Below are 143,006 nucleotides of genomic sequence, written 5' to 3'. Positions count from 1 at the left end.
GCCGAGTCTTCACCTCTTGGAAAAGTACACTTAGACTGCCTTAAATTATATATCACTTAAACTTGAAGTTAGAACAACCTTACCATAGAAAAAAAGGAAAAATACGAAACGTTTGGACTGTACTTGCGTGTACAACAGGACGTTGACGTAACTTTTTTTTATTATTTGACGCGGCCACTTTCTGGTCATTGTTGCTCAGTTGTCTTCTCTGAAGTTTAGAAAGAAAAGAAAAATGTACGTTACTTACAGCTCCATCAGGTTTGTATTTTTACTGAATGTATCGTTATACAATTTCTCCAACTTGTTGTTCTGCAAATACCTTCAGAGACATAATTAACACCATTGGTTATTGCATGAGAGAAATAGAAAAAATTAATTAATTAATCAATTAATTGAATTAAATCAATTTAAGGATGGATATCAGTCATTGTGCAGCTTGGTCGCTTGTTGCTATTTCTATCCCTAAAACGCAAGAGTCGAATACTGAATAGGAAATGTTTGGAGTTTTTAGGGAGTGGAAGTTTGGAAGGAATGTAAAGAAATTTAGGGCGGATTTATTTGCACCATACACGTATAGCCATCACATTGGCCTATTGGTATTCTTTATTGTTTATTGGCTCGAAGACAATAAAAAATTCAACAGGCAAATGCGATGGCTAAAAGTATATGTTGCAAATAAATACGCTCTAAATAAATGCAAACGGCCCCTTGATAACCTGTGAATCGAACCCACGAAAAACCAAAAAGTCAAATGACGAAATGACACAAAGGAAAGTTTGAAGCGCAAGACCTCTTAAGCCGAACTCTGAATAGGAAATGTTTGGAGTTTTTAGCGAATGGAAGTTTAGAAAGAATGTAAATATATTTAATTAACGCAATCGGTCCCTTGATAGCATGGAAATCTAACCCACAAATAACCATAAGGTTAACTTAGCGAAAGTAGTGGGCAGACCAAGTGTTTAGACAGCAAGTGTTTTGTTGCATTTTAGAATGCCAATTGCTGTCGAGTACAGCTTTCGAATGATTGCAGAGAGTCATCGAAATGAAATTTGGCGCAAGTTTTTATTCTCAAAGTACGTAACTTATATGCCTTAACTACCACCCCTCTCTTCCACATCCCTCAAGAGCCTTAGCCTAAAAAGCCTCAAAAGTCCCTCCCCCGATACCCGGTCTTAAAAGAGCTAAATATTATGGAATAAAAACCAAATTAATAGAGCAAATGTTACATTTCTTGTTATCGTTTTTTATTTGTTATCACTTTTGTTTCTTCATAAGATAATTAATCGTGAAATAAAAACAACTTTTAGTCCACCGGCTGCGTCGTTGGTTTTGTACCGAATAATGGCGGTTTACTGTTGTAACGTTATTTTAACGAATAGATTTCTTTCTTTAATAATGTATCTTTATATATCTTTGCTAAATTAAGTATTAAAATAAAAAAGCAAGCAAAAAACTTAAAATTTATTTCGATTAAGGGAAACATTGTGAATTTTGTAAAATATAATTATCAAAAACAGTTCAACAGTCGCTTAAACATTAAACCAACGTGAAATTGCTCCAATTTACATTTTGGGAAAACCTACTAACATGGGCGAACTTGTATGAATTTAAAATTTTACACCTTTAAACTTAAGGAGGGAATCAAAGCTCCAACAGCGTTTCATCCTCCGACTGAACAGAGTTGAGAACGATAGTTCTACTTACAGAGTACGCAGCTCGGTATTTTTATAGAAACTTCTCTCAGGTATGGCTTTTAGTAAATTGTCATTCAGGAACCTAAAAACAAAAAAACGCACCTAGCGTTAATTAAATTTAATTATTTTTATGCCTACAGCTCTCAGACAACCACGACTGAAAACAACCAATTAGAATGTTTTATTGCCAGTGTAGTATATTCTTAATATTGAATAGGAATTGTCCTGAATGGTCACACCTCCAGATAGAAAACGGTGGATGACGGAAGAGGAAAAATATTTTCTGAATAACTTGAGGTAAATATTGGACGACTTTAAACAGCTAAAAATATATTTAGCAGTCGTGGCATGCTCCCCCTAGATAAGATGTTAGTCCATCGCAGCATGAGTGGCTTTTTATTGAAAACAAATTAAGGTGGCTCTGAAACTGTTTCTGTGAAGTTTTTTTTTACTTGCAAAAAAGTTGGATATTAATATGTTGATCATATACTGATAAAAAATTGGGTAACCGAAGTAAATGTCTGACTATACAGTTGTCTTAAATGTCCATAACTTCCACAGGCATATACTATTCAAATTTACTTTGAATTGGTAACGAATGCCCTGCGGATGAATTAATGATATAAAAACAGTTGTATAAAAGAGGAACATGTGTGATTTTTGTGCACTCCACTCTAGCCCAGGAAATCGAGATGTTGGCTTCCACCCAAACGCCCTGCGAGGAAGCCGGTTTGAAGTCTCCGCCTTTATCTGGTATCTACTGAGCCTGGTTTGGGCTTGTCCCAGGCCAGAGCGATCCCCACACCTCATCTACATGTCATGAATAACAATACCCATGGCAGAATATTACACTAATTCAAACCAAACTTGGTTTGTTCTACAAGGTACTCAATGGCGATCTTTTGAACGGTTTGCAATGGTCTACTTATGGTTTACCGAATGTTGCAACGTTACTATGACGATAAAACTAGGTTTTTTTGAATAATTTTGTCTGACGCAATCTGTTTAGCATACATTTTTGGCAAGACCTAGTTGTATTTATTACGTTGCCATGGCAACGTCAAATATAACGGACACATGATTGACGAATCAAAATTTACGCAAGGGATGAATGAACAGCTACTGAAAGTCTCAGCGTTGTAGAGTAAATCCTCTTTTCAAAATTTGGAAAACAACCTTACGGGGGTGGCATCCCCCCCTCCCCCCCCCCCCTTGTACGTCCGAGGGATTAGAACAATCTTACTTTAGAAAGAAAGTTTAAAAAAAAAGGTTGGGATTGTAGTTGCGTATACAATTGTTTGACGCGGACACTTTCTGGTTATTGCTGCTCGGTTGTCTTCTCTGAACTTTAGGAAGAGAATGGCATGTTACTTACAGATGCGTCAGTTTGGTATTGTTACTGAAGGTATCGTTATATAATTTACCCAACTTGTTGCTGTTCAAATACCTTCAGAGACATAATTAATACCATTGGTTATTGCTTGAGAAAAACAGAAAGTATAAATCTATATATGAACACTATGCAATCCTCCGTAAGAAAAAAGATGGCGCCACGCGCGGAACTCTGGGTAAATCGACCAAATCAGGTTATGTCAACAAACATGGCCGCGAGTCAAGAAGGTCGGCGCTTAGCGCTTGATGAAAACGAAATTTACGGGGCCAAATCAGCGAAAGACATCAACCTTTTAACTAAGACTGAAACAATAAGGTCGTTGAAGTGTAGGCCTTGTCGAAATTTGAGCGGCCTGACCTTAAAAGAGCTAAAAAGCAAGTAAGTTTTCAAATCGCTTTGCGACTTTGGTTCACTGTTGTAAATTCGATCAGGAAGTAGGCATTAGGTACACTTGAATTTAACAAGGTTTCACTTATTTGTGACCATAAAAAATTCAGGTATACATCAAATATGGCTGGGGCAAGAGGTTGCTGGTGGGTTCAGACGGGAGAGTTCCAAAGAGAGAAGAAAACAGGTCCAAAGCGAGCTCGATAAGGTTACGCAAAATTTACTAGCTCGATGGTGAGGGAATCCCGACCTGGACGACCTCATTACAAGACATTCCTGTCTTAACGTATGCAGTTGTTGAAGATTTCTTCAGGCAGACCAACAACAAAAGGCATGTCGACGTCACCGGAAGAGTATGAATTGTCAAAGACCAAAAAGTTTGAACTTAGCTTCGAACGCTCCACCCCATGTGCTAAGCTGTAGAAGACTGGTTGTGGCTATTAAACTAGGCTAATGTCACATACATCCTAAATACTGTTAGGATTTGAATGTCGATTTGATGCTTCAAACTTTGATGTTAGCTTTAGATCGCTTTGAAAAATTGCTAGCCCTGCACAATTTGCCTGTAAGCAAGGTAATAAATTTATTAACCCTTTGACCCCCAAATTTTCCTCAAAAAACGCGTTTTTTTAGCCGCTAAACTGAAATTTTGGTGCTATGGTCTGGAATTTACCTCAACTTTGCTAAAGAAGCACTTTTTTACACTTCAGCAACATTTTCATAAAGATTCTGTGTAAAAATGTACAATATTTTACTTTGGTGCATGCGCATAAGCCGTTCCAATTTTTTTTTTTTTGCCTCTTTGCTTCCTTTTTTTTTTTTCGCTTTCTTATTCTCGTTACTTTCTACTCTTCATATCCTATCTTTCGGCCAAAAAAGTTTTGACATTATTATTGGAAAACCCTGAAAAGGGGACCTTGACCAATTACAGGTGTACTGGCCTGTTTAGCAACGATTTTGCACCAAAAAGGGAATTTGGTTTTTCTTTGATTAGCTCTGTCAGAATGCAACTGATATTCAAAATGAACAGTCCTGTAGAAAGGTCGATTCAAGCTCTATCAGATTCTTCTCACGAAATTCCACTGACGTGCTAATTAATGACGTCACAAGTGAATCAATGACTGCACCTCCAAATAGCGCCTGAATGCGCGTTTAGGAGTGAAAGGGTTAAATATGTATACAAAATATTTTGATAAACAATGTCACCCTCCTCACAATATTGGATGTCAATATTTCAGTCAGTATCTTCTCGAATAAATTTTACAAGGCAAAACGTTGTGTGGATATCAGGGTGAATAATCTAAATCTGAATGATATTAAGCCCCAACTGTTACAGGTCAAGACCTAACAGAGAGCCAGCACAAAGAGAATGTGACTGTTATTGTCAAAAAGAGTTATGTTTCCGTTTTTGATTCAATGTCAGTGTGTCAAAATAATGAAAATGTAACTGAATTTTGCCTACCTGTTGCTCAAAGAAGTTCTGAATGGTTCCGGTAAGAGATATGGAAAGATAAGATCATCAAATACACCTGCTGTAATTACTGGTAGGCTACAAGGGAAGAAGGAGTTACAAGAATTTGGCATGGGTCTTCATCAGAAATAAAAAAAGCAGAACCTTAACAAAAATTCAAGAACTATGACAGGTACATTATTTTTGAAGCTGACAAGTGCCTTGCAAGTAAGAAAGCTGCTGTTGTGAAACAATGTGGACTTGACCTTCTGGAAAGTGAACAAACTTATGGAGCTTCTACAGATAGAACATTTCAGGGAGAAACAAGCAAGAAGCTTGTAAGGCAAGTTCCCCTTTCTGGACTGTGTCTGCTACCTTCAGTAACAAGGTAAAGGTTGCCCAAGTACTCGTGTTACCTAAATACAGTTCGAGATAAATGTGCACAAGCCAGTGTTTGTATTCTCAATTCCTATGTTTGACATGTTACTGAGAGTAAGAAGTCAAAATGATATGATGTTTTAATCAGAAAGAACAGTAGTTCGGCATTTATTTGTTTAAGCTATGCTGCAATGCAGAAAAATAGACAATATCCCTGTATATTAAATATCAGATTTAAATACATTTCCTTAAAGTAAATTGTTTAAAATAAAGTCTGATAAAGATTCATAAAAATTAATTCCAATGCTTCACCTCTTAAATATGGTTCAAGTAAACTAGTACATGTAAATATATTTGCAGTGCTTTAAAACTCTGGATATAATGTTGTTAATTAAATTAATCATTTCAACTGTGTTAATTAATTTTGTTATTTTAATTATGAACAGTTTCACTGAACTGAACTGCTTTGCAAAATCCTTTATTCTAAAATTTCCAGCATAACTTAGTCTGAAACATATCACCATTGTATGTTCATGTACACCACCAAAAGAAAATAAATTTACTTATTGCTAAGGTAGACTGAAGAAAGAATGCTTAATGTGTGGTTGATGTGTGCCAGCTAGCTGTAAAAATATTATTCAGATTGTTATCACTTTATCATTACATTTATGTTCCCTTAAACACCCTGATATCCACACTGAGAATGTGTTGTTTTTCAAAATTTATTCGAGAAGATACTGACTGAAATATTGACATCCGATGTGGGGAGGGTGACATTGTTTATCAAAATATTTTGCATGCATATTTAATAAATATCAGTTCTTATATCTAAAGCTTTATTTGTGCTAGAAAAGTGATAGAGTCACCAAAGCTCAAAACATTTTTAATTTTTGTGCTGATATTTACGATAAATTGTTGCGTGAAAGGATCGACTTAAACTTATAACCTTTCGTACAAGCAAATTGTGCAGGGCTAGCAATTTTTCAGAGCGATCTAAAGCTAAAATCAAAGTTTGAAGCATCAAATCGACATTCAAAGCCTAACATTATGAAGGATATATGTTACATGAGCCTTGATTAAAAGCCACAGCCACTCTTCTATAGCTTAGCACATGGGGTGGAACGTTCGAAGCTAAGTACTAATCGGAAAGTTCAGTTTAATCGGTTTTCCCGACATCTCAAACTTTTTGGTCTTTAACAATGCATACTCTTCTGTGACATGCCTTGTGACGTTGGTCTGCCTGAAGAAATCTTCAACAACTGCATACGTTAAGACAGGAATGTCTTGTAATGAGGTCGTCCAGATGGGGATTCCCTCACCATCGAGCTAGTAAAATTTTGCGTAACCTTATCGAGCTCTCTTTGGACCTGTTTTCTTCTCTCTTCGGCGATTCTCCCGTCTGATTCCACCAGCAACTTCTTGTCCCAGCCATATGTGATGTATACCTGAATTTTTTTGCTCACAAATAAGTATAACCTTGTTAAATTCAAGTGTACCTAATCTCTAATTAGTGATCGAATTTACAACAGTGAACTAAAGCCGCAAAACGATCTGAAAACTTACTTGCTTTTTCAATCTTTTAAGGTCAGGCCGCTCAAATTTCGACAAGTCCTACACTTCAACGACCTTATTGCTTCAGTCTTAGTTAAAAGGTTGATGTCTTTCGCTGATTTAGCCCCGTGAATTTCGTTTTCATCAAGCGCTACGCGCCGACCTTTTTGACCAGCGGCCATGTGTGTTGACATAACCTTGACCTGATTTGGTCGATTTACCCAGAGTTCCGCGCGTGGCGCCATCTTTTTTCTTACGGAGGATTGTGCACACATGCAATTTTAGAATCGATATCAGTCTGTGTGCAGCTTGGTCGTTTGTTGATATTTCTATTCCGGGAACGCGAGACCCCTTAAAGTTGAATAAAGTTGAAGTGTTTGGCGTTTTTAGCGAGTGGAAGTTTGGAAAGAATGTAGAGAAATTTTATTGACGCGAACGGTCCCTTGATAGCCTGGGAGTCGAGCCCACAAATAATCCAAAAGTCAAATCACGAAAAGGCATGACAGAAAAGGAAGTTTGAAAACGAGACCTCTTAAGTAGTATCCTGAATAAGAAATGTTTGGGCAGACCAAGTGTATAGACAGCGAGGGTTTTGTTACATTTTAGAATCGCTGTCGAGTACAGTTTTCGAATGCTACACACACCTTTGAAAAGCCAAATGCTTTCAGTGCTTTCAAAAGATATCAATATGATGGTAGCCCTTGCGAAGATTAAATGTCAAAGAAAACCATTATAATCTTATGTTTGGAGAATATCCGCTGCAGAACAAATGTCTTCGAACTTGTACCCATACTTCGCCAGATGCATAATAAAAAAAATTAAATTAAGGTCAAGAAACGTCTTAGCTTGCATTTCTTCTATGAAATTTCATCGAACGGGGCTGCAAACATAAGCTGTGTCACACTTGACTTGGAATCATGTATGCTTCTGAAGTGCCAGTTCTGCCCCGTTGCATCTTTTTACAAGTATTTGCAGTTTCCAGATGCATGAATTATTATTATAAGGGGATGAGAGACTTGCACTTGCCTTCTCACTCAGAAGTTTCAAAGTAGTACACTTTTCACAACTGTTACCTAATCTTTAACTCGACTTTTTCTGATTGATAATTAGGGTGTTGCATATTTCTATTCACAGTGAAACTGTGTGGCGTGCGACAGTGCGACTTTGATTAATCCGGATATCTCAAAAACATCATCCAATAATTGTTTTTAATCCTAATCGTTATCCTTATCATAATGATGTTAAGGTTTGCGGCCATATTCAATAGTTGCTTAAATTAATTTTGATATAAAATTTCTACTTACAGAAATTCCAATTTGGTATTATTGCTGAAAATTTCTTGCGGCAAGAGCTCTAACTGGTTGTTGTCCAAGGACCTCAAATTTACCATTTGAGAAGCGTTAATTAAATTAACATTTACACATTAGTCTGAGATCTTTTCTTCATGACTGAGTACAATAACATAAACAAAGGTGCATTTATCTTCTAATCGACCCACGTCTAACTTTGTGTAAAAAAATACGAAAATCGCCACATGTATATTAGGAATATATGGTATTTTGTGAAAACCGAATAAAGGTTGCCAGGATTCGAGCAATTGAAGGTGCAAAGTCAGATAATGGTTGAGGTCACACTAGTGCTTTTTTTACTATAGTAAAGTCAAGTTTACTATAGTTAAGCCAATTTGTAGTGTGACCGGCTTTTTTCAGTTTACTATGGTAAATGTAATCGTAGTCTGTCGCGATAGCAACGGCGGCAGGATGAAAGCGAAGTTTACTATGGTAAAACGACCTGAAAAGGCATGGTTTATCGCGCGTTTATCTAAACTTTGTTTATTTAAGTAATGGATTGTCTAAGTTTTGACATGAAAGGTCTCAAATTTTGCAAAGCTCTGGAACCATGAAATGGTTGCGCCATTTTCATTCACATGCTCTATTCTTGTGTTCGGATCAACACAGAAGATGAGAAGAAACGCTAGAACTTTCATTTCAGTTGTCCTAGAAAAGTCGCTGAAAATATGTCTGACAAATGTCCGCTCTTCTTCGCCGCGCAGAAGCTTGTCTTCTCAGCATTCGCCTTGTGAGGAGAGCAGTGGGTAAGTCGTGCCGTCGTCTGTTCGGAAGAAAATACATGTTCAGGACAATAAATCTGAATCTCTGAGCTTTCCGGATAGCAGCAATTAATAGAAGATGAGCAATAATTGTATGGACCACGCGTTCTGAATCCATGGCTCACTGCAGGCGACATGCAAGCGAGTGAAAGTGGAATGTCTGAGCATATTTGTTTTAGTCATCAAATTGCAGTTTGATTGACAACATTTAAACAAGAAGCCATCTGGGAAATGTAAAAGTCAACAACACAGTTTACCATAGTTAACTTTTGTTTACTTTTTTTTACTATAGTAAAAGCCCTTAACCACAGGAAAAGTCTAAGTGTGACCTCAACCAATGACGTACTCAGGGGTGGAGATGCAAAATTATAGACTGCTATAAGCCAATAACTGGGTTCAGGTCAGCAAAGCAATCACCCATACACGACTTTCATAATGGCCGACGGCGCGGGGGACTGGTAATGACTTTTACATGAAAACGAGGTCAATAGGGCCACGCTTGCTCGCGCTGCTTGAGTTGTTGTAAACAAAACAAAAGGTCAAGAGGTTTCGCTCGCTTTATTTCGGCACGCAGCGCACAATATCAGTCCAATTTGGATCAATTACTGCTAAGAATAGAATATTTTAAAATGCCAATGAACTGCTGTGTTCCAGAATGCCCAAAGAAAGTTTACCGCGATGAGAATGGTGAGGAAATCTCGTTCTTTAAATTTCCGACGGGAAACCCTGAGAAGAAAAGGTGGCTACACGCGATAAGAAGAGAAGAAGGAAGTAACTTTTGAGTAACCGAGTACACAAAGGTATGCTACAGACATTTCAGGACGGGTGACCTCAGGAAAACTCTCGGTGGAAAATATAAAATTAAAGGTGGAGTTGTGCCTTCGGTGTTTCCGTGGATTCGAACATCGCCTCGCAAGAGAAAGGAGCCGACAGCGAGAAACTTCGATGTTTTAGCAGCTTCAAGCAGTGCGGCTCGTAACTTAAATACTTCAGCTGTGCATGCAGAAGAATTGGCAAATGAATAACCAGCAAGTGTTTCAGATTTTGAATCGAACAGTGGCTCAACAAATCAAGACGGCGAAACGCAAACAGAATTCACTGACCACGAGGTTTACTTGACAGAAATTATTAACAACAATGAGAAAAGGATTCAAGAAATGGAACAGGAAATTAAGGAACTTAAGCGTCAATTGCAAGATATGCAGCGGCAAAATGACGACCTTAATAAGAGATTATTTACCCTTGAAAACTTGAAATCGAAGGATTCGTCTGCTGCTTTATATTCTGGTTTTTCCAACTGGGAAACGTTTATGGCTGTTTACACATATCTTGACCCTGGGGAGAGGGGAGAGAATATCTCTTATTGGCGTTCCACAAATCCTGGCATCTTTTCTGATTACACTGACGAGGATAAAGCGGATAAGTCTCTAACAAAGAAAGGAAGAGCTAGATCTTTAAGTCCAGAGGATGAATTTTTAATGGTCATGTGCAGACTTAGACAAGGATTTCATGAAGATCACCTAGCTCACTTGTTCAATGTCTCAACCCCTACAGTGAGTAGAATATTTATCACTTGGGTTAACTTTATGTACTTTAAATTTGGACACATAAACATTTGGCCCAGTAGAGAAGTAGTTGATAGAACAATGCCAGAAGCATTCAAAAGCAAATACAAATCTAAAAGAGTTATTATTGATGATACTGAAGTGAAATGTCAGATGCCAAGCAGCTTACAATTAAATGGAGAACTCTTCAGTAGTTACAAAAATCACACAACATTAAAGGGTCTGGTTGGCATTTCTCCAGGGGGTGCAATAACATTTATCAGCCAGCTTTACACTGGATCCGTGTTTGATAGAGAAGTGGGTTTTTAGATCTGCCTTTTGATGACAAGGACTCTGTTATGGCAGATAAAGGATTTACAATTCAAGATTTGCTGCCATTGGGCATCTCATTAAATTTGCCGTCCTTCTTAGGAGGATCAAGTCAAATGCCTGCAGAAGATGTGGTAAAAACTCAAGAAATCGCCCGCTTAAGGATTCACATTGAGCGTGCTATAAACAAGATAAAAAATTTCCATATCTGGGACAAAGTGATACCCCTTCATCAAATTCCACTGGCTAACCAGATTTGGGCAGTATGTGCATTCTGTTGTAATGCACAACCAAACATAATATCTGCATAATAACTGTTGCTGAGTAGTAATCTGTTGTATTCTTGGTTTTTACATGATATCATGTATGATACCAGTGTTATAATATTTCACAAAACGTTTCAGGTTTTAACAAGGTTTTAAATGTGTCTTGCAATTCGACACGCTATTTCAGATAACCCGTAACAAATAAACAGAATTGAATTAGCTAAAAGTTATTGTTCGGAATCAAAATCTATTGTTTAATGCTTCTGATTTTTGTTATGACGTAAGTGAAAACAAAGAATATGGCATTACTGTGTACTTGAAGTGATTCCATAAAATATTCATACCCCAAGGTAACTCAAATGTTTTAGGGAGGCAAGAGTCTCCAAAGCCAAAGATTTTGAAGGAAAATATCATCTAAACTGGAAATTCTGGAGGGAGGGATGAGGGGGTTCAATGGCCCTACCCCCCTAAAATATCTCCCTGTGGGAGAAGGCAGCATGGATAATTTCTGGAACATCACATAGGATGTCAAATGTTTTTCTGGACCACTGGTCAAATACTACAATATTTGATCATGTTGTTATTAGTCTTGGAGTTCTGTGACTGAAATTATACAGTTGTACTACTTGTACAAATTACCTGGCAATCATTGCTGTTATTTACTTGACAGTTCACTTGACAAAGTTTCGCAGGTGCATACTTTATGAAATGATCAAAGTAATAAGAAACCAGTTTCTGGTTAAGTTAAGCCCAAAAAACAGGGTCAAATGTGATTCTTTGTACATAAAGGCCTCTACTGGTGTATACGATAAGGTCACACCACCTGGCTCGTGTCACAGCCATTTGTCCTTGTACTTGGGCATAGTAGGGGTGGTCTACTTTTAATTTGCATTCATTGTCACTTGTTTTTTCCATAAAAACTTTGCATTTGAGCAGGCATCCAGAGGTGTAACATGATGTTTAGTGTACTGGCATTTCACCTCGCAATTCTGAAGGGGTCAGTGCAGCTAAAGTCGACAACTCTTGCGTCAGGGGTGGCTCCAATAACTGGACTGCCCTTTGAAACAATAAATCCACTTGGTAGGACCTTCACTGGTGTCCTTCTGTTGCGCATTTACTTTTTATATTCCCTTAGAGCAACTGGTTCAAATTTTTTCCATGTTCTAAATATTTTGAAGTAACTGCTGTTGGATTAATTAGAGTTTCTGCAAAATTTTTATGATTTCTTTGGCGTTTGGAAATCAAATGAAACTTTGATGCAGTGAATCTAAATTTACGTTCCTCTCTCCATTTATCAGACTCAGCTTGATCCCTAGTCTCTGCTTTTATTTGACTTATTTCGTCTTCTTCTATTTGGAGAGTATTTAGCAGCCGTTTTTCGTCTTCAGATAAATTGCCAGGAACTACCATTTCTTCAATATTTCTTAATGGAAACCGTGGATACATAAGGGTCCGGTTACTTGTTAATGGAACCCTTGGAATGCAGTCGACAGATGCAGTGGCCTCAAAGTTTGATTCAGAAAGTGCAACTTGGTATGATAAAAAAGAACCAACTTGACATTTTCCAAATCTTGTTTCCTTGTATCCATTATGATCGGTTGCGATAGCCTGTTCACTAGCCATTTGGGACAGACCCATATTAGGATTGATTATTTTCAGTTCCCTCTTAAATTTTTCTTCCTTTGCCTCGTTATGGGTGGTCTTCATCCTGGCATCATAAAGGAGGGATTTAAGACCAGATCGTGATCTGGATTCGTCGACCTTGGTTTTATTGACTTCAACTTCCATAACTGGCTATGGTGCAATTTTCTTTCCCCCACCTTTCTTGTGCCATTGCTGTAATTGTGATGTACAAGCCAAGGAAGATTTTTGGTACTGTTCTTCAGAAAGTTCTTTGACTGAAGTACAGTTATACAAGGTAAACTTGCACATCTTAAACATGAACGCTAACACATGGTTACAAAACCCGACTTTTCCGGCTACACAAGAACAACAGGCACTCTTAACCTCTCCAGTCACAATACATAGGCAAATTTTCAGATTATGTGGGGGTTCACTCTTTCTGAAACTATGACAACACTTGCCTTTAAAAAAAAAGTGCTTCGAATCACTAGCACATCCAATCTCTTCAAGATATTCGTCATCTAGAAAACGTCTGGCCTTTATTAAACCCGTTGGAACAGTGTGGTTGTCTTTGTTGGCGATAGCTTTTCCAGACTGCATCACAAAACTATTCATTTCCACCCTCGTGAACATTGGCATTTTCTCTAGCGAAGAGTTCCAACCAGTGCTAGGAAACTCTACCGATTCTTCACCGTCGTTGCTACGATCAGTACTTGTGTTCTGCTTTTCTTTCCTGCGGCTGTATATTTTGTGTGGGTCGGGATCCACGATCTCCTTATCTTTGCCCGTTTTGATGTAGTCATTAACCCTGTTGGCTAGCTCTGCTTTGGTTTTCAATCCTTTGCCCTTGTCGCCGCGGCACTTCAGCCAAAATTTGAGTTCCGAGTTTGACAGCTCTTCAGGCTTTCGCCCAAGGAGGGAAGCACCGGGAATATCATTCTCAGTAAGAATAATCTCATTTGAAGAAGAACTCGTAGCCATAGAGGACGCCATATTTTATCGAAGCGACGCTTTGGACCTACTGACCTCGTTTCCATGCAGCTCGCCCAGCCCTTGCGCATGATCCGCCATTATGAAAGTCGTGTATAGGAAGTTTCGTATTTACACAGTAAAGGGATGCACTTTTTTATGGAGCAAAAAAATCGTTTTCAAATTAAATAGCAATGCCGAGGAAAGAAAAAATTAGGAAAGCCATTGGTAATACAGCGAAAAGAAAAAAACAAGAAACGTTTGGGATAGCATCTAACAGGTTCATAAAAGCCATAGCTAACAGCTTTTTTAGCTCAGCCATGGTACTGTATCGTCCCTTCGCTTGGACCTCGCTTTGGTGAATAAAACAAAGCTGTGCTCTGAAAATAAGAAAAGACGATTTCTACTTACAATTTTAATAGCTTGGTATTGGTGCCGAAAATTCCTTTGGGTAAGTGTTTAAACTTATTAAAGTACAAACGTCTATGAACAAAATATTAACAACAAGCATTAACTACACGTGAAACTAAAAAATAAGCTAAAGAAATGTCTGAGCTTGTGGATTCTCTTAGAATTACGAGGCTTGACTCCCGGTCAAGTGTTCCTTTTTAAAGTTTGCCAGTCCGATTTTGTTGATATGCCCCTTACTTGCTGTTTGGAGAAAGGAACGAGCATAAAAGATTGATTCGTAGAAACAATTAGAGAAAATTGACATTGTGGAATATTAGTCAGTCATATAACCAATGCATCACATGACCTGCTGCCTAAAGTGAAGGTATTTGTATAAAAATATGTTATAACTATATTTTGGAAAAAAAATAAAACCAAACTTTTTAACTAGAGAATATAGAATTTGAAACTCTCTCTTTGTCACACAACGCTACGATCTAACTCGTTAACTAAAAATTCAATACGTAAACCCCTTTCAAATATTTCAACATTACTTTTTACAGCTATTTCAATTAACGTTGTCCGACCAAAGCGTAAAGACAAGGCCGAAAGGTAGAAGAGAGTGACTGCACGCGCTGCACGCACAGGCAGTCATGGAGACTTCGCTCGGCGCTAACATAGCTAAGCCGTTAGCTTTTATTCCCAAAGAAACCCCTTACCTCTCTAAAATGCCTCCCTCCTAAAAGACTTGAAAGCCCTCTCCTCCGCTACCTCCCCCTTGCCACCCCTGCCCCAAAGTCTTACTAGAGCCAAAGATAATGGAATTTAAAAAACGAATATAAGACGTTACTTTTTTTGTTGACGTTATCATTTTGCTTCTTTATAGGAAACTTTATCGTAATATAAAAACAACATTTAGTTCACCGGATGCGCCGTTGTTTTAATAGTGAATGATGGTGGTTGAACGGTTTGGGGTATAACATAAATAGATTGCATCTTTTTTTATGTTATATACTTTGTGAAAACATCTCCTCCATCCTCCAGCTGAAAAAGATCGATTATGACGATTATAACGAAGAATCCTACTCACATCTGCTGCAGTTCAGTATTCTTGCTAAATACTCCTTTAGGTAAGGTCTTCAATTGGTTAAAGCTCAAATGACTACAGACAAATAGTAAGCAGTAAAATAACATGTGAAAAATTCTTTCAGGCACAAATAAAGAAGCCTAAGCCATGTTTTATACTGTCATAAAATACGACGGGCATTTAAGAACACGAGGGAAATGTAGAGATGTAGACATTTCTCGAGTGTTCTCAAATGCTCGGAGTGTTTTATGACAGCATAAAACATGGCTTAGGCTTCTTTCTTTGCTTTATGATATAGATTTTATACGCCGCGAGTGAAAAGTTGAATAAAAAATACTTGTAAATATACAACAAGGGAGACTGAACGAAGATGAAAAGCAGCAAATAGTTACGGGAAAACCAGAAAAACTAAAACAATTTCAATCAGTGTTCGACGTCAAATGTGGCTCAGCATTTTTAGGTAAGTTTGTTACCTTTCATTCTTGATCTTATCTTTTTGAACTTTAATAAGCTTCACGGACTCTGAGTGCAATTTCTTCTCAGCATAATATAGTAGTCTCGATGACAGCCGTCCCCTTGCTTCGTTCGACTTGCACAAGGCGTAAAATTTCCAGAAAAGCTATTGCTTCGGATCTTCCCGTAAACCTTAATTGTTGTCGAAATTTTCCAGCATAAATAGACGATTTAAAGGGGAAATTGTCCAGGAAAAAGAAAACTCTCTCTCGCTCGCTTTCCTTGCGTGTTTCATTCAACTCAAGAAGTGAACACCATGCCACAATTTTTCCCGCCTCCTCATACTATCACTTCTTTTACATCAAAATAAAGTGGATTTATACTTAAAAAGCAATTTAAAACAATTATTCCATTCGCCCTTGTTGGATAAGACTGGTTTTATACCATAACCGAGAGAATTCTCGCGCGCTGATTGGTCCAAAGTAAAGCTCGATGAGAGTATAGACCATAAAAGTGACGTCAGATCACGCCACGCACACGCGCGGGCTAAAAGATGTGCAGCCGGCAGCGGACTGTCGATGTTTAGTGAAAACGAGCTCTAACAAGATCTTCAGAAAGAAAAAGAATCTTGCTCCCTTCAAGCGATAGGCACACACTCAACGAGAGAGGAAAAGGTAATTAAGATTGTTATTTTTTGAATTCTTGTTCATCTTCTTTTGTATCATTGTCGTTTTTACGTGTAGGATCGGAATCTTTACGTCCCACCGGCAAAGTTTCTTCACTTTGATAAATACTGTCTTGTTATGAGTTTGTTATGGTATAAAACAAATCGACCACATTTTCCATGGTCTACACTCTTATAGACCATAGAAATTACGCCATAAAATGTCCAAAACTTTGCAGTGAAACCACTCGCCTAACGGCTTGTGGTTCCACTTGAGTTTTGAACATTTTCTGACGTCATTTCTATGGTCTATAAGAGTTTATATAATAAACTGAATTCTACGCACATTTTGATTGGTTCTTACTTATGATCTATTAGAGTACAGACGCATAGATGACGTCACGCGGTGGTGTGACTCGCACGCGTTATCAGAGTTCATAGTCCAAATCAGAGTTTTATTATATAAAACAAATAGATTCAATTTTGCCGTGGGTCTGTTCAGTTATAGATCACAGAAGACGCCTAGCGGCTCGTGGGCTACTTTTTTGCTCTTACCACATTTTGACGTCATCTGTGATCTATAACTGAACAGACGCACGGCAAAATGGAATCTATTTGTTAAGTAGACCATGCAAAAATGTGGTCGATTTGTTAAATAGCCAACGAGGCGAGCACTCAAGGAAAGCTGACAAGAAAGAATAAAATATGATTGTTCTTTGTTTTATACCATGATAAAACATAGGTTTCTAGCCAATCAAAAACAGTCCAAGAGACGCTGAAAACAAGACAATAACCTCAAAATGTTCCATTTTTATTTAAGGAACAGTCACTAACGTGGTCTACCTCGTATGGATTTAAAATGTTACACCTTTTAACTTGGAGAGGGGCTCAAAAACCAAACATCTCCTCCACCCTCCAACTTAAAAGAGTCGATTATAACGATTATAACGAAGAATCCTACTCACATATACTGCAGTTTAGTATTCTTACTAAATACTCCTTTAGGTAAGGTCTCCAATTGGTTGTAGCTCAATTCCCTACCGACAAATAGCAGTCACTATAATTTCTTATGAAAAATTCCTTCAGGCAAAGTTTTCAGTGGATTGTCGTTCAGGTTCCTATAGGCAAATGATCGCACCCAGCGCTAATGAAATTTATTTTAAACAGATTGTTCGACTGCCAGTGTGAAATTTTTCGTAATATTGAACAGGCATTTTAATGAATTGTCCCTCCTCACGACGAAAACGTTGGATGACGAAAAAGAAAAACCACCAGCAGCAGCTGTGCCTTACTCCCCGCTAGATGGGATGTTAGTCCATCGCAGGGTTGCCTCAAGCACTAGTTTGCTGGTGGTCATTTTTACAACATTTTACAACTGGTGACTTGAGCAGTGATAAACCGAAAAAACTTAAAACCCGAGCTACCGGATTTCTTTAAAGAAAATAAACCTTTATAACTGATCCTATTGGAATAACCAATAAATTTAATGAATACTTTATTAATGTTGGACCAAACTTGGCCGCTAAAATACGTGACAGTGACATTAACTCTTTAACTTATTTACAGTTACAGAAAATGAAATAGAATTTGAAATACGTAAGCTAAATGGAAATAGGTCTTGTGGTCATGATGAAATACCACCTAAATAATTAAGAATATTTCAAAGTATGTAATTAAACCATAAACACACACACACACACATATATAACCAGTCATTTCTAACTGGTTCTATTCCTGATGATTTTAAAGTCGCACTTGTTACACCAGTATTCAAAGCAAACGATAAGGAAGAATTTTTATAATTATAGACCTTTCTCCTTCTCCTATGTTTCAGTAAAATAAAAGAGAAACTTATGTGCAAAAGATTGCTTAAATATCTTGATCAGAACATATATTATATACATATTGTTCCCAAGTCAGTATGGTTTTCGAAAGCAACACTCTTCAAACTTAGCAACTATCTAACTGATGATTTTTATAATTATAGACCTTTCTCCCTCTCCTATGTTTCAGTAAAATAAAAGAGAAACTTATGTGCAAAAGATTGCTTAAATATCTTGATCAGAACATATATTATATACATATTGTTCCCAAGTCAGTATGGTTTTCGAAAGCAACACTCTTCAAACTTAGCAACTATCTAACTGATAACAAAAATACTACAAGCAATTGATAACAATGAACAACTACTAAGGAAACTCGATCATTATGGAATAAGGGGTATTGTTAATGAATGGTTAAAAAAATATTTGACAAAAAGAAAGCAGATAGTAAAATACAGGTCGCAAAAATCAGAAAGCTTAACATGTGGAGTGCCTCAGGGGTCAGTCCTTGGACCACACTTGTTTCTTATTTACATAAATGATGTTTCAAGAGGCTCAAAGAAGTTATCATTTATTCTCTTTGCTGATGACATAAACTTGTTCTATAGTCAGAAAAATTCCGATATTTTACATAACACCATGAATCAAAAACTAAAAAAATCAAATTAAATATTAAGAAAACACACTTTATGGTATTTAAAATTAAAGAAAGAAACTAAACCGAGCTTTTGAAATAAAAAATTATGATCAAAAGATTGATAAGGTTAGTTATACAAAATTTCTTGGTCTATGTATAGATGATCAGCTCTCTTGGAAATATCATATTGACCAAATTACAAGGAAAATATCGAAAATTAAAGGAATTTGGGCAAAGGCTAGACATATTTTATCTATCCAAACACAAAAGACAATATAATGTATATGAGTTAAACATGTATCTTATAGTACTCTTTATGTACTCATACTTTAGCAATAGTCTAAAATATTTCATTAACTATTTTACTTTAAGTAATAGCAGGCATAGTCATAATACTTGTTCAGCATCAAATACATTTATTGATTACAAAAGAACAAATTTGGAAAATTTCCACTACAATAAATTGGGGCGCAAATCTGGAACAATTTACCAAAAGACTTGAAAACATTGCAAACATATGATTTTTTTTTCAAGAGAAGCACAAAGGTTTATGTGCAAAATCAAAGTATCCTAGGGAATCGCACGTGCGTACTGTAGAATTTTTTTAGTACAGTCAACTCTCGTTATTGCGGATACGCTCGGGGCGTCGTTTAATGTCCGTTATAGCGAAAGTCCGTAATAGTGGGAGTCCTCTTTCACCGGGGATCTGGATTTTGTCCGTAATAGCGAGTGTCCGCATAGCGGGGTGTCCGCAAAGCGAGAGTTGACTGTATTTGAGTTTTTTGCTGTTAATGGACAAACAGTTTTTTTTAAAACGTGCCTTTGCACGTTTTGTGTACCTTTTCTTGGACTTTGACATTATAATAGGATCAGCTTATATATGGAAGCATAGTTAGTAGAGGAGACAGGTCTCCTCTACTAACTATGACGGAAGCTACAATTAGATTTGATTGTGATAATAGGTTATGTATTAGGGAAACACGTGTATTACAATTAAGCGTCCATCTAGAATTAAATCAAATTTCATCTGCTCGGTAACTATTGCTCAGATATCCTGCAATTATATTTAACTTAGCAAATAAAAGATCAGTTTAGATCTACATTTGATATAATGGACTGATAAAAAGATTATTAATAAAGTTAAGGTTAGCAGCCGTATTCCACAGTTCCTTAATTTGGTATGGATACTTACCGTACCCAAATTCGCAAGTAGCCAATCAGAAGCGCGATCTACTGTCCTGATATCCTACGATATCAAGTCACTGACCTGATATGCCCCCATATCACGGTCACTTTGAAGTAAAATAGTGTTACTGTGTGATGAATTGAAAAGACGTTTTACCAATAGAACAGAACTTCGTAATTTAAATTTAGCGGTGTTAAGCGGTCGTAAAAAGAGAAAAACTTTCCCGCCAAAACTAAACTTAAGCGCGCTCGCCAATTGCGCGATGTTTGCCGACGAGTACTGAGACATTCAGAGTGAAAAAATTGGAGTCGGAATTTCCAAGTTTTTCCCTAAATTTTAATTTTGAAAATGTAGAGAATGAAACTCTAAACAAACGAGTGGAAAAAGGCAGAAGAAGAACTTGGTAAAAGTGTTGAAGACCAAAAAAGTATCAATACAAGCAGGTCAACACAATTTACAGTACGTACCTTGCAAGCATGGCTTCAACACAGCGATAAATATAACCGGATTTTTGGCTGAATTTGGGTACGGTAAATACCTAATCGTACCTTTTTGGTACGCTTCGGCTGCATATCAGGCTCGTTTGGTCTCGCCATAGGTATTTTGGCGAGACGCAGTCGAGCCAAAATACGAACCGTGGCTCGACCAAACTCACCTGATATGCCGCCAATTACGATTAGGTATAATAATGGTCCCTACTGTTAGGTCCTTTCCTGTAGATAAAACATCCTACTTACAGTAATTCCAATTTGATATTAGCGCTGAAAACTCCTTTCGGCAAATTCTCTAACTGGTTGCGGTGCAAGTACCTCAAATCAATTTATATGAAAAGCGTTAATTAAATTAATATTTACACATAAGTCTGAGATCTTTGTATCATGGCTGTGAACAATAGCATAAAACAAGAGAGCATTTGTCTTCCAGTCTACCCACGTCTAGCTTTGTGTAAAAACTACGGAAGTCACCATACCCTATTTACTCAAATAAGCGCCGCCCCCGAATAAGCGCCGCCCTCGAATAAGCGCCCCATTTGGGACAAAAAAGATAATAAGCGCCGCCCCCGAATAAGCGCCGCAGTCCCGATGCGACGCTTATTTAATGAATTCCGTTTAACTGATAACAGCACTACAAAGCAACTCTAAAACAAACTTGGACATTTCTTTTTCATCAAAAGTGATGTTTTGCAAATCAAAGTTATCGTTTTACAGCTCGCCCATAAGTTCTTCTATCCAAAATTCTTGTAACACACAGCTCTGTAAATGTTGTGAAGGCCGTGAACTTTGCCAAGACAGCTAGCGCTAATTCTTTCTTCAGCAAGAGACGAATACTGACAATTAAAAGACGCTATTTTCAATTATTGTAAAATATTAGATTCTTCGTGGCGTCTAAATTTTAAATAAGTGCCGCCCTCGAATAAGCGCCGCACTTGAGACGCGAAAAATTTTATAAGCGCCGCGGCGCTTATTCGAGTCAATACGATATATATATATTTGGAATATATGGTAATTAGGGAAAAACCGAAAAAAAGTTGCCAGGACTCGGGCGATTGAAGGCGCAATATGAAACCATAGTATTCTCAGATAATGATGTACTCAGGAGTGGAGATGCAAAATTATAGACGGCTTCAAGCCATCAAACGACCCCATGGTAACAGAACATAGTAGGTTCTATCAGTCGTTCTATCAGTCGTTCATGAGCTTTCAGACTTAGAGAAACGCGGAACACTTTTCAGTAGACCAAATGATTGTTAGTTAAAGATGAAAATCGTCCCGCTAACCGGGCCGGCCCGGTTACGGAGCTCATATGAAGAGGCCTTTAGTTTCATGTATAGAATTGAAGAGCTAAGCAGAAGAAACGGGTGACATAGCTAGGTTCAGATCAGCAACGTCATCGGCCACAGGCATTTTCGTATTAATACAGTAAATCGCTTACATCAGAGTCGCGATCGGCAAAAATTTCAGCAATAGCTTCATCTGGGTCGATTTTGCCTTCACGCACACGAGCCGCCATTTTGTAAATTGTCCGAGCAAAAAGCAATTTTATTCGGTCAGCGGTGTTTCAAAAGTAGTGCCAGACCTTTCTCAACAACCAGGGATGATTTCTTCAAGGCATCGCGAACAACCAGGCCTTTCAGTGGTGTCCTTTGGTTGAGGACGTATATATACGTCCTCGGTCGTTGCGTGACAACAGAGGGGACGTATATATACGTCCTTGGTAGGCAAGGGGTTAAAACGACCTAATACTAATCTAAGTGAAAACATGCTCAAAGATTGGAAAAAAAAACATACAAGATCTATGAAATCACAAGAGCTCCATAAAAAGGACTAAAACATGGAGAAATTTCGTTTTTAACTGAAATAGCAATGCCAAGGGAAAAAAACAAATACAAAAGCCATTGGTAATACATTGAAAAAAAGAAGAAACGTTTGGGATAATATCTAACTGTTCATAAAAGCCCTTCGCTCGGACCTCACTTGGTGAGTAAAACAAAGTGTGCACTGCAATCTAGAAAAGACGATTTCACTTACAATCTAGATAGTTTGGTATTGGTGCCGAAAATTCCTTTGGGTAAGTACATCAACTCATTTTCGCGCAAACTTCTATGAAAAAAAGTATTAACAACAAGCATTTAGGGACGGACCATTATTTTTTTGGAGGGGGGGGATGACAAAAAATAGAAAGAATTTCGAAAAAAATGTTTGCAGACGTGCATAAACTAAAAAAAAGTTTGCAGAGGAAATTTTTTCATGCCCCCCACTTCCAAGAAAATAATGGTCCGTCCCTTACTAGACGTGAAACTAAAAGATAAGTTAAAAAATGTCTGAGCTTGTGGATTCTCAGAATCAGGAGGCTTATCTCCCGATCAAGTGTTCCCTTTCTTTACGTTTGCCAGTCTGATTTTGTTCATATGCTCCTTGCTTTCTCTCTGGAGAAGCGGATGGGCATAAAAGGTTGATTCGGAGAAACAATTAAAGAATTTTGACCTTGTGGAATATTAGTCAGTCATATAACCTGTGTATCACATGACCTGCTGCAAAACTTGAAGGTATTTACAAAAATAAATATCGATGTCGAGAACTATATTTTGAAAAAAAAAATAATATCACAATTTTTAACTGGAGATTATTAGTTATGGAATTCTCTCTTTGTCACACGAGGCTACGATCTGTTAAACAACAATCCAATACGTAAACCCCTCCCAAATATTGCAACATTACTTTTACAGCTACCGGTATTTCAATTAACGTTGTCAAACCAAAGCATAAAGACAAGGCCGAAAAGTTGTATGGACAGAAGAAGAAAAGAGCAACTGCACATGCTGAATACTAATGAGATATAATGACATGAAAAGCGCGAGTTTGTACGTTTTCTTTTTCTCTAGCCATGTGGTAACAAGGTACTTTTAGCCGCACTGAATTTTGGAAAGACACTCGACTGTGAAAGTAAAACTACAGAAAAAGGCCTCCAGAGAAAAAAAACAAATTCATGAATTCCTCACGTGCAAAAATACAAACTTGTGCATTTCCTATAGGCCAAGATGCAAAATTCCAGTGAATACCCAAACCGCCATTCGTTCTTGTCTATAAGCTTTAACCTTTGATATGACAACGTTAATTGAAATAGCTGTACAATTATATATATTTAATTAATTCTGACATGTACATCGGACTTGAAAATAATGGCAGGCAACGATTGAAACGTCGCTCGGCGCTAACATTGCTAGGCCGCTAGCTATTATTCCCAAAGAAAGTTACCCCCACCCCACCTCCCTCAAGAGCCTCCCCCTTAAAAGACTCAAAAGCACCCCTCCCGCGCCATCCCCCTACCCCCAAGTCTCAATAGAGGCAAAGATAATGTAGTTTTAATAAATGAATGTAAGACGTTTCATTTTTTTTCTGGCGTTGTCATTTTGTTTCTTTATAGGAAACATTACCGTGAAATAAAAACAACTTTAAGTTCACAGGCTGCAGTGTTGCTTTAAAAACGAATGATGGTGGTTTGCCAGTACGGGGTATAACATTTATAGATTGCATCTTTTTATGTTATATACTTTGCTAAATAAAGTGTACAAATAGCAACGCAATCAGAGAACTCAAAGAATGTGAATTTCGTAAAATATAATTATCAGTAATAGTCCAAAAGACGCTGGAAACAAGACATCAACATAAAAATGTTCCCATTTTTATTTTAGGAAAACTCACTAACATGGTCTAGCTTGTATGGATTTAAACTGTTATACCTTTTAACGTGGGGAGTGGCTCAAAGTCCCAACATCTCCTCCACCCTCCAACTTGAAAGGGTCGATTATAACGATTATAACGAAGAATCCTACTCACATATACTGCAGTTTAGTATTCTTACTAAATACTCCTTTAGGTAAGGTCTTCAATTGGTTGTAGCTCAATTCCCTACAGACAAATAACAACCAGTATAATAATATGTGAAAAATTCTTCCAGGTAAGGTTTTCAGTGGGTTGTTGTTCAGGTTTCTATAATCAAATAGTCGCACCAAGCACTAATGAAATTTATTTCATTTTAAAACATAGCGCGCGTACTGGCCCTATAGAATTCCTATTGACTGGTCATGGTATATTTCTCTATCTACGCACCGCCGTGCGTATATAGATGACGTGTGCAGTTGCATTACAGCTGCGAGTTCCTGTCACTTACTCTGAGTTGGCTATAACCACTCTTATCCAATAAAAGCGAATGAAAAAAAATCTTTTTTAAGTATAAATCGACTGGACATTTTATTTTGATGTAAACGAAGTGATAGTGCGAATAGGCGGGAAAATTTGTTGCGCGGCGTTCATTTCTTGAGTTGAATGAACCCGCAAGAAAAGCGTACAAGAGAGTTTTCTTTCGAAGATTTCCTCGAACAATACCCTCCAAAGTCGTCTATACATCCTGGAAAATTTTGACAACAGTTCATATTTACGGGAGGATCCGAAGCCATAGCTTTTCTGGAAATTATTTGTGCAAGTTCGAACGAACAAGGGTTTATGTCATACACTTAATATGTCTGAATGAATTTCAGTTGTCAGTTTTCCGGTCTTCCCGTAAGCTTAAATTATTTGCTGTTTTTCTTTATTTAGTCGCTCTTGTTGCACTTTTCCAAGTATCTTCAATTAAACTTTTCGCATCAATCCTTTTGTTTTGCGCAGTTGGGTTAACTATGGAATTTTTGTGGTTTAACCCTATTCAGACCGGGCTTTTTTAGACCTTCTCTGACCGGGGAAGAAAATGACCCCCCCCCCCCCCCCCCCATGTAACTTCCAGAATATTTAAGCAATCACAATTAAACTTATAGGATGTATAGTATGTCCAAACATCTTTCTTTTGGCATACGTCACGTGGGATGATGACGTCACATCACGTGACAGTTACACCATGATGTCAAAACAGCCGCCATCTTGGATCCGCCATCTTGGATTTCAAATTTTTTCCAAAATGCAAGAAAACCACCCACAATTACTGCAAAGTACACAAAATTAATAAAACTGTGCTTAAAAACCGTAAAAAAGTAAAAATTAATTGCATTTAAGTTAAAATGCCGTCAAAATGCCGTTGCCATGGTAATGTCAAGTTACTGACACAACATCCTATCCTACCAAATTATTCCCAGATAAATTTTAGATAAACTCACAAAGTTTGGCATGGTTTGGTTAAATCTTGAAAAAGTTAAAAGCGTTCAAAGTCAGCGCGGGCACTTTCCGCCTCCCCCACCGGTCTGAATAGGGTTAAGAAGGCCGATTATTGGATTTCTTGTAATTTAAAGCTCGCCAAATTTCATGTTTTAGCCAAATTTGTAGTTTTTATGTTATAAAATAATTGGTTCATGCTTTTAGCTCTGCGTATATCGAGTTATGGATGCACGTCGGAAGTTTGGAGAGCACTCAATCAGCTAGAGTATAGCAGACAACTTACTAACCACTGAAAACAACAAATCAGATTGTTCGATTTCCAGTGTAAAATCTTCTTACAGAGGGTTTCACAAAACTTTTGACGAACGAGTTCCGAAGTTTGTTCGGAACTTCCGAAGTTGGCGACGAACTTGGCAATTTGATCACGTAGTTACCAATCTTGTTACGAACTTCGCCACGAAGTTGGGAACTACCGGTACGTTGCGAACTTTGCTACGATTTTCCAAAGTTATGGCCGATTTAGAAAATTGGATGTCGCTGTTTAGGGACAAACTACACCACAAAACCTACGATTTCATTTTTTTAACTCCAGCAGCCAACCAGTTCACCTCAAGGCTTCAACTAATGTCGCTGACATCAAAACAAATCGACTACATGTTTTCGAAAGATCTCGCGCTGGGAGCAAAAGTTCTTCTTATATACCGTTATCATGTTGATTTATTTAAGGATAAATCGCCGTTACCGACGAGAACCAAAGAACGAAGGAAGGAAGTACAGGGAAACGAAACTTTGTCGGCTACAGAAACACGCAGAGTAAGTTTGACATGTACAAGTTTGCACGTGGTCACTAATTGCTGAACGTGACGGAACGAACATTTTGCGGTAAACAGACGTTATTTTCCACCAATTTCCTTTGGATCTTGCTGCCATAAATACTGGGTTGTATTTGCTTGTAGTACTCTACGTAGTAGTTAACATCATCAGTTCGAGCGGAGTGTATTTTGTTCCCTGCCTTCCTCGGCTCGACATGTCCTTTGCGAACGAAGTTGTCAACAATACTAGAAATGGTCTGTTTGTCGAGTTTCAGCTCTTTTCCGATTTCCGTTGGCTCTTTACCTTGTAACCAGTCATCTACAATTTTTTCCCTCTCATTGTTTGGTAAAGCTTTACCTTGCTGGGTGAAAGGATTCATAATTATACCTTCACTTCAGCAAACTTAAGTTTCCGAACTACGTTGCGAAGTTCGCGTTGGAATTTCGAACTTCCCGTTCGTCAAAAGTTATGTGAAACCCTCTGTAATATTGAACAGGCATTTTCATGAATTGTCCCTCCTCACGACAGAAAACGTTGGATGACGGAAGAGAGAAACTGCCAGCAACAGCTGTGGCAGCAGCTGTGGCATACTCCCTCTAAATGGAATGTTTGTCCTTCGCAGGATTGCCTCCATCACCAGTTTGCTGGTGCTCGTATTTACAACATTTTTGTCGTCTTTGAAAACCCTTCGAACTACCCATTATTAACCGCTTTGTTCGGGTGGAAAAGAATGCACACCTTTCACAGGAAGAGCAGTATTCAAATGAAGGCCTCTCACGGAAACAGAATGACTCTCTTCCATGGAACAACAGCAAAAGTCCTAGAAAAGACGAGCTACCAGCAAAGTTCTAAAAAATGTTTTCCTGTGCCATTGCTAGCTAACCATTCTGCGCATACGAAAATAACTAATTAACCATCACTCCGAGACCAGGAATAACAAAACTCATTCTTAAAGAAGAAGCAGGTCTCAAAACTTTGAAAACTGGCGATCGATCCCTTTGTTAAATTGTGACAATAAACTAGGTTGCGAAAATAATCACAAACAGAATCGAGTCTACCCTTTCAAAATTGAAGACCGTCGAATAAAGGTTGCAGAGGATGAAACACTTTGGTATCCTATGTTATTTTATGTACTGAGTACAAAATCTAGTCATCCACAAGGGAAAACCGTTGGTACACCGTCACACATTCCTAATAATCATTTATTTCAATTACAGACAATGTCTTAAAGCCTAAAAACTTACTACATCACTTTAAACAATCGTCACTACTAGCATTTAGCACCTATGAGGAAAAGGGTAAGCTCTTATAACGAACGTTAACTGATTTTATTTTTAAGTTTTATTTTTGAATTTTATTTTGTTAATAAAGTCAGGAAGCAATAGAGGTGGCAAGTCATTCTGGAGTTTCTTTTTTAGATATATCGCAAGAAGAGAAGGGTATAATTCAATTTTATTTGTTAGAGTACTTGGAATAGCAGGTAGCTGACAGGGCCTGTTCACATGCATCCTTCGTAGGTAGTCCCACATTTCATGTTTAAACAAACAGACTTGTCAAGGAAAACTTTACAAAAACCTGGAAACAACTTGAAGATTTAGACATCCCCCTGTGTCATCTGATCAGATAGGCCAACTTATTGGAATGCAAGTTACAAAGGCAATGATCAAACATGAATACAGATGCGGACCAAAGAGCCAACCATATGCTGTGCGAACTGACTTTGAATGGGCGATTGCTGGTTAAGCGGGAGGAGGTCATTCCCCTAGAACAGGTTTGGGTTAATTGGACACTGTGTTACCCTGGACACCACTTTGAAAGAAGAAGTTGAAAACTAGTGAAAGACATAGTCCTTTAGCATCAAGTTCAGTCGTAACATATAAACTCTTCGATTTAGGCCATCGTAACTTGATTAAAAATATGAAACAAACAGCGGTGATAAACATTATGAAGAATCGCATTTTACTAACTTGACGTTTCTTATGCTAAGCATCATACATTTTTTAAAAGTGTGACTGTTACAAAATTTTTGACAACTATTTATTTGTTGTTATGAAAGGGGTCTAGAACCTAGACTGAGACACTTGATTTTCAACAGTAACTTAATATTAACGTTTCAGTTAAGAGAGCAACAACCTCTCACTGCCGACGTTGGCATTTGCTGAAGCTTGCAGTTCTTGAATGAATAAAGTCTCCTTAATTTTGCAATGGAGGTCAGTTTTGCCAGACGCTAAAATTTCAAAATGATCCCATTTGATGTTATGACCCGTGGCTTTGATATGACCAGCAATAGCTAATGGATAATCGCATTTAGTGAGGGTCGAAGATTGCTGGCCGAGCCAGACCATGCATTTGCCAACCACCAACTGAAAATGATCCTGAACTTAAAACTGAAGCCTGGCTGGGTTCCAGTTCTGAAATCAACCACAAGTTTATGGACAAAATGAAGACCTCTTTAGTCCGCGTTACTGCCTGGGTGTCACGGTTTGTGTCGAGCTATCGTCACAAACATGATCATGTACAAGGGTCTAAAGGTCCCTCATGATCAACTTTGGAAGTGCTCACGAGTGCAGAAGAATTTTGGATTAAAAAGGCCCAAGCTCAATCTTATCCCGATGACTTGCCCTGGATAGCCGCGGGAAATGAGGTCCTTTGCAGCAGTGAACTTATATCCCTATACCCCTACACAGACGAGAAGGGCATCCTGCGAGGTCGAAGGTCGACTCAAGCGTTACGGTTGTCTGTTCACCTGTCTTGTGGCATAAGCAGGGCACCTACAAATCGCGCCCTCACTCGAAACAGACAGCTTTATCATGCCACTGGGAAGAATGATGGCTAGACGAAGAAAGCCATCAACAGCGACAACGGAAAAAATTTTGTTGGAGCTGACCAGGCCAAGATCTCAGACACTTTAGGCCAAGATCTCAGACACTCTGCCTAAAGAATTACCAGCTGGTGAATAATGAAACATTGCACATGTCTATGGTAGAAACTGAGTGTTTGCTCAACAGCTGACCGCTAACTCGCGTGAGTGTTAATCCTTGGGACCATGCATTTGAACCAATTTCCTCATCGAAAAGGATAGCCCGAAAAGTGCCACCCGATTTTTTTGATGAGAGGGATTTGAGTTCCGAAAGGCGGTGGAAACAAATCCTGACGCTAACCGACCATTCCTGAGCGGAAGAAGTGGAGAACCAGACGATCTTCAAATGATGCTTAAATTGTCCTCAACCACCAGGTGGTTGAGGACAATCTACCACGTGGCAATTGAAATTTTGGCCAACTCGTCAAGGCATCCCCAGGAGATGATGGCCTTATTTGCACCGTTGATGCCAGACGAAACAAGGGACAGTCAAGCGGCCAGTTTCCAAGCTTTGCCTCCTCGAGGAGGCCGTACGCTATGTATAGACTGAAGTGGTATACAGGTGTAGTTATGTTGCCGACTGCCCTTAATTACACGAGCGGACTTTGCCAAAATAGGACCAATTCCCTTGCGGGCTAGAAACTCGAGCATGTGCTTGCGACATTCGCCATCTTGTTGTGTTGTTGTCGAATCAATTGTTGAAAACTTGTAGTTCTCGCTCGTTGCTTATTTTTATTTTCTTTGGATAACCTCCGCCACAACCTTACCTTTGTAAGAAAGTAAAATTAAACGTTATTGGAAAGAAAAACAAAACGTTTGGAATCGTACTTGCTTATACAACAGAAATTTGAAGTAACATTGTTATTTCATTTGACGCCGACACTTAAGTTTCATTGTTGCTCGGTTGTATTCATAAACTGAATAAAAGTTAGGGCGGTCTGAAGTTTAGGGAGCAAAGAAGATTTTTACTTACAGATGCGTCAGTTTGGTATTGTTACTGAAGATGTCATTGTATAATTCCTTTAACGTGATATTCTGTAAATACCTACAGAGACATAATTAACACCACTGTTTATCGCATGAGACCACAGGATAAATGGCTTTTGCAGTAACATGGGGCCGGGCGGGGGTGGGGGAAGGGGGTGGGGGGGGGGGGTTGAAGCCACCTCCCCCGCCCCAGAAGGTCCAGAAAAGCCAGGCCGGAATTGGGTTAAGGGTTTGTACATTGCGAAACCCCTTAGACAAGCGAGCCTTTACTGCTTGGACAAATGCACTGAGGCTGCTTTAAATTATACATTATTTTAAACGCGAAGTTCAAACAACGTTCCCTCTGTAAGAAAGTACAATCAAACCGTTATAGCAAAAATACGAAACGTTTGAGATTGCACTTGCCTTTAAAACATGAGCTCGACGCTGACACTTTCTGGCCATTGTTGCTCGGTTGTATTCTCCGGATGAATATAAATTAAGGCACTCTGAACTTTAGGAAGCGGAAAAATAATTTCACTTACAGATTCGTCAGTTTGGTATTGTTACTGAAGATATCGTTATGTAATTTTTCCAACTTGTTGTTCTGTAAATATCTGCAGAGACATAATTAACATTGTTTATAACATAAGAAAAAATTATCAAATATATATGTGTTCACTTTGCAATTGTGCACACATGCAATTTAAGGATTGATATCAAACAGTGTGCAGTAGTGCAGTCGTTTCTCCATGTTTCTATTCGGGGAAGGTAACACCTCTTTAAGTAGAATGCTGAATAGGAAATTGTTGGCGGTTGTAACGAGGGAATGTTTAATTCACCCAAACGGTTTCATGATAGCCTTGGAATTGAACGCACAAACAAACAACAAGACATAGCCAAATTAAAAGTTTATAATTGCGCCACTCAGTTACTGGTCCCTGCTGTTCGATTCTCTCGATTGTCTGATTTAGATTAAGGGCTCAGTATTCTTACTAAATACTCCTTTTGGGAAGGTCTTTAATTGATTGTCGTTCAATTCCATTCAGACAAATAGCAACCAGCATAATTACATGTGAAATGTAAGATAACCTTTTTTTCGGTCCAAAATGTTCTTTTTTAATATCCAATAGGAAAATTAATACATACTTTGAGCTTTTTATTTTTTGTAAGGTACAGCATTTACTCTGGCCCTTTTGCATATTTTTGGTAGCTTTCTTTTCTAAATCTGGACAATCTTGAGGGTGGGAACTCTGAGGAGGCCCTGTTCATTGTAAATCTCTTGCTAAACCAACAGCCCAAGCAGAAGTCTTTGGGAAGGTTGGAGATGAACGCTTTGATTTCAACAACTTCTAAATATATCTGATCTATAGGTACGTGCACAACGTGTATGGGCCCCCCCTCTCCCCCATATCAATGTTGAAGTATTACTGAACATTATGATAGACAATATGCTGTGGTTTAAGTCTCTAGGTATACTTCAACATTGAATGAGGGGGGGGGGGGGGGAGCGCAAACTAGGTGACCTTCCCAACAGTTTTGTCTGGGGTTGTAGTTATTTATAATGTGTATTTTATTTTCAATTGCAATTCCTCTGTGAGCCGTTCAATGGATGTCTTTGTTTTCTCCTGCTCTTGCTTACCATGGACTGACAGAATACACGCTGCCAAATGTTATTGCTGCTCCAAATCTGGGGCCACAGGTGACAAACCGAAATGTTAGAAACACAGTTCAGATCGTATTCTATTTTTTTTTTGTCAGACAGAACCATAGAACAAAGTTTCTTTCTCTGTAAAAAAAATTGCTCCAAAACCTCTCAAACTTGCTGGTGGTGTAGCATTCCCCTTACGACGAGGAAGCAAGTTTCGGCGCGCATTTTCTAATACCCGCTGCGTGCAAGCTCGGTCCTAGTTCTCTTCCTCTCCTGCGTTTTGAATTTAGACGATGAGTCCTTTTACAGTAATTCAGGTCCTTTACGATTCTTTACTGTTACTGAAAATACTGTGAGGTTCAGTCTTTAACTGGTTTCTGGACAATTATATGTCGTGAGTTAAACGACGTAAAAAAGATGTCATAAACTTTCCATAACTTTGTAGTAAAACTACATGCCTAAAGGCTCAGGGTTCAACTTGAGTTTGAATAAATATCTTATAACATCTTTTCTTTGGTCTATAATAGTGTAGGCCATGAATGTGACCGTTTAGTTCAGTAACCCACACCGCAATTAAAGGCCACTTCTGCGGCTTCTGCTTGTTTGAAAGTTAAATAATTAAAATGGAATCCGCCAGGACTTCGAGTAGTACACTAGTTATTGGACAAAGTTATGTACCAAAATTATTTACACCTTTCAGTCAGGGGGGCTTTACGATTTACAGGAAATGTTCTACTCACAGCAACCGCAGCTTGGTGTTGTTATTGAAAATCCCATGTGGCAAGCTCTTCAATCGGTCCATGTACAACGTTCTACAAACAAATGTTAACAAAAAAGTTTTACAACATATTATAGAAAACGTTTGTGAAGTTACTTATCTAAAACGAGGGAGTGTTTCATCACATTTCCAAAACACCGAGAAGGATTTAAAACAGGACGTGTAGCGGAGTATTTCTAACAAACTGCAAGGCGTTTAGAAATGTGATGAAACACTCTCTCGAGTGTTTAAGAAAGCATTTAAATTAAAACTTTAACTACGGGGTAAAATAGAAATAAGATCATAAAAATATTCGCTAATTAAGATCGCATATCCAAACCTCCGTCATGGTTATCATTTCATTTGTGTTAACTTTATGAATTATTTACGAGTTTGACAATTTAGTGAGCAAGATGTTGCTTTCCTTTTAGGTAAAGCTGATCGGAATAAAAACGAAAAAGTGGATAAATAAACATCGGAAAGACATCTTTCTTATTATTCAAGGACTGTTATTTAGTTAATGCTTTACACTTTTCTGGATCTACATTGTTCTTTTTCCTTGTAATTTTCTATCTATCTATCTATCTATCTATCTATCTATCTATCTATCTATCCTTCCGTTTTTTCTTCATTCTGTTTGACTCGCTGTAGGTTTTTCGACAAAAGTTTGTTGGCTTTAAATTCTGCTTTATTGTTGTTGTTTGGTTTGTTTGTTTTTATTTATTTAGAGGCATGTCAATCAAGTTTTATTCTGGTGAAAAGGTCGGAAAATCTTTTTTTCCCTGACAAAAGAGTTACATACATAACAGGAGGAATTTGGAAGAAAGATTATGTGAACATAAGGTCTCTATTCCATTCTTCGGTACAGTAATGTGGTTAGAGATCGACAACGGAAGTTTACTAAAAACCACCGGACTCCTTCTCCACTTCCAAAGCCACCTTGACAACAGATACAAAAAATGCGTTCTTGACAAAATGATTGATCGAGCGTCATGTCTCTCCTCCACCGAGGAAGCCTTTATGGTGGAATTCCGACAGGTTAAGCACCATGCTTTTAAAACTGCGCTCTGCGAAAACGTCTGCTCGACTCTTCAATACATAGGCCCAGGCGGGAAACTAATAGAGAGAGGCACAGACCGTGACTTTAGAGCCATCTGTGTATAAGATTGCCTTTAAAAGATCAGCGAGCCGCCAAACGCGTTCATAAAGAATTCCAATTTCTGGGATCCATGGATGATGTTAACGTAAAACCCGTCTTCACAAGCAGAGAAAATATTGCAAACTCTTAGTGTAAATGAAAACAAGCCCCCGATTGTCAAAAAGCAATGCATTGTATATTTATTTCAATGTAATTTTTGCAATGCAAAATGAGTCGAGTTTACTGCCCCATACTCACATCAACACATTGCGAACAGCATTATTCTGCTATTGGGACACGCATTGAAACACAACATGACAACAAAGATAGAAAGATAGACCACCTATTTAAAGTTCTGTAGAAATGTGCACGGGCAATTTTGATTGCGTGTTATACGAGATGCTGTTCATAGAGGGCATCTGGTCGTAATTCTCTCGACACCCAAACTGACTCGATTCGCGCCAAACTGTTTACTTGGCACTTTCGTACCTTTTATTAGAACTTCTTATTTATTCTATTGTTTGTTTATCTTGAAAATCATGGCCATAGGACCCACAAATATTTTTTCATTGTATATTTTTGTCATAACTTAACTTAAAGTAGCGCTAAAACGTCTTCGTTCTCTTTTTAGAGTTTTTTAACTTTATCCAGACCGGGCTTTTTTGGATCTTTTCAGACCGGGGGGAGGGGATTCCGCCTCCTCCGTAACTTCCAGAATATTTAAGCAATTACAAATTGCACTTAGAGGTTATATAGTATGTCGAAGAATCTATCTTTTGGTATACGTCACGTGGGATGATGACGTCACATCACGTGACAATTACATCATAATGTCAAAACAGCCGCCATATTGGATTTCGATATTTTTCCAAAACGTCAGAAAACCGCCCAAAATTACTCCAAAGTACTCAAAATCAATAAAACTGTGTTTTAAAACCGTAAAATGTGAAAATAATTGCATTTAAGTTATTTTTCATTAAAAGAAACATGAAAATTACAAATTTGGAAAACATACCTTTCAAAATGTCGTTGCCATGGTGACGTCAAATTTCTGACACAACAACCTATCCTGCCAAATTATTTCAAGATAAAGTTTAGATAAACTCGCAAAGATTGGCAGCGTTTGGTTGAATCTTGAAAACGTTATAAGCGTTCAAAGTCAGCGCGGGCACTCCCCCCCCCCCCCCCATGCGGTCTGGATAGGGTTAATCCGCTTGAAGTTTAATTTTTTTGATTTATGGTCCTCGTAAAAACTGCGATGAAACTATCGTTGCTAACATTACGCGTCCTACTTACAACTCTTTTAGTTCAGTAAAACGACCGAAAACTCCTGCTGGTAAGTTCTGTAATTGGTTTTGTTCTACTTTCCTGCAAAAAAATGGGGCTTTCATTAACGAATATTTGTAATGCAAAATCAGTAGCTATGTAGAAAGGAAAGTATTTTTGTTATAGAGTCTCTGCCATTGAAACTTACAACTTAACTTATTTTGGTTTCCAGATCTCTGGTAGATGCCCATGGCTTACTTTGGGACATTTAGTGGCCGTAACTTTGGGCAACAGTTGTAAAGCTGGTTACGTCTACGGTGCACTTAATATTTAAGATGGCGCCCGATACCGTCTGAACAAAACAAAGCGCACTTAATATTCACGATGTCGGCTTTGTCACGTCATAGTCAAGAGGGAGCATGAAAAAAATCCCTTAGCAGGCGCATGTGAGAATGCATGGTAGGAATGCTAAACGGAACGTCTAACTTTCAGAATATTTAACCGATCACAATGAAACTTACAGGATGTATAGTATGTCTGAATATCTATCTATTGGTATACGTCACGTGAGATAATGGCGTCACATCACGTGACAACTCCATCATGATGTCAAAACAGCCGCCATCGTGGATCCGCCATCTTGAATATCAAAATTTTTCCAGAACGCCAGAAAACCACCCAAGTGTACAACAAAGTACACGAAATCAATGTTAAATAGGTTCGAGTCACCTTAATAACCCAGTCATTACTAAATCGCGTCATTTGTTTCAGTCCTTCTCAGACGAAAGAGAGAGAAACTGGTGCTCGGTTTTGGGTGCTGGAATCTTTGCGTTCAGACAGGCAATGATAAATAAGAATCCGTTAATTCAAGCACATCCAGGGACCTATCAAAGCATTGATGATACGTCACAAGCATGTACTTTTATTATAGTTCGTATAGTGTGATCGTCCGGGTGAGAGTAGTTCTTTAGCGACTATACCCTACATCAAGGGCACTTCTGAGAGTATTGCGCGGATCCTACAATATCCGTGTAGCTCACAAACCTATAACTACGCTACGACATTTACTGACCAACGTTAAAGACAGAGACCAACCTAACGGCAGAAAGGGAGCGATTTATAAGATCAGATGCTCCGACTGCCAGGCCTCCTATATCGGGGAGACCGGTAGAAACCTCAACACGAGACTGACTGAACACAAACGAGCGACAAGAAATGGTGATGTCAACAATCACATTTCTGAACACCATCGACTTACTTACCACAAAATCGACTGGGACGCTGCTGAATGCCTAACCTACAGTACTAACTATTTTCAACGACTGACTCTGGAAAGCTGGTACACAACCTTTGAACAGACGCCTATTAACAGATGTCAACAACTACCGGCACCTTACAAACGACTTATTCACAACGTAAACAAGACCGACAAACGAAACATCGAGGTACTTACAGTAAGCTAATATTCGCCGGTATTGCATGTAAAATTAATGTCAGCGATTTCCCACTGCACGCAATCTGATCTGGTTTTGTATAATAAATTTTGCAGTGACATTGATCTGGGCATGCTGGTAAAAAGGAAAAAAGCAAACAATGTGAACGATTGACCCTTAAAATATATAGAACTATAAAGATTGGCTTAAAATTTGAGAAAAAGTAAAAGACCAGGAGCTTTGAAAACCGTTGCGTAGTGAATTACGCTGTGAAGAACTCTGATATTATCTGCCGTTTGACCGTTATCAATGAGGTTTGTAGCAACCGTTTCATCCTTATAACTTTAGGCTTAATTTTTTCTCTCTGTTTGAAGTGCCTTTTGCCATGCTAAGAAAGTATTTTGTACTTCTTTCTCCTTCATTATACAATCCGCATTTTACTTTCTCGAGATTGCTTTTTTGTTGCGCTACTCAATTAGTTCCTCAAATTTTGCTTTTTTTGCGTTCTACTTCTTTAGAAACCTATTGTTTTGCATTTTTATCGTTTCTCTAGTTTGCATGTATATTTTCAAGCTGTTGATTTCCTTTTCCTAACTCTTAGTCCCATTTTTAGATTTTTTAACTTTTTTGGCTGCGGCGTATTTTGAATGATTGTTGTCAAATTTCCCTATATATATTATTTCCCACATTTTCATCACTTCGTTATTTTTGTTTAAGGTGGCCCGCCCGCGCGTAAAATATTAAGCAAGTTTTAAAAACTACTGGCACGTGGGAGGCGCGGTGGTCTAGTGGTTAGCGCGCTCGACTCCGAGTCCAGCTGCCCGGGTTCGAGGCCTGCTGGCCGGGGTCGCTGTGTTGTGTTCTTGGGCAATACACTTTACCCTCATAGTGCCTCCCTCCACCCACTCGCGTATAAATGGGTACCGGCGTATTACTACTTAGGGGGGGGGGGGGGGTAATCCTGCGATGGGCTAGCATCCCATCCAGGGGAATTAGCAATACTCCTAGTCGCTTAATGCTTCAGAAACCGGGATAAGCTCCGGCTGTACGAGCTACTTGGCTCAGACACAGACTTTACCTTACCTATATGGCAAACAAATGAAAGCGTAAAGAAAAATGATGTGTATTTTATTTATGAAACTCACGGATATATCGCGTCAGATATGTAGGTACACTTATCGTTGTCCCTTTAACCATTGCACCTGTAAAATAAACCAAAAAATGTCAAGTTAACGCCAGTGGAAACTCAACCAATATACCAAGTAAAAGTACGTACCTAGCAATAGGAACGCAATGAAGTGAACTGTCCAGGATATCATTGTTATATCCGAAGTAACTCTGAAAATGTTGAAAGATGTAACTTTGTTAATAAAATAAGATAAACAGGTTATCCTTCACTTCTTTATGCAAGTGCATCCCATTTCTTTGTACGTTATTAAAATTAGATTTCTAATAAATAGAAAAAATAGGGTTTAAATCTATAATTTGGGTAAAAAATATGTTAAAAAATATGTTTACTGTAGAAACAGTATTGGCCTCTTCCAACGATACTGGTTATGAGGAAGTTACCTCGACTCCCTTTTTACGACTTTTTGCTTGTTTACAAGCAAAAAAGTAGGAGAATAGCGTTTAGTGGACTCAAATCTGAACCGGAAGGGATCGCATTCTTGTTAACCCTCAAGGGAATACTTTCCGCTGTGGGTGATCAAAGCGCGTGACTTGTAAGTGTCACTCTATAGTTGTGCTTCAGCACTTTCGTTCTTGTAGAAAAAACGTGACTTGTCAAATTTACAAACATTATATAAGAATCAAAAACGTGAGTAGCCCAAATCTTACGTCACATAACCAATTAAGAATGTAAGCGGTTCAGCGCTCGAAGGCAGTGAAGTTTAAAACGATTAAGAACGCAATTTTTACTAGTACAAGTCTTTAGGCGCTAATATTAATTTAACCTGAAACGATTAACAACGCAAATTTGTACTCGTACAAGTCTTTCACACACTAAAACGTTGCTAATAGTTAACCAAAGGGATCTCATTTCGTGACAATTGATTATTTCTGCTGAGTTGTACAATTTAGAATTGCAGCATCATCTAGCGAAGCGCACTATTACTAAAAATAGATTTCGCCACATGATACCCCCCCCCCCGCGTGAGTCGGACAACAATTTTAGTTTGGGCAAAGGCTTTGTATGGAGGGGACGCATTCTTGACAAGAAAAAAGGGGCGAGAAAGGCACAATGTGAGGCCGAGATTCTCGAAAGGCTCGAAAAATGATATATTCCAAACATTTTTGCTTTAGTAAGTGAAAACAGATTGAAGGTATCCAAAAAATGGCCCAAAATTGAATTTATTAGTCGAAGATCCGGCAATAACACCTTGATTCCCACTGCAAAATTATTCAGGCTGCCGAGAAATTTAAGCGGCGGATAGCGAATTACTATCGAATTATATAATTGCGAAGGATTGCTTCATTTAGGCACCGGAAAGATCGTCGGTTGCAAGAAATTCAGAATTCTTCCCGAATTTGACGGCACTGATCGCCGGTCATCCGATCTGTTTCGACACATGATAGATAGAGGGCGAAAATATTATGCTATTCAAATGCCTTTCTAATGGAATTGACGGCGGGTTTGATTTTTATAAAGCTGTTATTTATCCCCATTACTATTACAGACTGCAGCTACAGCTGCCGAGCTCGATCAGTGTATATTAAAAAGTATTTGCCGCGACAATTGTGTAACGAAATTGACCTCTTAAAATATTCGGGTCAGGCAAGGGGACCGATCGGACGAGCGTTTCTTTGTGCAATTTTGTGGTGGCATAAATCTGAGGTCAGCTCTGTTGTGTTGGAAAATGTGCCACTAAGAACAGTGTAAACGTTTTGCATTTCTCATAAAAATAAATGTTTTCTTTCAGCAAATCCCGGCAGCAAATCGGGCCTTTATAATCCATTCAATAACTGAGAGTAAAACATTTTACACATTTATTGAATAATCGCTCTGTTTGACAAACCTTTTGTTTCAATTGAGCTTTCTACGTTGCACAGGTAACGCTTTCTCTCGAAATCCGAGCCAATCTGGCCATGGTTTTGTGAAACAATCGCTAAATATGCCTCCAAAGTGCCCGCCAACCATACATTGCTCTTACAGAGAGCGGTTTGTTTGTTTGAATTTTGACTCACACCGGGGGTCAAATTCTGTGACGTCATTAGTGCGCTTCGCTAATTGCAACATCATTAAATGTGTTAAGTGATATTTATAAGTGTTTTTGTAGCCTGTTGTGAAATTACTTCCGGTGTAAGCAGTAAACGTTAAACGTTTCTTCTGTTCAGAAGTAAATGCATCGATCGCCATTAGAAAAATAACAGCAACTGTTTTGCTGGAAATGTAGTCGTTAGAAATGGCATGTGTAGCTGTAAGGTAAAGAATAACGCGAGGAGAAGCGGCTTTTGGTAATATCCAAACGAAAATTTACTTCTCAATTTGGGGTTAAGATTGCGTGACGAGACAAAAGGTAACTCTGTCGTGCGTAACCTAACCTGCGATCAGGCGTTATTTTTCTGCATTAGGCCGAGTAGAAATCTTTCTAACTCGAAAGGAAACAACTATTTCGATTAAACATGTTAAAGGCAAACGTCAAAGTTTACCTTTTTTAACCAAACAAAGTATATGAGTCGCAAAGCACCCAGTCGTCGCGACTGACAAATACAGCATTTACTCCGCGAAAATAAAAAATGCTTGATCTGAAAGACGTTTGAATTCTTCCATGATATGTTCGAACAACAATGCCCAGGATAAACCTTCTACTCATACTAACCTCATGCAAAAAAAGTCGATATCTCGAAGAGACCTTTGATTTACCATTATTATGTGTCGTAATACTTCCGAGGTGTGACACATACTCCCGGAATTATGGCCGGAATTTCAATCTGTTCAATTTGCTATAACCAGACTGTTCGTCCACAGACCAAGGTCAACAAGTTAACCAAAGAACGATAAATATAACCGATAAATCGATTCAAATTTATCCAAATTGCTGTCGAGTGTAGATAGGTGACGTTTTGTTCTCAAAGAGCGAAGGTTTTTCCCTTGGAATTTCTTCAAGGCTTCATAATGAAGGAAGATAAACTAGAAAAGTTTCAGCCTCGATCGCCATCTTTCTTTCTCCCTTTCTTTTGACGCTGCTCTTTGCGTTGCTATCAAAATTAAATTTTCAAAAGGAACAGCTTCTTCCCGTTCCGTTTACGTGAATTTTGAAGTTTTTACGTAAGAATTAAAGAACTTAAGATTTAATATTAATAAATAAATAAATATTTATATAGCGCCTATCCAGGCCTGCTCTAGGCGCTTTACAATAATGCTAAAATTATGATTACTAAAATTACAATATAATAAAAGCGATAAAAAATCGCTAAAATGAACTGTATAAATCTTAAATATTAAAAATGTGCATTAAAAGTGATAAAAAGTAGAATCGCTAAGAATAATAAGTTTTTTAAAAAGATGAGCTTTGACCTTTTCAAGGACAGAGACCGAGAACATAGTTTCCTAAATTCAGAGAATATAGTAAAGGTGGGAGGTTTGTCAAAATCGCTGAATTAATAAAATATTAAAATTTGAACTAGCAATAAGCTTTCCTTTTCGTAACTGGCAGGCCTTTATTGTTTTAGATATGTTTCTTGTAGTGTCGACTATCTAAAGATATACACCTTTAATTTCCTTTCAAATTTTTTTCGTTTTCCAGAAGTACCATTTTCTTATTGGTATCCCAACCGCATACATTACACTTCGTAAAAAAATAAATTATACTATCATGTTTCTGCGTTACTACATCTACAATAGAAAATTCCAGAATGATTCATTATTACTTCCTAACTTTATTACTAAAAATGTTTATAAATACAAAATGGAGTAATTAATTTAATGAATAAGTTCAACTATTACTCTGTTCTCTTTACCTTCCCTGCCCACATCGTTTTAATTTCAGAGCTCTTTTTGATTGTAACATTTCTTTATTTTGGCTTAATTTTTGATAGTAAAGTAAATTCAGTACGCACGAAGGAGTTCAAGGCGAGGTATTGTGTCTCCGTCCGGTTGGGTAAGTCGGCATTTCGAAGCTACAAGATTCACTTTAACGTCCCCCCTTTAAATCTGCCACACGAAGGTAGGATGCTGAGCATAGGCTCTAGACGAGGCGTCATGGAAAACGTGAAGCGACATGCCATGCCATGCGAGATTTTTAAGAAAACCCTTACAAAGTTCTTACTGGATAAACATTTTAGACTATGAACAAATATTTTTAGTTGCACAATGTTATATAATGTCAATAGATAACTATTTGTAATTAGTTTTTTTAGGACAGTAGGTAGTTATTTTATATTTTAGATCTGTGACATTTGTTCTTCCTTTTAGATTTTAATACTTTTTTATTTCCCATTTTTAACCTTAGTTAGTAGTATTTTAATTCTTGTCCTAGTTTTTAATCTTAGTTAGCATACAACATGGGTTTTGTCTTTTTATTGTATTTTAGATTTTAATGTATTTTAATGTTTAACATTTAATTTCTCAGAGGACCCTCCTGAAAACCACCCCCTAGGTGATTGGAGGCCTCCTCTTAAAATATTATTTATTATTATTATATTATTATTATTGTGTCCTTGCATTGAGACGGTGTTATTCCCAACCATCGGTCCACTCTCAGATGGTTTTCCTTCGGAGAACCCTTTCAATACTTCTTCAACACGCCTTCAGAAATTCAGATCGACCTCCCTGTCCCATCCCAGCTTCTCTTTCTAACAGTCCTGTACAATAATCTTCAGTGGAGTGACAGCCGGGCTCACTGGCAAACACGGGTCGTAAATCTTAGACAGACAGGACAATACTTCTCTCTTCGTACGTTTCTTGGGTGGGCCCGAGAAAAAGCTGGCTTAACAACGGATGATGTAACATTCTCGAAGCTTTGAAATGTTTGGAACGGGAATTGGACATTCGAGAGAGTGCCGACCAGAACTCCCTTGTTTGCGAAGAAGCTGGGAAGCTATTTCTAATTTAAGGGAACTGGAACAATGGGCGCTGCGATCTCCAGCATTGATCGCATAAAAACCATCTTTTATGTATTTATCTTTAACCCTATATAAGAAAAAACTTAAACAATTGTCTTTCCACTGTAAAACTTTCTGTCGTCTTAAATATTTTGCTGATACTCTAAATATCGCAAAAAGGAAATTGTTTTAGATCTGTTTCTTGTACTCTTGTACTCCTTTCCGCGTCGGCTTCCTCATTTCGCTAACCGACAGAAATCCTTAACTTCTTCATATTTGCTTTTCTGTATTAACAATTACAAAAAAAAAGCTTGTGAATCTGAAAAAAAAAACTAAAGTATACATGCGTAAGACGATGGTTTGAATTTGTAGTTCAAATAATACATAAAATGTATTAAAGGTGGCATATTTTGACCAAATAATTCAGTCATGAATATTCAAATTGTTAAAATTCTTACTGCTATGAGCTAAACTATTAAACAACTTGTATCTGCTGCCGTAATCGATGAGCTATTAATGTTCAAACTATTTAACTATAATGTCTAACGTTGAGTTATGGCTGAGATAAAGCTTGTTTGTGTCACATTTAGAAATAGTTTTTAGTTATGTTGGGTTTTTTTCGGCTTACCCTTTTTACTTACCGACAGATAGCTACGAATTAAAAATTGGTCGTTATGTTTTTATATTTGGTTTGCATTATGTACATTTAAAAAAGTACTTGTGATCTGAAAAAAAAGATATTATATTTTAAAACATAGATTATCACCGAAACCACGGGCTTTCAATGTTTAGTCGTGTCTAGGCTTTGGTAGATTGTGCTAGCATAATTCTAAGCATAATTTAGCAAAACGAGCATCATTTTAAGCTTTAATTTCAGTTTAGCACTGCTAGCATAATCCGAGCTTTTATGCGTTGAAAACAAAACAAAAACCATCATAGTTCTAGAATAATTCAGATTGTATTTTATTTCTGTATTGTTTTTGGAAAATATCAAGGTATGTGCTAAGGCTCAAGGTCAAATATGGCCCAGCAGACTCCAGGTCACCCTGTGCATATCTGACAGTTTTTTCTTTTTGAATTTTTAATTTTTTTTTAATTTTTAGCTTTAATTTTTTTTATTTTTTTTAAGTTTTTATTTTTTTTTTTATTTTTTATTTTTTTAGTACATAGTTGTATTTATACTGAACTGAGGGCTTTGCCTGGAAGGCGTCTAAAACAAGTATTTACAAGTCACTTTCTGATCCGGATTCAGAACCCAGAAACGGTTGATTTGGATATCATTTGTTAATCATTTGGCATTTCGAGGTGGTCACATGCGTATTTGCGATGCTAAAGACTGTAAGACTGGAAGGTGGACTATATGAATGTTCATTACAGTTAAAATTGATAAAGTTAAGCTACTGGTGATCTTTATTTTCCTTAAAATATAAGTAGCATAATTTCGTTGACAGAGAGCATAATTTTCAGAAAGTAGCATAATTTTGGCATAAGTTCTAAAAAAAATATGAGCCCTGCTTTTTTTCGGGCACAATCTACCAAAGCCTAGTCGTGTCAAACTCTGTAAAAACGGTCTAAGCCCGAGCAAACAATCCACCTCGATACAAAAACCATTATATACAAATGGAAGCCACAGCAGCTCTAACCTTCCTGGATAACACCTTGTGAAATTTACCGAGGAAATTGATTGGGGCGGTAGCATCGTCGAGCTTGGCTCGGCCGTATCGCAAAGAATTGTGGTAAAACAAAAACAACAGAAAGAGCGGAAAAGAGAAATGAAAACACGCAGTTTCACTCTCAGTCCAAGTAGAAAAAAACAATTGATACCTTAAAAAAAAAAACATCCTCGACAGATTGACGAACACATTCGAGAAAATACGTAACATTTCCGTTTGGAATCTGCATAAGGACATTGCGGGAGCTATCCGAAAAATGAATACAATTGCAAGTTTTCGTAAGTAAAAAAAAATAATTTAGAATAAATAAATAAATAAAAATGACAAAAAATAAATAAACACAAGTTTTTGCAAGAAAGAAAAGAGAACGCTGGACTGGTCGGGTTTTACTCACTCGCTCTCGCTTGCAAAAATTGAATTTCTCTGCCTTCCGTGGCTGGCTCCAGAGTATAAATAAGTGTTATTTTTGTTGTTTTTTTACAAGATAACAAAAATCCTGTTGTTGTGCGATTCTAGATCGTGAGACCATTTTTCACAGTGACATCATCCCCACCGAGCAAAGTAAAACAAAAGCGAGACGACGTTTGAAAAGCGTTATTCCACCTTAAGTTACAATTGACTGTCTCGTTCTGTTATAAAAGAGCTACTTAAATTTAGTTACCTTCTCCGAGCTCGTCTTGTGATGTCGAGTCGTATCTGCCAGCCAAAACACACAATGTTTTACAAACAACGGTAAACACCTCGCAGCGAGCTGCCAAAGTTAATTGCACTGGCCTTTTGTTTATGTCCTTCTTAGAATATGAATGCAATGTTTTCCATGTTTATGTGTTGTTAATGAAGTAACAACACGTGATGTCGAGATATCGCATAAACCAAAAAGAGATTCAAAATTAACAATAATAAAGCAATCTTTTTTTCCCTTTTTTTGCCTAAAACGTTAACCAGTGTCTGGTGCAACTTTTGAATATATTTTGTTAAGGTTTTGTTCTACTGCTAGAAATTTTGGGTATATTCGCTCAGCATACAGCTTGCAGCAGCCGCCGTTTGACGCTTCCGTGGTTTAATAGAAAAACTGAACTACCTGATGTGCTGTATGAATAATAGGCAGAGTTAAATGTATCTACGTCCTCGTATCTATTAATCTTTCACGTTGATCTTTTTGCTGAGTTAACGTTTGTTTGTGTTGATTGCGAGGCAATTTAAGGAAACTGGAACAATGGACGCACAGTAAATGTTAAGAAAAGTTTTAAAATTACTTTGTAAGGAGGCGACAAACTGTGGCATGTATTTATTATAGTGTGATCGCCAGCAGTGACCACATGAAAACATTCTTTCTATCTTATACCCTTTGTAAGAAAAAAAAAATAAACAATTTTCGACTAAATAGAAGTAGCCAAGCCTAAAAGCGGAAGCCCTCAATTATATCTTAAAAATTGTCTTACCATAGACAGAAAAAAGTAGGACTTGAGGCAACATCATTACCTGGTCAACATTCAACTTAAAAATAAATGGCATGCAATACATGCAGAAGCGATGACGTTTCACAAGGTGTCTTCCATAATTTTCTGTGGAAATTTGTCAAAAACTTAACGTAAATAAAAGTAGCTGACGCCTTGTGCGTGATTAAGACTGTTATCCAACTGCAGCTTACATTTTTTAAACCTAAAAAGCAATGTTAGTGATTGTATAAATAGCATAGTTAAGATCTGATGGAATTAAAAAAAATACAGTAGTTATGAATTCACAGCTCAAGGATGCAAAGTTAAAAATACATTTTCTTCGTAGATTTGCTCAATTGTACAACAGTAATATTTTATTTTATATTTTATTTTTTTTTAGATTTCCCTTTGTTGTCTCAACCAAAATTACGTCATATTATAGCGTGTCTTGCGATAAACGACATACGATACGCGGGAGCTAGCTTTTAAGCTGCTAGAAAGGTCAAACGGTCTCTTGCTCACAGCGGCCCTGTATCTTCTAAGAATTAGAAATTTTTGTCTACTAAATCTAATAGATCCCATCATATAAAATTTAGTCTCTTTCGTTTATACATTGTAGTGTTCCATTCTAACTGCACGGGAGTATTTTGCTTTTGTGTTCTGTTCGATTGCGCTAAACAGATCCTGTCGATCGGGTGCCTGCATTAAAGCGATGACGTCATCAGTTACACGTCATCGCTTAAAAAAGAAACTCTGTACCTGATCCCGCGAAATGTTTGTGTGATAGTGGTCAGCGAATACCATGTTTTGACAGCTGTCAGTTGATCATAATATGGATGTCCAGTATCAGATGTAAGCTGACGTTAACCTATTCCTGGAGTATGTCCGCCATGTTTGTGCGACGGGTCCGCACCAGGAGGGAGCGGTAAACTTGGGCCTGGGCACCAGTGGGCGAATAGGGGCAAAAAAATCCGAGGTGTCTGGCAATCGTGACGTCACGAGTCGGCTGGCCCGGGAAGTTTAAACTCAGGCAAACAAATGGCTTCCCCGTGAGTGTTTTATGCGGTTGTAATCAAACAGTTCATAACAAAAATCATGAAAGGATCGTTGATATGCTGAATCTTATATACGAGTAAGCCTTTTAGGTTCAAATTTGGCTAAAACACATAGCCATGAAGTAATTAAAACAAAAAATTTCGTGATCGATCGATAGGGATCGTGATCAAAATGTTACGATGTTGCGCTATTTCAAGGCCGATATCTTTCAAACGCAAAGATGTACACCACGGAGAGAACGATATGAGGTTGAAAAAATATAAAACTTTGAATGACCGAAAACATTAAATCGTTAAAAAGCTTTCTCAAAATGATCAGTGACTTTAACCACACCTCACTGGGGGTACCGGCTGCGTAGTTTGCGTGATTGCCGCGAAAAAGCAAATGAAGAAATAGGCACAAAAATGATAAAAGTGCTTCTTAATGCAAACCCATAAGCCAAAACACGGCTTGTTAAGTCTACGTTTGCTGTTGTGATTTGCTTAGTATTTCTAAAAAATCCCTACAATAATCTAAAAAGAGTAATTCCACCGTACTCGGCGAGGAAATTATTGCGGAGGCTGACGCGAGCTTCCCTCGAAAACAAATATAAATGATTTACAAAAAGACATCGATCGACTTTATAAAGAGGCGTAGGATGTTTTCACAAGATCAGGAAGAACCTAAAAGTTCCAATATGTTGACCTGGTACGTGATTTAACCAATAAAACTTTTTTAATAAATTATCCATACCATGCATGTAGGAGATTGATAAGCCACTGTACTCGTTTAAGCTGGTGCAGCCGTATAGTTAACGACAAAATTGCTTCCAGAGCCAATTTTTGAGAAAGTAGCTTCAGAAATAGAAGCACCATTTGCAATTCTTAAAGGCTATTAACACATGGACATGGTTTTTGACCAAAATTCGTCCTGTTTATTAAAAATTGTTCTCAAGCTGTTTCCTCGGGCGTCCGCATCGTTCAGTTCATCTCGGCTACAAACTTCAAATACATTTTTGACTGAAATGACAAGTCTAATACGGAAATATTGAAGGCCGGCCCTAAATAATTTAACAAGATTTAGGCAAACCTTGGTTTAACTTGAACATTTTAAAGGTGCATAACTAAACAGCAGAGGTAGAAGACAGAATTAGCTGCTTGTCAGTATACTTGGATGTAAACAGATCTGTTTTGGTCACTCCACTTCTTGGGCAAGGGCCTTTCCAACTACATACTACAATAAAAATGTGCATGTTTTCATCATTTTTATGCACATTTGTTTATACCCATGGATATGTTATTCCCCAGGCATTATTGTAATGCAAACTAATTCAAAGAAGGATGGCCATTAACAAAAAGAAAGGCAAACTAGTCAACCAACTGAAAAAAAAACTACAGCATCTACATAACAATGATGCTAAGGTTAGTGGGGTACAATTAAATTTGTATCATTATCATTGCTGTTAATATAATTTTATACTCAAACAAACTCACAAATCCCTGGGGTGTCCCGGGTTGTGGAGGTAAGGTGCTCATTCTACCATGCCTCCCCCCCCCTCTGCCCCCCAAAAAATAAAATGATGATAATTGATGCGCGAATGCCATAGGTGTCCAATTATATTACTGGTATCCAATTTGAAGTTGTTCAAATTGGATACCTGTAATTGGACACCCAAGTGATCATTTTTAATAAATATACAGTTTTCACAATTACATTTCAGCCCCGACCTTGACCGTGCAACTGGCCCACATAGTGGGGAATTTGATCAGACATTTTGAAAAAAGTCAAATGCCCGGGGGTTTGCCGGGGGGGGGGGGGGGGGGGGCATGATCTCACTTGGAATTGACTGATACATAAATGCAAAAAAATGCCTTTTTGTGACAACGTACCACGCAGGGGTTAAACATTTTACACAAAAACTGATGCAACATTGGGGTCTCATCCAAAGTCAGCCACTGCTGAAATCAATTTACAAAACGCCTCTGATTATATCATACAAAAGAGGTAAATCACTCAAAGACATTACTTGTTAGAGCAAAACTTTAAAGGCTTGTGCATCGCTAACCTAAAACCACAATAGGGGAGTCTGTGTAAGCCTGTCAATGCCTTTTTCAAACTATTTACAAGCGAGAGCCACTTTTGTACAGAAGAAAGGCAAAGGTAACAAATGTTGCAAACTCTGTTACATATTTTTAATTAGAAAAATGCTCTAATCCATGAATGTCATAGAAAGTGATATTTAAATGTTTAACAATAGATCTTGGAAGGGGGTGATCCCCTGGAGCAACAGAACCAGAGGAAGAACGTATCTTGCTCAGGTGGTAAAACCTGTGATCTAGCTTTGAATATATTTGTAAAACCAGAAACTTAACTCCAAAATTATTTTCATATTTACTTTCAAGACATAATTGACAAGCATTTTAATACATAATATCAAATTATCTCAACTATTCCAGCAAGCATTGTTGATGTACCGGATGAAGATGTTGAGGTTGACAGGGCTTGACACTTAAACGTTTAAACTCACTGGTTTACTGGCTAGTGACATGTCAGATTTTACCAGCCAAAAGTAATTTTTCACTAGTCAGGTATATTAATTTCTATCAAGAACAGTTGACTTTTCCGAGTTTTTCGCTAGCCAAATGGCAGTAGTACGAATGCTAAACCAGGTAGCCAAAACCTAAATTTTAGTAGCCTTTGGCTAGTTGGCTACCGTTAGTCTCAAGCCCTGGGTTGATAAGAAACATATCAGGGAAATGTGGTTGCCAGTTGATTTTCCCTTGCTTTTTATCTGTGGTCAATGAGAATGGGGAACTGGGAACGTCCTCCAAGAATGTCTTGTCCTGTAAGAGGAGCAGAAGATGGTTAGCATTATTGCAAAAAATAGTAGAAGGTCTCATGATGTAAATTAATGCAATGTAAATTTGTCCAAAGATTTGTGAAAAACATTAATTTAAAAATTTGGGTGAAAACATTAATTTTTGGTCTATTATCATACATTGAAGGAAGTGCACAATATGCAATAGAAGGATGCACAAACATTTGTGGGACTTATTCAATGAAGTCGATCACCAGATCAGTACCTGGCCAAATAAAACTTCAGACAAAATATTTAACTTATATTTTCCACACTTAGCACCAATACAATTCAAGAAAATCATATTAATGCATCAGTCAATTGAAACCCCGGCCCCCCGACCCCCGGGACTTACCGGGGAATTTAACATTTACCACGTGTTAAAGCCCGGCTTCTTTCCCCGACCTAGGGGCCTAGACATCTGTTAAAAGCCCCGCATAGCGGGGGCATCCGAATCGACTTTCAGGAAAAAACGGACAAAAAGCTTTATTTCGTTACAGAAGTTGAAAAGTCTATTTTTTTGTTTCCGTCAAAAACCTATAGAAAAATTGTTTTTCGTGGTCAGAGACACAAATTTGTCAAATTTAAAACCCGAAATTAGCCATTATGAACACGTCTGCCGAAAGACCCATAATATCGGGGTGTGATTGCCCTACAGAACGTATTTAAGCTTTTGTTGACCATCTACGTCAGCCGATAGCACAGCGACAAGCCTCGTGCGACAGACTTTAATAACTTCATTGAGAAGTCAAGATTAACACTGCCGATGCCTAAACAGCCTAAAAAAGCTTTCCTTGTCTCATTAACACTGTATGCGAAGCATACGAAGAATTTCATCAAGGAAACCCTCCCGTACCTAACAGGTTTTTAAGAGAGATGCTCAGTGTGATCTTTCAAGAAAGCTCGTTCCAATTCAATGGAAAAGATTATCTTTAAGCACATCAAACAGCCATGGGCACGACAATCGCCGCAGTTTCTGCTGTCATCTTCACGGCCAAAATAGAAAACGACTGAAATATTCAGACAAGTAGCAATAAGCCTATCCTTTGGAAACGATTTATTGACGACGTCTTTTAAACTGATGTGGGACACAAGAAGAGACAAAATAGAAGAATTTCTCCTTAAGGTAAACAGCTTTCACCCTACGATTTAATTCATGGCTGAAATCTCAGAAACAGAAACTACTTTCTTGGAGACGAAGGTGGCAGAATTCAAGTACAATGAGTCTATTTTTATCGTGCAAACACATTAAATGCAAACCCAGGCGTCGCGAAAGGCGTTATCAATCAATTATCAAGGAAGAAGCGTGGAGACTTTTTAGAACGGTTTCCTCAGAACGAAAATTTTGAGAAAAGCATTTAGTCCTTTATGTTAAATCCCGGCTGTCGTCCGCGCTTCAGGTGATCGCGTGCTGTTAAATCACCGCTCCACGGCCCCGGTCTACTGACATTTTGTTAAAACCACCGCCCACCGGGGCAAACGTGCCGTTAAAAGTGCGTTAAATCCCGGCTTTGGATGCGTTAAATCCCCGCCAAGTCCCGGGGGTCGGGATTTCAATTGACTGATGCATAACTCAAGCAGTTACTAGGAATTTGCAAGCTTCACCGCACAACAGTCAAAATAAGTAATTCAGAAGCTTATTAAAATCATTAAATAGTTCCAAGTAAAAATAAGTAGCCTGTGACCCCCTTATTTAATCATATTTGTGATAATTTTTTTGTTTTCTGTAAGTTTTTACAGAACAGTTTGAGCAGAAGTTCATCAAGACGATCAAAGATCGACCTCCAAATGGACTGATCATTTTTACTGTTGATTATACGGAGCTATCTTTAAGTACAATGTTTTCTTGTGTGTATAATCTTTTCTGAGACCAAGTTTTACATCCCTTCACGTTACCGATCACAGAAAAAAAGGAATTTTACCGTGCGAATAACTACAATCTACCCCCATAATTTTCACTCACAAGGCTAGGCCCGAAATGCTTTGAAATGCAGTTTTTGTATCATTTAATGGTAAAAATTAAATTCCACCTACCTCTAAAGAAAGAACGAAAACAGCTACATGTGTTGACCGAAACACGACACCATTTGAAGCTGGAATGAGTAGAAAAACAGCTTGAACCAGTGTTATCTTACATTGGCTACGCCGCCATTTTCGACAATTTTTTAGCGTTTCCACGCTTCGATGGCCGTGACGTCACGATTGCCCAAGACCTCGGGACAACCGAGCTGACGAGTTTACCGCTCCTGGTCCGCATATCGTCCGCACGTGTGTCATTGAACGCACGCGCCCGCGATCCTTGCCGCTAGCCTTGATGACCATGCCTACCAAATGGCAAGGTAATTTTCCGGAAATTCCGTTTGGAAATTGTGGACTACTTTCATTCGGACTGTCGGTTGGCACGGCCCGAGGCCATAGGACGAGGGCCGTAATCAAGACCTCGGGCACGGTTTTTCCCTATACGGACCTCCCGGCCGGGAAATAACATAGATTTAATATCATAGCTCATAAGAACATGACATCTTTTGTCTTAACACTGCAGCTATATCTGAATATTCAAATTCAAAAAAGCGACTCGTAATGCGTGCAAGAGTTATTTGTTTGATTGGTGGCAAAGAGAAACGCAAATAGAACGTTGACTATTGGATTTTAAGTACTGCTGCGTACTGGGCGAGACTAAGTGCATGTTTAACACGCTTTTCGTGGTCTATAATCTCATCGTCTTTAGCTATCAACCAATGAGCGCGCGACATTTCTCTCAATAACTGTAAAATATCACGAGTATTGATAAGGAGAGCGCAGTGCAAGTGCCATTGTCTTGATATCCCGGACTTGGAGGGATTTCATTCCAATAAACAAAAAATGCTGCCATGTTTACTTTCCTGGATGACAATAGGGGCTTGGAAATGCAATATTTAACGCCTAGCGCGGTGAATATAACGTCATTAACCGAGCTTCTCGACCAATCAGAATGTCCCATTTTTGAATTACCTCTGGAAATTGTACTTATCACAAATTGTGGCCTCTTGAAAGAGGTACTTTTAATTTTCAACATTTAATGGATACCAGATTACAGAGCTTCTCTCTACAGGCTTATGGGGGAAGGGGAGGCAAAAAGGTGACCTTCCCCTCTCCAATCCCCATTTTCCCCCTATAATTCTACTCTTGATCGATTTTCTCCCAGCCTCCCACCAGTTCATCTAACGTAATCTAACGTACATGCAATTTGGAAAATTATTAGAGCGGTTTTCAATTGAGTGTCGTAAAACCAAAACCAAAGTAATTATTCTGGCCAATCAAAAAAGACACAGACAATCCAGTAAACCAATCAAAACTCGAAGTAAATACTTGAAGCCGACGCGAAGCGCGGGAAAACGTGTGTGAGCAAGTCACAATTGGTTTTGGTTTCACTTCTGATTGGTCAAGAAAGTGGCGCGAGATTTTTAAACCAATCACTAAGCGTAGTGATGCAAAACCAAAGCAAATGCGATTTACTTTCGACACTCAAGTAAAAAATGCTCTATGCAACAATCAATTACAAATTTAAGCTTTTCAGGAGTTGGCAACTGTTTACTTTATTGACATTTTAATGTATACAGTCGTGTAAAGTGCAAGTTAGAAATTACTGTCAACTAAACACAGCTTTATTCGAACTTTACAATAAAAACCGTATCTACAACAAAACAACTAACTGAAGGTTTGGTTATTTTACAAGAACCCAAGAAATGTTCGCAAGTTAATAACATGTAGGTCTCATTTTCGTGTAATTACATTTCGTAAAGTTGTCATGTACAAGAATGAATTAATGCTTCTTTGTTTTGTAAATAAAAACAACAAACTATTTGATGTTTACAAAAAATACACTGTCAAGATCATACAATCAAATTAAAAAGGATGTTACTTCTTAGTAGGAGCAATGATACCCTCGAGCTGGGTCTGAAAAAGCAATTAAATTAAAGGTTATTAGCAAAAAAACTATTTACATCCAAAAGAGAGAAAGACATCTTAGCTGCTATGAAGGAACTTATGGGCGAGCGTTGGATAATTTTGTTCGCGTATTTGACCTTGGAGTCGCAAAGAGGAAGGTTTGATACTCGAGCTAAGAGGGTAGAGCCGAGAGAACAAAGCCCCCTCCCCCTCCCCCGACACTCTTCATTCAGCCTCACTCCTACTCCCAAGAAGTGAGGCTCCCCAAGCCTTTTCCGAGCTTGAATCCAAGATGGCGCTCGCACGATCAAAATGCGCACGCGGCGCTAAATTGCGCCTGCATTGCAGGCTATGCAGTTGTAATCTTGGTTAACTGCGCAATATCAAAAGATACAAGTGTATCTAAGACTGCACAATTACGCCGTACCTCCACAGAGCTAGAAATTCTTGAAGTATCACAGTAGGTTGTCGAATTGTTTTTAACATTTCCACACAAATAAGGCACCAGTTTGAAACGTTTGCGAGAGGAAAAGAAAAAGAAAAAGCCAACCAACTTGAACGAGTAATACGCAACAACTGTACAGGTCCACAAATACCGTTAATTCCGGTTATAAGCCCTGGGCTTATACAACGTCGTAAGGGGTTTTGGATGGGCTTATAAACGGGTGGGCTTATATCCGGTGGAGGAGGGGTCTGATAAGCAGGACGAAAATAACGTTTCGAGATGAGTTACAGCAGCGCTAATCGGAATACTTTGTTCATAAATGGGTTTTGAATTAAGCTTTAAAAACACATCATAAATCAAATTCATATCAATAATTAGAATATTGGGAAATGGGGGCTTATATCTAAGGGGCAGGAGGGGGGCTTATAATCGGATGTACTTTTTTGGTCTACAGGTAGATGGACCTATAACCAGAGGGGAGGGCTTATAAGCGGGAGGGGGACCTTATTACCGGAATTTTAAAGTATTCACGTAGCGCGGGAGAAAGAGAACATGACGTGAATTTAACAATTAGACTACGATCCGAGTTTTCTATGAGGGAATAGTCAACGAGGCGCAGCCAAGTTGACTATCAGTCATAGAAGGCGAGGGCGAGTACCTTATTACATGAAATTTTCGCGACACGTTAATTTCGCGATGTTCAGGTGCGTAAATTTCGCGACACTTAAATTTCGCGATTTTGCGAAAATTTTGTATTTTGAATCACTTTAATTTCGCGTTTTAAGGAAGACACGATTTACATGCACATTATATTATTTAACATGTCCTTGAATTAAATAAAACGACTTTATCAAAGGAAAAAATAACTTCAAAATTAACAAAAACGCAACGGCAGGACTAAATGTCATCAGTAATAACAGAGCAGTTATCACAATGGCTACAAGCAGTTCACGCTTGTACGTGAATTATTGTTCTTGAGTCAATTGACCACAACATACATTTACATTGAAAATTCCTTCCTTCAGTGGTACTTAACTCATTCTTTCTTGACTATTGGCATAATTTGAGTCACTTAATTTTCGCGCCATGTTATGTTCGCGACACTTATTGTTCGCGTCACTTTAATTTCGCGACTTTTTTGGATTCGCGAAATTCGCGAAAGTAACGTGTCGTGAAAATTTCATATAATAAGGTAGTCTAATTGTTGTAGTAGAAACTCTTTAGGATTGCAGTCCAAAAGTTATAATTTTATGCACTTTTAAGCCAAAAATCACGCGACGATTGTGTTCTATTAGTGATTAGTAGAAACTCAACCGTGTTCTATTGAAAATCCGCGAATCTGATTGGTTCTTCCACTGTTTTCTATTCGCTGATAAAAAACGATCGCGCGCTCGTTGCTTAATTAATTTTTCTTCATCTTTGGCTTATAAGAACGTAAAATTGTAAGTTTTTGGACTGCAGTCCTTTAAGAGTTTCTGCTAAAACAATTAGATTACTCGCCCTCGTTTTCTATGAGCGATAGTCAACTCGGCTGCGCCTCGTTGACCATTCCCTCATATTAAACTCGGATCATAGTCAAATTGTTAATTAGACGGCTCTTGGTGCGCGCGCTCATTTTTTTTGCGGAATTTTATCAACAAAACATTCAAAAAATCAACTGTAGCTATATTTCGTGTTTAATATAGACCGGCAGCTGGGTTATGCTAAAACAATTAGTTACTATCAGCCATTAGCATAACCACACTGACCTACTATTTGGTAATCGCGCAATCTGATTAGCTACACAGGTGCCTACTATTGATCCGTAGAAGGCTCTCGAAGCGCGCGCTTAGTCTTCGCTGAATTTTATCAATCAAAACATTCATAAATCAACTCTAGCTATATTTTGTGTTTAATAGATCGGTCAGTGGGTTATGCTAACACAATTAGACGGCTCGCTCTCGGTTTCTACCGGCTTTTGATAGTTGGCTCGGGGCTTCGCCCCTCGCCAGTAGAAACCTCGAGCTTGCCGTCTAATTGTTAAGTAGAAACCACGAGCTTGCCGTCTAATTTTTAAGTAGAAACCACGAGCTTGCCGTCTAATTGTTAAGTAGAAACCTCGAGCTTGCCGTCTAATTGTTAAGTAGAAACCACGAGCTTGCCGTCTAATTGTTAAGTAGAAGCCACGAGCTTGCCGTCTAATTGTTAAGTAGAAACCACGAGCTTGCCGTCTAATTGTTAAGTAGAAACCACGAGCTTGCCGTCTAATTGTTAAGTAGAAACCTCGAGCTTGCCGTCTAATTGTTAAGTAGAAACCACGAGCTTGCCGTCTAATTGTTAAGTAGAAACCACGAGCTTGCCGTCTAATTGTTAAGTAGAAACCACGAGCTTGCCGTCTAATTGTTAAGTAGAAACCACGAGCTTGCCGTCTAATTGTTACATAGAAAACAATGTGAGAACCAATCAGATTCGCGGATTTCCAACAGAACACAGATGACTTTTTACTAAAGGCGTGTTTTTAAGACAAATGCACGATTTCACAAGTACAAAGTGAGTTAGGGCCGAATCGCACTAGCGGACAAGTTTTAAATGTCATGACATTTTTGACAAAAACAAAATTGTCGCGACAAGTCAGAGACATCTTGAAGAGAACAAAAGGTGAAATTATTAGTACAATAGCTTTGCACGTGCTTCTGGCATCCCTGTATATTTCTCAGCACGGCCGTCTTGGGCAAACATTTAATATGCAGTACCACGCGGTAAAAAAATTCTAAAAGAATTTGCATTTAGAGCACGCGTGTTCTCATGCAGTGGAATAATGAGTCGTCTCAAGATAACTTTTTCTTTTCTCATTCTTACATTGGGCAAATACTTCGCTTATAAACATGCCTTGCCTATCGCGGAAAGATTTTGCGGCTAAATTATGATAGTGAGAGCCACATCACGGTGCATACTATCGCAAACATTTTGGTGTGCGTGTTGTTATTAGGTCCAGTTTGGGCCAAACACAATAGCCAATCAACAACGTATTGTTATCTGGCATTACGAGGGCATGGGAATGCGACTTGTCATGAAATGTCCTGCCTCGAGGCAGGACTTCGGCCCCTTTGATGATTTGTCCGTTTTGACAAAATTTGCCCTTGTCCAACAAGTCGTACGCACTTGTTTTTGCAATTGTTTGACAAAATGTATCGCGCGTGCAACGCGGACCAATCATAAGACAGCTGCTTCTTTGTTTTCCTAAAATGTTGGACAAGTTGTAGGTCTCGAAAAACGTAATCGCACTTGTGTTCTGCAACAAGTGACTCATTAATGATGAAATCTACCATTTGTTACAAAATTTGTCCGCTAGTGCGATTCGGCCCTTAGATAGGAAACGACATGAACATTTCTTGTTTATACCTTGAGTTGTTGGTTGGTTCTTTTTAGAAACTGAATCTCCTCAGCATGTTTCTTCTCTTCTACAGCCCTCCTCTCTGCTTCTCGTTTTTCGATGGCGTCGCACTTGGCTTTCAGTTCATTAACTTGTCTTTCAAGGTCCCGTTTGTCTCCTTCAAGCTCTTGAATCTAAATGTGAACATCAAGAAAAGGTCCGTTGAAACGCATACAGTCACGCATTACCGTGTCTAAAATAGTAATAATCATGGATTAGCGGAATGCGTTCGAGACAATTTTGTGTGCCTTTTATTTGCCCGCTTTCACGACTGACCTCCAACATGGACAACTACGTTGTTTATGCGCATCCTTACTGCGCACGTAATTCATGTCGCAATATTAATTTAGCGCGCGCTGATGGTCGCCGTTGCGTTCACTTCGCTTGCAGCTTTTAAATGGCCGGTAACCCCCAATTTTATTACATTTCTGACATGGGTAACTCATAATCTCATAGCGGCGAAAGTTTTACAAAAAAGTCAATGTGGGAAGATTTTCGAGCGGACGCACTAAACTTCAAAGCGCCACACGAAATGACTCACTCGATTTCCACTTTTTTCTAGTTCGATGGCTGACTTAAACTCTACTTCCCAGGATGATATGTTTCCCATCACATTTTCGGTATTATTTTAACTTCGGGTACACGTTCCACGCATTAATTTTGTTTACACAAAAAATGCAAATTCGATGCCATTTTGATATGCATTAGATTGAGGCCCTCTGCATGAGGTCGAGGTCACTTGTCACTCCAAAAAGTCTCAAACGGTCATGGCATCAGGCGATCGATACCCGCGGGTCTGAACCATAGAACCCGCGGGACTGAAGTCGGGCAAACGACGCGATTAGTATGCGTTCTCCTTCGTCGAACTCAATAAATTGAGATTACTTCATGGTTAGTGAGTTTGTTATTCTTCACAACAAGTGAATAAAAATTGTACAAGCAAACTACCATGAAGTAATTTTTTTATATGAGTACTGAGATTATATGAACTTGAGTGAAAAAAAAATAACTTTGCACTCGCAAGGTCGAAAAGAAAAACAAAATGTCCACAATAACATTCTTAACTCAGCTTGACTGCAAAAAAAATTCTGTAAGTTTAATTTTCATTATTAGTAATCTGTGGAACAAATAGAAATGTGATTGAACTATAAGCTAAGTGTAGATGAGGAATGAAAAAAAAAATTCACATCCACGGCACGTCAATCACTTTCCGACCATGTTTTACGCAGCCAACTGCAGGCAGCAGCCCGTAGCGAAATGAACCGAAATAATCAGAGTTGAAGTTCTTCCTTTTTTTTTTCGACTTCCGTAAACAAAATCGATACTACAGCTGTAAGTAAGGTCATCTACATTTGCGAAAAAGCCGAAAAAACTTACTTAAGTGAAGTTAGTTGATCTCAATCCGCCACGAAAGTTTTGAGACGACACTCGGCTTACGTTCATCGAGGAAGGTTGTGTTTGTTTTTCAAAGTTGATGCGGCCGCTTCGGTTCTTGATATTTAGTTCATTATCTACAGTTGTACATTCCTTGTTGGGAGTTTTTCTCTGTACCATTAATTCTTCTCTCGACAATAAAAAAAAGTCTCCAAAATCTGACGGTAAAGCCATGTTAGAATTTACAGCGCCAAGTCACAGCCAACTGAAGTGGCGGAAAAATCCGATACGATATTTTACACTAATCGTATCAGGCTTGTGATTGGTCATACGATATTTCTCACTAGTGAGGAAAAGTCGTATGACCAATTAAGGCCAGGATTGCTTCTTATCAAAGAAAGACGTTTTTTAATTCGAGGCGTATGCGTTGAGTAAACCTCAGTTCTTATACAACACAATAAGGTACTGAGATTTACTGAGTACGATTTAACTTGCAGCTTAATATGAAGTAATGTTTCAAGGTGAAGCACTGTTCATTTGCAGTGTAATGTACAACAGTGAACACTCTGCCCTTGCATAGTTTTTAAAAAATGCTACCGATAAACATGGAATTGTGACAAACTACTGGTAAGTGGGCTGGAGAGAAGCATTTCATTTCACCAACCTTCCTCTCCATGTCAGCTTTTCCTTGTTCAGCCTGTAATGCTTTCCTCATTCCAAATGCAACACTGCGCCGAAACACATTCATTTGATTAGACAATGATATTCAGTATTTTAAGCCTGATAGCCTTTCCAAGTGCCATGAAACTCAAATTTCTGTACTTTTTTTACCTTCTGTAAGGGCCCGATTGTATGACGAATTTCAGCCCAGTTTGCCGGGCTGAAATTTTGTTGCCATTACATGGAGAACTTCAGCCTGGGCTGAATACTTTTAAAATTGAATAATTATCCTGGCCGCCATTTTCTTTCGTTGAAAACCACCACTCAGCGCATCCGCAAGCTCACTTTCAGCCCGGGCTGAAATTGAAAATGGGATTACATGAGGTTTTTCAGCCCGTTTGCCCGGGCTGAGATTTCAAGCCCGGTTTCAGGATGAAACTTTCTTCATGTAATCGCAGACGTGTTTTTAAGAAAATTTGTTTTGGAAGCCGGGCTGAAATTCGCCATAAAATCGGCCCTAAGTAAGTGTTTATCCATCTGGATGGAAGGTAAATGTATCATTTTATACATGTAGCAGTTTTTATTTAGAACAAGGTTCTAATAATATTTCACAACACTTTCCATTTTGGTTTAGCTCAGGTAAAGGATATTAATTTTCCAGAACAAGAGGAAGACCTGTAGATGTATTTAAATATTGTATAATTTAGTAGTTCTGAAGACCCCACAAGCATTGTGCTTAAACATTTTATCATGTATAAATAAAGCACATGATGATGATGATTTACATGTGCAGTCTGTAATATAAGGTCACTGAATACATCACAAATCAAAATTTGGCACCTTAAATGTAAAATTATTTGTGCCTGTCCCTGAGTAAAAAAAAAGTAACAAAGCAGTCAGACTATATTTCACACAAGCCTGAGTGCTGGCAATTCTGAAAAAAAAACTTAATGATAACAAATAGACACTTACCTGCTTTCGTACAGTGTTTGATATGCAGCAATTGTCATTCTGATCTCATCACGCACCCTACAGTAACAAAGATTAGTGATAATTAATACCAAAATTAATAATTATAATTACCGGTACTGTATGTTAAATGCAGATTCAAAGTTACTGGCACTGCCCTAAAGTCCTTAAGTTACTAGTATTTTCTTGGTTATTATATACACACTTGCCCTAAAGGCTAGCTCCTGTGTATACCGAGGAAATACAAGGGACTCGTGGGATATTCCATATTATTAAAAACTGGCAATGGTATATTGCAATTCTTGTGTTTTGATTGGTTAAAACGCAATGGTAAATGAGCTCATATACCATTGACCACAAATATAGTAGCCGATGCGCGTCAATAAAAACAGCTGGGGAGCTCAAATATTGCAATTCTTTTGGGCGTTTTTAATAAAACAATTACACCACAAAAAGCCGACGAGGCACATCGTCAGCTATCTACATGTACAAGTACCATCTAATATCCAACGCGCGCTCGTAGAATAATTTATAGTTATTAAAAACTAGCAATGGTATATTGCAATTTCTGAGATTTGATTGGTTAAAAGGCAATGATATACCGGGTATGAGCTCATACATGTATACCATTGACCACAAATATGGTAGCGGATACGCGTCAACGAAAACAGCTTGGGAGCTCAAATATTGCAATTCTTTGGGCGTTTTTAATAAAACAATTATTCCAATCCCGCATGTTGGATATGAGATCATTATAACCAACTCGACTCGGTACTATGCGCCTTGTTGGCTATCTACCATCTCATATCCAACGGGCACTCGTGGAATAATAAATAATTATTATTGCTAAGTATACCACTCGAAAGTGTTGCATGAGTATACCGGTAACTAGTATATCAACACAACAGCACACCATACCTCAGCAGCAGAAGACCACGTTCAGCACAGTTAATTGTCACTTGGCGAATCAGCTCATCTGGAAAACCATTTATTCGTTACTTTTATGAATAAGATGACCTGGTTGGGGGGGGGGCCCGGGGGGGGGGGGGGGGGAGCCTGAAGCCTGGGAGAAAAAGAAGGAGGAGAAGCAGGATTCCTACAGGTGGCTGGAATGGGAGAAAACGAGTAAAATTTCGCAACATTTTGATACTTTTCACAAATAGATATCTGATTTATTTTCCAAGAACCTGGCGCCCACCGCCCAAAACAACCCAGGTCACTACAAGTCCCTTGCCCTCCCCCAGGCTAGAAGGTTGTCACATCAGGAGCCCAGCTGACAGCTGCCAGACCAGCAGGGTGCCTTCTATACAGGGAACCCTCGACCGGTGTCATTCAAAATATTCACAGACTACACAGGGCATTCAAAATTCACACAAACTTGCTCAAAGTGCCAGAACCTAGTTAGTGACACCCTCCCCTCCCCCCAGCTTTTGGCAGCTACTCGCCAGCTAGACACAAGCGGAAAGCCCAGAGCCTGGGCATAAGGTCCCCAAACCATCATTGACGTCAAGCCCCCTCAAGTTAAGCGAAAACCTCGCGGTGAGGTTTCTGTGAATTCGCTGAGATATACAATGCACATTCTAGGAAAAAAAGGAGGAAACCACTATGGAAAGGGGCAAGAAGCGGGAGTGAAAAGTACGGCAAGTGGGTGAGAAAGGTATGGGAGGTGGAAGGTTTAGACCCCCCTATCCTCCCCACCCCACCCCCTTCTAACCTGATTGCATGCCCTAAAATTGTTCTTTTTAATGATTTCCATTACCGATTACACCTATTGTAACATGTTTCACACTATTTTAATTTACTAATTAAAAGAAGTCAAGTGCTGTTATACATGTATGTAGATTATTCCAGCAGTCAGACAACTTACCAAAACACTGTGAGTAAAGTTCTCTCCTCACAGGGCAAATGCCTGTTTCCCTTGCTTGTCGTTGTTGAAGACGCATGTCAAGTTGCTCCTGAACAAAAGACAACAAGAAGGTTAATTCAGGTCATGGGACGATGAAAACGACAATTTGGACCGATTAAAAGATGATGGATAACTTATGAATTTCATCACATGTCAGTACTCCCTTGCTGATTCTTCAATTTAAAGAACTTTTTACTAAGCGAAGGTGATTTCAACTTCCCCTGCATTTGAGGTACCGTATTTACCCGAATTAGCACTGCCCCCGAATAAGCGCCACCCTTGAATAAGCGCCGCATTCAGAACAAAAAAGTTAATAAGCGGCGCCCCCGAATAAGCGCCGCAGTCCCGATGTGGCGCTTACTTGAGGAATCCCGTATAATCAAAAATACATGTAGCACTACAAAGAAACTCTGAAAAAGCCTTGGAAATTCCTTTTCATCATAAGCGATGTTTCGCAGTTCAAAGTTATTATGTTTTACCGCTTGCCTATTTTTTTTCTATCCAAAATTCTAACAATACCCAGTTCTGTTAACGGCGTGAAGGCCGTCAGCTTTGTCGGGACAGCAAGCGCAACTCCTCTCTTCCGTAAAAGACGAATCCTGACAATCAAAAGCCCTTATTTTAGTTACTGTAGAAGTTTCGTTTAGATTAGATTCTTTGCGACGTCCAAATTTTAAATAAGCGCCGCCCTCAAATAAGTGCCGCCCTCGAATAAACATCGCACTTGTGGCGCGAAAAATTAAATAAGCGCCGCGGCGCTTATTTGAGTAAATATAGTATTTATTCTGACTGGCATCAAAGAGGGGTCTGAAGGGGTAAAAGGGGAACTGGGATTCGGGCAAATTTTCATCACTGGGACTGGGAATCACAAAAAAATAAACAATGTAACTGGTACTGGGATTTGGAAAATCAGGAAACAAATAATAATAATAATAATAATTTATTTTTAGTGCATTACAATAAAAATTTCAATGCCCTTAGGCTGGGAAATAGGCTGGGAAATAGGATTTGGTCAAAATTTGCACTGCGAAATGAGATTTATATTCCCCCGCCCGTCCCCCTTTCAGGTCACTCCCTTACATACCTGCAGATTGACGACATCTAATCTTGTGGCAGGAGTACTAGACACTTGCTGAACCCACAGCTGACCATTTTCTGTCCATTCTCTGTAATGTAACATTTATGAAGGTTGAACATTACTAAATAAATTGTGTGATTACCGGTACTCAATGAATTGTACCTTGCAAAACACTCATTCCAAACTACATTGTACATGTACATACAGCTTGGAAAACAACAAAGTGCAATGATTGCAACAGGGTTCCCTATACCTCTTTGCAAAATGTAATCATGTAAAAATATTTGCCTTTCCACGTGCCACGAATAATTCTAAAAATGCTTTCAAGTTCGTGCAAAAATCATGGCGATCCCTGTTTAGTCTGTTACGCTCTGAAGGTGTAAGACCGGATATTGTGTCTGTCAAGATCACGCATGTGGCAAAATAGCTGACAAAATTTTCACCTGTTTAAAACCCAACCACTGAGCTAAAACAAAGACGTACATTAACCAGATGATTCACGATTCACGTCTAATTCAACCCTTCATTCATACGCACGTGAAAAAATCTTAAAATTGACAATCTTGAATTAGTTAATAACAGTAAAAGTGAGTCCGCTATGCGAACATGTGTGGACTTTCATTTGAATAAAAGTTGACATTATGAATTAATCAATGAGTTACTGTAGCAGTCAACAACTTCAAGTTTCGAATCGAGTAATTCGAGATACAAGGCGAAAAAACAAAGAACTTATCAATCAATTTATTTTTTACAAGACTGTTGAAAGAACAAAGTGTTCTATTACTTGTCTTATGTACTACGCTTCAAGAAACCCACGTTACCATTGCCGCTTGGGATGTCACGCAATTTCAATGAGTGTGGTGAGACCCTTTGTCACGTCGTTCACGACAAGTGCCTTTTTTTTCATGCAAATAAAAACCTAGAATCCTACAAGAACAGCAGTTATTAGACCAAAAGCCTTTTCTTACCGCTAGCAAGATAGGATACTATTTTCATCAAAAAAAAAAAAGAAATGTTGCGTGGAGCACGTGAACTGTCTCGCATCGCTTGTTTACACAACCCTTACTTTTTGTGTAAAGCTTGTGTAAACAGCTCATCGAAAAACTTGTTTTCTTTCAATGAGTTCTTTTTTAACCTTTTTGGAATAACAACGCTTCAATAAGCTTTCACAAATAATTTCTTAGTAGCTTGCGTAGAAAGGCGGAGAAATATATTTTTCTGTTCACGAAATATTCACTTGGAGTCCACCTGTTTTGAGAGCGGCGAAGGACGTTATTTAAACCGACAATTAAATTATTTTGTCGCACGGTTTGGATATATGCATATTCTACGGTTCGATGTTATTTTTATTCTATTCATGACAATGTTTTAGTTCAGTTCTAAATTCGACATCGGTCTTTTGCTAAATATACTACTTGAGAGAAATAGAGCTGGTGAATTATATCCCGGAGTCCAATGCAAGACAAGTAAAACAACATGATCAGCGAACTTGTTTTGATACAACTCGTTGTGCATTCATTGTGTGTGGCAAAGCTGAAAGAAATAAATAACCAGACATTTGATTCGTTTTAATATGCGAATCAAAAGTGCTCAAGCCGCACAGAAAAACAAACAATACGGAAAGTGAGTCAAAAGTGTGAAAAAAAAGAAACGTGACCTGCGACCGCAGTTGTTCAGCTCATTAGATATGCAGATTTCAGCCGTCGCGTTATTTCACTTTTCATCTACGCCACCGCTGCCTTTGAAGTTCTTCCTTGATGTATATTTTCCAGCCACCACACGCTCTTCGAAAGATGTGTCAAAAAAGACTTCTAGATTCAAGAATAAAGTGCAACATACCCGATACTGATCGAATTTCTGGGTTTACTGCCTTGGCTGCCCATCTCACCGAAACTTCGGATTCTCCGATCACTGTCGAAAACTTCCGAAAGCACTAACCCGAGTTATCACGGAAAGTGACCCCCCAATCGGAAAAAACTGCATGACAACAATGTGTAGACTTTAAAGTCCACACAAAAATCAAATCCTAAATCACGTTTCACGTTTCACGGAAAACAAATAGCCTCAATCCCGCTTCACATGCAAATTTAGTATAGGGAACCCTGTTGCAATGCATGCTGCAATTATTTTGCAGCATGCATTGCAATTGATCCCTTACAACATCCCAAGTTATGTACACATACCTTGGTGGCAGAATGGCATTGAGAATCTCATCAGTCTGCTGACTTTTCTGTGCATCCATTGGGGGCAGTTTGTTAGTTCGCGGTGGTTGAGGGACGGGTCCTGCCGCTGCAGTCCCACCTGCACCTTGCTGCTGGCTGACTTTGAGGGACCGAGCCTATCGTCAAACAAATTGAACCCGTTACTATAATTAATCCTTTTGCTTTTAAAAACAGTTTACGTACTCTCTTAGCTCCATTTTAGTTTTTAAAAAAAAGTTTATCAGTGCAAATTTTAATCAATCTTAAACTACCAACGCCTTATTTCACTTTTATGGACGAAGATCGAGCTACATAGTCAACCCTCTCATAGGCTTGCATATATGAGGCAGTTAACTGATATAAACGAAATATAAAAGCCAAAACTTGTACGAGCAAAGACGACGAAGCGGCAAGATACAACACACAGAGCAAAACCAAGGTTTTTCAACTTACCCTAGGCGATTTCTTGTCTGTGTTCCTGCTTACAAGAACTGGGTTGTCATATTTTACTAGCGAAGCGTTCGGTGGAATCATCCTGCCGTTTTAAACACTGGGATTTTGCGCCAAATATCTACAACAAACGAGTATTATGTCCTCTTGCTTGACGATGGAGACGAAACTCTTGTTGCCTTGGAAATAAACCGCGTCCACAAAAAAAAAACCTGGGATCCAGTCAACGGCGAGGACCTGGACCTTTTGAAAATTAAAAACCTGGACTGGACTCATGCAAGGGAGGAAGGGGACGTGTAAAAACATAATGAGTTGAATTTGTTTGGATTATTAATAATAAGAAGAGTAATTTAAAGAGACTGCTAGAAACCCTGATGGTAACAAAAACTCGAAATTTCCTGCGTCGATGCCCTTTTCTTGGATAGAACTATAGGCTTTCTGGCGGGACGAAGGAACGACTGACCACGTAGCCCAGACTGGCTCTCGCGCAAATAAGCCGGCGGTTTAAAGCAGTTGTCCACACAACACATTTTGGAGAACCAAATCTTCTGACCTCTTCGAAAACCTGTAAGTATTCGCAAAGCTTAAAATTTTTGTGGACAAAAGCTACAGACAGGAAGTTTATTGTAACACAACACCGCTCAATGATAGCTAATGCCGAATGGGACAGCTAGTTGCTTGTACCGCATCCGACGGATGTCAAATGATTTACGAGAAGTTGATTTCTGAAAAATCAAGTATCTATAAGAGTAAGATAATCAGTGAATGATTTTACTGTGCTAGAATTAGAAGCGGGCATTCTGTAAATTTCTGTTCTTGTATGTATGTAAACTTTTCCGCGAACGTCAACAAATAAAGACATTGAAATATGTATGTTGAATGTCTGTCGGCAAGATTTTCATTGCTACATGGCATTTAACATAATCCGGAAGTCTGGCCGACCAACTGGCATCAAAATAGTACAAGGAAGTCTTAATGATTTTTTTCTGGCAGCTTATACCAGTTTTCAGGGGCAAAATAACAACCACACATTGAGGTACCTGTCATACATTTATTTATACAAATCTTGAAATAAAATACACCATCCTGCGAATCACGCACATAAAAAAATAAATCTTGAAAGTTAAGGTAAACTTTAAGGCTTTCGCATTTAATATTTGACTCTGTCATGACTTACAAAAGGTTCCTTTACAAATAAATTTACCCCTAGCGCCCTTTTTTCTTAACAGATAAACAACAACGCTGACAACAATCAAAGTCACACAAACATTATCGTAATCAATGCGGTTTCTATTGTTCGGTTATCAAAGAGGTAGCTGATAAACTGACAAATCGAGAGTTCAAGATAGATTGAGTTGAGAAACTTCATCAATCAAGCTAACCATAGGTCTAGATCAAACCGAAAGAACTTCCATGGAAAACCGGTTGAAGTGAAGATCAATATTTAAAAGAGTCTAGAAAGAATCTAAAAGCTTAGTAAAAGTTGGAGCTCATTAGTTCTCGTTTACTAATTTGAAATTGTTGATTACGCCTCTTGTAATTTTCCAACGCATCTTCCATGACCTGCATTTTTCTTTCCAGACCAGATCTCTTCCTTTCTGCTTCCCTTTTGCGTAAAATAGCTCCTTTGATTTTCTCTCTGAGGGCTAGTACCTTAGCTTCTTGATCTGAGTGAGGGACGAAATCTTCTTCGGGTGCTGGCAATCCTTCGGGCCTTTTCGCTGCTAGGTAACGGTGAACTGTTAGCTTCTGGCTGATCAAAAATGCTCGATCAACGGCTTTCTGTTCGCGTTTCTCGGCTTTTTCTATTTTAGGCTCTAGGATTTCCGCTACTTGCTTCATTCCTTTGTTCATTCGCCGCACTTCAATTGTGCGCTGTTGAGTGTCGTGTAATTTACGCATCATTTCCTCTATATTGATTGTGGAACCCTCCAACTCATTTGTAACTCGCCCGTTTTCTCGATATTTCTCAGCTATTTCTTTCCTTCGACCATTCTGGTATGCAATTTTGCTCTCGATCTTTTTTATTTGATCCTCTACCTCTGTAATCTTTTCGGACATTTCTTTCATTTTGTGTTTGGCGTTGTGCTCTCTCCATCTTGCGGCCAATGTCTCCTGCTTGTACGTGTTGACTTTTTCCTCTGTTTCCTTTAGATCGCGTTTCAGCTTGTTCATCTTCTCTTGAAACGATTTTATGCTGAACCTCGCAGTCCCCTTTTCGATATCCATGATATAAGGATACAATCTAACGACAGAATAACACAAAAATCGTCAACAGATTCTTGTCTTCGATACTCTCAATTTACTTCGGTAAGCGTGCCCAGATCTACGTGTAACAAATGATAAATTCGAATTGCGTGATCAGTTAATTGAGTTTTGATCTGATGCGATTACATTAAAGTGTCAAATAACGGTAAATGTATCTCTTTTACCTTGATCTTTTCTCTAATCCGGAAAGACAGGAAATATGGAGTTGCATGGAGTGGAGTCGCTTCATCAAAGTTTACGTGACTGCCTTAGGCGACAGATAGCAAACGGAAAATTAAAGTGACCTCGTTTGTGAGGTCAACTCGACTTGCTTCAAAACTGCTTTCCGTCGATTGTTGAACTGGAGAGAGAGACCAAGTGCAAACTAAGAGATGAAACCAAACTGCAAAATAAACGGATACAACTAACAAATCTGAACAAAACAAACTTGGTGAAAATAATTATAAATTCAGTGTTTTCAAGACTATTGTTATGATATTAAATACTGAATTTACACAAACATTTGCCTTTTGTTTTTCTTTTATGTTTTAAAATTAAAACATTAAAAGGACATATTGACTATGAACAAATCTCCATAAAGTACGGAAAAGCACAAGTATTAACGATTCAAAGCATAAAATCTTACAGTCCATTAAAAAATTCGAAAAAAAGTAAAATAAGTTATTTTTAAATTGGCCATCACTCAGTTACAAAAAAAGTTACTTTTTGCACATTTTTTAGTCTGAGATGTTTTTCTGAAAAAGGCTTAGCAACATTTTCTCAAAGTCCTGCCTTTTTATACCTAAAAAATTTTTAGGTTTTAACAAGACGAATTTCAAGTTATTATAACACCAATTTTTTTCTTTAATTTGTTAATACGTGGATCGGCATTGAGCGAGATAAAAAATATATATATATATTTGTGAGTAATCATTCAAGGTGCTAAGTTTTTTATCATTTTTTGTCAAACATCTCAGGATTAATTAGAATTAGTTTCGCGTTTATTATAAACTGGATAAAATCTATGTTCCTTATCCGGCCAGTGTTATAGTGTTCCCTTCGCTGGCGTTATTTTGACTGCGTGACGGGTTAAACGATATCGATATACCGTCTAGGTGATTTCAGCAAAGCAATCAAATGAAGTTTATACAAGCTTCAAACGGAATGACAATCCTTTTTTGCATTTAACCCAGACTTGACCTCCCCTGTTATAATAATTTTAAAGTGTTTTCACATTCTGTGAGTGTGTATCAAAAGAACTAGACTATAACTATTGTAGCCAGGGTAGTTGGAGTGGAAAGGAATTTGCAGATGACCAATCGACGCGATTTTCCTTTTATTCACACGTCCGGTTATGCAGCATATCATATTTAAATAACTTATAAAATTGCATATTTTCGCGAACAAACTCAGAACTCCGTGACTTTGGGTCCTCAACAAAGTTACGCGCGAAATAAGAAGTTTTTTCCCTAAATCAGCCAAAAATGGGTGTTCGCGATGGGGCCATAGTTTATTTCGATGGTGTTTTGAAGTTGTTAGGAGTAAGTCATGGCATGCTTGGTGGTTTGCTGGTTATACTCGGTGTAGTGGTCAGGCTTGTTGTGGATCACTGGACCAGCGTCATGCTTCTTGCTTTATGGATCGGTGTTATAGTAAGTGCGTTTTTTATCGTTAATGAAATCTGTTAGTTGCTTCACGATCAGTCATGTTTCTATTGACATTCCTATATACCATTGTTGACTTTCCTTGCGTAGTTTCAGACACAACACAGCTTCAAGTCATTTGAAATATAATGTTGTCATTGTTTGTTATTAATTTCTTGTCTAATGCGTAGGCTTAAGTAATTAAGTCAAGGAATTTAGACGTTAAACGACCGACAAGAGATGGTTCAAAATAGAAAAATAGCACTGTCAGCACTTGCGAAACTAAAATCCTAAGTTTCAATGCAAGCAAATCTTTATTTGGTTAAACTCCCGTGCTGATACATGGCTGAAGAACTATGCAACAAAATTAAAATGTCTGAATAACTACACAAGCACTTATAAAATGCGTCACTGATCTTTTATAATGAAGCATAGCAACGAAGCAATGAACTCTATGACAATTTTAATCAAAGTATAAATAGATATATCTATACTCCCGCGGAAGGTTTAATTATATATAATTTGGCGCACAAAAACACGAGCCGGTCTCTTGAATATTTCAGCTTCGATAAAAACAGTTAAGACTCCAGTAAATTAAAACTTTGTATTTTATATATATTTTAGGATATATGTCATGTAAAACAACCTTGAGGGAAATTAAATACATTTTATTTTGTAAAACCAGAACCTTTTCGTTTTCTGTGGGAAGGGAAAGGGGTTGATTTAAAGTTCTATTTTCACTTCTTATTTATCGCAGATTGCAGCTACTGGTGCTATTGCAGTTAGCGACTCAAACATGGATAACACAGACAACTCGCGGAAGTACTATGTGAGTCAGTGCACTTAAATTTAAAGCCCAAACATGTGGTAAAACATTGCGCCAAAACCAAAACAAAAATCAATAAAGAAAAATGAAAAAAAAAAAAAAACTGAACGTGAAAAAGTAAAGAAAGAAACTGCAGCCTGTGTCCTGACTCCATCATCTACAATTAATTCCGTTATTCAGTTGTTTATAGCTGAAGGAAATATTTTTAATCGTGTTTAAATAAAATTACCTTACCTCACCTCACCTCTACTTTTAAATTGCATTGTATAGAAGAATTTCATTTTAGAGATTGAAAGCCAAGTGTGCAATGTTTCGCCTGTGTCCGAGCTTTAAGATTATCTATCTTCAAGAGATTTCTAATTACAAACACACAGATACTTCAGAATATGCATGAATGGGGCTGTAGCCAGCTAGATGAACCATAATGAAGATTTCAAAAAACCTTCTAGTTCTTTGGCTATTTATTTTTTAAAAAAACAATGCAAGCTTTCGACGGTTTGACTTACAGACTTCGACGCCGGGTAAAATAAAATAAAAATCAATATTACGGACTGTGACCAAAATGCTCAAAGTTCGATCAAAGTCTATACACTATTTCAGACCAAATCAGCTGGACGAAAAACCGTACCCTTTATCGCTGCACATACAGAAGAACCCCGCTAACTCGAACTCTGAAGGAAAACGAAAAACAGTTCGAATTAGCGGATATATTCTTATAATAACAGTGGGAAAGGGCTCTTTGAAATACGTGATCTGTTCGTTGCTCTAATCAATGAGCACCAAGGGGAGTTGCATGGAGTTGCAAGAACCAGAATTCGAGTTATCGGGATATTGAAATTTGACTCAAAGGGAAACGAAGTGTAGTTCGAGTTAGCGGGGTTTTCGATTCATGATCCGAGTTTGAGTTAACAGAGTAAAGGTGACTGAAACGTGGGGTAAAAACTAAGGGAAATGAAGTTAATAGTTCGAATTAGCGGGGTTTTCGAGTTATCCGGGGTTTTATATAATTACTGTTAGAATAAGATAGGTAACAGGTAACTATATAGTTTATATAAGTGAGTACCCTCCTCAGGTGTCATGCTCACGATGAGAAATCAGCCACTGTTTTGTTTTGTTTTTTATTTTATTTTTCAGTTGGTGGATTTCCTGCTGTTTTCAGTGATATCTCTCATCCTATCCACAATATTGATAGTTTGTTACTGTATGGCGGTCCACACGGCATTTACGGGTGAAGAAGTGGGATCGTTCGGTTGGTACTCCTACGACAACTATCACAAACAGAATATGCTGCGAACCAAGATCTTCACCGTCGTCGTACTTATCTTGGGTTTGCTGGAATTTTTGCTGTGTGTTGGCTCAATTGGTTACGTTGCCTATTCGTACAAACGAGACCACGGGACGGTGAGTGCAAATCTATGCTAGAAATACAATAAAGCAACAGAGGCTAGACAGAAGCTAGGCAAGTCACTAAAAGTCAAGGATATATAGGACCGTGTAAAACGTTCAAAAACTTGCTGCCGCGGCATAAGCTTAAGGTCGCATAGTTTTAGGAGCAGTAACACGAAATTCTTATGCGTTTTGGTGTTAACTATGATTGAATAACGAGGAGGCACTTAGTAAGCAACAGTAAAGCCTTTGAACAACAAAGAAAGGCCGGTGAATCCATTCTAAAAGGTTTGTTTATAAGCCATTTTTTTTTCCAAGTAGGCACTGTCGAATTTAAAAACGTTTGCCAGACGTTTTCAAAGTGTTTGACCACTTCTGCCATATATCCGTCCGTTGTCAAATGAAATTAACGTAATAGGCTAGGGGAATCGATTGGGGTGAGACAAATGACCATGTGTATGACTTAACGCTTGAGTTTTAGCAAGCTTGTTCATGATTAGTTTAACTTCATAATGTTATTTTTATTTTTTTGGTTTTTCAACAGAAATCATCAACTTCCAGTGACGACGACGATTACTCTTATCCGTCTTTTCCTGATCAGAACCGGGTATAGTATCTTACGTTTAGGGGAATTGAGACTGTATTACTTGACATAATCCTCCCCCCCGGGGGGGGGGGCACTTCCATATGAAAGTGATGGGGATGTCCGTCGTCTCGCTTAGCCGGGGGTGTGTAAATTAGGAGGTTGGCCTTACTCAGGGTGTTCAGAAAGGAAAAAAAAAATTTAACCTTCAAGGTCTCGTTTAGGGTTGCAAGCGAGGAACTAGACTGATCAGGCATGAAAAATGGTATCATTTAGGGGTCGAAAAAAAGTGTGAGATTACCCAGACTTCTTTTGGGATTCATTTCAAATTTTCCGACGAGCATCCCGTCCCTTTCATACGGGAGTCACCCCCCCCCCCGCCCCAACACCCCCTCCCCGGGCAATTTTTTTTACGCCCACTTTAGACACAGTTTTTTTTTTAATTTTATGAGAGAGGAAAAAAGGGAATGTTCGATATAATGTGCCCCGGGGTGGAATGGAACTCGGGTCGTCTGCCTGAAGAGCGAGTGTGATACTTCTACGCCACCGGGAGCCGGCTCCCAGAATTTGTAAATTTTAACTATACATCGTGTTTCCCTTACAAATATCGATAGCTAACCGTAAACAGGCTAACCAAAGTGCATAGTAGGCTAATCAAAGTGCATAGTAGGCTAACCGAAGTGCATAGTAGGCTAACCGATGTGCATAGTAGGCTAACCGAAGTGAATAGTAGGCTAACCGAAGTGCATAGTAGGCTAACCAGAGTGCATAGTAGGCTAACCGAAGTGCATAGTAGGCTAACCGATGTGCATAGTAGGCTAACCGAAGTGAATAGTAGGCTAACCGAAGTGCATAGTAGGCTAACCGATGTGCATAGTAGGCTAACCGAAGTGAATAGTAGGCTAACCAAAGTGCATAGTAGGCTAACCGATGTGCATAGTAGGCTAACCGAAGTGCATAGTAGGCTAACCGAAGTGCATAGTAGGCTAACCGAAGTGAATAGTAGGCTAACCAAAGTGCATAGTAGGCTAACCGATGTGCATAGTAGGCTAACCGAAGTGAATAGTAGGCTAACCAAAGTGCATAGTAGGCTAACCGATGTGCATAGTAGGCTAACCGAAGTGCATAGTAGGCTAACCGGAGTGCATAGCAGGCTAACCGGTACTAGTTACCAGTCGACGACCGTAAGTGGCGGCCATCTTGAAGTGGGCGTAAAAAAAATTGCCCTCCCCGGGACATTATTTATTATCACGGTCCACACAACAGTCGTTACATATCTCGGCGGTTAGCTTTAATTTTATAACTGACTTGGTCACATACAATCCCCCATACAATCTTTGGTTCGTAAAGTCGATCGTGAACCAAACTATATATCGATAAAATCTCTCAGATGATCATATATATACAGCTCATTGATAACGTGAATTGGCCACGCGGTAAAGGCATGATGATGAACCTTCGTATCACCAGTGTTTTAAGTAATGCTGTTATGTTTATTTTTCCGCAGAAACCACCAAGAACTGACAATGCACCTTACTCTTTCGTCAATGAAACCTATACCTGACTCTCATCTGTAAACCTGTCTCCTCATTGGAATACAGACGGAAATTGATGCAGAAGACGTGACTATTTCCTTTCAAACAAACTTATGCGAAAATTCTTAAAAAATAAGGTGCCAATTTTGTGAAGTATTAACATTTAGACGCAGTTTACTAGATTTAGTTCAACAACAACAAAAAACAGCGCTGGATTACTCCTTTCCGGCTTTCGATGGTCGAAAGGAGCGCAAAGTAGAATGGCGGCGTTTTAAAGTGGTACGGCTTGAAGACCCTGACGGGACGTAGAAATCGAGGATTCAACCAAACGTCATCAAGTCTATAACATTTTTAGCAGTAATCATTTAAGGACCTTTAAAGTATAAGTAGATTTATTTAAATAAAGAGAAAAAAATAGTTTTTGTAGTACTAAAACAGGCACTTCTCGATATAAGGGACTTTTATTCAGTTTTCGGACTTAAAATTGAAAACTAAACTTTAGGGTACGTTTCTTTGGGAAAAATCCAAATCCGGATTCTTGATCCAAAAACGGATTTTGCGTTTCTTTACCTATATCCTATATCCGAAAATGGATTAATCTTGGATGGATGATCTGAAGAATCCACACTTCGAGTGGATACAGACATCAGATCATATCTGAATCCGGATTTTTAGGATTCATGATCCGCGTTTCTTTGGGAAAGGATTCGAAAAAAGTACCTTGGGCCAGCGGTCTTTGCTGTGAAAATACAGGTTCGCTCTTTGTAAACACTGCCATACAGAAAGTTTTAGGCGGTTATTTCGATCAAAATACAAAAATATTTCACGATAAAAGGAAACGGTAGCTTCAGATAGGTATGTAGTATCATTTTAAACGGGATACAGGTTTTCTAGAACAGCCACTGTGTGCCTACGGAAGTTGTATCCTTTTGAAATTGTCACGAGTGAAATTTGCACTGATCATTTCGCTATCATTCTTCGCTCTCAGATGCTTTCACGCCACATTGTGCTTAACGCTAAAGAAGAACTACTTCGACGTGTGCTTTTTGTAAAAGATTTTGTATACTAAAATTATTTTAGCTAGGATACATTCGGCGAAAAATAAATTTGTGCTGATATTCTATGTTCTGTGCGAAATGTGTTTACGGGGTTGTCATGGCAAAAAATCCGTTTTCGGATTCTTCGTTTCTTTGGGAGCAAAGTATCCGTGTGATCTGAGATCAATGATCCAATTTTGGATTTTCCCAAAGAAACGCACCCTAAACTAACAGTACTTCCCAATGTAGTAATGGGCTCCTGCCAATGTTATAAAAAAAAGCGCCTACTGTTGTTGCTGTTGGGAGGGTTCGATTTTTTTTACATCGTTAAAGTATTTCAGAAATTTTTGATGTTTATCTGATGATTGTGAAACTTGTTTTTGTGCTTGATATTTTTGACTTAAAAGTCCTTTCCACATAACAGCCCGAACGTTTATGAAAAGTAAATATATGAGGGGAGGGGAGGGGCGGGGGGTAAACAGGGGAACGCAAATCTGCCTATCTGTGCTATTTTTGGCCAAATCTGTCAATCCGTTACTATTTTCGTTTAAATCCCAATCCGCATTACTTGAAGACTTTCTGTGGTATAGGCACTGCAACCGACAGAAGCCGATGATGTTGTTTTCTTATGCCAATTTTTTAGAAGTTTCGTTTTATTCATTGTTTTTGCGACAATTATGCCAACATACTGACGAAGACCGACCAAAGTGATTCGACTTCGTTGAGTATCCGCGAATCCGCGATCCGAACTTCCTGACAAGAAGAGTCCGGAATCCGGGCCAAGATTCTGGCTGAAGATTTTCAGCTTATCCGCAATCCTCGAATCCGCTGACTGTATCGCAAAACACAATCTGTGCGCTTTTCAAGGCCAAAGTTGTCGATCCGCGAACCGATTCACCCCCCTCATATAACAACTGCAGTCCAAAATAAACCCCACCCGAAGCCTTTTGAAAGCAAACACCTCGGCACGGGACATCATTCCATAAGGCTTGATGACAGGGCTGAATTAGGGACCTAGCACCAGTTTCTCTCTTTTTCGTCTGTGCAACATGGCCGCTCTGGCGAAGATTTACTTGGTGTTCTACAATGTCACACTCACTCTTGGGTAAGAAGTTATTTACACACTAGCAGATAGTGTCCAATGTCTTTTCATTTTTTTTTTCGATTACCTTAAGTGAAAAGATGCTAGCGTTCTTGATGGTAGGCGCACAGGAGCTCTTCCAAGTTTCCTTCGATAGCCTACATGTATTTCAGTGCGCGCGCGGACTGCTACCCGTTCATTTTGATTAAGCTTGTAGCATTTTATTTTGATTAAGCTTGTAGCAGTACTGCTACAAGCTTAATCAAAATGAATGACCAGGGAAAACCTATCTTTAACTGCACAATGCAGGGCCACTTTTGAGAGAGTACGAATTAATTTGGTGGCTGGTTTATTTGGCTCGGCAGTGGATGTACAGAAATGCCCGGGGTGCAGGGCAAATTCGCAGACCTTCCAACATCCAAAACCCCAAAATCTTGAGGTCTCAAAAAGTTACCCCAAAAAGTCGTGAGATTTAGGTCCCAAATCGTTAGATTTACAAAAATGTTTTAAAAATTTAAACAATATTTAGCAGTGTTCAAACTTCCATTATTAGTCCCTTTTTATCGACAAGCAAAATGAAAAGATATAGTGGGGAAGCTTGTCAGCACCTTTTAACTGGCGTTCAGATGACTTAAGAATATGACTTAAGAAACTTGGCGTAGACCTATAAAAAAAACTTGGCATATCTTCTTCTTCTTTCATTGGGTGTGCACGGAATGCACCCTGGGCTATCCTGCTGGATTGGGTCCCATCAAACAGAGAGCCAGCTCCTGGTGAACTGAATTTCAATATATACCGGTATTGAGTTTTAACACCCTTACTTACCATAATTGTCAAGTCAGTATTATTTAGGCTAAAAATTTAGAGTTCTGTTAATAGGATAACTTCTGCTCATTCCCAGTGCATTTGGAGCTTAGAGCAATTATAATTTATTATTCTGACTCTGACTTGTCCCCAGTTGTCTTTTGAGTCTGTCTTGAGTCAACTGCCAAACATGGAGGGAATTATGGGAAGGCAGAAGAGAAGCATCATCCTTTGCGTCTTGCAATTTTTGCATAAGAGATGACTGGGGACAAGTCAGATTCTGACTTGTATTTACAGTCAAACTGGATGTTCTTTTGATGGGAACTTTGCAATGTTGCAGTGCCAAACTTGGAATTGCACTTAAGAATTCAAATTTGCTTGGCAAGTTACGGCTTATGTTTGTAATTTTGAAGGGTAATTCCTAACTTAGCAATGTAAACTAAGCCTGTCACTTATTTCTCGCATTCTGTTGATGAACAGTCGAATAAGGGGCAATTATTTTCTGTTTCTGTGAAACAAAGGTGGTACAACCTCGTTTTATACGACAAAATGAAAACCGGAACTTGGCAAATTGCTTGAGTAAATTTGAGTTGAAAGTTGCAAGTTGCGACGAGCAAACTGTCAATCGATATTGGAACATTGCGCTGCAATGTTCATTGCAAAGTTCCCATCAAAAGAACATCCGGTTTGACTGTAATTGGCTGTAAGTATATAATTTAAGAGAAATCCGTCATCCAAAAGCCACTCATTTTGTTGATACTACTCAGTAATAATCAAGTGATAAGTTAAAATAATCTATAATCACAGACCTCATTCCTGTTCATGTGGTGAGGAAAGGAAATATTACTTTTGTTTGGGAATGTGTTCTTTTTATCAGCAGTGGTTGGCAGCAGTGACTAATTAATGTGAATAAAAAATGTGTTATTTTTATTTCACAGCTGGAGTGTAATTTTAGTCCTGTCAGTACAACACTTGGCAAAGAAGAAGACCAACATAGGGCTTTATGACTCTGTAGAGAAACCACTCAAGATATTTCAATCAGCAGCCATTCTAGAGGTGATCAAACTTAATGTTAATTATAGCAAGTGGTTTAAGGCCATGAGCCTCAGAGTGGTAGTTTGTGTTGTGCGGAATTGCTAAGGTGATGGTAGTTAAAAAGTGGTCTTGGTGACTGATGTTTTGACGTGCCAAGTCAAAGTCACCTTCAGAATGATTACAAGTGAAAAGTTGTTTCAGGAATCACCCTTACATGTTTGCTGAATTATGCATTAAAATTCACTTTAACCTTTTGCTGACGTTACTAACAAAACAGCAACAAAATATAATTACTTAACAATATATAATTATTATAGTCTAAGAAAGGTTTTTTGAGCGCATTTAGATCTAGAGTCTCAATGCACTTACCAATCTGATTGTAACAACGATCATGATAATAAATATCAATCATAAATTAAATATACTGGTATTAAATAATAATTCTGATATTAACAGTAATAAATGAGTGAAATAATTAATTGCTTTTCTTTTTCTTTTCCAGGTATTACACTGTGCAGTAGGTAAGAATAATTAATTGTAAACATATAGTTTGCATGGTACCTACCGGTAAGTAAGGATTTAGTAGCTCTTTATTTCAACCCTCCAAGTTAAGACCATTTTAGTCGCCATGGCAACTAAAATTTGGAGCTGGCGACTAAATTTGAACCAAGGTCGCCAGCCTGGCGACTAAAATTGAGAGGAATGATTGAAAGCATCAGCTTTAAAATTTGATGACTAAAATTTTCACTGACGACCAAAACTTGAGTAGTTGGTGGCCAAATGGCCACTAAGGAAAAAAGTAAACTTGGAGGGTTGAATAGAGCGGTTTTCACTTCAGTGTCGAAAGTTAATTGTGTTTGCTTTGGTTTTGCATTGCTACGCTAAGTGATTGGCTCAAAAATCTCGCGCCACTTTCTCAGCCAATCAGAACTAAAGCCAAAACCAATCATGGCTCGCTTGCGCACGTTTTCCTGCGCTACATGTATTTGCTTCGAATTTTGATTGGTTCACTGGATTGTCTGTGTTCTTTGTGATTGGCCAGAGTAATTACTTTGGTTTTGGTTTTACGACACTCAATTGAAAACTGCTCTAATGACACTGTTTTGATCAGAAGTATGAAATTTGTGGCTACTGGTTCAGGTGCAGTCCTCATGACATCCCTGCATGGAGACTGGCCTTGGTGGGGCTTTTCCAACCTGAGCACTTTTTTTGCAAACCAAGCAAAAAGCCTGGCTACAATCATGGACAAAACCTTGGCGCAGTTGCTGTTTTGGCTTACTTGGAACATGAAAAAGTTAATAAGTTATTTCCCTTCTCCCCCTTTGCAATGTTGCGTAGCATGCAAAAAAATAATGCTTTCAATTGCTGGTTACTTTTGCTCACAAACTAAAACGCACTGCACGGGGAGTTTAGGCATATTGTACTATCCAACATTGAAACGGGGGGATGTGGGTGGGTCGACTTTTGTCAATGATTGTAGGCTGGGCATTGCCTTGCCTTGACACTATTGTCTGTTTCTGTCACATTTTTCCCATGGTTTGATAATTGCAACCAACTTTTTCAGGTCTGGTGCCATCTTCAGTTGTTTTAACAGCATTTCAAGTAGCTTCAAGACTCTTCTTGACTTGGGCTATTGCACACAGTGTCCCTCAAGTAAGTGGAAACATATTCTGTAACCTAGTAATAAAGCAAGGTTGTGAAAAAGATGGTTTATGTACTGATAATGGTATGGAAGTGGAGATGGTATATTCAAGGAGAAGTTGGGAAAGGTGTGAAGGAGTTTTGTTAATTTGCAATAAATTGTTTAGTTTTGATGAAAGAGGAATTTTTTTTTTTTTTGGGGTGGGGGGGGGGGGGCATTTGCCCTGGCTGGGGTCATTGTGTTGTGTTCTTGGCCAAGACACTTTACTCTCATAGTGCCTCTCTCCACCCAGGTATTTAAATGGGTACCTGCAAATTTACTGCTGGGGGGTAACCCTGCAATGGACTAGCATCCCATCCAGGGGGAGTAGAAACACTCCTAGTTGCTTCATGCTATGGAAACCAGGATAAGCTCCTGCCTGGCTGGCCACTAAGCTCAAATGCAGACTTTACCTTACTTACGGCAAATTGATCACCAGTAAGAGTCACATTGACGAGCTGACTGAATTTTGTGCTGCTTGCTGGACGCACACTTGGCTATGGCGGCCTTTTACGGACAAAATAACGAATGACCATACATCAATGTTATGTTGCATGCATCGATGTTGTGTGATCTAAAAGGTGTTTGATACAACTAAAAGATGTTTGATACAACTGAAAGATGTTTGATACAACTGAAAGATGTTCGATACAACTTAAAGATGTTCGATACAACTAAAAGATACAAGGTATTTAATACAACTAAAAGATGTTTGTTTTACTAAAAGATGTTTGTTTCAAATAAAAGATGAGGAAGCTGAAATGAATTTTGAAAACAGGAAGTGACATTTTACCCAGGTTCCAAGCGATCCAACGCACATACAAAATGGCTTCTGGTGGAGGTGCGAGATGGCTGCCAGATTCACTAGATACAGAAAGAGTTTTTTGGATTTAAGCAGGCTAATAACAAGTGCAGCCACTCAATTCGATTCTTCAGAGTTCTTCATTCGTAGACTGGATGAATAGGAAAGAACTTTAAATGTTCTAACTGAAAGAATAGAAGAGTCATACGCACAGGAAGCTTGCTTAATCGGGTACTTACACCAGTTACTAGGTATCCCAGGCGAGCTACGACTGAAGTCACTTCGAGAGAATCGCCGAAGAATCCAAAAGGAATCTTGATCCATTTGAGGAGTCAGTTAATTACTGTAGTCAGTCTATTGTATTGGTAACAAGGAACGGTGAAGTTTGAAGACCATCCAATAGCAGTTGGCCAGAAACATTACATAGAGAAGCAGGGTAAGTAACCGACTTCTCGAACAAATCAAGATCCCCTTCGGATTTTTTGGCGATTCTCTCGAAGTGACTTCATAGCTCCCTAGGATATCTACTAGTGATTTTAATCACTACTAGATCAGTTTTCCTTCCTGTGCGTATGTTCATTCGCATTCGTCCTGTCTACGAATGAAGAACTTCCAAGAATCGAATTGAGTGGCTTTGGTGTTTCGTTGTTGCTGTGTACTTGTTATTAGCCTGTTAAAATAAAATTAAAAAACCTTTCTGTATCTGGCGGCCATCTCGCAGCTCCACCAGAAGCCATTTTGTATGTGCGTTGGATCGCAGGGAACCTGGGTAAAATGTCACTTCCTGTTTTCAAAATTCATTTCCGCTTCCTCATCTTTTATTTGAAACAAACATCTTTTAGTGGATCGAATATCTTTTAGTTGTAACAAACATCTTTTAGTTGTATCGAACATCTTTTAGTTGTATCAAACATCTTTTAGTTCACACAACATCGATGTATGCAACATAACATTGATGTATGGTCATTCGTTATTTTGTCTGTAAAAGGCCGCCATACTTGGCAGATACAATCACCGATATTTGACGTGTTTAAAAATTGCAGATTTCGATCCTGTGTCATGGCAAAAATATCACTGGCTTAAATGGTAGTCACAGTAGCTGTGACAAGTTTATAAAGTGTGTCACTGGAGCTTAATCAAAACCTTTCTTAGAGTGCTGGTGGTATGAGTTCTCAAAAAAAATAATAGATACTTTCTGGATTTCTGTTTCATTACAATGGTCTTGTTTACTTTTGTTTAGGTTCAAGACAATCCTGGAGTAGTAGCATTTATTTTAGCATGGTCCATCACAGAAGTTATCCGTTACTCTTTCTATGCGTTTTCCTTGCTTGACAAACTGCCTTACATTATTCAGTGGTGCAGGTTTGTATACCTTCTGTTTGAAATGTGAGGTTCCAGAAAAAAATCCATACCTGCCCCATAGAAAGAAACCGGAGATTTCGAGTGGGTAGACTTTCAATTAAGTCTTTCGTCTTATTATGACATGCCAGGACGAAGGACAACCTCTCGCGACTTGCGTCGCTCATTTTCATGACTTCGTTGCTCACTAGGCTGCTTCGCAACCTAAAACTTGTGGCAAGTCTATTGAGTGGTTGGCGAGGTCTCAAAAGCCAAACTTTTAATTGAAAGTTTGATGCTCTTTCCTGAGGGTGGGGTGGGGTTTTAAACCAAAAAATCGTCTGTTGGGGAGGTATGGATATTCTCTGAACAAAGCAATCTGCCGAAGTGTCGTATAAAATGTCATATATTAATACAAATGCAATTACAGGTATAGCAATATTGTGTTAATTCTGACTAGTAGGAAGCACACTAGCACAGCATTCTTCTATTTTGGTGCTGTACATCAACCTGTCAACTTGATTTTAAAGTGCTGCATGGTTTTATTTTACAGATACACTTTCTTCTTCTTCCTTTATCCCATTGGTGTAACGGTGAGTGACATTTAATATTTAATTTACCTTTTTTGGCAGTTAATGAAAGACAAATTCCATACTGATGACATAGCTATAGATCAGTGTAATGTATCTGATTGGTTGTTGCTCTGTCTTATTTTGGATTAATTGTTAGCCAATCCAGGACACTACATGGTTGTCTGTAGAGCTAGTACGTCATCAGTATGGATCGATTCTCAGACATTTCATGAGCAGAGGAAAAATTAACCGAATTGAATGAGTTGTAGCAAACGCTCAGTTTTCCTAGGAATGGCCTCACCTCAATTTTCACATGCCCAAAACATGGAAACCGCGCTTGCTATGTAGGCTAAGCGAGCAAAAAAAGATCGATGCTTTATTCTGGGACTGTTTTGCATCAGCTAGCCAAATACGACGAAACATGTTGCATCAACAAATGTAGCTTGAAACAACAGCAGTTGTAAAGTAGTTAGGTTGAGAGAGCCCTTAGTGTTCTTTAGAACCAAGTTCAGTAAGACGAAAATCTAAGGTATTATTTTAGATTACAGCGTATTTTCTTTGGAGCTCTTAGATGATCACCTTTAAATTTTCTCATATCTAAAAGTTTAAAGTTCACTTTTCATCACAAGTGTTTGTGTGTGTGTTTTTTTTTTTAAACCGGTATCAAACTGTTACGTTTTCTTCTTCATTGCATGTACATCAGGGTGAACTGGTATCAATTTATTCGTCACTCCGTCACGTGTCCAAGTCTGGTCTATACAGTGTGTCCATGCCAAATGCTTTTAATTTTGCATTTGATTTTCATCTCTTCCTAATCGTCGTGATGTTATCCTACATTCCAAGTAAGTGTTTTTAATTTTTAATTAACCTTTTATTTAACAATTAGTCGAGTACATGAAAGGTTAAGGGTTTAGGCCTCGGGGTGGAGCCTCCACGTATTAAAATCGTTTGAGCCCCAGAAAAAACGAATATGGATTTTCAAACCAGCAACCCTACAATCGATCACGGCCGTCTAAGAGAGGTTGTCGTTTACACAAGGATCCGACAGACTAGAGTGATCTGACAGCACAGTTTTGTTGTTTTGGAAAATTGGTCGCTTTATTATATTAATATGGGTGGTTGTTGGGTCGGATAACCTGTATTACCGTACCCAAATTCGCAAGTAGCCAATCAGAAGCGCGATCTACTGTCCTGATATCCTACGATATCAAGTCACTGACCTGATATGCCCCATATCACGGTCACTTTGAAGTAAAGTAGTGTTACTGTACGATGAATTAAGGAGGAGGTTTTACCAATAAAAACAGAACTTTGTAATTTAAATTTAGCGGTGTTTAGCGGTCGTAAAAAGAGAAAAACTTTCCCGCCATAACTAAACTTGAGTGCGTTTGCCAATTGCGCGATGTTTGCCGACGAGTAAAAAATGAAAATAAAAAAATGGAGTCGGAATTTCCAAATTTTTCGCTTAATTTTGATTTTGAAAATTTAGGGAATGAAACTCTAAACAAACGAGTGGAAAAAAAGGCAGAAGAAGAACTTGGTAAAAGTGTTGAAGTCCAAGTCAACATAATTTGCAGTATGTTTTTTGCAAGCATGGCTTCAACAAAGCGATAAATATAACCGGACTTTTGGATGAATTTGGGTACGGTAAATACCTAATCGTACCTTTTTGGTACGCTTCGACTGCATATCAGGCTCGTTTGGTCTCGCCATGGGTATTTTGGCTCGACTGTGTCTCGCCAAAATACGAACCATGGCTCGACCAAACTCGCCTGATATGCCGCCGAAGCGTACCAAAAAGGTACGATTAGGTATAATTATCATGCCACATTATCATACATTAACCCCTGATTAACCTACATTATCACACCACATCATGCATAAAACTTCACCATCATACCACATCATAAATTAACCTCCATTATCATAACACATTATCATACATTAACCTGCGTACGGTCCCTATAGAAAAACTGAAGCGCAGACTGACGCGTGTCAGGACCGAGCGAGTTCACGTGAGCTTGTCCGATAAAAGCAGTCCGGCCCAACACACCTTAACAGTTCATTTAACACCAAATTCAGAACAATCACTAAACATTTTTACACTTTCTAAAAGAATTTGGCGATACGCACTTGTAAGATGGGCCACCCAGGAATTAATTACACCGATCCCACTTGTTAAAGGGACTGTGTCACGGCTAAGTTAATTTTATGTTATTATTTTTGCCAAATAACCGCTATGAAACTAAATGTTTGCAAAGAAATTAATTCTTTGATGATAAATGACAAAACCACAGTTTCATTGCAGCCAAAAGTGTCTCCTGGGCGTTACAAGCAGACAAGATTAACTGTGACTTTGAAACTGTTTCGCCGGACCATATTTCAAAGACCCATATCGCAATCCGTTTCAATCTTCGACACTTTTGGCCATCCGTACCTTCTTTTGCATTTGGTGTGTTATTATAATATTTCTTCACTGTTTTAAGAGGTTATTTTATAGAATTATTTAAACGAATTTGATGGTAAGTTTTTTCCGACAGAAAACCAAGGCGATGTCCGCAACCTTACAATGTATCTTACTTTAATTGCAGTCTTTCCACAACTTTACTTTCACATGATACGTCAACGGAAGAAGGTGATCGGTGGGAAATCTAAACCTGAATAAAGAACAGGCGAGATGATGGAACACTGTGGCGAACACATGATCAGAAACTGACAGGAAAACTACACATTGATCGAGTAGCAGTTGCACTTCAGGCGTGTTCTTTGTGATCAGACACTTCTACAGTGCTGAAAAAATATTGAAAAAATAATTAAAACAAATTTTTAGCAAAGATCAGGAGTTGTTGGTTATTGATAGAAACAGCAAAAAGAAAATCGGGCGTTTACGCGCTGGAGGTGGACACGTATTCATTTTAACCGAGGTGAAATTTTCGCACAAGCGAACGTACGTTTTACAGCGTTCGCCCACCCAACTTAAGTCGACGTAATACAGTGAACTCTCTCTTATTAACGGAGAGCTTTGTAATACGGCTACCTGGTGTTGGTCCCGCCCCTGCCGTTTTTCAGTCATCTTACTCTGAACTCCCTACAAGAAAGGCCCCGTCCACACTGACCCGGGTAAATTTGAAAACGGAGAAATTTGAAAACGCCGTGTTAAATGTTTTCCGTCCACATTAACCCGCTTCATCGCACGTCGAGTTACAACGCATGCACAGGAATATAGGCCTTATGCATGATTATGTCATATGCTCAAAATCCACCACCAAGCCTCGTTTACACGAATTATTCTCAACCCTATGCCACCTTCATGCAGTTTTCACGTGGGTATTCTTTTCATCTTTGCTGCTTTGGGAATTCATTCATGATAAAATTTACAAGTTAACACTTCGAAAACGAGGCTTGGTGGTGAAACTAGCCAGTCTGAGGAAAACATGCATAAGGGCTATTGGTTAGCTAAATAAACCTTTTGTTTTGACAGAGAGCGCATGACTTTTGACGTCAGCGTTTTCAAAAAGTCCCGTTTTCGCCGTCCACACTACACCACGTACCTAGCCGGCGTTTTCAATTGTACCCACTTTGGAGAGCGTTTTTGAGAAGTACCGTTTTCGGTGACCAAAAACACCGTTCAGTGTGGACGGTTGGCCTATCCGGGTAAAGAAAGATGCGTTTTCAAATTTACCCGGGTCAGTGTGGACGCAGCCTAAGATTGAGAGCTGTTTAAGTAATTTGTGGTATTGTAAGTAATGTTAGTATTGTAAGAAAATTTGTTGTTCTCAATAAAAAAAAAAAAAGATAGAGAGCTGGAACCGGTCCCGACGGTTAACTTTGTCTTGTTTGTTGCGAGTACAGATCATGAGTTCCAGAAGCGCGCGCGGTAATATAACATGAAAAGGTTATGATTTTTTTTTGAGAACCTGCATGCACTTTCGAGTAAATTTTCAAGTCTCTTTGCTGCCCAACTCAAGTTTGAACATCCCAAGTTTCCATTATTAGGCCAGGGTTTATATTCCTGGTAATGAATATTTGTTTTCTAAAATATGAACTTAAATTTTGTCAAAATGGCGAGATCTGCTGGAAGTCATCAATTACTACCCCCCCCCCCCCTCGTCCTGGATTGATGCCAGTCGATCAGCTAAACCAACGCCAGCTAACAGTGCTTCTCTACTTTTGGGTGGTGGAGAGAGGCACTACACTGAGAAATATTCCTAACCGAGATTAGCTCCGGCAGTGTGGGCCGCATGGCTCGCGGCTTGCCCTATTTTTGCGAGCGGACTAGCAGGGAAATAGAAATGGTTTACCCCCAGGTAACAACAACCGCCGGCCCTATCCCCCATCAGGGGGCAAGGAACTAAGAAGAACATCAACCCAGGCAAACGTGGTTTCTCCAATGGAACTGTTTCCCTTGGTATTAAATATAAGCTAGAGTTTTATTTACCAAGGTAAAGTTTCCTTGTGCGCTAAGATTTTTTTTATCGTTCCCTTGTTCCCCAGGCAAAGTTGGACATGTTTTGTTGTTTCCCCCAAATCCCTGGGAGACCCTCGTAATTTTCCCCGAGCAGTATATGAGAAACCTTGTGTTCCCAGGGAAACCTTTCATTTCCCTCGGGAAATGTGAATGTACATTGAAGACTGCGAAGATATAAGGATAAAGCTTCTGAGCTTAAGTGTTGAATAGTAGTGCAGCATTATATTTTAAAGAAGCATTTGCTTTATTAAACGTTACTGTATTTTATTTTGTATCTTACAAGTCATCGAGTACACGCGCGGTTCAAAAAAATTTTCATCCGGTCGTGATTAAATTATCCTTAACTGCCAAATTTATACAGGACAAAAAATTAGTTTAAATGGTACTACATTGATGCTTTATTTATTTATTCTTTTTTAAATCAGTACAAAGACTTCATAATTCATTGATTTATAATGCGAAAGAGTAAAACATATTGCGATCGATGTTTTGTTTCGGATTTGTTGCGTTACATCTTTAACTCCTCAAAGGATTTTTAACAATGGTTTAATAGTGGGATACTAGCTGATTTTTTCCTTTTAATGCCAATTTTATGTGGAAAGAAAAGTCAACAATGCTACCGAAAAAATAGCCTGGTTGCAGGCTACCGAAAAAACCACACGAATAAAAAGACCTTTGTATACAAACGCAGGTGTATTGTGACGTGAGGACAGAAGGCGGTTGTCATTGACAACCTCTGATTGGCCAAGCTGTCAGCCAAGCATGAAATGTCATGCGTATTCCTGCTTGTGTGCCAACAGCCTCTGATCGAATGAGAAAATTTTTATGGACCGCGCTTCTAGCAAATATGATCTTTTCGCCCTTGTGAGTAGAGCTTTACCCTACATGGGTGAACTTGGCCCTTTCGATTATTTCAAGTTAGCGAAACGGAGGGCTAAAATTTCACAAGCGACGCGAAGATGACGGATAACAAAGAAAATGTAAATTGGAGTAGGTTTGGGTTGGATCCTGTTGGCCGAACAGAGCCTTCGCCTCCGCAGTCACACCGAGATCAGTCTTCAGAATTCAAAGCTGTTAGAAGTACGGCCTCTGGAAATCCAAATGTGAAAGAGCTTTTCGACGAGGATCAGGTAAATTTGGCGGGAAACGAGGGAAGCTTGTAGCGGTTGTCAATTTCATTTTTCTTCTTCGAAGCCTTAAAACCTTATCATTATTTTAAAAATTCTCTTAGCTTACATGCAAATAAAGCGATTTATTATCATATTTTAAAGGGAACAAAACGATATTTCCTATAGCTACAACACAATCGCTGAACCTAGAATCTTTTTATTTTGATTTTCGATCCTTACTTGAACCGATCAACCTTTTGCGTGGTGTCGGATGGCAGCTGCCTTCGATTCAAACACACACAAGAATAAGCTTACTTCATGTATTTTGATTTGATTTTAGTATGCTTACACGACATAACAATTTTATTTTCATCAAAATGTACGAGTCGTCTTGAGTTTGAATCTCGGTGATTTAATTCAAGGTTGATCGATTAATTTATCAAACACGAATTTTTACGGGAACATTTTTTGCTGTAAACAAATTAAAGTGGTAAGCGAAATATGTTTTCTAGCCGGCATGAATTGTTAATCAGAAATAATAAAATTTCAAGCTTGTACGCGGATTTCTGATTCGATAAACTTTAATTCGATGGGCTTATCTGTTCAATAGCCACTTCGCTTAAAAAGGCGGGCTTCGCTTCTTTGCCTCAAGTAATTTAATTTATTTTAGCTTCGAGAAGCTCGATCAGGCGTTCGAGTGTGAAAATATGAAATTATTATAACAGCTCAACGGAATCATTCCGCCCGCAGTTATTCAGATCGGTTTTGTTTTGTTAATTAAAAGCTTATAATGTGCCATTACTCTTCTTTTCGTTGAACAAAACAACATCCTTTCGAAAGGTTTGGTACACGAATGAGTATGCAGTAAGAATTGTTTCGAAAGGAATCGAAATGAGCCGATTAATTCAACAAGCCTCCGCTATTTATTCGCTCTCTGAATTTTTCTCTTTCCTCGACTAATGATCGGCTTTCTGAATCGCTACTCCGAAAAAGAAACGATGCGTATTCGCTTTAAATGGTGTTTGAAAACTTAAAAGGCAATGCCGAGAAATACCAACTTTGAGCTGCTTTGAGTAAAGTATTTCCGTGCATGCATGTACATGTAAGCTTACATCCAACTTACTTTAATTAATTTAGCCATGTACATGTATGCTTAAATTAATTGAGGCCCGTTCCAAACGCCGCTCCACTCATGTGCCGAACCTAACTGGTGAATAAAGTACGGCAGAAGAGCGGCGTTTGAATCAGTTTGGTCCGGCACTTTTAATTAGGTTCGGCAAACAACGTTAAGTTCGACAGGGTCTGCCGCACTATGCGACATTGGAGCGGCGGCTGATTCATACGGTGTTCTTCTCATGTGCCGAACCTAATGCATGAATTACTGTAATGTATTTTCGATATAACAGCGCTCATGATTGGTCTAAAGTGGAGTGGCGTGACTAGGTCTGATCAGTCATGCATGAAGCACGACGGCACAAAATTTCGGGAAAATTACTTCGCTCACCGGGCTCGCATTTTGTTTATCTTTTTTAATATGTTTCAGCTCAAGAGAAGCGGAACTTCGTGGGAAAATTGTTTTGGTGGTAATTCCTTTTTGCTGTTTTCCCACTTTGTGAGATCAAATTTGTAGATTAGCATTTACAAACTAATTCTCGAGAGAAAACGGCCAGTTTAAATAATATAAATCTCGCGGAATGAATTTGCTTTTCCGGAAATATTATTATTATAGCAAAACTTGCGTAATAGTTTGCTGATTTCGACTGCAAAAACCTTTTATCATCCTCAACGCAGACGTTCAGTCAATATTATTGTTAACGGCTTGTTTCCGCGAATTAAGTTCGACACAAATACGCCGTTTGAATCAGCTGTCGTTCCAAAGTCGCTCCAAGGTCGAACCTTACTGAGTTAGGTTCGGCACATGAGCGGAGTGGCGTTTGGAACGGGCCTGAATCATTTCTTTGTTGAAAAATTTTGGCACCCACTGTGATGTTGTTGCGAGATTCCTTATATAATTCCTGACCCTGGATAAGTATGAAAGGGCGCGGGGTGGGGTTGACAGAAATAGGAACACATTTCTTAGTCATAGACCCCGACAAAACTAATTCTGCCAGATTATTTGAAAAGGGCATCTTTGGCCCAAAAATGGAAAAAAAAAATTTCTATCCCGATTAATCCAAATAAATTTAAAACTGTATTTTCTGATAAAATGTTAAATTCCGTTCACTGATCCATACTTATCTGAAAAAAAAAAAGAAAATGCTTAATAATAAGTGAAGCATGTGCACCCCTACACTAAATTTGACTTATAACTTAGTGATGCTAGCTAGCTGGCATCGTCAAATTTCTCTACCCTGGAGAGCATTTTCAAAAAGCTCATTTGGGCTTTCAAGTTTATCCAGATTAGTGTGGATGGGTGGGCTTCAAAAGTTAATCTGAATAATCGAGCTTAAAAATAGTAACAAAAAACAACAACATGAAAATCAGCACTCTTTTTAAGCGATTACGTATTGCTTATATATAATAAACTCCTGTACGGTGCACATTGACAAGGCGTTTTAATTTTAAACTTGGCCTATTTAGTGCTCGAGGGGATTTACACAGTCATTATTTTTGATAATCATATAATAATTCCATTACTAACAATAAAATTACAGCTTTTTATACCTCAGATATTGCTCAAGGGGTTTATTTACTCTACTTTTTAAAAACTTGGGCCCAGTTGTTCGAAGGGTGGATAATGCTATTCACCGGATAATACACTATCCAGTGGATAGCATAGTTTGTTTTGTTAGCATTTATCCACTAGATAGCGATTTATCCGGCAGATAGCATTATCCACCCTTCGAACAACTGGGCCCTGGTTTTTATTCGAGGAAATATGGTAAGCAATTACATTATTTTTATTAACTGTTTTTTTTTAATGTTTATAATGTTTAGGGAGATCAAGTATCTGAAAAGCCATGGTGGAAAGCAAATTTCTTTGTGAGGGAGCGGGTGTTGTTTGGAACATGGGATGGTGAGTTTCATTCACAATGTAAAATGGGAATCAACAGCAGTTATCCTAAATATTTTGATCTGTTATTCACTGATGATGTCTACCAGCTGGAATTGAATGAGACTTCTCCTCAGAACGCCGAAGACTTCGTCAATCGTAATTCGCGAATACGCAAAAGATTTACATTAAATAACTACTGTTCGGTGCTTAGGACATGTCTAGACAGATATAGCAATTGATATTTGGAAAAACTAATGTACCAAACAATGTTATTATCGAAAACGCGACCAGTTTTGAAGAAAGAAAACCGTTTCATTTGCATTTCTGGATTTGTCATATTTTTTTTCTTTAAAGACAGATTTAGTTCATTTTAGCACTAGAAAAAAGCCCAGGATCTCTTCTGTTTAAAAATGTATGGGTTTATGGGGATTTATGGTGTTAAAAGACATTTACAGTGGAAAAACTTATGTCATGTCTGAAAATGTTGGAAAAACCCCTCTCCCCCCAGTCCCTGAGGGGTTAAATTCATATACATGTACATATGATTGACAGCGTTATAATATACATCCTACATAACTCATAACTACATGACTATGTACATGTATTATTGCACTGAATGTTATATGTTATTACCAAGTTTGTTAAAATCTGAAAATTTAAAATATGCTGCAAAATGGAGCAGGAAAACAATTATTCAGTGTTCTCCCTAGGTATCTATGGCCAGGCGGGCCGCCTAGCTTGATTCACAGGAAAATCGTTGCCGCCTGGCTTAAAAATTGAAGATGTAACACAACATAACCCTACTGTTTGAGATCTGGAACGAGAATTCCTTTCCATAAGCAAAGACGAAATCACTTTTTTACTGTGTTTTCGCACCTTTAATATCGTTATAAAAGTCATTTACCCTTGCATTAATGTGTTTAAATCTGTGAGTGTGATGCATTCGTTTTGTTGAGCAGCAGCTACCTTAGCTTTATCGAATTGCTACAGAAACACAACAGCACTTCAAGGTGTCGTACATGGATTACTAAATGAAGTTCTCGTGTTCGTATAAAGAATGGGGAACTCAGCCGATTTGGGTTGCTCAGAAAAGAAACTAAAATTAGTAAATTTTACTCTGGAAAAAAGACAGAAAAGTGATAGTAACGTGGGGGGAACAAGTTCCGCAAATCAGGTTTTAACGGCATTTAAAAATCAGAGTCAGAATACCACCTGGCCTTCCCAAAATCCTAGGGAGAACACTGTTATTGTCAGTGAAAATCTTATTTACAGCTAGATAAACGATGGTGCCTGCAGTGCCTGGAAAGGCATCATACATATTAATATGAGTGCACGTATTTTGTCTATGTAAGATGCCTGTTATATACAAGTGACACATAATACACTCAGACTTCTGGTTATTATATGGGCATCATGACTTTTTGTTAAATGATTATATGCTTAGAAGTGGATTTTTTTAAATACTTTCCTCTCTTTGTTGACAGGTGTTTTTACATCATGTATGCTGAACATTTTTGGTGTTGTCATATTTCTCAGAACAGGATGGATGGTGGTACGTACATTCTGTAATACATGTATTTACTTTTAATTACAGTGTACATATACAGGTACCTGCCAACTTTTTCTGGGTTAAAGGCGTGAGATTTTTATCCTAAGAGTGCTACAATTTCCAGAGATGACACGACCATTTCCGACGATTTCCGAAGTATTCCGAAGACGTTCCGAACTGTATCCCGAACACAGTCCCAAGACTTGTTTTGCTAAACACGAGTACACGACCACATTCTCAAAGCTTTTCTTATCAAAACTTGAACATTTCGGGGAAAGTATCGTCATAAATTCAGTTTACATGGAGTTTTCGTTTCTCACATTGGTTTGAGTTCACATATTTTTGTAAAGTGTGCTATTTATGGTTGTAATAACTCACATTTTTCAACTAGGCGTGAGAAATTGGTTCGTAAGCGTGAGATCGAAGTTTTCAACTCGCAGGTGTGAGACTCACGCCTAAGGCGTGCGAGTTGGCAGGTATATACATGTACATGATGCTCTCAAAATGAACCACTGTCCTGGGGAAAGTCAACAGACTCCTAATCTCCGTGGACAGACAGTCTTCCAGTACACCCGGGTCTATATTGACAAAAAACGGCAGCTATGGGATGTGTTGTGATTACATTACCTTAAGTGTAATTATAATAATTATTACCCAAGCCTACATTATGTTGTTACTTCACCAGGGCTAAAAAAAAACAACTTAGCTTGGGCAAGTGCATGGGCATAAAATGTTACTTGTAATAAATAATAAAGATGGTAAATTTTAAGCTCGGTAATAAATATTAAAGATAAGATGTTCTACATGACACGAGCATGGGACAAAGAAAAATTTTTGTCAATTTTTCTTTTTTCTTTGTCCCATGCTCGTGTCATGTAGAACATCTTATCTTTATTATTTATTACCGAGCTTAAAATTTACCATCTTTATTATTTACTACAAAAACTTGATGAATTCGACATTGCTGATCCTAACAGTATGCAGGACGCATGTCACATATCAACCTAGTAAAATGGCCCAGCTCACAACGAGTCTCTCGTAGCTCAGTTGGTTAGAGCGCCCAACTGGTATCTGGGAGGCCATGGGTTCGATTCCCGTCGGGGACTCAGAATTTTTCTTTGTCCCATGCTCGTGTCATGTAGAACATCTTATCTTTATTATTTATTACCGAGCTTAAAAAAAAATTTACCATCTTTATTATTTACTACAAAAACTTGATGAATTCGACATTGCTGATCCTAGCAGTATGCAGGACGCGTGTCACATATCAACCCAGTAACTCAGTTGGTTAGAGCGCCCAACCGGTATCTGGGAGGCCATGGGTTCGATTTCCCGTCGGGGACTCAGAATTTTTCTTTGTCCCATGCTCGTAACATGTAAAATGTTACTTGTTCAACAGCAAAATCTACTTGTGCTAGTCAACCAGACAGAATGTTTGTGGAGCTCTGTGCTGTTCCTCCCAGAAAAAGCACTGGCTGTATATTTTCAGCATAATGATAATGAATGGCTACACTGTATGCAATATGGCTAAATTTGGTCAACTTACACAAATGTCAACTTCATGTTGTACAGTGTACATGTAGGTCCAGGGTGGGGTTAATTTTTGGAGCTTAATTACCAATAACTCAACTGATTGAGTAATTAAATGTTACATATTGGCAAATTTATAAAAAAGAGCAAAAAACAAGTTACATTTTTCAGTATTGTGTGCGGGTACACTGTTAAACTGTCAGTTTATTGATTGCAGGGTAATGCAGGTATTGGACTGTCGCTGTTGATTATTGTCTTAACACTGTTGGTTGCCCTGGCGCCTGCGTTGTCTGCTATTGGTGTTTGTGAAAGATGTCATGTAGAGAGTGGGGGTGTGTACTTCCTATTATCCCATGTTCTTGGTCAGCGGAGTGGAGGCACTATAGCAATCCTTTATTCATTTGGAATGGTAAGTTTATTGTTCTTATATTGAATGTCTCTGGAAAACGTGTGGCAGGCTGGCGTGTAAAGTCAAATCACAACACATTGTACTGTACATATCCAGGGGTTTCATTAAGAGCCAGCCACCAGGAAAATTGACCAGCTGTGAACATGACTTTGCCCGGCTGATTTTAACATCTGAACTGACTTCAGTTTACCTAAGAGGGTAGGGTCTTACTAATACTTTACCCAGGTCCAAAACCCTGATGCCCACGTGCTCCAAACCTTTATAAATCCCCTGCATATCCCTGTAAATATTGTCCAATACATTATTCATGTTGAACCTTATGTTTTGTCAAAGGAAGTAAGTGAACATGTTGCATAGTGCCGAACAAACTAGAGCATGATCTATTTCAACTTGTCGTTATTGCGTGAACAAGATGCAACATGTTTAACAAAATTTGTCCAACAACAGGTACTTGTGTGAACTCAGTATTTGGCACCCTTGTAGTTGTAGGTATAGCACAGATATCACTGTACATGTATGTAGAATATGTAGACCTGTGTTCCCTTCTTGCAATACTGTTTCAAGAAAATAAAACCATTTTGGTACAGTGACATTTGCATATTTTTATATGAAATTTTATTCAAATGCAATATTAAATAATTCTTGTGTTTGAATGGAGAATTTGGTTTATTGAGAATGTCTTGTTACTACCAGGCTGTAAGCATCTCATTGTTCTGTGCTGGATTTGGTGAGTCCATGGCGGAGACCACAGGCTGGGATAGTCCATGGGCAGTGCGTGTCATTGGTCTTGTGACTTCGCTCATCTTGTTGGTTGTAGTTCTTGCCGGCGTCAAATGGGTTGTCAAGCTACAACTGCTGCTTCTTGCTATACTCATGCTCTCTGTTTTGGACTTCCTTGTCGGCACTTTTGCACACACAGACTATGGTAAGTGGAAGCATTTCCCCATCCCTCTGGAAATGACAGTTTCACTTTTAATTATTCTTCCTGTAAAAAAAAAAGTTGGCTTTTGAAATCCACCCTCCCCCCTCTCTTGGCATGTTCAGTGATCTTCCATGGGGTGGGTTTAGATATTTTTTTCCTGCAAGCTGTTCCAGGAAATGTCCATACCTCCCACACAGATTTTTTTTTTTAGTTTGAACTTCACCACCCCTCTGAAAATTACATTGTTTTACTTTTAGTTATTCTTCACGTAAAAAATTTTGTCATTGAGACCTGCCCTCCCCCCTTGGAATTTTAAGTGGCTTTCCGTGGGGTGGGTTTAGATATTCTCTTGCAAGCTGTTCCTGAAATGATTTAACCCCCACCCCCCCCCCCCCCCCCCATTGGAATTTCCAATGACCTTCCATGGGGTGCTTCTACGATATGACTGTTTTGGAATCACACATTTACAGTAATTGATCTAAAAGAAAATTTCAACACAATTCAGTTCATGATCAATGTATGTGCTTTTCCTTTTAGCTGCTGGTTTTACAGGCTACAGGACTGAAAATATGGAAAACAATGCACCACCCAAGTTCTCAGAAGGTCAGAACTTTTTTACCGTGTTTGGCGTGTTCTTTCCCAGTGCCACAGGAGTACTAGCTGGAATTAACATGAGCGGTGACCTCAAAGATCCATCAAGTAACATTCCTGCAGGAACACTGGCAGCATTAGGGTTCAGGTTAGTAGAGGGGCGGTAAGGGGGGGTCATGCGCACAGTTCACGACTATTAAAAATAGTAAATCACGTTTCACGGAAAATAACATCGTAGACGAGGAAGCCTTGTGCACTTAAGCCTCCATATTGAGTGTTTTTAGTCCTGTAAAGATTTTTTTGCAAAAAATGACTGACTACCTGTTCTTAAATATTTAGCCATCGCGCAAATTGTGTCCAAAAGAATCTTCTTGCACGGCAGGTCGGTTTTCACGGAAAAAGTGGAGAATTATTGTCAAGTTTTAAGATTATTAAAAAAAAAGTTTTGCTTTCACGGGTCACGACTAACATGTCATTCACAGTTCACGGATAATAATATTTTATAATCACGGATCACGGAGAATATAAACGTACAATCACGTTTCACGAGAAACCCCCTTACGGCCCCTCTTAGTATGAACAATCATTTTTCCTTGTTAAGGCTGCAGAGCTGCGCTCTAGCAGAGCCAGGGTGCCACATGTGACTTACTTTTGCCTTTGGGCAACTTGTATAACTTTGCTATCTTGCCCATGTAAAAAGTGACCAGGATTCCAGTGGGATCTGCCATTAATCCTAGCAGGAACTGAGATCCCGTAAAGATCCCACCAAGATGGTGACATCCCGCCGGGATCCCCACCGGGAAAAAAATTGCTGCCACGTTAGGCTCCTGCCAAGAACCTTGCCGGGACCAGGATCCCGCCTCGGTAAAATTCCCCCCCCCCCCCACAGATCCTGCTGATTGCCAAAACTTGGCTCTATGAAATTGATCACTGTGTAAATTAAATCTTGGTAGTGTTTTCCGCATGAACTCACTTCTCACTGGGAGAAAGCTTTGCTTTGAAATTCTGACAAATCATGCTGTGGTTCGGAAAGCAAATCATGACTTGAATTATTGATGAAAAAAAAAACTCAAATTACATAGTTATGTATCCAGTTTAATTTGAAATGTCGAAAACATAAAATTATGTGGGGACCTAAGCTTAAGAGCCCCAGGGAAGGGGCACCCAGAATTTCTTACGTAAGAGCTTTTGGGAACCCTGCAATTATTCTGATCTTGATCTTTGACTGGCTCGTTTTATGGAGCATTAACTCTTCTTATAACAACATAAACATTAACTTATGTTTAAAAAAATAATAATAATTTATAATGGTATGGTTGTTTTTGTTGTAACCAGTGGGATGCTGTACATCTTGTTTGCCGTGTTACTGGGAGCAGTTTGTACTCGTTACTCTCTGGTCACAGATTACATGATAGCATCCAAGGTGTCCTTAGTCGGCGTGCTGTTCCTGTTTGGTCTGTATGTGTCTTCTTTGTCTTCCTGCCTCGGAGCGCAGTATGGAGCTCCCAGAGTACTGCAATGTTTAAGCAAGGAAAATGTTGTACCTCTCATTAAACCACTGGGCAAGGGGGTAAGTTTATTATGAACATATTTTGGTGTTAAAAAATTTATAACTGCACTTAAATGACCGTATTGTCTGCCATGCCTTGAAATCTGTGAAATATGTGATTTTCAATGCCATCAAAATGATGCGAATTGGATATTGAAGTGAGATCATACAGCATTGCCTCCAGATGTGTTACTGCAAGTCAGTGTTTAATTACCTCTAGCAGTTACTCAGCAATCTCTTTTGTTTAGACATGCTCCAAGTAAAATATAATAATATTATACTGAAAATCCTGTAAGTCAACAAAAACAAAACGGGCACACAGAGGGTCCTTAAACCATTAAAAGTTGGAACTAAGCCGTGGGATTTGCTTCGTAAAAGGCTCCTTTTAGTGGACCTAATTATATAAAACCCTGGAGGAGAAGTGAGGGGTATTTTAAATGGGCCTTTAAAAAAATATCTACAGGTGCCTTTAATTGAGAGGATTATTTTTACAAACAAAGTAAGTCAGATGCCTAATTGCGATAGGGCATTTTATTACAATATGGTCTGGGATAAAGAGGATGATATGTACTCAAGGTGCATGGGGGCCGGGATGGTTCTACAGTACTGTAGTTTTAAAAACTCATTTTATTAGAATAAGGTATGAATAAAAAATATTATTATCTGTTTAATTTCTTCATCTATCACTTTTCAGCGTGGTCCAAACCAAGAGCCTTACGCTGCGGCAATTTTTGTGGCTGTCGTCGCTGTATCGTTTATTATGATTGGTAACTTGAATGCTCTAGCACCCATTGTCACCATGCCTTTCCTTTTGACGTACGCTGCCATTGACTATGCATACTTTAAGCTGGCCATGAGCTACGACATAAGACAGCAACAGAAATCAGCGGAGCGGAAGCCACAAGATTTGAAAAAGTCAGCAGAGAGCCGACTTATTTCGTCTGAAAACAAAGGCAATGGAAAGATGACGAGTTATGGCAGTGGTGTAGTTGAGAAACATGATTTCGGTGATGTGAAATTTAGCCAGCAAGATGCCATGGAAAAAGATGATTCTCAAGAAAAGGAAAATATTAATAAAGATGAAACCTTGTCTGACTATGACTCGCCTCTGGATATGAAACATAGTACAGAAGAGACAAAAGTAAATGTTGAAGGTGAACATGCTGACCTATCAAGAGACGATACAACAAAACTGATAGAAAAAGAGAGCAACATAGAAAAGAACAAAACAGAAGTGCACGAAAAAAGAAAAGGTTAGTTATTTTGAAAATAAGATTCTAGAGGCCGTGCAAAAGGTTTCTGATGTCTCTTTGTCCCTCGTTTCCAACTTACCTGTCGCCTATTAATTTAGGTGAGGGAAACGTTGTCGCTGTCGCAAATACACCCTTTTAGTGCTAGTTTCTTTCGGCTGTCAGTGCTCTGGAACAAGATTGTCGCTGCATTGTTTCGGAGCAATGTCGCCTGTCACCATAACCAAGGACATTCTACATGGTGTACCCTGTTCTGTTTGATTGAGATTTACCTTGCATGTGCTACTCAGTGGTCGTCAACGATGGTTAGTTCATCACAGACCATCTTTCCTTCAGATGTGTTCTTGTATTCCTTTTTGAGCATTTAATAAAGTCTTCCATGTACTGAAAATATTGCAATAAGACAAAAAAATAGGAGTAAAAGGAACAAAAATAAATAAGGCAGTCATTGAAAAGGTCATATGCATGAAAAGTATTACACAGGTATTGGAACAGAACCTTGGAATGACAAAGGCCCTGTTATAACTGACAGTTTTCCCCAGTCCCTTGGCACTTTCTTTCTTACATGTATACTGGGGTTTCACCGTACTATGGTAAGGTAAAGTCTGTGTTGAGCCTAGTGGCCCATCTTGCCAGAGCTTATCCCGGTTTTTGATTAGTAGCATTAAGCGACCAGGAGTATAAATTTCTACTCCTCACTGGATGGGATACTAGTCCATGCTAGGGTTCCCCCAAAATTAAATTTACCGGTATGTATTTATGACACCTGGGTGAAGAGAGAAACTATATGAGACTTAAGTGTCTTGCTTATGCAGGAACACAACACTGTACCTTGGCCAGCAGGGCTCGACACTAACACTTTCCCGATTTCCACTGGAAAGTAAATTTTCTTCTTGGAAAGTAAAAACGAAAATGAACCAAACTTCCGATCTGGAAAGTGAATTTCAGGCTTTACTGGAAAGCAAATTTTATGCTTAGGCTAAATGGAACAAATGTGAAAAAACTAAGATAATGATAAAAAATAGCAATATAACAATGAAACTCGTCTAAAAAAAAACGATCTCGCTTCTCCGCCATATTGGATCAATTTAATTTTAACCCTCACCCTGGAGTGCAGTTTTGGTGGGATAGTGGAACGAGAATGATACGTCCAACTTTTAACGACTAAAACAATGCCATGAGACACATAGAAAGATTTTTTTATTATTAATTAAACATGGTTAGCAACTATGGAACTGTCATCAATTTTGGAAAGTAAAATTTTGAGATGGAAAGTAAAATTGAGTCTACTTTCCAAAGTGGAAAGTGGTGTAAAGTTAGTGTCCAGCCCTGGCCAGGGCTCAAACTTGAATCACTACATGTACTAGATCCCAATTCCAGTGTGCTAACCATTAGGCCACCAAACCTCCCACTGTACTTTGCTCTCACTGTACAAGCCTGGATGGATGGTTTTACACTAATACAGAAGCTTAGGTTAGGGTTATCTATATTTATAACACTGATACCACTGGTCTTTCCTTTTAAATCCAGAACAAAGAAAGAAAGAGGACTACTACCATGAAGAGCAGCAGATCAAGTGGGAGATAGAGAAACAGCCATCTTCTTATTATTCAGATTTGTGTAACCGATGGGTGTCCTTAGCAGGGGTGAGTGATTGCGACAGTTCCACCTCCAGGACATTGCAAAACGAGAGGCTTAGTAGGGGGCATAGGACCACCCCCTCCCCGTCAGGAAAAAAATGAAAATAAAAATCTAGTGGATTTCTTGGAATGCTATTTCCTGCATTCTGGATGCATTTTAAACCAAGAATTAAAAACTCTTTTTCAGAATTTGTCTATAAAAAAAAGGAAAAAAATTCCCCCAAAATAGTAGGTACAATGGCCACCTCAGGCCCTCCCCTAAAACCACCTGTGACAATTGTTGAAATAAATTTGTAGTTTAGAAATGATCCAAAACTACCGGTAGTGACGTTTTCTAAGGATCAACACAGAAACCAAAGTTACTTTTTTCATAAAACAACAAGTTCTACAGAAACTGTTGCATGCTATTTTGGCATGCAAGTAAAACACTCAGTTTAATTTATTAACATAAAGTGCAAAATATACGGCAAATGTATAAAAGTGTAAATGTTTCAGCTATGGCAAATTATTTTGTACATTTTTTTCTTATTTTGCTTGTATTTTATATATTTCACATTGCAGGCATTTGCTAGTGTGCTGATAATGTTCCTTATTAACTGGGGATATGCACTGGCCAACATTTCTGTGGCATTAATAGTATACATATATATTGGACAGGCCAACCCAGGGCTGTCTAAAGGTAAGCTGCAGGCTTTATAGTGTCCATACTTACATATTGAGAATATTACACACATAAAGGAGTAAATGGGCTAACTTTAAAATTATCAGGCAACTAATTTTATAAAAATTGCTTTCAAGAGTTTTTTGCAGAAATACTTTGAATTACACAAAATTGGGAGGTAGTTTAATTTCATCATCAATTTTGTTTTTCACCTGAAATGTGTAACCTCTCTTTGAAGTTTTTTTTTTTTATTTATTTATTTATTTATTTATTTATTATTTTTTTTATTATTAATGCTTACAACAATGCTTACAACAATACAATACACACAAGGAAGAAAAAAAAAATTACAATGTAATAAAGTAAGGAAACAAAACGAAACGATGTATTACAAATCTCTACACTAATTAACCATAGGAAAATAATAAGCACAAGAACGATAAAGGGGCAGGAAAAAGAGGACGAAATCAATATGGTGGCAGAAATTAAAAATGCAGGGCTGTTGGTGGCATTGCCAAGGCAAGTGGGGGTAGAAAGTGGAATGTCAGGGGATACAAGGGTTTTCTTTGGTTATTTGACCTTTTTAAATGAAATTTTTCAAAAGTTCCCATTTCTTCGGAGTAGTGGTTTTTGTTATCTGTTCTGTTTCATATGCAAGTTTAAGATATCGCCGAAAACCATCTATGTGGGGGGTAGTTTCTTTTGTATGGCAAAGCCAAATAAAGTGTCTGGCAAGCAGGCAACAGAAATTGATTTGATTGTAGTATTGAGATGAATCTGGTGTTAAACCCATAGCAACAGTACACTCCAATGAGTTGTTATTTGGATTAATTTTGCACTGCGTCATCCTTGATGTCACATCGGCCCAGAAGGATTCCGTTTTAGGGCATTTCCAGAAAAGATGAATTAATGTTTCTGGCACCTCACGGCAGAAGGAGCACTTAGAGTCATCTTTAATTCCTATTAATTTTTATACAAGAAATTGTTTGTTGATATTCTTCGGTGCAAAAATTTAAATTGAAACTCTTTCAGTCTGATGCTTTTTGTGCGCTTCGAAGCTAGCTGGTACGTCTTTTGCCATTTAATATCTTCAGCATTTGTGATGTTACAATCATTCATCCATTTCTGCTGGCTTTGGGTTGGAGCAGTTGATTTTTTGGCAACGAGTTTAAAATATGCAAGTCGGGTTGCACTTTGTGTTGTCATTAACTTAGTAGAGAAGTTTTCGTACTCGGGGCTATTGTTTACAAAATTAATTTGTGCGTGTTCCAAGTAGACTTGATTGTAGATACCAGGCCGTAATATCTTAAAGGGCACGCATTGATATTGTATTTAGCTCTCTTTGAAGTTATTAGTTTCGCTGATGATTAGTATTTAATAGTTGCTTGAGTTTGGCCATGTAACTTGCCATGTACACAAAAACTCAGACTGAGAATTTTTTTGCTAAAGCGACGTACACCTGTAGGACTTGCAGGTATTAACCTTTTGCAGTTTGCTGTTCTCCTGACTAAGATTGGAAAGCCAAAAAGCCAAACCTCTTCCTGGGTAATTTCTCTTTCTCATAAAAGCCAGTACCAGTGATAAGTATTGAAACTTATATCCAAGTCTGTGTTGTGTTGGAAAACCAACACAACACAGCCAACCTAATTAACCAAACCAAATTAACCAAAAGCATTTTTTTCCCAAAAGAACCTGGAAAAACACCAGTTGATTTAAGTGAAAACACAGTCAGTGGGTTACAATCATTTCAACTAAAAACAGCTGGGAATCTTTTTTGTTTGAACACTTCTCCTAAATCAACCAAAGCCAGTTGTGGTTGAAATGGTTCATGTAAGTCCCAGCGGAGTACTATTGTACCTAAATAAGTTGCAGCAAAAGTTGAATACATATTTTGTAACCTTTACAAGCTAAGTCTATGGAGTCCCAGTGCAGCTTGTCAGCTACATGTACAAATCAAGATAGTACATGTTTTTACCATGAGTGACTATTAGCTAGCAAGCATTAAATGACTTGTTATTTTTTGTTGTCATAGGTGTCGCTTCTGAGTTTGTGTTTTCTAAATGGGTCCAGTCCTTGTGGGACAAGCTGACAAGGTAGGCATCACTTCATGTGCCTGCATTATTGAAAAATTATTTATTTATGTATCCCTACAGCAATCTAGTCCACAGCCTTTACATTTTGGCCTAACAGCACTCCAAGAGTTTCTGTTTTCAGCTCTGTTTTCAGAGAGTTGTCTGTCTTAACAAGATAGGTGACTTCGCTAACAAATAGTTCACTGGTATATATTAATGCTGCTTTCTACTTGTGAAGTGCTTTTTGGTGGAATCGTCATGTTTTAAGGCTAACCTTGTACCCTTGACCCGTTTAATTGTTTTGGGGTTGGGACGTTTGAATACGCTGCACTTGATCATTTATTGTTGGCAACTGTCTGTCTCGAGAGACAATGGTATCCTTGCACAATTTTACAGCCCCCCTAAACCCCCCATGAGGGGGCTCCCCCCATACTCCACCCTGGTGATGCACCTATACAGGATATTAAGCCCCTGAGGGCAAGGACATGATACATGTAAGTTTAACTTATTATAGGAAATTAACGCAAATTGAAAAAAAAAGCATTTGAAAAATCCCATCAGGGTGGAAATCTACCAGTATCACTGAAACTGTGAAGAATGTTCAGATTCCTTCGCTTAACCCATACATTTGACTAAAGTATCATGAAAATTGTTTCCGTATCGAATTATACGCCTAGTGTCGAAAAACTTGTTCCTGTTGTCTCAAGTGTTTTGCTTTGTGTATTTCTTTCATTTTGAAATGTTACCCTCTCTTTCACGTTAATTTCCTTTATTGGAAAGTTGCATTTACTTCGATTCCCGTTAATTTAAGTCGCATTTATTTAATTACAAATACCTTTTAAAATTAACACAAGCGTAAATTTCCAATAATACGCTAAGGTAATCTATTCACTGACATTTTTATCTAACAAACAGAAAAGAGTCTTCACAGCAACAGATTGTCGTCCCAGTCAGTGGTATTCCTTATCAGATGTCTACTTACCAGCTTACTGAAGAGAACACAGACTTCTCTTACAGAGACAAACGGCACCAATCCTCCATGGTATCCAGTATCGGTCCCCAGTGAACATGTAAAGACAGGCTGATAGGGGAAGGAGGGAGGGGTATAGGATGGGAGGGGAGGGGAGGGTGTATAGAAATCTCCAAAAAATTATTTTATGAATTGATTTAGGTATACAGAACTTAATCTTAAATGACATTGTATTATGAGGTCTATTTAATTTTTTTAAGAAGTTTCATTACTCTTTTCAGAAAATCTTTTATCTGCTTTTCCTTCAAAAATTGCTTTGTTCGTGAAGAGAATAATTTATTCTCAATGTTTCATTTTCTGCAAGTTAATTCAACCATACTACAAAAAAGTCACTGTCTTAAACTGTATTTATTGTAAAAGTAATAATCCATTGTGTCCAATGCATGTGGAAATTTCTTCAACCGTACAAAAAAATATGTTATTAGATATTTATGGTTATTCTTCTGTATAAGAGTATTAGTCAAAAGTCCTGGTGACTAAAACGTAAACATTATTTACTTCTAATTTGTAATTAGTTTAGATTATGTACAATTTCATCAAAGGGACAGAAAGCTCTATTTTGTAAAAATAGTTTATTTCTCTGTCCTTAACACAACTGTAGAAATTTTAGTTAAAAGGATATAATTTGAGAATTACAACGTCAATTCTTGAAGAAGTCTTTAGATGGTAGCTAATGTGATCTAGTCAAGGAATTTATCAATTTGGTTATGTAGTGATCGAATTTTCAAAATTGAAAAAATATTGCATAGAAAAAGATGCCAAAAAAATTAAGTTGTTTGTATATAAATGGATATATTTATTTATAATGCAGGGTATATAAATATTACTGAATCCTTCAGTTGGAAAAGCAACTGTTTGGTTTATTTAGGTTTTACAAATTAATGTCCCTTGGAAGATTTTAATTTATTAACATTTTTCAAAAGCTCTATTTTTGTTTTCCTATTTTGTTTCATAGGGCTAAGTATATTACTAAAAGTACAAAAAAAATGATGAAAGGGTTGGGAAAATAATAGAGATTTATTGATGTCTTGTTGACGATATGAAGGCTAACTTTCCCGAGGCACCAGGGTCAGTTGTTGGAAATCTGATTAATGTTATACCAGGATTAAATGTTAATCCGGGATTAATTTCAAAGTAAGAACTTACGAACAAGAATATTACAGAAATCGTTATTATATAACTCATAGAAGTGAATTTTAAGTGGACTAATCCTGGTTTAGCTTGATCCTGGTCTGAACTACTGACCTCCGATGCAAGTAGTCTATCAAGTGTAGTTATGTCACACAATCCTATTAGTCTGTAACGGCTTTCAGTTGCTAAATGAATGCTGTTTGCTTTCAGGGAGTTATGTCACTTTTTGCGATGGCACAATTCAAGTCCAAAGAAAAACTGAAAATGATAGTTTACTTAGAAAAACACCAAATAGTTTATACTAAACCAAAGAGAAACAAGAATGATTAACATCAAGGTAGACTGAAAGTGGTTACGAACGACTGACGGACTTAGAAGGGTTAGGGCCTGTTTACATGATTCCGGAATGACTTTCATTCCGGAATGAAACCCGTTCCGGAATGAAGTTCGTTCTGCATTTACATGACAGAGTCGACCGGTTCAACCAAAGGTATTTTCACGTGCGTGGTTTTCGCGCGAGATCAAAACAAGGTGGCGCATGTTTCGCGCAAACATGTTTTTGTGCCCATTAATGGCCGTATGTGCAATTTTAACGAGTAATTTGACCATAGAGCTGCTTCTTTGGTCTAAACAGTAAATGCTATTACGTTTTTCGTTCTGAATTCAAACTGTGGAGTCCGTATGTGGTTTCATGAGTTGCGGTTTCATCTCGGAATGAAATTGGTTCTGTGTTTACACGATACCAGAATGAAATGTCATTCCAGAACGAAACTTTCATTCCGGAATGAAAACCGGAATGAACTCATTCCGGAATGACTTGACTTTCGTCTCGGTATCATGTAAACAGATACAGAGAAATGTATGGGGATGGAATGAACTCGTTCCGGAATGAAAGTCATTCCGGAATCATGTAAACAGGCCCTTAGTGTAATTTGGCCATCCGTGATGTAGCAGTTTGTAATTTCTCCATACGTTATTAATACATTTTCAACTGAACAGGTGATGAGAATAAAGACAATTATTAACTAGTGCATATTGTCTGATGTAACACCAAATTCTCTGAACTAAATTTAAAGGAAAATGTATGGCAGAAAGTAAGGAGAATCAATATTCAAATCAGGGGAGTAAAAGGGTTAAGCAATTCAAGGCTCCGATTTGACAATCTTTTTAACACTGAAATAACTTGTGGAGGCGTAAAGGGTCGCTTGAAAAGGAGTTGGAGTTTTATCACCGTAGTGCTTAAGGGAGAGTGAGATTAAAAACAGCATTGATATGCTTGGCAGGGAATGGGTGAATAGAGTATTAGTGACAGAAAGCTGTGGTGTTATAAACCTTAATTCACTTCGTCACCTTTCGCTATGTATCTTCGAAATCATGCTGTAAAGCGACTGATGGAAATAAACTCTACTCATCGTCACATTGTGCTTGTTGTGTGTTTAATTTTACCTAAGAGACATCAAATCACACTTGGGCCGTACTGTCCAACACTGCGGTAGAAAATGCGGTGAGAGTACAAAACCATCGCTGGTTTGCCACCGCTTCCTCCCCCTTCTCCTTGCCTCGCTTGCATTCTGTCAGGTCACAACATCAGTTCGCCAGTACTGTGAAAGAATAGTGTCTTGCCCAAGAACACAGTGACCCCGACCAGGACTTTTTTCTTTAAGTACGCATCTCTGTGCGTATGCACATAGAGATGGGGTCGAGTTGGTCGTTGGTTTTACATAATTTAACTAAAAAAAAGTGAAATGAATTTTCTATGGTAATCACAAATTTTACTGTTGGTTTATTCTTGTTTTGCCTTGACCAGGTAGGTAACTTAAACGATTAACTCAAGATCTTTGCGTGGGTCGCTCAGTTTATCGACATGGAGAAATCGAACGCGGCAAAAATAAGCCTTTTTGGAAAAGATGGGTATGTGACTTACTTTCCCTTACGCAGTAAGCAAGGCATTCTCGTAAAAATGTCACTATTTACAAGTTATCATGCAAATCGTAAAGTTTTTATGGCCCTGAGAACTTTTATGGCCGCCTTGCCATTCAGTCGGCCTGGTACTGACTTTACTATCCTTTGCTTACATACAAATTCTTGTAAGTTTTCAATTTTGAAAGTGCCATAAAATCTCTTATGGTTTACTAGCCTGAGATTTGCTGACATGGAATATTTTCCTGTACTCTTACAATTTCCTACGGTCAAACTGCACCAGTGTCATTTTGAGGGAATAATTGTAGAAAATGTATCTAGATGGCAACGCTTCATTTCAATACAAAATTTTCTAACTACCGAGTGTTCAAACCGTCATAAAATCTCTCCATAATACGGGAGAGGTCTGAACATCGGTATAATTGGTTACGTGACGAGCTGTATAAGCTGAAAAGGGCTCATTATCAAGAAAGATAGTTCATACATGTTATTCCTTATTGTCTTAATCATTCACAATCCGTATCAAAAGTCATCTACATAGATCCGAGCTCTAAATTTCCGATATGAAAAAGCTGGAACAACATTTGGCCATGCCTCCATTTTCAACCAATTCTTTCTAGGTGGGGTTCCATCCTGGACTTAAAAAAAAATGTCTGCAAGGCCACGAGTGTTCTTCATCGTCGTGTGTGCTGACCTAAGATACCTACAGAATCAAGTGTTCTAGAAACTGCATTGAATAGAAATTATATATGATAGTGTAATAAGTACCAGCGACATCAACATGCTCAGGTCCTTGCACTGCCCGATTATAATGTCGTTCTTTGTTCACTTGTTGGTCAGGTCGCTCATATGAATGTGAACATCACTGAAAGTACTGAAGTAGAAGCGACATCAGATGCTCAGATTCTTGTTGTTCTTGGCGAATTGCTAAAGCAAAATCGTGGTACTCTTTTGCTTTATTTCGGTCACCCAAACGTCTGTGCACAGTACTCAATAAGTCATAAGTAGATGCAACATCAACATGCTCAGGTCCTTGCTCTTTCAGACGAATTGCCAGGGCACGATGGACATACTCTTTTGCCTGCTCCAGGTCAGACAAGTCATAGCAAAGCTTACCTAGCTTTTCATAAGTAGCTGCCACACTAACATGTTCAGGTCCGAGCGTTTTCATTTGAATGGCCATTGCACGATCGTAACACTTTTTTGCCTGTTCCAGCTCACCCAAGTCGCTGTGTACAGTACCTAACTTGCTGGAAACACTTGCGACATCAACGTGGTCTGGTCCTTTCTGTTTTAGAAGAATGGCGAGTGCGCGGTCAAAGTTCTCCTTTGCCTGCTCCAGGTTACCCATGCTGTTGAGTACAGTCCCCAAGCTAAAAGAGCAATTTGCGACGTCAACATGCTCAAGTCCTTGCTTTTTCAGACGAATTGCCAGAGCCCGCTCGTGATACTCTTTTCCGTGCTCCAGGTCACCCAGTTCACTGTGTGCAACACCTAAGTTGTGGTAGGTTGTTGCAACATCAACATGCTCTTGTCCTTGCTCTTTCAGACGGATTGCCAGAGCACGATGGCCATACTCTTTTGCCTGCTCCAGATCAGACGAGTCATAACAGAGCTTACCCAGCTTTTCATACGTAGCTGCCACACCAACATGTTCAGGTCCGAGCGTTTTCATTTGAATGGCCATTGCGCGATCATAACACTTTTTGGCCTGTTCCAGATCACCCAAGTCGCTGTGTACAGTACCTAACGTACTGGAAACACTTGCGACGTCAAGGTGGCCTGGTCCTTTCTGCTTTAGAAGAATGGCGAGTGCGCGGTCAAAGTTCTCCTTTGCCTGCTCCAGGTTACCCATGCTCTTGAGTACAGTACCTAAGCTAACAAAGCAAGTTGCGACGTCAACATGCTCAGGTCCTTGCTTCTTCAGACGAATTGCCAGGGCCCACTCGTGATACTCTTTTCCCTGCTTCAGGTCACCCAATTCACTGTATGCAACACCTAAGTTGTGGTAGGTAGTTGCAACATCAACATGCTCTTGTCCTTGCTCTTTCAGACGGATTGCCAGAGCACGATGGCCGTACTCTTTTGCCTGCTCCAGATCAGACAAGTCATAGCAGAGCTTACCCAGCTTTTCATAAGTAGCTGCCACACTAACATGTTCAGGTCCGAGCGTTTTCATTTGAATGGCCATTGCACAATCGTAACACTTTTTTGCCTGTTCCGGGTCACCCAGGTCGCTGTGTAAAGTACCTAATCTGTTGGAAACACTTGCGACATTAACGTGGGCTGGTCCTTTCTGTTTTAGAAGAATGGCGAGTGCGCGATCAAAATTCTCTTTAGCCTGCTCCAGGTTACCCATGCTGTTGTGCAAAGTACCCAAGCTATCGAAGGCAGTTGCGACGTCAACATGCTCAGGTCCTTGGTTTTTCACACGAATCGCTAGTTCTTCATCATAGCACTTTTTGGCCTCCTCCAGGTCACCTAGGACAAAATGAACCCGGCCTAAGCTGTAGTAAGTAGACGCGACATCAACGTGGTCAGGCCCTTGCTCTTTCAAACGAATGGCCAGTGCAAGCTCATGATACTCTTTGGCCTGCTCCGCGTTACCCAAACTTTTGTGTACGGTACCCAACTCATTGTAATTAGTGGCAACATCAACGTGACCAGGTCCTTGTTGATTTAGACGAATGGCGAGGGCACGGTCATGACACTCTTTTGCCTGCTCCAGGTTACCAAAGCTTTCATGTATAGCACCTAGGTTATTGTGCGTAGTTGCCAATTCAATACGCTCAGGGCTAAGCTTTTCCAGACAAATGGCCAAAGCTCGATCGTAACATTCTTTTGCTTGATCCAGGTCACCCGAGTTCCTGTGTGCAGCTCCTAGATTATTGTAAATATTTGCGATATCATCATACCTAGGTCGTTGCCTTTCTAACTGAATGGTCAAAGCACGGTTATAATACTTTTTTGCTTCTTCCAGTTTAGCCAAAAGAGCAAGTAAAACACCGAGGCTATTGTAAGAAGCTGCGACATCAACGTGTTTAGGTCCTTGCGTTTTTAAACGAATGGCAAGGGCTCGATCGTGATACTCTTTTGCTTGCTCCAGGTCACCCATTCTACTGTATACAGTACCAAGGCCATCATAGGCAATTGCGACATCAACATGCTCAGGTCCTAATTTTGTAAGACAGATTTCCAAAGCGCGATCAAGACACCTTTTTGCCTGGTCCAGGTCACCCATGAGTTCGTGTACACTGCCCAAGTTATTATAAATAGAAGGTACTTTGCTATTCTCAGGTCGGGCTATTTTCAGATGGATGGCCAGAGCAAGGTTAAAATACTCTTTTGCTTGCAGCAGGTCACCCAAGCGAATGTGTACATTACCTAAGCCATTGTAAGAAGTTGCAACATTAACATGCTCAGGTCCTAGCCTTCTTAGATATACCGCTAAAGAACAATCAAAATGCTCTTTTGCTTTATCCTGGTCACCCAAGTCTATACAGCAATTACCCAAGCTTGTGTAAATGTCTGCTACTGATACATGCTCTGATCCGAGCTTTTTCAGAGCAATGCTCAGGGCACGATTATAAAACTCTTTCGCCAGCGCCAGGTCATCCAAATCACGATTCAAGTCGCCCAGGTTACTGTAAGAAGATGCGACATCAACATGATCAGGTCCGAGCATTCTCAGACGAATGGCCAGAGCTCGGTCGTAATACTCTTTTGCCTGCCGCAGGTCACCCAGGTGTTGGTGTAAGCTACCAAGGTTTCCGTACGTAGTGGCAACCTTAATGTGCTCAGGCCCTTTCGTTTTCAGCTGGATAGCTAAATCACGACCATGGTACTCCTTTGCCTGTTCCAGGTCATCTAAGTCAAAACAAACAGTACCCAAGTTATTATAAGTTGTTGCTACTTGATCATGTTCAGGCCCTTGCTCTTTGAGACGAATTTCCAGCTCACGTTCAAAATACTCTTTTGCCTGATAATAATCACCCAGGTCTTGATAGACACTGCCCATGCTAGCATAGACGCCAGCAACACTTACTTCATCAGGTACGCCAATGTGCTGAATGAATTCTAATGCAATCTGAAAGTAGTTCTTTGCTGCGTAGAATTCACAGTGATATTGACATAACTGCCCAATCACTTTTAACATCAAAAGAAAAGATTGAATTGTATTGGCTGGCACCACCGCTTGAGATTCGTCTTGTTTAGGAAACAAATGTTCGATTTTTGTTACCAAGAGTTTTAAATGGGGAACAAGAGATCCCAAGTCGTCCCCATTCTCTGACTGCTCACCTGCTATGAACTGGAAGTATGATAGGACGGCCAAAATGACGGCTTCAAATTGTTTATTCGGCAGATAATCTTTCGTCACGCTATTTATGACATCATACACAACCTGGTGTACACGAATGCAGACACCACTTTCCTCTTCTTCCAGTAACAGCAGTGAGCATCTTTGGATCTTCATACCAATCAAATCTTTGTCTTCAATGTCGTCATCTGCTTTCAGAATGTAATTGATCAAGACGTCGAGACACAACGGTTGTGGTGCACACACAGAGAGAAAACTGAATGCATGACCAAGAACTTTGTCTGATGTCATCAGAGTTTCCACGGCTAGTGTTATTGCTGTGGTCATGGATTTTTGGTAACTCGGATTCGTCTCAGCAAGAATAGTCTCAGTGGCTCCTCGCTGGCCTTTTTCTAGTTTCTTCAGGTAATCTTTCCAGCCAAAGGTTGAAGCTACTTTGCTCTGACGAACCTGCCTGACATAGGTAGCGGCGCTTGCTAAGGCTAGAGGTTGGTAGTCCAATGCATGTGCGACCTCTTTTTCCATCTCACTGTCAGCCATACCAGACAGCATTGCTAATAAAGAACTAGCATCATGAGGCTCCATACCTTTGCTCACAGAGATGTGTTGAATGAAAGAGCTAGTTAAAGGAATAGCTGTAGTGTCTTGTGTTGTTATTAGCAGTTGACCCCTTACCCACTGATCATTTCCACGTTCAGGCAAATGAACATGTACACGAGATATGTCAGTGACATTGTCAACTACCATAAGCCAGGATGTGTAAAGTTCGACTTTTCTGCTTGTTAACGTCTTAAGATGGATAATCTTCTCTTCTATCTTCAAATTCTTGGAGTTAAGGGTGTTTGTCACTGCATATTCCGGACACTTCAGGTTTCTAGCAAAAGAGACATATGATTCTAGAAGTGTGTCTGGACTTTCAGCATTTACTGTCATCACAAATGACGTGGTGCTCGGAATTTCTTTGGCATCGTCCAAGAACCGCTTAGCTACGAGGCCGGCCAACTGGGATTTTCCGCTTCCAGGATTTCCGGAGATGTACAGGTAGGTTAAGCTGTTTTCATTGGCTCTTTTAAGCTCTTTGAGCTGTTCTGTGATGTTAGCCACCTCATAATCACGATTTGCGACGTCGTGTGAAGGCTTTGGAGGAAGAATGCAAAAGGGGGAAATATCGCTATGGAGCTGTTCTTCGAGGACTTGTCGCTGTTCCTCTTTTTCTTGAATTTTTTTGGCTTTTTCTTGAAGCTCTTGTTTAAGGTCATCGACCTTTTTCAAGACATCTCTTAACTCCTCGGTGGGAAAACTAGTCTGGTTTCTGATTTCCTGAAGTTGCAAAGTTGAGAGACCGAGCACTTGAAAAGCAGCATGAACTTTGCTGATGGCATTTTGAAGATCTCGGTCCGAGAGATGGCCTTGTGGAATATGTGCAAATTCTTCATTTCGAAATTTTCTGAGATCATCAACATTAGATGTAACTGTTGGATTGAGACCGTGGATACAATCGGAATAAAGAATGGCATAGAAAAGCATGGAGCAATCCCATTCAGCTCTATTTCCGTTGATCATGGTGGCCAAGAGAAGGGCATTTCTTCGTTGGTTTCGAGGACTTTCCCCATTCCAAAAGTCCAATCCATTTTTAGGCTCATCTTTCCACTCTCCCTTTGTTGCCTTGTAGCGATTGTCCCATTCTTGTTTGAAGATTGTTCGCAGACCCTCGGTTATTATATCCGTGGTAACACAACAAATCCTGTAATAGTTAAGTTCCTCTTTGGTATATTCTTTTGCAGCGGCCATATTCAGCTCGACTCAACCTATTTTTTGACATCAGCCCTCTGTAATAAAAAAAATTCAAAAACTTGACACTGTCTGCTATCGGGCGTGGTCTATGGAGGTGTCACAAGCAATGGGAGGGGGGTCAGATAGATAGTTAGAGGAATGTTGTATCCAGCAATCAGACGAGAGAAATTTAATGCGTAAACCCGGGCAACCAAAGAAAGAAGACACTGGCAATATATATTTTTAGAGAGTTATCCTAGAATTTGCATTAAGCTTCCCCTTTATTTTTTCTCCCATCGCGTGATTTTTTCATTTCCTTATACTTTAGCTTTTACTTTCTTATCCAAGCTATTTGTTGTGTACATGATAAAGAATCATTAAACTTGATATGAAAATAACCATATAGATCCTTGCTGTTTGAACAATTAAGTGCCCACGACAACCCCCCTCTACCTCAGCTAAGTGTCGTACTTCGTCTCAACTATAAAACCTACGTGGTGGATTGAAATTGCCCCTGAAGAGCGACGAAGGAACATTTTCTGTCAGCTAACTTAATGTAAGTTTTTCTTTCGACTTAGTGGCAGCTGATAGCCTCAAGCTATTTTCAGTTTAATAGGCCTTATTTGCATTCTCGGTATTAGACTGGAACTAGCTTGCAATGGAGGCTCAAGCGGGGGGAATATCATTAAAAACAGCTTCATGTCGTTTGCATTTGAAAGTATTGATAGGGTGCAATAGCCTCCATGCAAGCTAGTTCCAGTCCAATACCGAGAATACGAATATGGTCTATTGTAAAAACAGCTAACGAGGATCATGAAGAGATATTGGGTGTCACACAACAGGAAACCGGGCACAGCAAAATATACCGAAAATATACAGAATTAACATTTTTTTTTATTTTTTTTTTTTTTTTTTTTTTTTATTTTATATATTTTTTTTTTTTTTTATTTTTAGTATTTTTTGTGTCCCCACAAGGCAAAAAAACAAAAGTTTTATCTTATCTTATCTTATCTTAAAGATAACTTGTCATTGTGCCCTTAGGCTTAAATATGACTGCAGTCCAGTGAACAATTCATGCTGCTAATTTTGTTCATAATTCACCTAACATGTGATTTTGCCGCAAAAATTATAAAGGAATTAATTTTACACGAGTTTTCAAGAAAAACATAACTACTATTGTTCCCGATAATGCCGCCTTAGATGGACGTCCGACTTCATAGCACATTTGGAATTGAAAGTAAACAAATGCGTTTCTTACTACAAGGATCGTTGACCTGAGCGCGAAGCAAAAGGATGCTAAGGAGTTAACTGCTGGGACGATTAAATTGGATCAGATATTTGTTCAAAACAAGATCAACCTTACTTTTGTGAGCTAATCTTTGCCAACTTCTTGTACAGCCAGTCTTAGAATACGCGGTACTTGTTTGGTGCCCTTATCTTGCCAAGGTCATTCAGGCACTAGAGAATAGCAAAGAAAAACATTGAGGCTTGCGCTTGAGCAACAGACATGGGGGGGGGGGGGGGGGTGTTGTACGGAGACCGAGGTCTACTGCTTAAATTGACTGCTCTAACTGATCGTAGAATTTATTTTTATTTGGTTGAGTGTTACAAGATAGTTTCTGGTTTTTATCATTTAAAATTTGGAGTCGTCTACGACAGCTAATCAATCGTACAAAAAGTGTGAATTGTTATAAACATTCATATTTCTTAGGATAGCTAAGCTATGGAATGATTTACCAAGACACTGATAGCCTCCAGCTTTTTACATCCAAGCATTAATTGTACCTGAAGGTTTTATCGAGGATCCTTATTTTTCATATTTGTTGTATTATTTTAGGAAGTCTTTACATAGGGTTTACCTCTCAACTTCCTTTCAAGATACCTTTTTAAATCTTTTGTCTCATATAACACCTGCTTCTTAAGTAAAGTATGTTATCTTATGTTACGTTACGTTATGTGATGTGGTGTTTTGTTTTGTTATGTTATGTTTGTTATGTTTTGTTATGTTATGATCCAGTTTGAAACGCTTGTCATTGCGTGTTCTTCGAACAAGATGTGTAGCATTGTATTGCATTGATATTTAAATGTGATCAGTGTGATAATTGAGAATGAATAATTTCGATTATAAAGCCAACCATTTCTTTGTGAGTCACTCTGATATCGCGCAGTTCAATACATATAGGCTCAAACTTTAGACTGGCGTCGACGAATTAAATGATACGTTTTTGCCCATCCGATAATCGACGATAAAATGGCGACTAAAACATCGACAAGGTCTACTGCGTTTCTTTGGAAATCAGCATGGATTTCAACTTTTGGCATCAAAGAAACCGTTCTTGATATTAAAATCCTCAAAGATCGTTGAGAATTGGAACATGTTCGCAAGAAATATTGCAAACAGAGTCTGCTTACAGTATGGTGAAATTTGTTCACACAAAAAGAGTAAAACATAAAAAAATTAAGTTCATCAATGCCAACATCATCTCCATCATGCCACATTATTGTTACTTGTCGCTTGCGAGCGATTTGAGGTAAATTCGTTCTTCGTTTATTACTAGTTGGTTTGCTTAGGACATGCAGGGGTACTGTTGCCTTTGATCTAAACTTTTCTTTCTTTTAGTTGTGCCAGCATAATTGCTACAGTTGAAGCAGCCCGATAGCATACTGGCCAAGAGGTATATGCATGGGAAATTAAAGCAAGAAAAGTTAATCTACATTTGTTATTTGTTGCTCTGTTTGAAACACTTCAGTAACCAACACGTTTCAATCGGCATTTACTTACCTTTGAATGGTATTCCTTTGATGAAACAATTCAAGAAATCCGTTCAATACTGGACAAGTGAAATTAAAAAATACACAGAGAACAGAATAGTTGCGAGGTCTAGGATAACACAAGAACAGCCCTGCCGTCTACTGTTTCCTGAGAAATAAATGTAATATCATGACCAAGTCCTAAAACATTCAAAAATTGGGGGCAAAAAGTCATTCCAGTGAATGAGTCTTTTGTTTGCTTGATAAAAGGAAACGAAATTAACAGTGGGCGTTCCTTCACTCTAGAGCAAACAAAGCCTTGTTGCTATGTGACGTCATATTGGAGTTATTATTTTGGAATAATTTTCTTCATTTTTTAAAAATAACTGCAAATTTATGTCTTGTTATTTAGAAAGCATTAAATGGACCACCAGTTTAGTTTTGTCGCAGAATTATGCTATCTGAAATGATTTTTAATGAGAAAACGGGAAAACAAATGATGATCGATACGCTCCACTCAGCTCCTCCTGTCCATTCCTCTTCCCCACCCCTCCTCGACGCCAAGCGTCAGCATTTGGTCACTTACATTCAACCTCGTCCCACGGCCATCTCCGCTTTCAAGAACGCGAGCGGATAAAACCTTGGCGCACAGCAGGTCGCGTGTCTTAAAAAAATAATGGAGGTTTTAATTTTTTAAAATGGCAAAAAGATAGTACCTTATTATAGGAAATTAACGATTCATGTCATTAACGCGAATTTCAAAAAATCACGTTAATTTTATTTATGTAAACACGTTTCCTATAAGCATCCAACCAGAACTTTCCTTAAGTTCGCGTTAATTTTATCACGCGTAAATTTGGTTCCCATTGTTAAAATGCTTCGTTTTATTCCTATAGTAACGTATTCTCCTTCGCAGCCGTTATTTCGGATGTCACGCAACGCACCCCCCCCCCCCCCAAAGAAGCGGCTGCTCAGTGGCATTGCGTGACATCCCAAGTAACGGCTGAGAAGAAAACTAAAAAGGTAGCCGCTGCCGAGAAAATGAGCTCGTGTCGTGAGCAGAAAAAAGCAAGAAGAAAATGATGGACAAGGACGCGGAGGATGTATGGAAGATCGGAAGATCTCGCGTGAATGGCTCGCTATCCATCGTGGGTCATCGTGGGAACAATAGAACAAGCAACAGGACCTAGCCCCCCCCCCCCCCCCTCACAAAAAAAAAAACCAATAGCAACTTGCTACATAAGAGGACCAGTAGAATTGCAAACTTACAAGAGCTGCTACACAACTGGATGTATCCAGTACAGAATCCAATCCAAAGATTCGCTCTGTGCTTTAAACGTACTTTTTACTCGTGAATGTAATGAAACGAGTATGGTTATGGAAAGTGATATGCAAATTTTCACTCAGTCAGTCGGTCGGTCGGTCGATGGGCTGTTAACTTTAATTTATGAATAATAATTTATGCATTAAATTATGGGCTGTTAACTTTAATTTATGAATAATAATTTATGCATTAAATTATAAATTAATTTTCCTTGTGTTTTTTTTTGAAACTTTTTGTTTCACACTTCTGAGTTTGAACCAGCGACTCCTAACATCAACTATGGTTTTGAAGACCAAACCTCTAACCGCTCGGCCACTTGGGCGAACTAATCATTTGGGTTGAAAATTAGCATATAGGTTTCTTTGTGTTGTTCTTACCCGCTGACCGATACCGTAGGTTCAAAGTTTAATGGCTTGTATGTATAAAAGCTTCTTCGAATGGCTCGATTTATAGCTCTTAAGAATTTCACATGACAAATAGAAGAAATAATCTTAGAGAAAATATGAAAATCTTCGAAGCACTGAACTGATATTCCGTGTTTTGATGGAATTTATTAGATTTTCCAGGCACGAACTGTGGACTGCGACTGTGTTGGGTATTAAAAGGTTGATTTCAGGACAATTGTATGAATAAAGTCAATTTTAGCAGTCTCTGAATGTTTTATAGTTCCAAGCGTATTGTATGATAATCGATAGTCATGATACGTAAATAACTTATCGTAAAGAAGCTCGCCAAACTGACGAATTTTGTTACCTTTTAATAATATACTGTATAGTACTTGATTTGCATCTCTAATAGATTCATAAAAAAAAGGAGAAAGAAAAAAAAGACGTCGTATATAATTGTAAAATAGATTGTCGTAAAAAAAAAAAATTAATCGTCCCGTTGAGAATCGAACCCGGGCCACTGGACTGGAGGGCCAACGCATTACCACTACACAACGCATAAGCAAGCTTACACTTTATGGTAGAAATTAGAGTTATATAACGAAGGCTTTTGAATGGATTACCCGCGTCCGCTGTAAACACAAGGAACCAACGTGATCATATCTCCCTTCAAACAACTTCTATACTAACATGCCGCTCACAAAAGGACAGAATCATTTCATAGCTCTACACCAATACATTTAGTATTCTCATTCACGAGTGGGCTAACAAAGCGCCTTTGATTGGTAAAGTTAGGAAAATTAAGTCCCGCGAAAATTGTAACACTGAGGTATTTCACTGATGTCTCTGATCAGGAGGAAGAGAATATATTATTCCCTTGTCAGGAGATAATTGACAAGCACAGAGTCTTTTTTGATATAGTTCTTATTAGTCCCTAAGAAAATCCATTTTCAAGTCGTACAAAACAAAATGTTTCGGTTGTTGTTATGTTGTTAAAATCCTCACACAATTTTGTTCGTTAATATCAGCTTATACCTGTCGAACATTTTGCTCAAGTTTCGTTAAAATCTAACAAATCTACATACCCTATTACCGTGAAATGCCGGTTATAAGCCCCCCTGGTTGTAGGCCAAAGAATACATCCGGTCATAAGCCCCCCCCCCCCGGATATAGGCCCACTCTGCTGAATGACAGTTCTGAACAGGGCTAAATGTTACTTTATTATGACTTTTAAACTTAAAAACAACTAAACAAAACGTATTCTGATCGACATTAACGTGGCGCGTTTTGAGACGTTTTTTTCCTATACCGCCTATTAGCCTTCCCGGATAAAGCCCTCCCATCTATAAGCCCACCTTAACCCCTTACGAAATTTTATAAGAAGGTGCTAATGGGGGTACGCAATTGTCAGTTAACTACTAATTTTTAGGCCAATTGTCAGTTAACTACTATTTTTTGGTTAATTATCAGTTAACTACTAATTTAAGTTATCTATTAACTTTCATTTTCTTACGGCGAAAATCATTGCGTCATAACCCGAATTTGCTTTACTTCAGCACGTCAGTGATATCAAAATTAATCGACAAACGACAGGCATGCACGACTCTCACGCACGTGTATTGGCCATTTCCATAGTTTCGATCTCACGAGTATATCTTTGAGAGACCTACCCCATTTGTGTAATATTGGGAAAGTTTCTTTGAATATTTTCATAAGAAGGCGTTGTCGCTCTATTAACTGCCAGTTTTTCATGAGTATTTGCTTCAAGTTTGGACTGTTTGGTACTGCTGGTTGGTATTGCGTTACAAAAGGCAAGATTTTTAGTTTGTTTTAAGTTTTGGTTGGAGGGCCTGCTTCCTGTTCTCAAAATTAACTTCCGGGAGAATTCTTTGGATAAGGCTTTCTGGGTAACCTCTCTCGATAAGATAAGATGTGACTGGAAGTGCTTGATTTTTTTTCCTCAAATGCTGTTTTAGAGGAATTTGTTCTAAGCAGTCTTAAGGCCTCCCCTTTGACAAAACCTTTCTTCACTCCTAGTGGGTGACAAGAGGAGTAATAAGTGTACTGAAATGTTTCGGTGGGCTTGTAATGGGTGCGTACTAGAGACTTGAGGACTTATCATGCTTTGGCTTATGCATGTTACTCTTTATTTTCATCGATGATCATTCTCAAGCCATAGCAAAGTGGGCTACAAAGATGTGAGCTCTAAATGTCAAATATGAAAAATAGGTCACCAAGGGTGACATGAGTCTAATGCCGTATGGCATAGTGATACAGATTGCGCGGTTTTCGTAAGCCGGTTAAAATTGGTTAGAGGTTTGTGTTCGGGAGTTTAATTTAAAATGCTTATAGCAAGCTAGGGGCATCGTGGATGATTATGGATGAAAACGAAACAGTCATAAATGTTATATGCTTCACAAAATTTAAAGTATGAACAGGAGTTGATGTTACTTCTTCCGTATTGTCCGTAAAAGCACAAACGATTAAACATTTGGACAAGATTGCGTGACGATTTACAAAAAGCATGTTCATTACAACAAGGGTTGAAGAACTTCACATCGTTTTCTTTCAGATTTTTCACCATTTTGATGATGACTCTTGAAACAGATTTTGCAATAAAAGCACTTGAAATAGTGACTGTTACTTCATTGTACTGTAAGCACTTAGTGACAGATTTTCCTAAAAACGGGTGTAAATGCTCACGTCAATATAATGATGACCTTTTGAACGCTGGAAACTAGGCAATTATTATCGAGCTACCATACACAGGAGCGAAGACCGTTTATCATGATGTACAAATTTCGCGAATCATCACTTCCATATCAATGTAACCATTTTATGATTTTTCTAGCTGTAAGAAGAACTTAAGATCTCTGAGAGTCGTAAAAGCATGAAATTCGATTTCAGTGTATGGCAAAGGCCGGGACAGTGTAATACTGCAAAGCGGCCAAACAAACGCATTTTGATTTAGTCGCGTAACTTGATTTACATTTATCCATGTACATCTTTTATTTTTGAAGGTTTTTGTTTGCACTGTAAAGAAAAAATTGGTCAAAATTCGAATGACTTAAATACAAAATACGAGGTAAAGTTTTCTATTTTTTAAAACAAAATAAATATTTGGTCGCATTGTGTAAATAAACGCGAGTCGCCGTCGAAATATTTTTTCTCAAAGACGTCTTGCTTTTTAAGCAAGACGAAAACACAAGTGCTTAACTGAACTGAAAACGAAGATTTATTTTCACAAAAAGCTTACAAATGTCTTAACTGGAAAATTATTACGTCCTGTTCAAGTGTTGAATAATCGTGACTTGAGAAAGAACTTTTAATTATGCGTGGGAACACGTGTCGCTGATTGGCTGTTTTTAATTGAAACTAATCGTGCGTGTCCGTACGGAGTCCGTTCTTGCAGCTGATCATTGTTTTCTACATTACAGCGAACGATTATCGATCCCGAACCATTCCCTTGGGATTGCTAACAGCTTTTTTCATATAACAAAGAGTCTAATGCGCATGCGCAAAGCGCACGCAAGCATTAGACTCAAAAACTGGAACGAGATTCGTAGACTAAGTAGATTCTACAATTAGCAGACATGTTATAAACCTCTGGCTACCAGGGATTTTAATCTTAGTGCTAATTAGCTAAAGGATCGAGTTCTTAAGAAACGAGACAGGGCAAGAAAAAAATTACTCATTCGCAGAGTTCCTCTAGCCTCAACAAAGTAGCAGTGACATCATGCAGCATACTAAGGCCCTTGCTTTTTCAGACGAATGGCCAGAGCCCGATCCTGAAATTCTTTAGCTTTGTTCAGGTCACCCAAATGATGGTGAACTTCACTTAGTAATTCATAAGTACAAGCGACATCGGTATGCTCAGGTCCTTGCCTTTTCAGACGAATGGCCAGTGCACGATCGTGATATTCTTTTGCATGCTCCAGGTCACCCAAACCATCATGATCGTGTACAACACCTAACATATTGTAAGTAGTTGCAACATCAACGTGATCTGGCCCTTGTTTCTTTAGACGAATAGAAAGGGCACGTTCCTGATACGTTTTTGCCAGCTCTAAATCACCCACGGCGTAGTAAAGCATGCCTAAGCTACTGTAACTAGTTGCAACATCCACATGCTCAGGTCCTAGTGTTTTCAGACGAATGGCGAGAGCATGATCGTGATACTCCTTTGCTTGTTCTACGTCGCCCAAACGGTGGTGTAAAACACCAAGGTTAAGGTACGTGGCGGCAATTTTAATGTGCTCTGGTCCTTTCGTTTTTAGATGAACGGCTAGACCACGAGCATGGTATTCCTTCGCCTGCTTTAGGTCACCTAATTCACGACAAACAGTACCCAAGTTATTATATGTATTTGCCAACTTATCACGGTCAGGCTCTTGCTCTTTCAGACGAATTTCCAGCTCATGTTCATAATACTCCTTTGCCTTGTGTAAGTCACCCAAGTCGAGAAAGACACTGCCCATGCCAACATATGCGTCAGCCACACTTTCTTTATCACATACGCCACTGCGCTGAACGAATTCTAATGCAACCTGAAAGTAGCTCTTTGCTGCGTAGAATTCGCAGTGACGTTGACACATTTTCCCAAGCACTTTGAACATCAATAAAGAATGTCGAACTTCGGATCTATTGCCTTGCACCACGTCTTGCACCACTTGAGATATGCCTTGTTTTGAAAACAAATGTTCGAGTCTTGTAACCAAGAGTTTTAAATGGGGAACAGTGTGTTTGCTGTTCACTAGAGATCCAAAGTCGTCCCAAAAATTTGACATTTCACGTTCAATGAAATAGTAGAATGATCCGACGGCCCCAAATACGGCTGCGAACTGTTCAGTCGGCGAATAAGCTTTTATTAGAGTACTAATGACATCGTGCACAACCTGATGTACACGAATGTAGACGCCACTATCCCTTTCTTCCAGTAACAGCAGTGAACACCGTTGGATCATCGTACTAATCAACTGTTCGTCTTCAATTTCTTCATTATATTTAAAAATATAATCGAGTAATATGTTTAGACTCAAAGGCTGTGGTGCACACGCAGAGAGGAAACGAAACGTGTGGTCTAGAACTTTCCTTGATTTCATCAGATCTTCTACGGCTATTGTTGTTGCTGTGGTCATGGATTTTTTGTAACTTGGATTCGTCTCAGCAAGAATAGTCTCAGTAGCTCCTCGCTGGCCTCTTTCTAGTTTCTTCAGGTAATCTTTCCAGCCAAAGGTTGAAGCTACTTTGCTCTGACGAACCTGTCTGACGTAGGTAGCGGCGCTTGCTAAGGCTAGAGGTTGGTAGTCCAATGCATGTGCGACCTCTTTTTCCATCTCACTGTCAGCCATACCAGACAGCATTGCTAATAAAGAACTAGCATCATGAGGCTCCATACCTTTGCTCACAGAGATGTGTTCAATGAAAGAGCTAGTTAAAGGAATAGCCTTGGTGTCTTGTGTTGTGATAAGCAGTTGACCCCTTACCCACTGATCATTTCCACGTTCCGGCAAATGAACATGTACACGAGATATGTCAGTGACATTGTCAACTACCATAAGCCAGGACGTGTAAAGTTCGACTTTTCTGCTTGTTAACGTCTTAAGATTGGTAATCTTCTCGTCTGTATTCAACTTCTTGGAGTTAAGGATGTTTGTCACTGCATATTCCGGACACCTCAGATGTCTAGCAAAAGAGACATATGATTCTAGAAGTGTGTCTGGACTTTCAGCATTTACTGTCATCACAAATGACGTGGTGCTCGGAATTTCTTTGGCATCGTCCAAGAACCGCTTAGCTACGAGGCCGGCCAACTGGGATTTTCCGCTTCCAGGATTCCCGGAGATGTACAGGTAGCTTAAGCTGTTTTCATTGGCTCTTTTAAGCTCTTTAAGCTGTTCTGAGATGTTAGCCACCTCATAATCACGATTTGCGACGTCGTGTGAAGGCTTTGGAGGAAGAATGCAAAAGGGGGAAATATCGCTATGGAGCTGTTCTTCGAGGACTTGTCGCTGTTCTTCTTTTTCTTGAATTTTTTTGGCCTTTTCTTGAAGCTCTTGTTTAAGGTCGTCGACCTTTTTCAAGACATCTCTTAACTCCTCGGTGGGAAAACTTGTCTGGTTTCTGATTTCCTGAAGTTGCAAAGTGGAGAGACCGAGCACTTGAAAAGCAGCATGAACTTTGCTGATGGCATTTTGAAACTCTCGTTCCGAGAGATGGCCTTGTGGAATATGTGCAAATTCTTCATTTCGAAATTTTCTGAGATCATCCACATTTGATTTAACAGTTGGATTGAGACCGTGAATACAATCGGAATAAAGAATTGCATAGAAAAGCATGGTGCAATCCCATTCAGCTCTATTTCCGTTGATCATGGTGGCCAAAAGAAGGGCATTTCTTCGTTGGTTTCGAGGACTTTCACCATTCCAAAAGTCCAATCCATTTCTAGGCTCATCTTTCCAGTCTCCCTTTGTTGCTTTGTAGCGATTGTCCCATTCTTGCTTAAAGATTGATCGCAAACCCTCCGTTATAATATCCGTGGTAACACAACAAATCCTGTAGTAATTTAGTTCCTCGTGGGTGTATTCTTTTGCGGCGGCCATATTAAGCTCAACTCACCTATATTAATGAAACTTCGTATTAGCCAATGTGTTACACAATGGGAAAAGCACTTTATTGTGATTGGCTGCGAGCAGGCAAATTGCGAGTTAATGCCCCTTTTGTAACTTTTATAGTATAAGCAAAGGTTTAGATTTACATAAGCAAGTAAAAATAAACGATAAAACCAGCAGTATGTTGTATACAGATTTCAATGCGACTTGTGTGATGCAAGTTATGTAGGATATACACTGAGGCATTTGCACCAGCGCGTGGACGAGTAGAACAATAAATCAGCTTCCATTGGCAAGCACTATAGAGACAAACACTATATTCAGTCCCGAAAGACCGTGACAAAAGTTTCATGTCCTCAAGAAGTGCAAGAATAAGTTTGATTGTTTACTGCAAGAAATGCTACTAATCAGAGAATTGTCACCATCTCTAAATGTCTAATCAGACTCAATCCGAGCCAAGCTATTTGTTTTGAAATTGACTAGTGGCCCAGGCCACTAGCGGCCGTCGCCCGTCTCATGCTTTCTGTAGGAAGGGTATTGAAAGGCACGCATTCTGATTGGCCTAGAACGGGTCATCTTTCATCAGTCACTTTAAATTGCCATGACGGGGGAAGGGGCAAAGGACGGCGAGATTATAATTACTTGCTTTTCTTGTAAGGGCTTTCTACGTCACTCATTCTGTTTAGCTTACTTCGGCTTATCTCTCAGGAGAGCAGGGATGGCGCAGTGGTGAGAGCGCCCGCCCCCCACCAATGTGGCCTGGGTTCTATTCCGGCCCGGTACGATATGTGGCTTTAGTTTGTTGTTGGTTCTCGTCCTTGCTCCGAGGGTTTTTCTCTGGGTTCTCCGGTTTTCCTCCCTCCACAAAAACCAACACTTCCAAATTCTAATTCGATCTGGAATCAGTGATTCATGATCAAAGCAGCCGTTTGACTTTACTTGCGGTAAAGTAACATACATCGCCGATATCGGTTGTCACGCTTCAAAAAAGAGCTAAAAAAGGAACTGACGCTACCAGGCCCGTCTTTAAAGTTACACGGCTTCTTGTTTTGTAAGAGGAGGAGCACTCTAACCATTTTGTGTCAATTTCTATCTGCTACGCAGACTATCACGGACTATGCCAGTGGTTCAAAAGAGTATCTGCCTTGTATCTTGTGTGACTTTATAAATATACCTTGAACTGAGGTCATTTGAGTTCGAATTTCATGTTCTAAGATGTTTTATGGTTGCAAAATGCCTGAAATAGTACATGTTCGAAGGTTTAATTCTTGAATCAAGGCAACATGGCCGCCATGTTTAACTACATGTGTACAAGACTCGATCCAGTCCTCTGCGGCTAATACAACAAGGACGGGTACTATGACATCCCCCTCTTTGAAAACTAATCAAAACTAGGATTACAAAATGTGATAAGATAGCAACATGAATAACGCGGCTGCACATAAAAGTGGACAGTTTCGGTTCAATGCATAATAAATGTCCTGCTAGCCTTATGTAATAATGTCATTTTAACCACAACAACAACAAATAAAGAGCAAACATGTGCTCCTAAGCCTACTTAGCCAATTAATGGCTATCAGGATCATTACTGAATGTTACTTCAACAGAACGGAACTAAATCAAAGTGCATTTAAACAAAGTGTTCTCAGTCCTTATATTTGGCTGGGACCTGCGTCTGCCGCCTGGATCTCCTCACTTGGCTTTTTGGCTGGAAGGAAATGTTTCCACCTCGAACAACGATGACTTCATCTTCTGGTCTTGGTTTAGCTGGACTCTCTGAGGTCTTTTCTGTTGAAGTAGGAATGACTGGGTTGGCGTCCTCCATTAGGGTTGCCGGTGTCACAGGATTGCTACCCACTTTAGTCGGTGTTGTAGCTGCTTGTTTGATGAGTGACTCTTGACCAAGCGCAGCCCCAGAGGTAGGTCGGCGAAATGTAGGCGCTGGATTCTCTTCCAATCTACATGAAGGTATGGGTGGTCCCCCATTGGTACCCTTCGGTCGCAGGTGCTCTCTTGTTCTCTGGAACAGCTTGCCATTCATTTCAACGATATATGTTCTTGGTTCTCTTTGGGGGTTCGGGCGGTTGAAGACTCTGCCCTGTTCCCAGATGTGCTTTCTTGAGTTCCATACGTACACTGGTTCAGAGCTGCTAAGAACACGCTTGTCGCAACTGGCTCTCTTATCATAAAATTCTGCCTGCTTGGTTTGCTTCTGGTGGTTGGCTTCTTGGTGACCACCATTGCCAGGGCGTTTTGACTGGAGAGCAAAGTTACTGCTGGGTAATGGTGACCTGGGCTTCCGCCCAAACAATAGCTCATAGGGCGATGGAAGATGGTCGTCAAGAGGGGTTATTCTGTACATCCACAGGGCTGTTTCGGGGCACTGGTTATTCTCGACTGCTTTCTTCCAAAGGGATTTAGTAGTACCAACGCACCGTTCTGCTACACCGTTGGCTTGGTGGTGGTATGGTGAACTAAAGGTTAAGGTGATTCCGCTCTCTTTGCATTTCTTCCTGAACATCTCACTGACATACTGGCTCCCAAAATCAGCGGTAAGTGCAGGAGGTAGGCCATACTCAGCAAATACACTGGTAAAGTGGCTGGAAATGGTGGATGCTGACATATCGTTCAGAGGTCTGATGACAGGAAACCTTGAGTAATAATCAACAATTATCAGGTATTTTGCACCATTAAACTGAAATATGTCTGATCCGAGTTTCTCCCACGGCCTTGTTGGAAGGTCGGGTTGCATTGCTGCTAGCTTCTGCTGCGCTTGTTGATGTTTGTTACATAGTTCACAGTCTTTCACCATTTGACGGATGTCGCCCGATATTCCAGGCCAGAAAACAGATTGCCTGGCCAGAAGCAAGCATTTGGTTTCGCCTTGGTGACCAGTGTGTGTTGCTTCCAATACTTGTGGCTGAAGGGACTCTGGTACAACTACTCTGTCTCCTTTGAGTATCAGACCATCCTCTAAAACAAGATCACACCTAATGTTCCAGTAGTCCCATAGTTCCTTTGGGCACTGCTTTCTATAACCTGGCCATCCACTGTAGATGGTGGTCTTCAATAACTGCATTGTTGGGTCTTTTGCTGCAGCAGACTTCACTGAGCCAATGTCGATAGGGCATGAGGTGTCGGTCATGAAGTGTACACTGTAGTTGGGAGCACAGCTTTCACTCTGATTTCCGGTTCCAATCGATTTGGTTGTTGTGCATACCCGCGACAATGCATCAGCAACAGGAATTGTTTCTCCTCGCCTGCATCTGACTTCAATGTCAAATTTCATGCATCTTAGTAGCAGTCTTTGCAACCTAGCCGGTGCTTCTGCAATGTTCTTCTTGAAGATTTGCCGAGTGGTGAGTGGTCGGTTTCGACCAGGGTATGCCTTCCAAGGAGATAGTATTCAAACTTCTCTAGACCGAACATCACAGCTAAGCATTCTCGCTCAATGTTAGAGTACCTCGACTCGGTGTCAGTGAGTGATCTTGATGCCATAGCAACGATCTTTTCCTTGCCATTGGGGTCAATTTGTCGTACCCAGGCACCTAGTCCCTTCTGGCTAGCATCACACTGTAGGATGGTGCTTCTTGCTGGATCAGGATCATAGTAAGACAGGACTGGTGCCGAGCAAAGTTCCTCTTTGATTCTATCAAGTGCAGTTTGGTGGTGCTGCTCCCACCTAAAGTGAACATTCTTCTTTGTTAACTCACGAAGAGGTTTGGTAAGCTCTGCAACCTTGGACGAAAAGGCCGTTGAGGTAGGTGACCAATCCTAGTAGGGACAGAAGCTCCTTTGTGTTGGATGGTGCAGAGATGTTCCTGAGAGCTTCTAACTTGTCAGCGGCAGGAAGAATACCGTCTTCTGTCAGCGTGTGGCCAAAGAAATTGACACTTTGTTGTTTGAACTGCAGTTTCTCAGAGTTAAGACTCACATTGTTTGCTCTGGTGGCCTCCAGCATGTTGACAAATGCTTGGTCGTGTTCTTCTTCTGTCGAGCCGAAGACTATGATGTCGTCGGCGATCCCTGTAACATTGGGAATTTTCTTATAGGTGTCGTCTAACTTCCGCTGGAAAATGTCCTGGGAAACAACTATGCCAATTGGTAGACGCTTAAACCTATAACGACCAAAAGGTGTGTTAAAGGTGCACAAGAGACTAGATTCATGGTCGAGTTCGACGTGCCAGTAGCCTTTTGTGGTGTCGACTACTGAGAAGTAGTTCTTGCCGTGAAACAATGGGAGAATCTCATCGATAGTTCTGCTGTAGTAATGTTCACGGCGAATGTTCTTGTTCTGGTCTTTTGGGTCTAAGCAGAGCCTGACCTTTTTCTTTCCATCAGATGTCTCTTTAACATTACAGACAATTGAGTTGACCCAGGCTGTGGGCTCTGTTACTTCAGTAATGACGTCATCAGCGATCATCTTTTCTAGCTCGGCTTTGTACAGAGGTAAGATGTGATCAGGTACTGTACGTGGTGGGTGTACCACTGGCGTCGGATTGTCAACGAGCTTGATGTGGTATTGATCCCCGGGGAACCGGCCAATTTTGTCAAAACAATCATGGTATTCCTTTAACACAGTGGTTTTGGAGAGACCAACATGTCTAACGGCCTGCTGTGCTGCAGGTGACACTGAAGCACTACAGACTTCTTCGACATGGATAGTAATGATGCCCAGTTCTTGAGCTTGTTGGCAGCGGATCATTGAGGGGTGGTCCGGGGCCTCAACAATGGTAAACTTTGTGGATATGGAGGTGTTCTTGAAAGTAGCTTGAAGGTTGGTGGTACCCAGGTTCTGTATGGGATTTCCCCCATAACCCTTCAGTACATTGTTGCATGGTTTGATTTCAACAGGAAAACCTAACCTCTGCAAATCATCTGTTGTAAGGATACAAGTGTCTGCTCCTGTGTCTATCTTCATTTGGATATTACGCTTGTCGTTGATCTTGACATTAGTGAAGATCTTGTTAGGGGAACTGCTCATGCTATCTACAGAATTGTCGGAGGTAATGGTATCTAAAAATACAGCGATTGGCTCAGAGTCGCTTCCCTCATCTTCGTCACAGCTGTTTGCACTTGAAGAATCACTTGTTTCTTCACTGTCATCATGCAAGTGGATCTCCTGGCCCTGGTACTCTGGACTTTGTACAATTTCATGGACTTGTTTGAGACGTTTCTTCATGCACACCTTCTGGAAGTACCCTGTTTTCTTGCAGTACATGCACTTAGCATGCGTAGCCGGGCATGAAGCATCACTATCATGTTTGTTTCCACATCTGAAACAACCACTGAATTTAAATTTGAACTTTGGTTTGCTGGCAGATGAGCTGTAGGGTTTAAAGCCATTGCCTGAATGACCTTTCCTTGAACTGCTTGCTGACTTTGAGCCTTCATATGAAGCTGCTTTCTTTTTTCTTCTTACAGAAAATAATTCAGTGTTCTCGTCCCCTTGTCTAATTACTTGCATCTGTGCCTTTGTACTTTCTTCTGTTTTGGCTAGGTCATAGACCTGTTGAAAGGTAAGAGAATTACCTTTTGAGATGGCATCTTTTCTGACCTTGTCTGATTTCAGGCCAAAAATCAATGTGTCACGGAGGGTTTCATCTTTGAATGCAGGATCATATCCACTGTCGTCGATTAGTGTTCGAGCTTTGGTTAGAAATTCTTCCAAGGGCATGGCATCTTGTTTGAGACATCTTAACTGGTACCTAGATAGTATTTGGTTGCTCTGTGGCTTTGTGTATGCCTTGAACTTCTCGAATATTGGCTTAAGCTTGAATTTGTCCGCTTCATCTTCCCACCTTGCTGTATTGTAGATCTCTAATCCTTTGTCGCCGGCCCACAGTAAGAGCAACCTTGCCTTTTGACCTTCTGGTTTGTTTGAAAGAGGATCATCGAAAATAAGACTGCATTTCTGCATAAAGAGCTTATATCGCTTGTGGATATCTCCAGGTGTCGACCAATCCATTGAAGGAATCGTGAATTTTTCCATGACTGTTGTTTAAGAAGAGATACACCGTCAGTGTTTGAACGTGAATTGACTTGAAACTTGAAACTTGAAAATGGCGGAAAATCGAGTCGAGCGGATCGAACGTTGAAACTTGAAATATTTGAAGAAGTGATGTGAAAGGTTGGGTTGTTTTCACTTGAAGAGTTCCATATGCAATTGTAGCTTGAATTTTCGAAAAGATCCCGCTTCTGACACCATGAAATAGTACATGTTCGAAGGTTTAATTCTTGAATCAAGGCAACATGGCCGCCATGTTTAACTACATGTGTACAAAACTCGATCCAGTCCTCTGCGGCTAATACAACAAGAGCGGGTGCTATGACAATGCCGTCTGACACATAAAGTTAAACGAATAACAATAAAAGCCCTACGCTATATCATTTAGTTTCCCTTGACTCATATTTCTTTTAATACGGTATCACTAATACGATATCTTTCTTCCGTTTTTCTTCTAAAAGGGCGAAATCGATCGAGTAGCGGAAGACCAGAGGTTTTGTTTTCTCGCCGCTTTTGCGATCCGCGACTACTTCGTAAACAAAAATAGTTCCGTTTAATTAAATGGAAGCTCTGGATGTATATAAAAAAGTTAGATCCAACGATCAAACTCTAATTTCTTGCGGTCGAAACCAGTGAAATTTCTAAACGTGTTGAGACACGAGAATGATATGATATAAACTGACCAGGTCAGAAAATTGAAATCAGTTAAATGAAATTACAAAGTTATATCGCTGATATAATAGAAATACGTTCTTAAAAAAGTTGAAAGATTCGTGGGGCATCAGCTTATCGTCTTCTGATTTTAAATTTCAAGAAGAGTGTCACTTTGTTTCGATAGTCAGCACTATAAATCAAGCGTCTGCGAATAAACAACACAAGTACGGCAGTTACGTTCCAGCAGTTTGCGCTCAGATTCTAGAGAATTTAAACCACTTTACATTTCCATAATTTCTTAGTTTTTAAGACAAATACTTGAGAAAACAATGATACTTACTGTAGCGAAAAAAATACCATAGCAATCCGGCAACGAAAGAATACTGCCAACCAATAAAGATAAAAACAGGCCCATATGCATATTAATCGAAGTATCAAGGAACATATGCAAATCGTGTTAATCACATGACATGCATTGTGTCTATTTTGATCGCTGTTCAGGTCACGCAATGTAAAGCCTGAATTGTATATCTGTATATGAATTCTCTAAGTATTTGAGCTGCAATTATAACCAATAATTATGATGTGTGCATTTAGTTAATTAACGCCTTTCTTCTGACCTGTGTGTATATTTTAAATTAATTAATGGTCATCCAACTAGTTTAGCTTTTAGTTATTTTGGGTGACCTGTTACTGTTTGTATAGTATTGTTAATTGATATTTGTAACTCTAATTCTTCTTGCAATCTTACAGTACAAATAAATGTTGTACTTGTTGTTGTTGTTGAATATCCATTTGATTTTTTCTCTGTTACTTATGTTTCTGAATAGCCAGGGGAAGACAGGGGCATAGAAGGAGACAACCTTGCGTGATACTCAGGTTAGCGTGATTCAGTCGTCTGGTTAGCACAACTTGAGCTCACACGAGTCACAGCTTGCGGCGAACCAGACCGAGGTAACTTCCCAATATGAACTGCCTGTGCTAATAACATTCCGAATTTTTTTAACCGGCAATGAGAACAAGTTTTGGCAGTAAGAATACACACTTAGAACTTGAGCCAAAGTTTCCCAGACATATGTCAATCCCCGCATCAAATTTATCCATAAAATATCAATAAATGTGAGTAGGGTAGACCATGAGAATTAAGCATTTGATCACCTAAAGGACATACTTACACGTAATTTGAACTAAAAAAACACAATTCGGGGATTATTTTTTGTTAGCTTTTCTGTCATCGGATTGTATGTGAAAAGTTAACCTTTTGCACTTTCGTAGATAGAACTGAGGAGGGGGGGGGGGGTTTGTAGCTTAGGCTATTTCACGTCTTGGTCATTTATCATACTCTATGAGTAAAACTAATTTTATAGTATTGGTCTTGAAATCAGTTGGAAAATGTCCATGACTTTACATTATACGAGGAATAAAGCAGACATTTTAACGGCAACAAAACGCTATTTAGTTTCTTCTGTAACTGTAACTCTGACAAGTTAAAACTAAGCAAACCTTACGCTGACGCTGAAAGTGGGAAGCATATAGGACGTCAGAAAGGAAGAAAGCTACAAGCAATGGCTGCAGCAAAAGACCAAGAAAGTGAAACTTTTGAATAGGAACAGCAGAGAACTGCAGGCAGAAAACTTTATTAAAGGACTTCAGTATAAGGGTCAAACACCGGGAGAAAGTAATGATCAAACATGTCACGCTATTTTGCTACACTTTTGTATTAAAAATGATTTAACCCGCCGAAACCTGTCTTTGTTTGACCGGGGTACAGTGTATCCAATTAGCACATTGTGTTGTTGTTGTTGTTGTGTCATTAACAATAGACAATGCCTGATAAACAGTGTCCGTAAAATGGGTTGACGATCTAAAAGAGTTTTCACTGGAGACAAAAGTGTCCGTTGTCCGTATTAACGGGTGTCCGTAATAAGCCGGTTAATTTTTCCATAAAATAAATGAGCTTTTCGTCGGGACAAACTGAAGAGATAATATTGGGGGGTCCGTATCAAACGGATGTCCGTAGAGTGGGGCTCCACTGTTCTTTACGTTCAGGTCCTGTGGCTGGCTGTGATCATTGCTTTGAAATGTTTTTTTATGAGAGCTTTTATGGTTGGCGTTTGTGCGGCTCCTGCATTACTACTTAGATTTTTGTTTCGCTTTCTTATGTTATTAGTGTTTGTTAAGTATGTGTAATAATAAACGAAGAAGTTTCGCACGTAATAGCGGAAGCGATAAGAGGCGGCTGTCTTCCCAGGCCCCACCCACAGGTGTCTCAAAATAATAGACTTCCTCTGCGGAAGACGTTTTAGAAATATAAAGAGATTCTGCCCGCATCTTGTATGTGCAGATGATGGCAAAGTAATTCCCATAATCCGGACATAATATGCCATTTGTTTGGAAAGAAGAAACCTTATGACTGTTAAAACGTTAAGCTTTCTAGAAATATCGATGTCTTTTGATTACCAATAAACTTTTAGTTGGGCATGTTCACGGCTTTCCAAAAATAGCCTGGCCCGTTTCATTAATCTTTTGCAATGGGCGGGAGAGCATAGGTATTTCAAGGTTATCGATAAGCTTGAATCTGATCTAAACTACAAAGCTGGGTCTCTTCCAAGGCCAATAATGACGCGAAAGAATTTTTTCCCTTTCCCGAGGCAATGAAATAAGCGCTTTAATAGACAGGTTTAGTCAGATGCCCTCAGTCTCACCAAAACGTGATAAGAAAACAGGAAGTCCTCAGCTGAGCCAAAGATACACGATTTTTCATTGTGGTATGTATCTTATATATTTCTCTCAGAAACAGCTCTTTAAAATTGTCGTTACATTTTGTTGCGTTTGTTCTGCAACACTAACCTTAAGAGAATTTTTCAATTCATTCTGCCACTCCAGAATTTAAAGTGTTGATTTTAATAAGCGACTCGAATCAGTACCCTCGGCTTCTTCGATGTTTCTGTCAGTGTTCAGTGGTACCAAAAGCCTTTGTTCATCCAAGCTTGCGATTTTTACTCTTTTATTGTTGATTTCACTAATCATGTTAAAACATTTCTTTCAATAAAATTTCCGAAAGAATTAGAAATCCAAGACGAATGTCGAAGTTGACTTGACCAGGCGGAGCGGTGCAATAAACTCAAAAGTGTGACAACAAAAAGAACAAATGCCCTTGAGGAGATACAGGTTTCATTAGTTTGCGAGGACACAAAAATTGTTCACAGTAGCTTCGACTTTTTGAATATTAAGACAGGCTTCCCGCTGCAGCCTGGACTTTTGTTTCCTTCGCAGCCGTTTTTTGCGTGACATGCCGAAAAAACGGCTGCGAGGGTGAATCGCGATCACTCGCGCGTGTCGCACGCAATTGTTGGAAGCGAACTACGGCTAGTCCGTTACCGCAATTTAATAACCAAACACCTCTCCAGCTTATAAATAGTAGTATGAACACTTCATTAACGTAAAAGTCTGATCAATAAGTTTTTCCCAATGAAGCTAAGGTTTTAAGTTCTCATAAGATTTTTTCTCTTTTTCTATTTGGTGAGAACATTAAAGTAGAGTGTGGTCAGTATGCAGTTTGTGTTCGCCATTCCACTCATCACCGTATTGCTGATGTTCCGGCCTGCCGTGAGCCAGAGCTGTGACATAGCAAACTGGTGGGTGAGCCTGGACAGACAGACCTGGTCCGTGTGCCCCAAGACTAACACATATCTCAGGGGTTTCTGGAGAAGCGATAGGCTACTAGGAGATGAAAGAGTTGGACGCCTCGAGGAAGGAAGGTGTTGTGAAGCAGATGTACCTATATATGCCACCCAGCCTGCAACTTGTTCCAATGCGAAAGACTGGAAACTGACACTGGAGGGGTAAGTACGTAAAACAATGGCTATCAGTTAAGATATAGAGGATATTACATGGCGGCGCGAAGATATGGATTTTATTTTCGAGTGGTAAAGAAAACAATGGCTATCAGTTAAGATATAGAGGATATTACATGGCGGCGCGAAGATATGGATTTTATTTTCGAGTGGTAAAAAAATATTGCTTTTACCACGAGAAAATAAAATTCATATCTTCAAGCCACCGTGTAATTTTCTTTTTATTATATAGACAAAAATCATGCATGAAGTAAAAGTTTAAACATTTTTATTCAATCATTAAAAGGTTAAGCTTATTAAAACACGAGCGACGGCTAATTAAAACAATTGAGCAAATTGCCAATCTCAATATCTGCAAGGCAAAATTTCGCGAACTGAAGCTTTCAGACGATGTATAGAGCGTAAATGTATTAAACTCTGTTTGCTTTCATCACTGCCACTGATAATATAATTCACCGTTTTGAAATCTGTTTCTGCTCAAACTCACCGCTTTTCTGATTTCTGATCGCGAAGTCTTGCAGTTTGGCAGCTGGAATTTCTTGATTTTCGCTCCCTTCGTCTGACTCTCCACAATAGGCATAAATAGATTGTGCTTGGCAACTTTTGAGCAACTTTTAGCGTTTTGGGCAACTTTTTGTAGTACCAGCAACCTAGGACAACTTTTGCCTTCCGTGGCAACTTTTGAGCAACAAATTGATGTACAACCGAAACAAAACATAAAAGATCGTTTCATTTCGAAGGATTTTATTAAAAGGGGTTTTATCAAAACAGATATTTTTTAATTTTTTTAATTTTTCTTTATTTTTTATTTTATTTTTTATTTTTTTTTATTTTTTTTTTAAATACTAGTGAGCAGCACACAGCATAACAATGGCTTTTTGGTCTCTTTTAAAGATTGTAAGAATATTTAATGAAAATGTTTAAATGGCAACAAACAAACAAGCACGTTTTGAGTATTTATCTAAAACAAAACGACTCTAGAGAGCAAGCAACTTTTCTGAATTTTGGTGGCAACTTTTTGATATTTGCGCAACTTTAGAGCAACTTTTGGGTATATTGTGAAGCAACTTTTCCTGAATTTACTAGCACAATCTATTCATGCCTACTCCACAAGCAAGAAGCTCTTTTAAATAAGTTCAAGTCATATGAAGTTTTCTTCTTCGTGTTAGCATTTTTCTGCTCCTCAGTAAATACTTTTATTTTGACTTTTGTGAACTTCATGAATCGATAGCTCGCCATTTCCAACCGGCGTTTGGCAGCTTTGCACAAACAACCGTGCAAAGGCGGGAAATGACGTCATCGATATCCTCACTAGTGAGGATATGGAAAATACGCCACTACAGTCCCGGATGCAGTTTCTTATGAATTTTACGAGTGGTCTATTTTCCAGTAAAACACTCGCGGCTATATAATAAAAAAAGTAAAGTCTGCGTTCGAGCCTAGTGACTCACCAGGCCGGAGCTTATTTTAGTTTTTGTAGCATGAAACAACGTACTATGAGTATTTTTACTCCCCTCTGGATGAGACGCTAGTCCATGCAGGGTTACCCCCAACAGTAAATTCGTCGGTACCCATTTATACACCTGAGTGGAGAGAGACACTGTGAGAGTAAAGTATCTTGCCCAAGAACACAACGCAGTGCCCCGGCCAGGGCTCGCATCTGGACCGCTCGATCCGGAATCCAGCGTGAAGACAAAAATTCAAAAAATAAAATAAAATTACACCATCGAATTTTGAATTATTAAAATGAGGAACTTTTAAAAATCGCAAAGATTCATTTGTTTTAAATATAGAGCTTGGACTTAAGAAGGACAATGGTACGCAATTTAATAAGTCGTTTTTCGTAAAACAGAGGAAGTGTGGGTCCTTATTTTACTGTAGCCTAGGGGTCAGGAATGGTAACCCCTGGTAAAATTATACACCTTAGGCAGAATTATTTAGACGCTGTTTCATAGCTAGGACCTAGAAACTGTAGAATGTTTTATTGTAAATGACATAACCTTAGTGTTTTTCAAGTGTTGAGAGTGCAAAAATATTAATGACCCTGTACAAGAGATTCCGTCATTTCGAATTTAAAGCAACGGCCTTCCTTCCCTGCCCTGGCCCTCCAAAAGTTTCGAATTTGTAAAATCATCTACTTTCAAGGCAAAGTTAAGAAATTTACTGTAAACTGAAGCATTGCCTAGCATTTAAATTCGGTTTGTTATTACATTCTTTGGAATGTTTTTTCAACATCAGATAGGGTTGACATTTTTCATACTAATCACATTATACTTTAAAGCTCACAAAACTCATTACATTTTTTTCCAGATATAATGTCTGGGCACTATGCCCTAACGGTCATTACTTGAACGGCCTTAGACTTGGGCGCGGTCCACCAGCATTCCTGTCGGATATTGACGAGGGACAATGCTGCCGTCCACAAAATCACTCAAATGGTTATGAAGACTGTTACGACGAGGATGTTTCCAGTTCGTTTGACAAAAAGGGTTGGAGCGAATGTCAACGGGAGGGCTATTACATGACCGGCTTCTACAAAAGCAATTGCAATCAGCTTTACTGCATTGAAAAGTTCCGATGTTGCAAGATGTATAAAGGTACATGTAATTCTATTCTGATTATTTGATTTCCACTTAAATCAGGTTAAGTTTGCATAAGAACAAGGTGGCCTATCACGCCAGAGTTGACCAGAACTTATCCCGATTTCCGTATCCGATACTTTAGCATGAAGCAACTAGGAGTATTTCTATGTCTCCCTAGATGGGTTGCTAGTCCATCGCAGAGTTAACCCCCATCATTATTTCGCCGGTACACATTTAAACACCTGGGCGGAGAGAGGCACGATGAGAGTCAACACAATGAAACCGACCAGCGCTCGAACCTGGGGCCCGTTTCTCGAAAGCCCCGAAAACTTTTCGGGCCCGTAAAGCCATTTTAAATTCTCTGTATTTTTAAAACAGAGAAGTGTATAGGTCTGAAACTTTGTATGAAGGAAACCTCTGTTCATATGAAAAATATCATGGAATTAAACAGCTCTGTAATTATAAGGTTTGAGATTTTGCTATGGCTTTTCGGGTGCGAAAACTTTCCGGGACTTTCGAGAAACGGGCCCCTGGACCGTTCGATACGGAGTCTAGCACGCTAGTCATTGGGCCAATTCGCTAGCAACCAGCACTTTTAGTAAGCTGTGAAAAAGATAGTTCAATATAAAAATGGCTCTAGTCCAGTCCCTGAGCTCTCTCTTCCGCGCGCCCTTTATAGGGGCTGAACCCAGGCGCGCGAAGAGAGAGTCCAGGATAACTTGCATGCGCATGCGTCAGTTTTTCCCCCAAAATGGGGGAAAAAACATATTTGGCAGCACTTTTGAAAACGCGCGCGCACAGATGACGAGTTCAACTACGCGACCGTGTACTAAAGATGGATCATTGGAATATTTTAACTTTAAGAAGCCTAGCTTTCCAGTCAGTGTCTACTAAAAGCTAACGACCAAAACACAAATCACTTTCCATCAACTTTTCCTAGTTTTATAGCTGTTTATTGAATTGATTTTGGATGCAATTGAGCACAGTTTTTTTTTCTTGCATTTATTCGCGCGCTTGGTCGCGTAGTTGAATTCGTCATTCGAGCGAGCATTTTTAACCAAGCTCGCGCGTCTTAAGCAAGTGACGCCACACTCCTCGCTTCTGATTGGTTCGTTCTGAGCATGCGCATGCAAGTTATCCTGGACTCTCTCTTCGCGCGCCTGGGTTCAGCCCCAATAAAGGGCGCTTTGAAGAGAGAGTTCAGGGACTGGACTAAAATGGCTCTTATTTCAATTTCAGTTAACAACGATGGCGGATGGAGTGAGTTTGGAGACTGGAGCGAGTGCAGTGTGACGTGTGGAGGCGGAGTAAAGGTGCGCAGAAAAACCTGTACCAATCCCCCTCCGACAAATGGTGGCGCGTGTTGTGTTGGAGACAATATGAAGGCAGAAAGCTGCAACACTGAATCCTGCGAAGTAGAGAAAGGTGGGTAAAGGTAATATATTTAGCCACGGGATTATCATCATCACAAACAAAATCCAAGAAGGACTTAAGAAATTAAATGTATTCATCTAAAGGAACCAAGGTATGGTTTTCAGGGTCTTTTTTCTTAAAATGGGGTGTACCATTTCACTATTTGGGGACTTAAAGAAAGTATCTTTCTGTAGATTGTTTGCTAGAAATGTTGAACAGGGCATTCTTGCAGCTACTCTGTTCCTAGGATGACGTGATATCATTCTTTTTTTAATTTAAGTCTTTAAAACAGAATGGAATACCTGGATTGTCCTCTTAAACACCCTTTGTCTTAAACAGGGAAGCAAAATAAAGGGATTGCAAGTGTTCTAAGGCCTCAATGGTACTGTCCTACCCAAGCTTTAGTTAGGTGCCCCCACCCCCTTCACTCGGGTTTAAAGAACGTTACTTATTAAGTGAGTCCATGTTGTGAAACATGAATCAAATTGGAGAATGAACAGCAAAACGTTTTAAGTATGAACTGTTCAAATAGTAGGTGTACCTAAGACCGTTCCTACTGCCAGATTAGGGTTGACACGCAATCGCTATCATGGGCCTGTTATTGAGATTTCTACTTCATTTAAACAGGACCAGTGTGTCCAGACGGCTGGGTTCTTCATGGAGACTCATGTTACCTCATCATCGACACTCCAACCGTGCATCGACACCATGCTTTGAAAAAATGCCGACAGTTTGGTGCAAGCCTCGCCAAGATCACATCGGCCTCCGAAAATCAGTTCATCTATGATCTTCTTCGCAAGCAGGAAAGATTTGCACCGTGGTATGGAGTTTGGCTGGGACTCCATCGTAAGGCAGACACGAAGTTCTATTGGGCAGATGACACTCCGCTGACCGGTTACACAGCATGGGGAGCTACCGAACCAAGCAATCCGGAGGAGAAATGTGGTCACATGATCGGCTATGGCCCCAGGGCAGCAAAGTGGAATGATATAAGTTGCACTTTCCCTAAGGAGTTCCACCCTAGTACAGCCCCTGTTATTCTGTGTCAGAAAATGTCTTATTTGCCAAGTATTCTTGGAAATTAAAAATGTATGCCTCGTATGTTTTTTTTCCATTCTTCAATTTTAAGCTTGAAGCCTCAGTTGCAAATTCTACGTTACTAGCGTAAAATGTATTCCTTTCACTTAAAATATAAGTTTCTGGCTTTTAGACCGGGCCAATTATTGGCCACAAAAACGCAGATGACTCGTTTGTGTTTGTGTTATTAAAAAATAAATAAATAAAAGTGGTGATTTTGACTTCAGTTTGTTGACGTCTTTTGTTATTGGAGCTTCCCGGGTCTGTCAGGTTTGTAGCAGTTACGTTTGTGCCTTGCGTTTTAAAGTACTTGTTTTATCTGCATGGTTTTACGTCATAACAATGCATAAATTCCAAGGTTAAGTCGAACCAGGAGCCATAATCGATTATGGCTCCTGGTCGAACAAATATCGCTTAGAACATTTTTACTAAAACTCTTTTAAGTTCTTATTAAAATTAAAACGAGCACGCATTTCCTTTTAAATGTCCCTAGACTAGACTGCTCTCTAAGTAAAAAAGCGTTTGAAAAAAACATATTACCGGTTGCTTTACTTGCATCGCAGAGAAAATGGATTTAGTCTGACCACTGCTTCCATCTCCGCTCCCTCCCCTCCCTAAAAACAAATACCTATCGTGTGACTTGTTTTAATTTGTGTTGCACTTTTCTACTGAATTATTTATCAAATTCCTTTTGGTGTTTTTTCCCCAAGAAATTTTTAGCGCATTGAAAGCTTGAAATACTTTCGTGCAGCAATGGTTAAGGAATGGAGGGCAACAATGAGCCCGTGGGGGTATTCCATGGGAAGCATATTTAACAACTATCCACCGAAGTGGAGGTGGCTAGTGGTGGATACTAGCCACCGACACTGAGTTGAATAGTTGCCTTAGTATATACTAAAACAGTGAGATAATATAGCCTGAAAGGATGATTTTTGACTAGTTTATTCCTGTCAACGAGTACATTTTTCGCGCGCGAGTTGCTCGGAGGTGAATAGCAAAGGATATCCCGAGTTTAAGTAGCCAATCAGCGCGCACCAAAAACGCTATCCACTGTTTCAATATATAGTAAAGAAGGATATTTCCGTTGTCGGTGTTACCTACTTAAAATGAAGCGGAGTGAGGTCGCTTCTAATTGTCGCCCCTTCTTAAAGCGCCGATAAACAATATTTAGCCAGCTCAGTGGGAGCGGATCGAGCGGTTCGAACCCTGGCCGTGGTCATTGTGTTGTGTTCTCGGGCAAGACACTTTACTCTTATAAAGTTTTAATTTTCTCTCCACCCAGGTAAATAAATGGATACCTTCGAAGTAATGCTGCGGGGTATCCCTACGATGGACTAGCATTCCATCCAGGGGGGAGCAAAAATACTTACAGTCGCTTAATGCCACGGAAACTGGGATTAGCTCCGGCTTAATGGGCCACTAGGCTCGAACGCAGACTTTAGGAAGCTCAAAAAATTATTTTATGTCTACACTTAAATGCGCGTGATAAGCTCTGGGCTGATTTATGTCGGTTTTGGCCTGAACTTATATTAAAGAAGGGCCTGAAGGGGTAAAATGGGAACTGGGATTTGGGGAAATTTTCACTGGAAAAATAGGACTTGGGTCACTGGGACTGGGAATCACACACACATAAACAATATAACTGGACTGGGATTTTGAAAAATCGGGAAAAATAGGCTGGAAAATGGGATTTGATTAAAATGTAAACTGGGAAATGGGAATATATACCTTATTACGTGAAATTTTCGCGACACTTCAATTTCGCGAATTTCGCGATTCTAAAAAAATCGCGAAATTAAAGTGACGCGCAACAATAAGTTTCGCGAACATAACATGACGCGAATATTAAATGACTCGCATATGTCAGTAATCAATGTAAATGGATGTTGTCGTCAATTGACTCACTTGTAGACATTCTGAGAACTGCTCTATTAAGATTAAGTCCCCTCCTGCGTTTTTGTTAATTTTGACGTTTTTGTTCCTTCGATGAAGTCGTTTTATATAATTCAAAGGCATGTCAAAATATATTGCTAAGAAAATGTAAACTGTGTCTCACTAAAAACGTGAAATTAAAGTGATTCAAAGTACAAAATTTTCGCAAAATCGCAAAATTTAAGTGTCGCGAAATATGTGCACCTTAAAATCGCGAAACTAACGTGTCGCGAAAATTCCATGTAATAAGGTACCTCTCCTACAAGACCCTTTTATACCTGGAGGCGTAAGGATGGGTGAAGGGGGTGGGAGGTGCGGTAAGAGGAAGAGGGCTCTTCAGATTCTCCATCGTCAAGTCACACTAAGTGATCTCGATCCACACGATATCGCATGACGGTGTGTTACCGCTCAGTTAGTAGACTTTAGTAATGGGCTTCTGGTGAGTGAAAAATGTTTTATATAGTCTAAATGGCGGAAACATGATATTAGTGTTTGGACCGTTAATTTATTCAACTAAAACTATAAATTGAACTTATTTGTTAATCTAATACTGTAGCAATTTCTCAAGCTGTGTGGACTTCCAGATTCATGAAATTAACGCGAATTAGAGAAACTCGCCTGTCATAGAGCACTATATAATTTAAAACTTTTCGTGACATTATGAAATTTCTACTCGTTTGGACTCAACATTCTGAATCGTGTTCTAAATTCATTTGACCGGACTACAATTTTATCCTCACGATGAGGGTTTCTGAATACAATTCTCTGTAGTGTTAATCATCAAGCTATCATTAGATACTAAGTCTACAACACTGGTGTAAAGTAAAACAAAATTCAAAGAAAAAAAGAAAGAGCTATAAGTCTCCAGCGGCACAAGCTCACTATAAGAGAACGCAAACTCATTTGTTTTTATCAAAGGCAGGAGCCCGTTACTGTCAAAGGTTTGATTTATAAAGGTTTGTATGAGTTCAAATGCTTTGGGATGAAAAATAC

General features: G+C 39.0%; 9 protein-coding genes, 2 long non-coding RNA genes and 2 pseudogenes across 12 annotated transcripts in view; 5 read left to right on the top strand and 8 right to left on the bottom strand.

Annotated features, from left to right (window-relative positions):
* Positions 1–10,120: 10,120 nt before the first annotated feature.
* On the top strand, positions 10,121–11,148 carry LOC144666615 (uncharacterized; annotated as a pseudogene).
* Positions 11,149–11,712: 564 nt separating this feature from the next.
* Positions 11,713–13,719, bottom strand: LOC144666614 (uncharacterized; annotated as a pseudogene).
* Positions 13,720–29,993: 16,274 nt separating this feature from the next.
* LOC144666312 (uncharacterized) lies at positions 29,994–35,125 on the bottom strand. Its single transcript, XR_013573166.1, has 5 exons — positions 35,062–35,125; positions 32,611–32,682; positions 30,765–30,836; positions 30,227–30,298; positions 29,994–30,020 (listed from the first exon to the last, which is right to left on the bottom strand). It is a non-coding gene; the product is annotated as an uncharacterized LOC144666312 (long non-coding RNA).
* A 13,906-nt stretch (positions 35,126–49,031) lies between these two features.
* Positions 49,032–51,745, bottom strand: LOC144665576 (uncharacterized). The gene is made up of 2 exons (XR_013572984.1): positions 51,545–51,745; positions 49,032–49,496 (listed from the first exon to the last, which is right to left on the bottom strand). It is a non-coding gene; the product is annotated as an uncharacterized LOC144665576 (long non-coding RNA).
* Positions 51,746–53,059: 1,314 nt separating this feature from the next.
* Positions 53,060–66,116, bottom strand: LOC144665513 (33 kDa inner dynein arm light chain, axonemal). The gene is made up of 9 exons (XM_078526742.1): positions 65,936–66,116; positions 65,465–65,619; positions 63,288–63,369; positions 62,165–62,252; positions 61,216–61,273; positions 60,301–60,357; positions 59,333–59,396; positions 57,264–57,428; positions 53,060–53,446 (listed from the first exon to the last, which is right to left on the bottom strand). Exons 1-9 carry the CDS (start codon positions 66,014–66,016, stop codon positions 53,408–53,410), a joined length of 789 nt encoding a protein of 262 aa, XP_078382868.1. The 5' UTR covers positions 66,017–66,116; the 3' UTR covers positions 53,060–53,407.
* Positions 66,117–66,969: 853 nt separating this feature from the next.
* Positions 66,970–68,582, bottom strand: LOC144666037 (uncharacterized). The gene has a single exon (XM_078527392.1). The coding sequence runs from the start codon at positions 68,159–68,161 to the stop codon at positions 67,406–67,408; it is 756 nt and encodes a 251-aa protein (XP_078383518.1). The 5' UTR covers positions 68,162–68,582; the 3' UTR covers positions 66,970–67,405.
* Positions 68,583–69,563: 981 nt separating this feature from the next.
* LOC144666296 (uncharacterized) lies at positions 69,564–74,643 on the top strand. Its single transcript, XM_078527701.1, has 5 exons — positions 69,564–69,831; positions 70,580–70,651; positions 71,783–72,049; positions 72,579–72,641; positions 74,125–74,643. The coding sequence occupies exons 1-5, from the start codon at positions 69,664–69,666 to the stop codon at positions 74,179–74,181; spliced, it is 627 nt and encodes a 208-aa protein (XP_078383827.1). The 5' UTR covers positions 69,564–69,663; the 3' UTR covers positions 74,182–74,643.
* A 1,530-nt stretch (positions 74,644–76,173) lies between these two features.
* On the top strand, positions 76,174–85,336 carry LOC144666973 (very-long-chain (3R)-3-hydroxyacyl-CoA dehydratase 2-like). The gene is made up of 8 exons (XM_078528426.1): positions 76,174–76,294; positions 78,013–78,130; positions 78,612–78,630; positions 79,674–79,762; positions 81,833–81,954; positions 82,484–82,523; positions 83,206–83,344; positions 85,094–85,336. Exons 1-8 carry the CDS (start codon positions 76,239–76,241, stop codon positions 85,165–85,167), a joined length of 657 nt encoding a protein of 218 aa, XP_078384552.1. The 5' UTR covers positions 76,174–76,238; the 3' UTR covers positions 85,168–85,336.
* Positions 85,337–87,712: 2,376 nt separating this feature from the next.
* LOC144666953 (solute carrier family 12 member 8-like) lies at positions 87,713–106,825 on the top strand. Its single transcript, XM_078528398.1, has 12 exons — positions 87,713–88,100; positions 91,017–91,095; positions 92,559–92,626; positions 94,371–94,562; positions 95,256–95,487; positions 96,022–96,223; positions 97,411–97,645; positions 98,319–98,877; positions 100,405–100,520; positions 101,076–101,193; positions 103,208–103,268; positions 104,163–106,825. The coding sequence occupies exons 1-12, from the start codon at positions 87,930–87,932 to the stop codon at positions 104,311–104,313; spliced, it is 2,184 nt and encodes a 727-aa protein (XP_078384524.1). The 5' UTR covers positions 87,713–87,929; the 3' UTR covers positions 104,314–106,825.
* A 255-nt stretch (positions 106,826–107,080) lies between these two features.
* LOC144666946 (uncharacterized) lies at positions 107,081–116,333 on the bottom strand. The gene is made up of 2 exons (XM_078528386.1): positions 116,202–116,333; positions 107,081–113,475 (listed from the first exon to the last, which is right to left on the bottom strand). Exon 2 carries the CDS (start codon positions 113,435–113,437, stop codon positions 108,191–108,193), a length of 5,247 nt encoding a protein of 1,748 aa, XP_078384512.1. The 5' UTR covers positions 113,438–113,475; positions 116,202–116,333; the 3' UTR covers positions 107,081–108,190.
* A 5,111-nt stretch (positions 116,334–121,444) lies between these two features.
* Positions 121,445–131,591, bottom strand: LOC144666950 (uncharacterized). The gene is made up of 2 exons (XM_078528395.1): positions 131,493–131,591; positions 121,445–124,498 (listed from the first exon to the last, which is right to left on the bottom strand). Exon 2 carries the CDS (start codon positions 124,480–124,482, stop codon positions 121,627–121,629), a length of 2,856 nt encoding a protein of 951 aa, XP_078384521.1. The 5' UTR covers positions 124,483–124,498; positions 131,493–131,591; the 3' UTR covers positions 121,445–121,626.
* A 2,218-nt stretch (positions 131,592–133,809) lies between these two features.
* Positions 133,810–140,307, top strand: LOC144666085 (hemicentin-1-like). 2 transcript variants are annotated; one of them, XM_078527431.1, is made up of 5 exons: positions 133,810–133,920; positions 134,680–134,997; positions 137,320–137,606; positions 138,831–139,016; positions 139,632–140,307. In XM_078527431.1, the coding sequence occupies exons 2-5, from the start codon at positions 134,705–134,707 to the stop codon at positions 140,087–140,089; spliced, it is 1,224 nt and encodes a 407-aa protein (XP_078383557.1). In that variant the 5' UTR covers positions 133,810–133,920; positions 134,680–134,704; the 3' UTR covers positions 140,090–140,307. The 2 variants fall into 2 exon arrangements, with proteins under 2 accessions (XP_078383557.1, XP_078383558.1); XM_078527432.1 differs by having other exon boundaries at positions 133,851–133,920; positions 134,690–134,997.
* Positions 140,308–142,508: 2,201 nt separating this feature from the next.
* The window catches only part of LOC144665978 (uncharacterized), a 5,107-nt gene continuing 4,609 nt past the window's right edge, over positions 142,509–143,006 (bottom strand). Inside the window, exon 3 of the mRNA XM_078527308.1 lies at positions 142,509–143,006. This exon is cut by the window's right edge and continues 647 nt beyond it. The gene's annotated coding sequence lies outside the window, so the exon portion shown is untranslated.

The sequence above is a fragment of the Oculina patagonica genome, chromosome 9, assembly GCF_052425735.1.
Source record: "Oculina patagonica isolate OP01 chromosome 9, crgOcupat, whole genome shotgun sequence".
Lineage (NCBI taxonomy): Eukaryota > Metazoa > Cnidaria > Anthozoa > Scleractinia > Oculinidae > Oculina > Oculina patagonica.
Note: the sequence above shows the minus strand (reverse complement) of the source record. Positions and strands in the feature narration are given on the sequence as shown.

What these genes read in the sequence shown, in the direction of transcription:
- LOC144666296 (XM_078527701.1), top strand. Translation starts at nt 69,664, where the DNA reads ATGGGTGTTCGCGATGGGGCCATAGTTTATTTCGATGGTGTTTTGAAG. An exon ending in CTTTATGGATCGGTGTTATA is followed by an intron (nt 69,832 to 70,579) that starts GTAAGTGCGTTT and finishes TATTTATCGCAG; the next exon opens with ATTGCAGCTACTGGTGCTAT. An exon ending in ACAACTCGCGGAAGTACTAT is followed by an intron (nt 70,652 to 71,782) that starts GTGAGTCAGTGC and finishes TTTATTTTTCAG; the next exon opens with TTGGTGGATTTCCTGCTGTT.
- LOC144666953 (XM_078528398.1), top strand. Translation starts at nt 87,930, where the DNA reads ATGACGGATAACAAAGAAAATGTAAATTGGAGTAGGTTTGGGTTGGAT. An exon ending in GATGGGTGTCCTTAGCAGGG is followed by an intron (nt 100,521 to 101,075) that starts GTGAGTGATTGC and finishes TTCACATTGCAG; the next exon opens with GCATTTGCTAGTGTGCTGAT. An exon ending in TTGTGGGACAAGCTGACAAG is followed by an intron (nt 103,269 to 104,162) that starts GTAGGCATCACT and finishes TCTAACAAACAG; the next exon opens with AAAAGAGTCTTCACAGCAAC.
- LOC144666037 (XM_078527392.1), bottom strand. Translation starts at nt 68,161, where the DNA reads ATGGATATCGAAAAGGGGACTGCGAGGTTCAGCATAAAATCGTTTCAA.
- LOC144666946 (XM_078528386.1), bottom strand. Translation starts at nt 113,437, where the DNA reads ATGGCCGCTGCAAAAGAATATACCAAAGAGGAACTTAACTATTACAGG.
- LOC144665513 (XM_078526742.1), bottom strand. Translation starts at nt 66,016, where the DNA reads ATGATTCCACCGAACGCTTCGCTAGTAAAATATGACAACCCAGTTCTT. An exon ending in TAGATGTCGTCAATCTGCAG is followed by an intron (nt 62,253 to 63,287) that starts GTATGTAAGGGA and finishes TCTTTTGTTCAG; the next exon opens with GAGCAACTTGACATGCGTCT. An exon ending in ACTTTACTCACAGTGTTTTG is followed by an intron (nt 61,274 to 62,164) that starts GTAAGTTGTCTG and finishes ATGGTTTTCCAG; the next exon opens with ATGAGCTGATTCGCCAAGTG.
- LOC144666085 (XM_078527431.1), top strand. Translation starts at nt 134,705, where the DNA reads ATGCAGTTTGTGTTCGCCATTCCACTCATCACCGTATTGCTGATGTTC. An exon ending in ATGTTGCAAGATGTATAAAG is followed by an intron (nt 137,607 to 138,830) that starts GTACATGTAATT and finishes TTTCAATTTCAG; the next exon opens with TTAACAACGATGGCGGATGG. An exon ending in ATCCTGCGAAGTAGAGAAAG is followed by an intron (nt 139,017 to 139,631) that starts GTGGGTAAAGGT and finishes TCATTTAAACAG; the next exon opens with GACCAGTGTGTCCAGACGGC.
- LOC144666950 (XM_078528395.1), bottom strand. Translation starts at nt 124,482, where the DNA reads ATGGCCGCCGCAAAAGAATACACCCACGAGGAACTAAATTACTACAGG.
- LOC144666973 (XM_078528426.1), top strand. Translation starts at nt 76,239, where the DNA reads ATGGCCGCTCTGGCGAAGATTTACTTGGTGTTCTACAATGTCACACTC. An exon ending in TTGCACACAGTGTCCCTCAA is followed by an intron (nt 79,763 to 81,832) that starts GTAAGTGGAAAC and finishes ACTTTTGTTTAG; the next exon opens with GTTCAAGACAATCCTGGAGT. An exon ending in GATGTTATCCTACATTCCAA is followed by an intron (nt 83,345 to 85,093) that starts GTAAGTGTTTTT and finishes CTTTAATTGCAG; the next exon opens with TCTTTCCACAACTTTACTTT.